The sequence below is a fragment of the Phaethon aethereus genome (genome assembly GCF_964289735.1).
Source record: "Phaethon aethereus genome assembly, chromosome: 3".
Taxonomy (NCBI): domain Eukaryota; kingdom Metazoa; phylum Chordata; class Aves; order Phaethontiformes; family Phaethontidae; genus Phaethon; species Phaethon aethereus.
This window is the reverse complement of record NC_138576.1, coordinates 16,342,093-16,486,271: the sequence shown is the minus strand read 5'-3', so window position 1 is coordinate 16,486,271 and position 144,179 is coordinate 16,342,093. Positions and strand designations below refer to the sequence as shown.

At 40.0% G+C, this 144,179-nt stretch overlaps 3 protein-coding genes across 3 annotated transcripts; 2 read left to right on the top strand and 1 right to left on the bottom strand.

Annotated features, from left to right (window-relative positions):
* Positions 1-37,403: 37,403 nt before the first annotated feature.
* On the top strand, positions 37,404-40,839 carry CIMIP5 (ciliary microtubule inner protein 5; the record flags this gene model as incomplete). Its single annotated transcript, XM_081998429.1, has 3 exons — positions 37,404-37,663; positions 39,970-40,009; positions 40,648-40,839. 3 exons carry the CDS (start codon positions 37,404-37,406, stop codon positions 40,837-40,839), a joined length of 492 nt encoding a protein of 163 aa, XP_081854555.1.
* Positions 40,840-51,729: 10,890 nt separating this feature from the next.
* On the top strand, positions 51,730-61,042 carry SLC66A3 (solute carrier family 66 member 3; the record flags this gene model as incomplete). The annotated part of the gene is made up of 7 exons (XM_081998121.1): positions 51,730-52,263; positions 54,579-54,661; positions 55,112-55,181; positions 55,795-55,852; positions 57,062-57,182; positions 58,392-58,433; positions 60,954-61,042. Exons 1-7 carry the CDS (start codon positions 52,121-52,123, stop codon positions 61,040-61,042), a joined length of 606 nt encoding a protein of 201 aa, XP_081854247.1. The 5' UTR covers positions 51,730-52,120.
* A 12,776-nt stretch (positions 61,043-73,818) lies between these two features.
* On the bottom strand, positions 73,819-121,133 carry ROCK2 (Rho associated coiled-coil containing protein kinase 2; the record flags this gene model as incomplete). Its single annotated transcript, XM_081998190.1, is given in 30 exon segments — positions 73,819-73,921; positions 78,413-78,626; positions 79,247-79,508; positions 79,728-79,806; positions 80,559-80,647; positions 81,637-81,707; positions 84,763-84,931; positions 85,165-85,344; positions 85,769-85,863; positions 85,980-86,073; positions 86,421-86,607; positions 86,749-86,852; positions 88,252-88,321; positions 89,519-89,703; positions 90,129-90,289; positions 91,359-91,518; positions 92,169-92,275; positions 92,590-92,836; positions 93,081-93,172; positions 93,303-93,438; positions 94,731-94,779; positions 95,146-95,225; positions 97,015-97,093; positions 97,698-97,857; positions 98,667-98,758; positions 100,426-100,564; positions 104,135-104,279; positions 111,529-111,789; positions 114,375-114,512; positions 121,053-121,133. Coding segments are annotated over 30 exon segments (4,014 nt in total). The 5' UTR covers positions 121,119-121,133.
* Positions 121,134-144,179: the final 23,046 nt, after the last annotated feature.

The window sequence follows — 144,179 nt, the reverse complement described above, 5'->3', positions numbered from 1 at the left end:
ATGTAGATGAGTTTCTTAAAATTATTTCCTCTCTTGTGTGGTATTTGCCTGTGTATTTGCCAGTCTTGTGCTACAGCTCTACAAACACAAATTCATCTTCTGATCATGTAGTCTTCTGGAAAGGAGCAAGCTGTTACCTCAGTTGTACAGACTTCTAACGTAGTTCTTCCACACTACTGCAAACTCTTCACTATAGATTTGGTACTGGATGCTTGGCTTAATGAGGAATTTTTTCTCCTATCATTGGGCACAGCCCTGGCAAAGCTACAGGGTTGTCCACAACTGTCAAACTAGGCAAGATTCCCATGCTTATACAGAAGTACAAAATGGCTCCATAAAAGAGATTAAATAGACTTGGACTGTCCAGCCTGAAAAAGTCACAACTGAGGGGAGCTACATCAGGAGCCTAGAAAGCCAAGTGCAGAGAAGGGAAATAACGAGTGCTTGTTAATTATATTTTCTGGAACAGAATTGAGGTGACAGTCTATGAAACAGGCAGGTGAGGGTTTCAAACAAACTCCAGCTGAACCCGTAGGCACTGGGTCCTCAAGGGCAATACCAGGTGATACCAATGAGTATCATCGGCATACTTTTTCACAGTAAGTGGCATGATACCCATCTTGAGTATTTTCTCCTTGATGTAAAAAGGCCTGTTTATGAAGTCCTGCCCAAGCAGTCATTCCTGTAGGTACAACCTAGGAGGGTGAGCACCTCGCTAGGCTCAGGTGTGGAGATATCTCCCATCGTGTCAATTCTCAGCGGGGTAAGAATTCACCAGGAAAAGAGCAATAGATACAATTCCCGAAGTGACAGTCTTACAAGGTGTCAATTTGTAAGCTATGAGAGAAACAAATGCAGATCATTAGATCTTGTCAACTACTTAACGTTCTCCTAATGATAACTGGCTGTAACAAATTACTTGAAAAAATGGTCTGATGATTTATGTCAGGATCATTCCAACTTGCTGGGAAGTGTTTCCCTCCTGCACATAATAAACACCAAAAGGAAAATAAAAACTTATGGAACAAAAAGCTTTGTTTCACACCAGGTGTAGCTCTCCCCTCCCCTCCCCTCCCCTCCCCTTCCCTCCCCTCCCCTTCCCTCCCCTTCCCTTCCCTTCCCTTCCCTTCCCTTCCCTTCCCTTCCCTTCCCTTCCCTTCCCTTCTGTTCACAAAACATTTATTCCATTAGCAGGAGAAAGTAAAAATTATACATGATCACTGATCATGTATAATACGTGATTTCCTGATCACTGTTATTTGGCTCATGTGAAGGCAGGGTGGTTGTGTTCTTAGTCAGGAATCAGCAAAACTCAAATGATAGATGACCAGCCAAAGTGGACCAACACTTTTCCATGTGTAGCAACAGGTTTCAGTGCATGCCTTAGGTGTTAATTGAAGTAAGTTGGGGTGGTTTGCATTCTGATATAGAAAGGATCTTGGTGCATTGCTGTTAACCTGTAAATTACCTATTGACACTAATATGTTAGTGCTTTCTCTCTGAAATTTTATACACATTATTGCATATCAGTGAGCAGCAGGTCAGTGTCAGTATCCCCATTTCATCCCCATTGAATGTGCTGAAATTACATCACTGTGTTGATGAGCCCATCAGTGTTCTCTAAAAATAGTAACTACCACACCTGTACAGAAACATAACTTTAATTCCCAGTTGAAAAATATTGTAGAACCATAGAATCATAGAATAGTTTGGGTTGGAAGGGACCTATAAAAGTCATGTAGTCCAATCCCCCTGCAATGAGCAGGGACATCTTCAACAAGATCAGGTTGCTCACAGCCCCGTCCAACCTGACCTGGAATGCTTCTAGGGATGGGGCATTCTACCACCTCTCTGGGCAACCTGTGACAGTGTCTCACCATCCTCATGGTCAAAAATTTCTTCCTAGTCTAAATCTGCCCTCTTTTAGTTTAAAACCATTACCCCTTGTCCTATCACAACAGGCCCTGCTAAAAAGTCTGTCCCCATCTTTCTTCTAAGCCCCCTTGAGGTACTGGAAGGCTGCAAGAAGGTCTCCCTGGAGCCTTCTCCAGGCTGAACAACCCCAACTCTCTCAGCCTGTCCTCATAGGAGAGGTGCTCCATCCCTCTGATCATTTTTGGATGCAGCCCAGGACACAGTTGGCCTTCTGGTCTGTGAGCACACATTGCCAGCTCCTTATTTAAAGTTCGGTTGCCCTATCTAATTTTTGTTTTACATGTGGATTTAAGTCCGAGAGATTAAAGCTGGGATACAAATTTCAAATGCCATGCCTAGGCGATGAGTTGCCATGAGTATTTTATCCCAGTCATATCTGTGTTTATTTGCATGTTCTCATCTCCTGCTTATAATTAATTGCTGGTCATGAAATTCCTCCCTGTGAAATGGAAATTTGATCATAATAATCAGTTTTCATTTGATATTAATATTCCTTTAAGGACAGTGAATTGCACTGCATTTTTAATGGAAAATCATATAATACAAAATCTCATAATGTGTTCCACTGGCAACACAGCATCAGAAGCACATAAAGTTCTTGTAGCTTTGTGTATGAAGAAGCAGTTTTTCTAATCAAAGTGGGAATTAAAAAAGTTTGTAACATAATGATATCATAAGTGTTGTGAAAATTGTGAACACTGAGCTGCTGGGAAACAAAACCACTTTACTATATTTCTCAGGTCACAAGAAGGATGGGTGAATATTTATAGCTTCTTTTAAGAAGTTAATCATATATGGAAAATGGTATCGCCTTTTGAAGAATAAGTGCACAAATAGGACACAGCAATTTGTGTGTATACAATAGTTTGCAAAGAAATACCGTATTCTTTCTGTTTGTGGGTTGTTGTTTTGGGGTTTTTTTTCCCAAGAGAGGAGTTTGACTGAGATGCCATCTCCAGTGGATGTTCTATGGAGATTTTTACTAATTACAAGAAATTAAGGGGAAAAAAGACTTTTTAAGGAAACTTTTTACCTTGGTGAAAGCCATACAAAACAAGCAAAGAGAACAAGTCTCATTTTTATGTTGTATTTCAATAGTGTCCTGGTTTTAGCCAGGGTAGAGTTAATTTTCTTCACAGAAGCTAGCGTGAGACTATGTTTTGGATTTGGGATAAAAAAATGTTGGTAACGTGCTGATGTTTTGGGTTGTTGCTGAGCAGTCAAGGACAGTCCAGCTTCTTGTGCTGGGCTGCCAGCGAGAAGGCTGGGGGTGCACGGGGAGCTGGGAGGGGACACAGCCAGGACAGCTGACCCAGGCTGGCCCAAGGGGTATTCCATACCATATGACATCATGCTCAGCATATAAAGCTGGGATGAAGAAGAAGGAGGGGGAGAGGGGATGTTCAGAGTGATGGTGTCTGTCTTCCCAAGAAACCATTACACATGATGCAGCCCTGCTTCCCTGGAGATGGCTGAACACCTGCCTGCCCATGGGGAGTGGTGAATGAATTCCTTGTTTGGCTCCGTTTGTATGTGCAGCTTTTGCTTTACCTGTTAAACCAAGTTTTCTCACTTTTACTCTTCCGATTCCCTCCCCTGTCCCACCATGGGGGAGTGAGCGAGCAGCTGTGTGGGGCTTGGTTGCCGGCTGAGGCTAAACCACGACAAATAGCTTTCTGTAATATGGCTTTTGTAGGCAGCAAAAAAACATTCTGTAAAGAGTTAGCCTTTCCACTGCTGTGCTGATGTACCAAAATGTGAATTAAAGTTTTTGCCTGAATATGCTACATGCACATTAGTGAATAACCCACTCCATGCCCAGAACATTGTCTAGTTTGGAGAGTGAATGGCATGGCTTGGCTTGCAACCCGTACAGCTAAACTCAACTATCCCCAGCGCCCACACTGCCTGGAGGGAGGGATCCTGATCACCCATGCACCATGCCCAGGCACTGCGTGGCAGAGCCAGAGCTGCCCCAAGGCTGTGCCGGGGATGTGCCAGCAATCCCACAGTATGGACAGCCATGTGCCAGCGCTGCCCCACTGTCCTCATCTTTAGTTTACTGGTACACACGTGACTTGTCTCGCTGAGAGGGAGCTTAGTTTTTAAAGCAGCTGCTCACCTGAAGGTTAGCAAAGAGCTCTCACTGTCACACTGATGTTAGGAGTTAATCCATCATGCATTGCTTGCAATTGATCTAAATCACTGGTATAACTGGAAGAGGCAGTGATGGAAGCAAAAGGGAAGGACTGCTGGCTGATGCCTACTCCGAAAAAATTTGTCTCTGGATCCCAAGGACATTTGCATGAGAAATCTCCTGTTTTCCTCAATATCTGTCACATTTATCAACAGCAGCCTGTACTATCTCTAAAGCCCCTTGCAAAACCTGTCGCTGTGTTCCTTTCGCCTAGAGCTCCTGCAGCCCCCACCTCTTTTCCACTGCCACTTTCTCATGCGTTTTTAGCCCTAGTAGTAGCCTCCTTTGTCAGCTATCCTTCTCTTTTCCTCTGCCAAAACCAACCACATTGACATTGGTAAACTGAACAGCATTAGGAAGATCACACTTGTAAGAGGGTCCCAGGTGCGGTTTTGCCCAGGTCACCTACCATCACCCCAAGCAATTCCTAAGAAGGGCTCGGGGGGCACAGAGAGATCTCCAGGACTTACTCTAGCAGGCAATTTCAGTGCAGCTTCTGTTTCAATGCAGTCCTATTATGAAGCAGAAGAGAGCATGAGATTCCTGACATGGCCAGGCTGTGCTGTGCTATTGCCCTCCCAAGCTCCAAATCTGGCTCTCCTCCTCTCCAAACACAGGGCTAGTCTGCACCAGTTTTATTTGCACAGAGAGCTGGTCCTGGCATGGTTCAGCTTCTCAGATATGAGCTAATAAGCAGATATAGTAAATGTGATCTCAGTGTAATGGTAGCTATGGCCTTTAATTCCTTGCTGCAAAATGTTAGGGCTTCAGTTATTGCCAATCTACTCTCATAATGTGTTTATTCACTGTTGGACACACTGACAAAAGCCCTCTATCCCATTACAATGGAAGGGAAATATTTTCTTATCAGCATTGGAAGCTGGAAATGCTGTGGGTACAATGGAGGAACAAGCTGAACATGTTTCCTCAGAGGCAGTGTTGGGATCAGTACTCTTTAATATCTTCATCAATGACATGGACAGTGAGATCGAGTGCACCCTCAGCAAGTTTGCAAAGGACACCAAGCTGAGTGGTGCTGTTGACATGCCTGAGGGACGGGATGCCATCCAGAAGGACCTGGACAAGCTCGAGGAATGGACCCATGTGAACCTCATGAGGTTCAACAAGGCCAAGTGAAGGGTCCTGCACCTGGGTTGGGGCAGCCCCCAGTATCAGTACAGGCTGGGGGATGAAGGGATCAAGAGCTGCCCTGCCGAGAAGGACTTGGGGGTACTGGTGGATGAAAAGCTGGACATGAGCTGGCCATGTGCGCTTGCAGCCCAGAAGGCCAACCATATCCTGAGCTGCATCCAAAGCAGTGTGGCCAGCAGGTCGAGGGAGGGGATTCTGCCCCTCTACTCCATTCTGCTGAGACCCCACCTGGAGTGCTGTGTCCAACTCTGGACCCCTCAGCACAGGAAAGACATGGACCTGTTGGGGAGTGTCCAGAGGAGGCCACAACAATGATCAGAGGGATGGAACACCTCTGCTATGAGGACAGGCTGAGAGAGTTGGAGTTGTTCAGCCTGGAGAAGAGAAGGCTCTGGGGAGACCTTCTTGCAGCCTTCCAGTACTTCAAGGGGGCTTCTAAGAAAGATGGGGACAGACTTTTTAGCAGGGCCTGTAGCAATAGGACAAGGGGTAATGGTTTTAAACTAAAGGAAGGTAGATTTAGACTAGACCTACGGAAGAAATATTTCACCATGAGCGTGGTGAAAGACTGTCACAGGTTGCCCAGAGAGGTGGTAGACGCCTCATCTCTGGAAACACTCAATGTCAGGCTGGACGGGGCTGTGAAGAACCTGATCTAGTTGAAGATGTCCCTGTTCACTGAAGGGGGCGTTGGACTAGATGACCTTAAAATGTCCCTTCCAACCCCAAGATTGTATGATTCCATGTGACCACCAGTCAAGATGGGTGATGCTGAATGCAACAAGAGCTGCTGGGGAAGACAGCATGGCCATTAGGACAGCGGCTGCACTGGGCACTAATGGGTCCCACTCCATGTCTCGCACTGCCATAGCTGCGCTGATGGAAATGCCTGACACCCACGCCACCAGAAGCACTCCAGTGCACACTGGGGAGCCGTTCACTCACCCAAGTCCAGCAAAGTACACATTATGGACAACACACAAGGGAAATTACTGGGTTTTGCCTACAGAAAGGATGGAGGCAGAAATAAGTATTTTCCCATTATTGTCAAATATTTTCTTTGACATCTTTCAATTTTTCTTCCAAAACAACAACAAAGCCAAGAAAAAAATTGCCCAGAAGCAGTTTCTGAAATTTCCTCCAACGTGTTTTCATTAATGAATGTTTTTTTATCCCAGTTTTCCCTGAAGAAAAAACATGTTACTACAGAAAAAAAAAAAGTGTTAATAGGGATGTTCTGTCTGCTACAACAGCAAAGGACCATGGTTTAGTGAGACAGTATGTGGCGCAGGAAGGTTATGCATGCACAGCCCTGTGATGGGCTTGCATGAGGTTTATGCTTGGTTTTTGAAGCTGAATCCTTTCCTGTACACTGCAGGTGAGCCGGCATTTGAGAACAAGGGAAATCCTCCTGTAAGCCACCGCGTTGTTGGGAGAATTAATAGTTCCAGGCACTTTGGAGGCAGTTTGTGAAACACCCACCATTTTTACACAGCGGGGCTCTGCCAAGCCACATTTGCAGGGACGATTCATTTTCAGAGGCTTTTTTTTTAAACCAGTTCCAAATTTTTTCCTGTTTGAAGCCTGTCCTAGGCTTGCTGGCATTAAAACCCATTCCTCCCAGCACAGCACTGGCAGAGATAACTGGGCATGATAGGAAGTGAAGCTGTTGATGGTTTCAGAGACCTGGAGTCAGTTATATGTCCGACTCCACAATTATAAATGAAATGAAGTATTTCAGAGACAATGATGATAAGGCAATACAGAATCTGGCAATTCACACTTAGACCTAATGTTAATAGCATCTGATTGAGCTGACAGGGTCAGAAATACATGCAGCTTTTATAGGAGACATTTTAAAGTTGTTAGTGGACTGCCTCCAGGAAAGAGACCCCGTTTGGGGCTGGGCGGGAGTATAAGGTTGGGGTTGCTTTTAAAGACATCCCACATACCTTCTGAGTACAATAAAATTGCATTAATAATTCCTAAAAGAAACATGGTGCTGAACATATTTTAAAAAGTTTTCCAGGTTTCCATAAAATAGTTAGTAATATCATAGTCTGAATAAATATTAATTTTCTGGGAATGTTTTTCTTAGAGGACAGTTTTTTTCTTTCATACAGGTTGTAAGAGTAACTGTCCCTGCCCCCAAAACCATTATTACTGTAGCTGAACAAATGACTGCAATGCATAATTTATGTTGTGCATTTATTTTTTTCCATTTGTGATTCAACTAGTTATAATTTTTGCTGTTTGCTCTTTGCAATTGTTTTAGCATTTTTAAATGATTACATTTCACCTTGTAGATGAATAAGCGGTTGCTCATGGTAAGAAGTGGATATGTGAATTCAGTGCGTAGGCACCGAAGTCACCCGGTATCTATTCTGATCACAGACTTGAAGATCTCACTTTCAGTAGGGCGTGAGCCTAAATAAATTGTGGGTTTGGTACCCTCAAAATGTCCCAGTTTGGGAGGACAAGGTGTGACTGGTTTGGGATGCTTTAAAATCTTTCCCTTTCCCATTTACTTGATGTATTTTTGAGCATATATATATAGTAGAGAGATCAGGGTGACAACTCACAGGCAGCCATACAGACTTCAGTTTTGGAAAACAGCAGTGGCCCCTCTCTCCCCAGATCACTTTGGTGTTACTCTGCCATCACCACTACCCTGAATAGTGTGAATGAGACCAGGGCCCGTTGGGTGCTGTATCGACACAAGGTTTGCAAGCCCAAGGCTGTGAATCCTAAGGAACTTATGTCTAACCCTCCAAAAAAACCCCAACCAAATACATGAAGAGAGCCGGGGGCACAGCAGGATGAAGGGACACAGCCATAGACATGTGATGAGCTGGAAGCAGAGGTAAATAGAGAGTCCAGGTCTCATGTGTGCTACCCTCGTGTACCGTGCCCTGTTGCCCTTTAGGGACTGAAAGCAGTCGGCTGTGCCACATCAAGGCCTCTTTTTTCTGGTAAAAAGGCTGGAAAGAACCCATCGGAAATCAATGATAGGGGCAGGACAGTAATATAACTCACTACCACCACCACCTGTAGAAACACATCCATCTCAAGAGTCTTCTCCGGATTATCACATCCCCACAATTTCTGTACATGCCTTCAGACACGTTTTATCAGTTCCTCTCCTTGGCCATTCGTTCTGTCTGGTTTTGACCTTGAACTAGACCTTCAAAAATATATTTGGCATGACTGTCAAGACAAAGTTTCTCAGAAAATGTGGAATCTTTGCAACCTTTTCCCTACGAAACCATTTCCTCTAACAAAAATAGAAGGGGTCCAGGTTTCAAATGCTGCTTCCAAACCTCCAGTTAGCTACAGACAGATTTAATGTTGTAGTCTTGTGACTATTCATACAGCCCAGAGCCTCGGGATAAGGTACAGAAAGAGCTTTGTGCTGCCCGAGAGCGCAGGACTAGGTGATGTGCAGCCCTGAGGAACGTGACTCTCTTTCTATACCAGCTCTTACTGCAACAAGCTCCAGGGGCTTTTCCTCCCCTTGTTTTCCCCTTGCAATCTTCTTCTCTACCAGTGCTTGTTCCATGTCCTCAGTCTTTTCTGGGAGTCAGGGACCACATGCTGAACAATTTGTCAAGGTCTCCACTGGGGCCCTCTCTTTGTAATCTTCCTTTTGCTCTTTCAAACCCTGGGAATCATTCCAGACCCAAGAGACCATCAACCTGACACTGAGGAGTCTCCCTCTAATCATAGCTTCAGAAAAATAATCCTTTCTAATACTCTTCTGTACAGAAATGAAAAACCCCAGTAGATCCTTTGCCAGTCTTACACACCCATCAGCAGTGTCTGTGCTATTTGTCTCTAAACTCTCTGCTGAGTCTTTTCCTGTTGTACTTGGTGCTATCATCTTGGGTGTGCCTCTTCCCCACTGGCAATGGCAGTACTTTGACAGGGACCCTTCTCCCACCCCACACCTCGCCTGGGACCCAGAGAAGATGTGACGAGCAGACTGCTGCAGCCCTGCAGTCAGATACTGTCTCAGGAAGCATTCAAAGAGAAGCGGGAGATGCTCCCTCAGCCCTTGTGGGCAGATCAGAAATGGAAAGCTTGCTGCAGCTTCTACTGGGAGCTTATTGGGAACTTGGAAGTTAGAAATATCAGTATGTCTCTAGATGCTTACACAGAAAAACATAAATTTACATGTTTTAGTATGACAAGGAATCCCTGCCCTAATATCTGCAACTTCATCCAGAGACACAGTTGTCCTGCTCTGCCATGGCTGCTAACTGCACCACCTCCAGTAAAGATGGGAAGCTCTTTGAGACCCTCTGGAGAAAGACATGGTACCTCCAAAATCATAACTTCAAAGCTGCTAAAGCAGGAGGCAGCCACTGGAGCTCTTCCTTCCAGTGAGACCATGCCAGGAGGACAGCTATATGCCATACTGTGCATGCAGGAAGGTCTCCAGGATTTGAGGTCTTCTAGAGTATGCTGAAGGTTTAAAGCAATAGCACCAGACTTTAACAGCCTCCAGATTATTTGAAACATAAGTCATATTGCAACTGTTGTCTCTGGCCAGTAAATTATGATGGACAGTGCAAAGCAAGCCTGATTCCACAGGACCCCGATGAAGCTACACCAGGGAAATCACAAACTACCTATTAAATAGTTCAACTACAGTTTGACTTTCTGCACCCTCTATACAACATGCCTCTTCAAGCTTTCATAAAGACAGTAACATTTTATTTACAGGTACAAGGCAGAATTTAAAGTATCATCAACTATCCAGTGTTTAAGAATAAACATTTAAAAGATGCCAATTAATAGTACTGTACACATCAATTACTGTTTTAAAAAGCATCCATTCAGCCTCAGGAGTCACAGTAGAAGACCTGGTCCTCATTATTAAGAAAATTAAAAATGAATGTACTCTCTAATGTTGATCGTAATTGTACTAGTCATAGAAAGCGACAGGTCTCCCATGAGCCAGTACTAGTGGAGGACACTATTAATTATCGCAGTGGAAGGAGGAATAATTTGCCTTTGCCACAAAAACAAACCTCAGCATTTGTCAACTCAGCAAAAGAAAAAGTACTGAGATGTGTTAATTTGTCATATTGGAATGAATCTGGAAGGTCAGAAGAGTGTTTTGATATTTAGGAAATCAGAAAGATTAATTTGTTTGTGAGATTAGATTGGTCTGACACTGAGGATGTTGATACTAATATAAGTGTCTGTAGCACTAAGAAATGTGTTAGAAAACACCCTGAATGATCCAAATACTTAACAGAATCATGTATTATTGTTATTTGCATGTTAAGGGCACACAGAAACTTTTTTTAAAAGGATTCTACATTAATTTTATTGCAGATGACACCAAGTTGGGTGGAAGTGTTGATCTGCTGGAGGGTAGGAGGGCTCTGCAGAGGGATCTGGACAGGCTGCATCGATGGGCTGAGGCCACCTGTATGAGGTTTAATAAGGCCAAGTGCAGGGTCCTGCACTTTGGCCACAACAACCCCATGCAACGCTACAGGCTTGGGGAGGAGTGGCTGGAGAGCAGCCCGGCAGAAAAGAACCTGGGACTGCCGGTTGACAGCTGGCTGAATATGAGCCGGCAGTGTGCCCAGGTGGCCAAGAAGGCCAACAGTGTCCTGGCCTGTATCAGAAATGCTGTGGCCAGCAGGAGTAGGGAAGTGATCGTGCCCCTGTACTCGGCACTGGTGAGGCCGCACCTTGAAACCCGTGTTCAGTTCTGGGCCCCTCACTACAAGAAGGATGTTGAGGTGCTGGAGTGTGTCCAGAGAAGGGCAACGAAGCTGGTGAGGGGTCTGGAGCACAAGTCTTCTGAGGAGCATCTGAGGGAACTGGGGTTGTTCAGTCTGGAGAAGAGGAGGCTGAGGGGAGACCTTATCGCTCTCTACGACTGCCTGAAAGGGGGTTGTGGCGATGAGGGTGTTGGTCTCTTCTCCCAAGTAACTAGTGATAGGACGAGAGGAAATGGCCTCAAGTTGTGCCAGGGGAGGTTTAGACTGGATATTAGTTAAAATTTCTTTACGGAGAGAGTGGTCAATATGGTTTAGTGGGCTTGGTGGTGTTGGATTGATGGTTGGACTTGATGATCTCAAAAGTCTTTTCCAACCTTAATGATTCTGTGATTCTGTAATTCTGTGATTCTGTAATTTAATATTTCACATTTAGATTTGGTCTTCTGAGGGTCACAAAATACAAAAAATAATGTGAGCCAGGAATATTTTGTGGGTGTTTCTGAGCGGCCAAACCTGTTTCAGCATGTTTCTGGTAGGCTGAAAACTGCTAACATCCCAATTCCCTTTTCTGGGCAATGCAATATAAGGGGTAAGGGGAGAAAAATAGCAGGAGAAACACAATCAATCGGCCTGATCCTCCTCTCAGATTGCTATCTTGGTTACAGTATTTAAGGACTTTTATGGAGAAGTTGCAGGCACTAAAAGGTTTTGTTAGTCTAGCAGGGAAAGAACTGAGAGAAAGCAAAGGCTGGAGGGTGCAGCTGAAAGGACGCGGGTGTACCAAGTCCAGCGCTGCCTAGAAATGCTGTGCTCACCTTGTGTGTGCAGGGTGCCTGCAATAAGCCCAGTGTTTCCAGGATCATCTGGGCACTCTGGGCACAGGCATCCCATACCCAAGCAGATGTATAACCAGAGGGGTTAATCTATAGTACTGGAGTCATCAGAGCCAGACTGCTGCCAAGCTGCCCCTGCAAGCAAGCTGTCAGACACAGGTTGAGCATGCCCAAGAAAACTGAGTTACTTGTACAACAACACCAATCAGGACACAGTTTTGTTCAGAAGTGCTACTCTTCCACCCACTTTGAATCATCCATGAAAAATAAACCCAGAAAACACAAGAAAAGGGAAAAGCAAATTACCAGCTGACAGCTGAAATTAAAATTCTGAAAGGAACCTTCCTCTGTCCTTTCTTTTTACTCTCAAGACAGCAAAATAAATAAGATAAGCAATGAAATTTGCATTGTACCTCTCCACATGCTGATCTTCAGGAAGGAAGATCTCTGTTCATCCAGCTGTGGGGTGATACAAGTTGCTCCCATGATTTTCTTTTGGGTTTATATTTTCTCTGCCTACAACTGGCAATAAAGTGGGGATTTGAAGGCTGATTTTTGATATAGCACACCTTGGACACTCAAGTGATTAAGGTGATTTAGCAAGATGCCAAATAGTATGAGGCTGAATCAGGACAAACAAGGGAAATAGCACTTGTGACTTCCATCCAACTGCTGCTGTCATCACTGGGAGCATCTGGGAGTTGTTTGGTTAGGAGCCAAGTATTTTTTAGTAAAAAATTTTTTCCTCTATTTCTGCAGGTTTTGAGGGTTTCCCACATAGCAGAATTCACAATGGGGAGAGAAGACTGTTTCAGGATACTTCTGTGTAGGATGGTGGCCAGTGGCATGAGGTGGGGAATGTCCAATTGTTGCAAAGTGAGTCCATCTACACTTTTCCTACTGTGTAGAACATATTAGTAAAGATATATTATGGTTTGATATATAGAGAATTAGTTAAAAACTAGCTTAATTCACTTACTGCTCAGCAAATTACTTACAAGTCCATTTAGAGAGACTATCACAGTGAAAAACTTATGTGGGATATAAAGCAAGGGTTGGAGAAGAGTAGAGGTCAGATAAAGGCTTGGTGGAGCCAAAATTCTCCAAAATGAAAAATGAGATTTCGCAAGAAAAAATTCTATAGGTTACCGAATCACCTATGCAGCCAAAGAATTTATATTAATTTGATCTCTGGTTCATCTGTTAGCTCCAAAATGCAACCACGTGCTGAGACCCCTGGATTTCCAATCAACCAAAACTAAATTTGCAAAATCCTCAGTAGCTTTTGGAGAGATGATGCCGTAAAAGACACGCAAGAGGAATTGTAACTCAGGTAAAATGGAACTTGTCCCATGGCAGAATGGAGTGCTTGGTAGTCTGTGGCTGGATAACAAGGATAATAATGGTGTACCAAGCTGAATGAAAATTGTGTTGGTTTGTTAACTTTAACTGCACCTATATGCCTAATAAAATTTTAGTGCTTCTTTAATTTGGAGAAACACTCTGAGCTCTTCATCTCATTAATTTGCACTTACTTTAAACTGCATGACTTACTTCCCATAATGAAAAGAGTCTTACAAGGTGGAAGTCTGTAAATATTTGAACTCACAGCATCAAGTCAAGACACAGAATCAATAAACAGTTGTCTTTTAACCTGATATTGATATTCTGGGAAATGTAACTCATTCCCATATAGATGGTCCAGAGTGATGGGACTGGGAGAATTTCAAATATTGCTATTGTAATGAGTCATCCCAGATGCTAGAATAACATGTGAGATTATTATTAGACAGCTGGCAGCAGAGACTTGGCCAAACTGCCAGGGATATTCCTCCAGGAGTTTATTACAGCTACAAGGCAAAAAAAGGCCATGTGTGAAGATGTGTGGAGCATAAAAAAGAAAGTCTTTCTGGATCATGAAAGTCTGGCTCTAGAGATACAGTTTTACAGCAGTACTGATGCAGAACCGGAGTAGCTAGGAAGCAGAAGTGGAGAGAAATCTCAGTACACCTCTGAAAACCTATGGGTATATCACACAGGAGACTCAAGGTCAAGGCAGGAGGTCCCAGTATTCCTTCTCAGCAAAGGTCAGGCTCCATTTCTCCTGCCTGTAAGAAATATGTCTACGAAATTGGAAGGATGGAAGTAGAACCTTAGGGAATACCGATGGAAGATTTTAAAAAATATTTTGTTCGTGTGGCTGTGAATCTGCACTGAATAAAATCCTCAGTCACTTGTGTTATCATGACCTGGATGATAAAATATAACTGAGATTATAGCTGTGCAATGGCACGCTCTGCCCCTCACCCGAGGCCTGTGAGCACTGAAGCCTCTCAGTGAGTGCTCACACGAGCTGCATCTTTCTACTTTTGAAGGGCCTTTGTTTTACAGGAAACCCAGTTTACTGCCTTTTCTTGTTTTACAGTGGTACACTTGCTCAGTCGTTGCTCAGCCACCCACCTGCCCTGTGGATAATGAAGCATCTTGGAGAAACCTCTCTGAGCATCGAAGAGCAGCCCGAAGAGGGCATAGAAACACATCCAGAGGCTCATTCACAGTTAGGTCTGGAAAATCAGGCAGAAGGCCTTAACATTTCTTTTTCCCAATATTTCCAGTGTTTCTTGGCTCATTTGAGCCAAAAAAAATGCTCGAGGTGGATGAACTCATCTTGTCAAATTTTAATAACCCTCAGAGATGAGGGTTCACAACTCAGAATTTGACTTGATGCTGACTTCATCCCCATTGCACTTGGCAGAAAACACAGGAAAAGGAGGCAGATTATATTTCTAACATAATTTAATGTAATTTATAATTTATATACATTTTTATATATTATAATTTAATAAATATAATTTAAGTTGTATTCTTAACCACTCATAGCAGCTAAATATTCAAATGCAATGGTTTTTTTCTGTTAAGAATTTTCTTTTGGATCAAGTGGAAGGAGACACTGGGGAAACCACAGCACTTTTTGGCTCATAACAGCTTATAATTTCGTCTTCTCTAAACAGGTGATGATCCTTTTGTGCTTCCCTAACTGTGGGCCACCAAAGGCACTGGAAAGGCTTTTTAACCTGCCTTGAGCAAATTTGCCCTTTAAAAATGATCCACAGTGGATGGAGAGGGCATTATTACTTTCCAGAAGGAATGATGGGCATGAGCACCGGTACTATTTCTATACATGTATGTGTGTGTGTATCTGTCTGGTTCCTGGACACACTTAAACAGAGGTGACTTCAAGAAGAAAGAGGCAATTTAATAAAGCATGGCAGAAAGATCAGCGTCTGTCTTCTTCTCCATTAAGGACGGACACTTTGTCTTTCCAGAGCACGATTCCCCTGAATAAAAGAAGAGTTAGAACCACTTGTTTGTCGCAAGAAAGCCTCTCCAGCAGCAGTCATGAACCCTCACTGGTGCGGTCAAAACATGAAGCAGTCCAGGCAGTCAGAAGCAGGTTACTCGACGCTTCGGCTCCCATCTTTGATCTGGGGGCTGTGGTGCCGGAAACCGTGCCACGGGCTGCCGAGACAACCCCAGCAGCCCTGTGAGGGAGCGTTTTAGTCCTTCAGCAAAGTTATCTGAAACTGTGGCTCCTGGAAGGACAAGTCCTGCCAACCTCCCTGTGGGGCCGGCGAGGGAAAAAGCAAGGGCTGGGCAGTCACCCCTGCGGCACCCACACCAGCCCAGAGGAGAACCACTGCTTCATCTTACTCTCCATATTGATGATGCTGGTATTTTAGGATGAAGCACACCCAATTCCTTCTGAAATACTTTCCTCCTTCTTCCAGAGAAGCAGTTTTTCCACCTCCTAGGCACAGCTGCTTTCTTCAAAGCCCATCAGTCCTGCTGACTACAGCACAGCAGTGTGTTTTTAAAGCAATAATTGTGGTGTTTAGTAGGAGTATCCTGTCAAATCTCAGAAGGCAAGGGCAAGTCTGAAAATAATCATGATAATAGTGAGAATAATAATACAAAACAGTAAGGGAACACAGGCATCCCGGAGCTGATGGGTAATTTAGGGAAGCTGACTGCTTGCTCTCATAAAGCGAGCCCTACGTTCCAGGAATTGCATTTATCTGGCTCTGAACAGAGGCAGGAGGCAGTGATGCAAAGCTCTTCCATGCCATAAGATATGTGTATAGTAGTTCACCTCTCATTTGCATTACACCTGTGATGAAGTTTGTACAGGATGACAAGGAACTACATTTCCAGTAGGCAACACAGAGAAGTTTGCTGCTACAGAGGGAATTTAGGCAACGCAAACATGGATGCAATGCCATTAAGGTCAGAAGAAATGTTACACTTCCTCTTTGCTGCTTCTGATCTTTCTTCTTCCCTTGCATAGGTGCTAAGATCTTCTGCATCTACAAGCCCACTCTCTCTGGGTAACAGTGTTTTTTTATTATTTGTAATATAGCAGTTATAGCTACACAAAAACATTGTGGTAACACTACATATAAGAGACAGAAAACCCTTAATCAGACAAGGCGGGGGGGAGGGGAGGGAAGATGATGCCAAAGGTTGTATGACCTTCCAACCTGAATAATCCCGTGATCCCATAAAGTCAAGCCGCCATCATTTCATAAAAGTCAAGCTGAGGAACAGCGAGAGCTGAGAAGACTTGCTGCCCTCAGACATCGAGGCAGTACCAGAAGCCCGCGCTGGTTGGTGCTCCTCCTTCTCCCAATTCACAGTCATTGTTCACTCTCCTCCCTCTTGCTTTTTGGTCTACCTCCTTTCAGCCTTCCATTCTTTTAACCTCACTCATCCATATTCTCCATCTTCAGCTGCCATCCACTCCAAAAGCCACTCTCACTGCTACTTCTGTTACTCCCTTCTCCCACATCAACTCCCTCACATTAGTAAGTGCTTTTGTGAAAGTGCCACCACAAAAGGTGCATCCTCCTTTTCTTGCTGTTGCCCTCAGGTCACACCAGTTTGTGAGCAGAGCGGGGCCCTTCTGCTACCCCTTAAATCTAGCGGGTGATTTCAGGTTCTGCACAAGCTAAATCTGCTGGCAAAACAAATCAGAAACTCCCTCAACCAACTGAAGAGGAGGCAAGAGTCATCACATATAATCAAGGGACAGAAACACCCGCTAAAATATATTTTCCAGTCCATTTATGTCCGGCCCATTATGGTTTGTGATTAAAAGAGACACTTGGAATATTGCAGTAGAATAAAATTAGCAGGGATGTGATTATCAGACATGTAGTTCTCTCACAAGATCATGCCTGTAATATTAATTAACCTGCTGTTTTATTAAAGAATTGTTCAGAGGCTCTGTGACAATTTCATGTCATGTGTTTTCTAGTATAAAATGTTCAGGGCATGAACATGTACTCTTCAGTATTTTGCGAATTATCACAGAATCACAGAATGGTTTGGGTTGGAAGAGACCTTTTAAGGTCACCTAGTCCACGCCCCCCACAATGAGCAGGGACATCTCCAACTCAATCACGTTGCTCAGAGCCCCGTCCAACCTGACCTGGATTGTTTCCAGGGATGAGGCATCTACCACCTCTCTGGGCAACGTGTGACAGTGGTTCACCACCCTCATGGTGAAATATTTCTTCCTTAGATCTAGTTGAAATCTGCCCTCTCTTAGTTTAAAACCATTACCCCTCATCCTGTGGCAACAGACCCAGCTAAAAGTCTGTCCCCATATTTCTTAGAAGCCCCCTTGAAGTACTGGAAGGCTGCAAGAAGGTCCCCCCGGAGCCTTCTCTTCTCCAGGCTGAACAACTCCAACTCTCTCAGCCTGTCCTCACAGCAAAGCTGTTCCATCCCTCTGATCATTGTTGTGGCCTCCTCTGGGCCCACTCCAACAGGTCCATGTCTTTCCTGCGCTGAGGGCTCCAGAGCTGGACGCAGGACTCCAGGTGGGGTCTCACCAGAGCGGAGTAGAGGGAATTAATGTATATTTATGTCATCAACACATCACTTTTAAATTTCCCAATTGACTAGAAAGCCCACTTCCAGCACCTCCACAACACAGTAGGAAACTACAAAACACAGCAGCTGGAAATGCAAAGGCAGACATTCATGCGTTCTTCCGCAGCTTGTGCTTTCTTGCTCCAGGCGAAGATGGATGCGCGGCCGTTGGCTCCTCTGCTGGCTGGTCCCCGGACATGGCACGGAGCCGTGGCCAGACCTCCTCAGGGGCTGTGCTCTGCCAACTGTAAAGCAACAAGAGCCCAAACCGCTGATAATAATGAAACAATGTCAATTGGCATAGACAGAGCTCATGTTTTTCTAGGCAGGTGACCAGCCCTTGCATGACTCTGTGCAAGGGCAAGCACACCTGAAAGCAATTTTCACAAACTCTTTACTCAGAGACCAATAACTCATTGCAGAGGGACTGGCTGTACTGCATGGGGTCAGGATGTCTTCACCCTCCTGTTGTAAACACCAGGTTTTCTGTGATTATAAATGTTGTGATTATCATTTTCTGTGATTATAAATTCTGTGACTATAAACTTTAATCACTATGCCTGAAAATTTCCTTGTCAGAGCACTATCTCACACCGATTCTTTTTAACTTTCTACCAAAACAGTTCAGCAATTACTGAAAATTAATTTAGGGAAGAGCAGAACTTTTTCCTCCTTCATATTATTTGCTCGTTGGTTTGGTTTTTTACAATGTTTTCCAGCAGAAATGAAATTTGGCAGTATGTGTTTGGGAGCTGCTTTATATCAGCAGCTAGAAAGTACGTAGCCAAGTTACAAAACTCAGAATCAAAAATCGCCTCTCCACCCATGAGCAGCAAGAGACTTCTGAGCTTGGCAGCAAACCCCTACAAAGAGCCTGTCTGTGCTGCGAGTACATGCTGCTGCTTTTAGACCACCTGTGAAATTGCACATCCAGCATCTTGTCAAAACACTGCCCGAAACGAGCTAGTAACACCCTTCCTACCGATGGCCGCAACTCAACGGACCTGCTGGGAGAATAGGTGGCAGCAACCCTCCTACCCAGCGAAGGTCCCTGTGCTTTTGGCGGGCGCTCCCCGGACAAGGAGCCCGGGGTTGCGCTCAGGTTGCATCTTGAAAACAGGGCAGCACGTTCAAGACTTGACTGCATCCTTAATCAACAACTACAACTCAAGCATGCTTTTCTTTTACATTACCTAGATTGGGATTTGATTTTTTTTCTGATCATGGGAATTCTCCTACTGACTTAAGAGAACAGGGCATGACTTTTTAATAAGGAAAGTGCTTAAACTCCGCTGTGCATGCAGGGCATCTCTTTCTAAGTACAGAAGGTCTGGTTTGAATCAATTCTGATACCACAGAATTAAAGAGTCTCATTTACCTGGCCTAATGCCAAGAAAGGAAGCTGCTAACCATTATTCGTATTATTATTTGTATTAAATTATGTATGCCCTGAATAATAGACTCTTAAAACTTTTAAACACCAGGGATAAGGGTGTCTTCCAGAGGCACACAGATGCAGTCCTGAGCTACGAGTGTGTCTGCCCAGCGGAACACATCGCCTTGCAGAACAGGAATAGCCAAAGAGCTGTCCCGCATACCAGGAGCAGCTTTCTGCCTGGGGGACCAGATGCTGCCCCTTTAGCAGAGCTTTGCAGCCCAGGAACACACCTGTGATCTTCTTCTTGAGCCTGAACTAGCTGGTGGAGTCTACCTGCGAGGTATCCCCAACGCTCAGTGAGCTTCTTTTCAGTGGGAGCCCAAATCTACAACACAAACAGTACGTAGGCACAAAACTCAGGGCTTATCATATACCCAAAGGGAAATGACAATGAGTTGCCTTTATTCTGGAATCTCCTTAGATTTTGGTCAAAACCTGGTTTGTTTCAACATTTTTTTGTGCAATATGGGAACATTCATGCATAATGCACGTGTCCAGATGTATTCATAGTACCTGTATGCATTCAATTACACATACTGAGTAAACGACATTTAAAAAAAATCCTTAATGCTTTGTCAAGCAGAGAGAGATGTATTATATTGAAATTATAAAGAACTTCAATTTCACTGCTTGCCTGAACACAAAATAGGGACAATGTTATATATAAGGAAACAAGGAAAGAAAACAAAGATAGGACAAAACGTTGGAGTGGCTGTTCGAATAGACTTTTGATTAAAATGATCAGGTTTATGTCAATTCATAACTAAGCTACAAATCAAACACCAACATAAAAGCACACAGAAATGCAATGATAAATGGCTGGCCACTTGGTTTGCTGTGTCAGTCACACAATTATGATCCTCTTACCAATAACAGGCAAAATACACAGTACGGTCAGAATGAATAGTGCTGTTGATTGATAAGATGGTATGTTTCAACAGAGACATAGCAAACAGCAAATAATGGGAAAATGGTATATGCAGAGAATATTCTATATACTGTAATCACTGCCTCTAGTGATAGATCCTGTAATAATTTCAGATCCAATTTCACCAGCCAGTGACCACAAGTCTCATGGCTGATGATTTGCTCGATGCGTTACGTGATGCAAAAGTCTGTTTGCAGTAAGCGTGTAATTGCATCCTCCCTTGCACACTCAGCACTGGGCATGGACACCCTGTGAAGAGATTCAAACCAGCACGGGAAGAGGAGAGGCTGAAATAATTTGAAAACCACTTCCACCCCTCTAAGTGTCTCTCAGGACTAGCAGCCACTGTGGTAATGTGGAAACCATTTGGCTGTCTTTAGGGACTTTCTTTCAGTGGTGAAATGTTTCTCAAGATGATTTTGAAGATATGATGAAATTTTATTGGGAGAGGTTTTACAGCAGGGAGGTTGGCCAGTGGGGGCCACTTTGTGTCTTCTACTAATTATACGATACAGTAAGAAAAGTGGTTTTTGTTCTTCCAAATACCTACTTAAAAATGGTTTCTTTTCAGTTTTGTGAAACCTCCATCCAGACAAGAAACCCAAAAGCTCTCTTGGACACAAACCTGGGCTGTTCATATGCTTGTTACTGGGACGACTGTTCCCAGGCTTTGAGAGGACAGCTCCTTTTCACGCTTTCCTGGCGCTGTCAGACAACATTTCCAAACACCAGAGCCACTTGACAACCCAACTGTTACTCTGCACAGGGACATTTAAAAATACGGCTGTAATAATTTTAATTAAGTTATATCTTGCACTCACCCTCAGTAGGAAGGAGAATAACTGAAACATTATTAAGAAAAGCTCATTACAAATTAGCTGCGGGCTGCCACTCAGGCAGGGAGGTGTTGTCATTTCTTCTTCACATACTTTTCAATCTACTTGAGAAAATTCTTCCAGAAATGAAGGGAAAACCTTTTATTTTCTGTTAGTTTTAGGAAAGGGTAAACAACCAAATGCACACAAACCCATTTTCAATGTTTCTGCTTGCATGTCCACCTCTCAGGTTTCACTAAAGGCTCCCAAGTGCTTGGACTTGCCTTGCACTCACCACCCTGAATAAATCTGAACTGACATTTTTGTCTTGCAGCTCCCCACATAAGTTGCAGACCAGCCGGGGCTATGCTACGCCTGTCAACACCATGCACAGTTCTCCTGAGCTGGGACTTGCCTTCCCAGCCCCAGCCTCCCAGGACAGCCCTATTTCCCTGAGGAGACTGCGGTTGCTCATCATCTGAGGGCAACAGAGGACACAGAGACTTCAGGGGCAAACATGAGAACCTGAGGGAGGGAATACCCACAGGTTGCATGCTCCAAAAGACCAAAAACCTCTCTAGTCCTACAAGTAAAGCCCACATCTGATATTTTGCTCACTCTCTCTGGCCTTCCTGTGCTTTTATTTATACAGTAATGATAAGATACAAAAAGAAGTCTCTTTTCTCTGTAGCTACACCTCTGCAGAGGTTCTCGGGTGTGGGACCACAGGCTGTTGCTATGAGAGGCTGAAGAAATAGCATGGGACGTATTTGCAGCCACTCTTAGGTTCATTGTAGTCATCACTCCCTGTTTATCTGTACCCTCAGTTTCTGGATGAAAAAATATGATTGCTTGAGTCATGGAGATACACAGCTGCCTCAGGCCCAGAGCACCCCTTCTCAAAGGACAGATAAGAAACACAGGGAAAAAAATCATATTAAAATTTTAACTCCGGGATCTGCCAGGTGGGCAGGTTTTGCCTATTCCCCCTGGTGTGGTCCCATTATCCTGCTCTTCCAGAGAGCCCCAAAAACTCCACTCTTTGTGGGGCTCTGACAGCGAGAAGGAGGAGGAGGAAGAGGAGGAGGACACCTTCAGCCACCTCCTCAGCCGCTGGGTTCATAGGAAAAGAAAATGAAGAGTCCTTCTGGCTTAGCTCTTCCCTCCTGCTACTGCTGCCCCAGAGGTGTTTGTCCTCCAGCAGGTCCCTGTCCCACGTTTCCTAAAGGCCATCCAAGAGACATGCCATGTTATTTCCACAGGCTTGCCAAGCAAACCTGCTCTGGCCTGTGATTAGAAACAAAGGTCTCCAAAGAGCTCCTGCTCTTCCCCGAACACAGCTCCTCACAGCGTGCACATCGCTGGCCATCAGCGAGACCTTCATCACCATCTCACTCACCTTAAAATTGACAAAGGTTAATTTTCCTGGACTCGGCAGCCCTTTTTTCTGAACTCTATCTGCATCAATAAGGCGCTTAAAGAAAAGGCAAAGGAAAGCATTCATATGCATGACTGCTTTTATTCAACAGGCTTGTACCGTTTCCTTCAGAGTAGTTTTTTTTATATAGCTTTATGTCTAGATTTCTGCACTGGTAAACCAGCTGATTTTGACAGTGTTGTATGTGTGACATCAGACATCAGCTCAGTGAAGAGAAAATAATTGTAACATCTAATGCTGTTAGTGAGAGTTTGTTAAGAAGATCAATAAGGACAGGAGCACTTTGACTTTTCTTAGTATGGTTTCTCTGGCAACCAGAGGAAATAACATAGGTAAAATTATAGTCCATCACGCTCCATGTGCTGACAGTACATAATATATAATTGCATGCTTCCCACCAGAAAGCTTACTTAGTATAATCCTACACAATCTTTTCTCTTGCACTGTTTTAGGTGTTTCATCATTTCCACAACTTGCAAAGCCCTGAAAAATTAAAGAAGAAAACAAACCCCCTTGAGCTGGTTTTGCTATTGCCTGGCTTTGAGAGCTGATGACAGGACTAATTTAGTTTGTCTGGCAGCAATAATCCTAGATTATTCAAAACTAAGAAGAAGTGGGTGTGTAGATCATGCGGTCTTTCTAGAGAAACTTGGTTCTGCAGTTTGCCAGAATCCTCATCCTCTTAGAGAATGAACTTCAATACTTCTGGAACATCTGTACTTCTGAAAACACCTGACACAGGCTACGGCTTTCAAAGAAGAGGTGGTGGGCCAGCACCTTGCTCTCAGGGTGCTCTTGCCAACAGCTTGTGTACGGCAGTTTGTCAATCCCCTGCGTCTGCCTGTCTGTGTTTTGAGTTGCACTGGTCTCACGATTCAAGAACACCCCAAGCTCGCAGAAGGTGCTCAGGGGTACCTGGAGGAGCACTGACACTTTGCTGTGACGCATCTTCCCTGCAAGACAGGACCCATTCCCCCCGCAGCTGCTCCCCACCTCCCGAAGGGAAGGCCACTGGGCATATAGCCTGTCCTACTGTTTGAAAGGAGAGGAGTTGGACAAAGCAACGTAGAAGCTTGCAGAATTAGCTTCTAACTTGCAGAACTAGAGGCCGGGATTCGAAGCCCTCGTCCTTCCCCGCCACAGCAGCTCGCCAGCCTCCACACACAGCCCTTGCCTCGCCTCTGCCCCGCTCGCTACATCACCATGGGATGACTACATGGCGACTGTTTTGGAACCTGAAATAAGCTCAGCTCCTAAACCTGCAAACAAGTCTCTGAGGAAATAAGCGGCCTAATTTCTTAAACTCTTTACAGGGCTCCCTGTGAGCCAAACACGTCAAGCCTCATGAAACTGCCAAGTTGCGCCAGGGGAGGTTTAGATTGGACATTAGGAAAAATTTCTTCACCAAGAGGGTGGTCAAGCATTGGAACAGGCTGCCCAGGGAGCTGGTGGAGTCGCCATCTCTGGAAGTGTTCAAAAAACGTGTGGATGTGGCACGTCAGGGCATGGTTTAGGGGACATGGTGGCGTTGGGTTAATGGTTGGACTTGATGACCTTGCATGTCCTTTCCAACCTTAGTGATTCTGTGATTCTGTAATTGGTCGGGGCTATAGAAGTCAAATGCAAACTCTTGCTGAGGCCAATGGCACAATATCTCGTGTATCAGCGCAAGAGCTGAACTTCATCCACTTGCCTCCGGATATTAGTTTAGGACATCTGAAGAAGAAAGAACTAGATAATAGTGATTGGGGTGAAGCAAAATGAAGATAAACTTGCTGTAAGCAGCAGATTCTACCTGTCAAAGGTAAAGATCCTTTGGAGGTGAGTGCATCTCTGTGGGACGGGAAATGATGGGAAGAGGAGCAAGTGACAGCTTTGGGTACCGCAAAATACTTGAAAAAAAATTTTAGGGCTTTTTTTCCTCCAGTGCCAAAAGCTGTTCAATTAATTACTTGAACACAGGGAGCCAATTAATGAATCACATTAACACTGGGAGCCAAATAACCCTGGTGCTCTGCAACAAGCTTCTGTGTGTATTTGTGGGGAGGGTCCTGGCCCAAGGCTGGGGCAAGGCTGTCTCCTGCGAGAAGTCCTCAGGCCAGCAGCAGCCGGGCCCTGGCTGGGTTCATGCACCCACCTGGATCACAGGAGGAGGCTTCACGAAGGCAAACACCGGTGGGACCCACTCCTCCTGTCCGCAAGGCATCTTGCCAACACCGCAAGATACAGCTTCACTGCCCAGACTCTGGGATGCTGTTTTACATGAGTTAAACATAGTGCAGCCATTGGAAAAATCACCTAAAGGGGAAAAAAAAAAAGGTTGGCCTCTACCTTGCTTTGCTTGCTCTGCAGGATGAGAAGATAAAGCATGAATAGGAGGCAGTACCAGTGATGGAAGCAACCAAATGTTTTTCATTCCTGTCCCTGTTGCCTGTCCTCATCTTCTTTTCCTTTGCAGAAAGCTCCCATTCAAGTTTCCTGGACATCTATTTTCAGTGAGGACAGACACCGCGTGACGGTGCATAAGACAAGCTAACCCTGGCCACTGAAGAAAGAGCTCTGTCTTCCACTGTATCTTTCACATTGCTTTTTGTTCTCATTAGGGTATTTATTTGCAGGCCCGTTTCTCAGGTAAATGCTTTTGAGACACTGCCTCAGCCATAACATCCACAATTTGGATTTTAATACAGCAGCTCCCTTTTTCACTCTAAAGAAGCAAACACATCTATTGCTTTAATACACTTCATGAATCCTATCTCCTTTTTACTTTTAGCAGAGGGTACTTCAGATGTCTTTGGGATGTTCTATGTTTGTTTTCTCTCTCCTTGTTCTGTTTGTTTTCTAGTGACAGGAATTAGAATTACAAGCATTAGCAGGATTGCTCTATTGACTGAAGATCAGTACTAGATTGCTTTTCTCCCCTCATAGCTGACGGCTCCATCCTGCTCTGACTTCAGAAATATTCATCAGAGTTGCAGTCATTTTACAGACTTTTTATCTTAACACTATCATGAACGGCTTAGCAGACACAATGCTTTCTGTGTACCACCTTCAATGATACCTTTTCTTTCCTGTTGGAGAGATGCAGGGATGGCTGAAAGTGACTTTCCGGGGAAAGTTACAGCCATAAATCAAACCAGCAGAAGCTTAATGTCATCCGCACGTCGCAACTGACTCAAAATAGCAGATAAACTTTTATACTACAAAGCTATGGATTTCTTTTTTAGCAGAACGTACTCCTGAGGTTTGTCAGGTTGTCTTGATTTCCGTTAAGAAGCAGCATGTTGCAAAAGTGAAGGACACACGGTGCTTCAGAAGGTAGCTGGGCTTTGATCGAAAATACCAAAGACTGACGGCGCGGGTTATGGTATCACCTAGTCCGGAGCTGCTGCTGGCTGTGCCTCCATAGCAGAGGAGGAGTTGTCACAGAGATAGTGGTTTCTATAGCAGCGAGCGCTACACAAAAAGCTTGGCTCTCCCCTCGCCTAGGTAAGCTTTACCTGACGTAAGGAAGCTGGGAGAGAAGGGGCACAAACCTGCATCTGTGCGCGTGGCAGGCGGGCTCTGAGCAAGCACCGCGCTGGATGCTCCGTGGGGATCAGCTACCTCTGGATTTCAAGACTCATTTTCCACTGATATTCTGTAGCTATTATTTTTTTCTGATCATTTCTACCAGGGAGGAGGTACCCTGAGGATTTCCCAGTTTCCCAGCCACTCCATCGGAAACCCATCTCTGTTCCCTGGCTCCCTGTGCTGATGGGGGCTGTTCTCTGTGCTCACACCCATGGGCATGCCCGCGCCCCCCATGGGTGCCACACTCCACATTGCCCAAAATATTCATCGGTACCACCCCTGCTGCAATACTACCCCAACACCTCCACACCTGCCTCCCACTCCCCACCTCATAGCACACCCCATGGCTCCCCCCAGGCCCTCTAGCCCTCCCCAGGACTGCCCCATACTCTGCCCCATAGGCTTCCTACCTCTCCAGTACCAGCCAGCAAATACCCCCAGTCTGCACAGAGACACACTGTGCCCACCACCCCCAGCCTAAAAAGTGATCCCACTCTGCTGAGCCCGTTAGGGTGTGCAGATATAGGGCATCCTATATCTGGTGGCCCCTTGATCCTATATACGTAGTCCTCTGCGCTGTATGCTGTCCAGAATGAATTCAAGGGGTGCACTTCACCTTCAGTTCTTCACCCCAATCACAGAACCATACATTCACAGAATAGTCTGGGTTGGAAGGGACCTTTAAAGGCCATCTAGTCTCACGCCCTGCAGTGAGCAGGGACATCTTCAACTAGATCAGGTTGCTCAGACAGAAGAGCTAAAATAATATCCTACAAGATACACTTCATCTGGTTCATTTGAGGATCACAGATGTCAGATTTGCTACTGGGATGGTATTTTTAAGTCCAGCCATGCAATGGCACGTTCCTACATTTAGCACGTTGCCTAAGAACACTGAACAGCATTGCAACACAGCTTCTTGTGCTAAAACACTCATTTTTTGAACATTGAACCCAGCTCACAGCCACTCAACCTGTTGGTTGACCCAGTTTTGGTTGAGATTACACATTTCGTTTGTCCAGTGATAATCATCAGAAGCTACGCCATCAGCTGGCCAGACACCACACTTTTATTTAAATTAAAACACAGATATACGCACAGACATGAGTGGGAACCAAATCAGAAACACATCATCACATACCTAACCCTGCCCTGCCTCCTCATCAAAACCCACAAGATACAATATCCTCCAAAATGGTGACTCCACCCCAGCCTGACCCTTCCCCTGACCATGCTTTCTGGCCAAGTGTAAAGGCAAGCCAGCTGAAGGACCAACATGTATGGGTGAAATCTCTAAGGAATGCTTACACTTTGGAATAAAATCTTGCTCATTTGCCTATTTAAAAAAAAAAAAACACAAACCCAAAGCAATGCTAGCAACAGTGTCTTAGAATCAGTTGCAGAAAGGAAAAAATGTTCTTTCCTGGCATATCCTTTAAAGGCCTAAAATCCCCTTGCAGCTAGGATTTTCAGAGGCACATAACTTACTTATTCCACGAGCTTTTCTCAAGCAAAATGTCCAGCTCAGTCAATAAAGTTTTGCTACTTCTTTAACCAAAAGGTGAGGAAATTATAAACTGAAAGGTTTGGCTTTTAAAACACACACATAGTTGCTCCCATTAAACAAAGGGAGTTTTAATATTGATTTTAATGGGAGAACTCATATTCTGACAAGTGTTTATATGAATCTCTCCTTCAGAACCGTCATGCTCTTTCTAGTACAAGAAATAAGTCAAAAAATATCCTCTCCCTTCTGAGTGGCCATGATGTATTATTTACTGATTCACCATTACCAAGCACAAATTTGTCTTCAACTTATCTACATTAATCCTTTTGTTATTAAACCAATTAGCGTGCTGGTTTAGAAAATTCCTCAGGACATAAATTTCCACAGCACAGACGTTTATTTGAACAGTAAACAGAAGCTGAGGGTTGCTATGGTGTGATCTTTTGCTCAAAGTCTATTTACTTCTCCCGGCTAACAACAGTACCGATAGTGGAGTCCATAAAACAGAAAGTACAAGGTAAAGCAGCCGTCCCACACCATGGTGCTGAGAAGTCCTTATTCTAAAGAAATGAATTTGAAAGCTCACCATAAACAAAGGTATGTAGAAAAGCAAGATAAACTTTTTTTTAGATTAAAAATGGTATTTTAATCTGTATTTTGTGATAAAAGCTTTAAAAAGAAGCGGTAGTTTGAAAAGTCTGCTTTGATTGTTGCTGTTTTCTATTCCTCTTGCAAAATTGTAGGTTTGTGCAAGTCAAGGTATGCAGCCTAGGTGAATATTCACATTAAGGCAAGTTAATGGGAAGGAATGGGAACAGGCAAAGAGCAAACAGATACAGCACAGAGATGCTTGTTGCTAAGTAAGTCAGTACCTCAATTAGCCATTTGCAAGAGTACGGTACCATTTTAACTACGGAGGTGGTGCAGGCTATTTCCAAAATGGATATTCATATTCACCAGGAAAGCTTCTAGCTCCTATGAACTGCTGTCCTACTGGAACTGCAAATATAAGAAACCTTCTGCTTTTTATTTTATGCTAATGGCATAGGTGGTTTTCATCATCAGATTTGCAAGTCCAAACAGATCCTTAATCCTCCAATTGTCAGATTCAAGTACATAAACAAAACTCGTATGAAAGAAGAATGGCTGGAATTAGGAATATAAACCATATCACATAGAGGAGAAAAAACCCACATACTTTCCTCCAACACACGACTGGAAATTTAAATTATTTCTTCTATGAAGTCCCACTCAAATTCTCCCTTCACTGGCTAACTCCCATTTTAAACAGCGAATAAGTAACAGAAAATATCATTCAATATAATGCAATCACTTAATAATAAGCCTCTTCCACTAAGGTGGGGAATGGGTCCAATTCCCACCCAGAGAGCGGGCCCCGGCACTGTTTTCCTCATGTAGGTGTAGTTATACCTTTCTTTCATACTAAGAAATCTCATTTTCAACATCAGCTTGTAGGATTCCATGAGGGTATCTATCTTCACCGTCCTTATAGGTAATGGAGGTCTAGGGAACACAGCTACAACAGCGGGCAGCGTGGATCCGTGGAGTGACACCAACTGTCATTAAGGGCTCCCCAGGATGTTTAACCCACCCTGTGGGCCAGGGGCTGCCTGCTCTTTCCTGGTCTGCAGCGTGAATGCCCATGAGCGGCCGGAGAGCGGCTGCAGCAACCCAAGAGTCCCCATAGCCTGCATGTTCCAAGACCATCCCCATGGCATAACCCAAAATACAGTAAGTGGAGATATCTGGGAGATTTGCTTGAAAAACACTCTTAAATGGACCTCAGATGTGACTACCGATGCATTCATAGTTATCCAGTGCAATCAGTGCCAGATGTTCTTGCCTTTCCTTCCTGCTGTCACAGAAAGACATAGGTCTCTTGCAGGTTTGCTATGGATCTGCTGGCCCTGCAAGGATTTTTCAAGTACCCTAGGACTTCCTAAATGGTAGTCGATGCCTCTGCGTGCGACTAACTCAACTGACCCAACTAATTTTGCACAGGTTAGTCAATCTTAAACAATTTAGAATACATTTAAGGGATCCTTAGCATGCACAGTAGACAAGAACCAAGATTTACAGAATGCTCTTTTCATGGTTTAAACTACCAGTGACCTGGAATGCTGCAGCAGGTTGTCAAGAATGAAAAAGTACATCTGAATATCCCTATTTTGGTTGCTATCTTTTCCACTCGTAAGAACGTATGGAAGCCTTGAGTAGACTGCCCAGAAACCAAGGATGTGGGTAAGCCAAGAAACCAATACCCCAGAGCTTTGAGATTCCTGCTGTTCAGCAGTAGGAATGCTGGAAGCTGTAGGAGACCTCACCTGACATGGGGTTCTCCGTACTGTCACGCTTCTGGCTTTACTTTGCTCTCTGTCCCAGGACTCCAGATCCCAGAAGCATTTCGGAAACCCTGCTTCTCATTCATCAAAGATTCACTGATCTCATTATATTTCAAGATGAAATATTTCAGGTTTAACAGGTCAACAATTTTCCACAATCCCAGTTTTGCTGAAAAGTTTTTTATGATGTTTAAGTGGAAGAGGCTGGTAGGTACACTTATGGCAGCGCTGTGATCAAAGCTGGATTTTTAAAGAGAGCCATAGAATCCTCATACTGCACATCTGTAGATTATGTGGACAATTCACACGAAAAGTAGGATAATGTCTTGCCCTTTTCTCATGAAGTGGTCAGCTGCCACAAAGTCAGATTTTATCCTAATTCAGCAGCTGTATTTTTAATGGCATAGCTGTCTACTGCTTTCTAAACTTAAGCAGTAACCTAAGCAAAAGGTTTCCTAAAAAGTGGGACCTGTCCGGAGAACTGGCCCATCCTAAGAGCCAGGCTCCCATTCTCTTCATTAAACCGTAACAAGATTTGTAACGAAACATCTGGTACAATGGAAGTCTGGTCTGAAAACTGTTCAAAGTCCGTTTGGCTGCTCTGGCCCTACGGCCTCGGGCTGCATCTGTTTTCCTTTCGGTTTTGCCTTACTGTTTGAGTATTCGCATGTGAACTGTTGCACAATTGAGCTAAAAATACAAAGCTCCAAACACATCCAGGAAGATTTCACATTGTTCTGGCTGTCCATTTCTTCAGGGAGCAAAAGTTTCCAACTCCACAGCAAAACAAAGACGCTCTCTACAACCGTAGAAGGAATAAGGCTGAACCGAACTACAGAACAGTGCACGTGACCCAAGAAAAGAATGGCAAAGCGGACTGTGCTTTCCCGGTACACTCTGTACACTCCCAGTACGCTTCCCCTTCTAGGTCTCATGGAGCATTTACCCTGCTGGGCATGAGCAGCGAACATGCTCAAATCAGGCAGGGATAGAGAACGGAGTAAGTTAGGTAAAGGTCTGACAGATCTGTGTAACACGGGCGATGCAACCAGTGATCAAATCCTGCTCAGCCTGGAGCAGAGAAGGCTGTGTGGAGACCCAAGAGCACTCTCCCAGAACCTGCAAGGAGCTTATTGGAAAGACACAGCCAGGCTGCTTACAGCGGTGCCTGGTAGGAAGACAAAATAAAATAGGCACAAGTTGAAACAAGAGAGGTTCTGACTGTATGGAAGGCAGAACTTCCTCATCATGAGGGCAGCCACACGGTGAAATGCATTACCCAAAAAGATTATGGAGTCTCCATCCTTGGAGGCTTTCACTACCAACAGCATAAAGCTCTAAGCAGCTGCTTTGATCTCATAGCTGACTCTGCTCTGAGGACCAGGTTGGGCTAGAGACCTCTTGAGGTCCCTGAATTCTCCTATGATCTCAAGAAACTTGCTACCCAATTCTAGCATATCAAAGAAAAGGCTATAGACAAAACCCCCTACATCCTGTTATGGGAACATCCTGCCTTTAGGAAGAACTTCCTTCTAATCCACAACAGTCAGAGTTGGCCAAACGTTAACGGCCTGAGGCATGACTTAACACTAGCTTCTACATTTAAGAAGGAAACCTACACTAATAGAAAGCTACAATGAAGATGCTAAAAGCTTTGCTGAAAAACAGATAAAGCCTGTGATTGCCATGTTCAGACAAGGCTTCCCAATTTTAGTCTCTGACACTTACCTTCAAAAAATCTAAAATGAATTAGCTCAATTCTCAACCAACAGAACTTGCAAAGGTCAAGGACATTTGAAAAAACAGGTCCCTTTCTTTTTAATAGCCAGAGACACAATTTAAAACCAATTTTAGGTGCCTCGATTTGAAAACTTGCCCAACTTGCAGCAGAGAGTTTTTGGTATCTCACATCAAAACAGAAAGTTAATGTCCTTTCTGAATATGGTGAGCAGATGGTAAATGAAACATTTAGTGTATTAAAGTGCAGATCGACAAACAGACTCTTAGCTGCTGGAGGAGATAGCTAAGAAACAGAATAATCCAAAAAACAACTGAAGAGCATCTTGAGTATTAAAATATATAGTGATACACACCAGGAATATTGTGTTTCACAGAGTAAAATACTTTTGTAAGTACTACAGTGCCCCAGGGAGCAGAGAGAGAAAACTGAATCTGTGTAGTATTTGTGAAGAGCTTCTCCTCGGCTGCGATGAACGGACCTGTAAGCTGATACTGTTCACAGATGCATATACCACGGGAGCACAGGACAGCAGAGCGACGCCAGACTCCAGAGGTCAAACTGCTGCCTTAGGTACTTAAGCGGTATGAAGCACAGCCTTTTCAGAAGTACTTAATCACTTTATACGCTGAAATTCTCTTAGGCCTGTTAATGAACTGTGCAAGAAAACAGCGAGGATGAACAGAATAAAGCCAAGCTCCCCTGTGCAGTTACCGGAGCTCCCTGCCGTGGTGAGGATGTGACTTGGAACAACTCTGACTAACGGAGACAACTTTGGTTGTCCATGCAGTATTGCACTTCTCGACAGGATCTAACCTCTAAGATTGAAATTATGTGAAATACCAACTGAAAACATTCCTAAGACTCAGCCAGTAAGGAACACTTCTTACATTTACAGTTCTTTCTCTTCAAACCAGATACTTCTAAACACTTCTACTCACACACCAGCCTTGCAGTGTTGCCTCCCTGCAATCCCATCACCTTGCTCAGCTGGCAGGTTGAAGCAGAGGACTGCTTAACAGGCCTGTATATTCTATGGAATAGCTGCTGTTTAATATTTTTTTCAAGTAAGTAATATTTTTTGAAATAAATAATTTTTGTTTCAAATAAAGTAAACGGTGTATCGGTAGCTAACATATTTTGTAACATTCAAATTTATATTAAAAGAAAGGAATGAAAAAAAATCACAACAGATTTCTTACAGTCTGCATTACAGCTTTGATTTTACTTTGAAGTGTCAGACTCTGTGTCACTGGAAGCAGACATTCCCTCGGTGGTATTTGTACGCTGCCGACGCAACAGCCGCTCAACTTGCCAGGCTCTCTCAGCAGAACTCCATTAAGACAAGGAAGACATTTGTATTTTTTATGAAATCTATAGCAAAACTTAATGCATGAGGCTTTTAATCAAGCAGCTACATAATTGTTTAAAAGGAGTTTTACTGCAAACTGATTTGGCTGCATACAGTGACCCAAGGCACCCTGCTCCTCCCAGACCAAGACACGTCTTGTCAGCAGGATCTGTCACCTCCAAGCTTTCTACAGCCCTGGCTGGTTAACGCCCAGGGCTGGTGAGAAAGCACCGCAGTAATGCTCTACCATATGTCACTTCTCTGCTGGGTGCTCAGCATCCTCTCACCGATCATCTAACACCCTGCTCTGCTAACTATCACATGACCCATCTTCCAGCTGACTGACTTGACTGATCTTTATTCATTTGAGGAAGATGATGATGACAACGTAAATGTCACTATTTGAGGCGGGCAACACTACTCACACTGAAAGATTTACATGGGAATTTCCATCCCATTCATGAAGTGCAAGAGGTCTTCCAAAAAAGATCTGAAAAGCTGGCCTCTGGAGAGCTGCCCTCTTCTCCAGCTGACAGTCTTGCTCCTCCCTCTTATTCACACGCGACACACACCTTGCACTTGTGTTTCTAAATGTGTGTGTTTCTTAAATCTCTGCAGTATCTCGCAAACACAAAGTTTCTTATATGAAAATTACTTTGCTGTCCATCAAACCACTATCACACCTCTCAGAAACTCGTTCTTCAGAGATAATGTGATATGGCTGTGATCTTTCTTCTTTTACAGGTGAGCTTGGTGAGAGACAGGCAAGCATACCGTGTATCTTTTCCTAAATTTAGCAGCAGATCTAGGAGTGGGAGAATCTAGAAATCCTTCTAGCTGCATCTTCAATGGTCTGAATTGTACAAAACATAGCATGAGCACTTGGCAACATTGTCCTTAAAGTTTAAAAGACCTAACTTTTGTAGAAAAGCATCCCAACACAGTACTGACTGAGGCAAAAAGTGCAAACCGACATTGCATGTATACTGTAGAAGACTTGGATGTAAAGGGGAAATCTGGGAAACACAAAGGAGCTATAAAACATTTCAGACCTTATTCCTGCAAGTAGGACCATGTGAGAAAATCAGATCAGAGTCTCACTGACTTTGACAGTGCCCATCCTGGACCAACATGCACTTCCAACCAAAGCAGCAACACATTCATCTCCTGTTATTATCTCCCTTCTGTAACTGCTGTATTCTTGCATTTAACCAAGCAATTTCCATAAAGTTTTTCCGTGTTTTGGAATAAGCCTCTGAAGTCCCTGTCTTCCAGTGAAAGCAACGAGAACTTCTCAAGCTTCAAGAAGCTTGTTACTCTAAAAACCAAAACAATTCTTAGAAAAAACAGCTCAGAAATTGTCTCTGTACCAGGACATGAAATATTGGCATACAAAACCTAATTTTCTTCACTGCTTACTTTAAATAATCAATTTCCAGAAATGCATGTTTTAAAAATAAGGCAGTTTATAAATATATAAAATGTATAAAGTCAAACATTAGCTCAAGTCTTGCATAATTGATACTGCAATACCCTCTTGTGGTCAAATAAAAATGGTTTATCTAAACACCTGCACTTTTTCCTCCATAAAAAAGCCTCCCTAGACGTTTTTTTCCTTTGACGGGCAGAATTAACTCACATATTTTTCACAGATGAATTTGTAGTGCACACCATCACTTGTCTGGCAACAACAAAAGACTAACGTCAGTCAAGTTCTTCCTCAGAATGACGGGCACCGACACTGCTTGTCAGAGAAACTTCCCAAAACAAATTTCTAAGTGAAAGCACCATCTCCTACAATGACACTCATAACTTTTTTCAGCTTTCATGTCCCCAACCAACCCCAAGAAAAAATAAAGATGCTATAATCAATTTACACAGATACATATGGCATGAAGCCACAATAAACATCAACCTATTCTACTGCAGGATGAAAAGAAGTGCACAGTGCATCAGCCGTATCAATTCAAATAAGCTCCCTGCTTAAATGCCCTGAGTTGTTATAATGAACAAATAAAATGCTAAACTGGCAGATGGTAATGTGAGGGGAAACAGTTCAGTATCTGCAGCAGTTCTGCTGAGCTGTTAATCTAGTAAATCGCCTAAATGGGCTACTAGTATATCCAGTAAGGAACCTAGAGTAACGCCCAGAAATGTCATCCTTGCACTCACCTTGATATGCTTTAATGGTGCATAACCGCTCCCTTAATGACTTCTAGTCCCAAGCTCTTAGTGACCCGTTTTTAGAACAGTAGCTACATTTTAAAGACATATTATAACACTTTTAAAAACACAACTTACTTAAAGAGCCACGATCCCATTCCCATCTATTATTTCCAGAGAAATGGCTTGAACACTATGAAGTGTCCAATACCTGCATGTAGACTCACAGCTTACTTTTGTTTAAAGACTAAAGAAGTCCTAAACAGTTAAGACTTCCTTCTTTTCTGAGGTTGTGGGGTCTCAGACCAACAGATCTGTCTTTAACCTATGAGTTCACTTTCAGCAAGGTGTTCCGAGAGGCACTTCGTAGCCCTGCATCAAAACTAGGGCAGTTACAACTCCTGCATCTTTGCAGACACCGCTCAGTGGCGCAGACTTTAAACACCTGCTCGTAATCTTTCCATCCAGTTTATTCAGCGGCTGCAAGTAGACCTTTAGAAGCTATGTACTCAGCTCAACTACCATTTCTTGTTTATTATTACGTTTCATTTGCAGTAATTGACTTGAAGGAAGGATTAGAATTAAAATAACACTTTGTAAACAAGAATTAAAAAGCGTTCCATGCACAGGAACAGACTTCCCATCAGGATCCTTTCCTGACTTGGTCAGGAGCTAAAATCCCATGCACCCTGCTTAATGCATTGGGTCTTCCAAATGTGCCTCAGCTTCCTTTTAAAGCAGTTAGATGCTGCTAAAACCCCATTCTCCAACCAGCTGTACACGCTCCAACCTGAAGAAGACCCAGCAATGAATACAGCAGGACAGGCAGATTCCACAAGAGGAACAGATACGACTATCAGGCCAGGTTGGCAAACAGTTCATTTCTTCAGTCCATGATAATGCTATGTGGATACATGACTTTTTTGGCTTTTTGGCTGAAAGAGATGAAAAATTATCAAAAAAACCAAGCAAATAAAAAGTTTACTAAAATTTCATTGAAACTCAAAGCAAATGTGATGTGAGATGGAGTTTACCTCTTCTTAAGTTATGTTATTGCAGTCTTCAAAGTCAGGATAATTTTTCCAAATATAGAAGTATTTCTTGCTCAAATATGTCTACATCAAGTGTTTGGATTGTTGTATAGTTGCAACTATTTTAAAAGAAATTATTTGCCAAATGCAGCACGTATTTCCCAATACTGCAAGCAAGTAAGTTTGCCAAAAAACCCCTAAAAAAGTAGATTCAAAGTTCATTAGCATTTACGAGGAAGATGAAGCAAGAGGCTAGAATTCATCTGGAGCTAATCCAGACTACTCAAAAACAAGTCAGTCAACAATTTCAGAGGAAATTTATACTTAAAATACTCCGTTTTCCTGCAAGGTCACAAATACTTGAGGAAGTGATTTCATACCACAGAAGCCGAACAGGCTGACGATAAAGACAAACACTGACATTTTGAACACTGTTTTGAAAATTCTTACTCTGTATACGAACTAACTTTAAAGTCACTTAAAAACTGTTTCTCATAGTTGCTTAATACCTTCTGCAAAAATCCCTAAGTACTTAAAAAGGACTTTCAATGATCTCTGGCTGCTCTTTTTTAAAAATCTGAAAATAAGGAGCTTTCAAAGCACAGATCTGTTGAAATAATACCTTATTTTAAACAAAGAAGCTCTGCCCCAAATACAGTTTAAGGCCCCAGCAGCTGTCCCACTGGGTCTCTGCTCCCTTTCTGGTGAATACTCACAAGTCAGACTCGTTTCCAATGGAGACAGTAAACACACCAGGGAAACCAGCAGCTTTCAGGAGCTTTTGCTCCTGCTACATAACCACAACAAAAGTCCTCCTGATATACTCAGCAGCAATCTCCACAGCACCCTTTGCTACCAAACCAGACTTTATTGTTCTGAGGATTTGGAATAGAGGGTGGTCTCAGCTGCAAGCAGCAGTAATTGTCTCGTAAGCTGACAGTTTGCTGGTTACAGCTGGAGATCCCATGTCTTTCAGTAACAGTCATTTCTTACAAAATTGCTGTTACCATGAAAACTCCTTCAGTGTTCAAGCAACGAAGCAACATAAAGCAGTAGAAAATGACCATTCAATAAGAGGGAAGTAAAACAGTGCCGAGCACTGCCTGTCAGTGCTGCCACGCACGTTCGTTTTCTGAAAGCTCTCCAGATAGAAACTAAAGAAAACATTAGGAAAGAAGGAGATTTGAAAGTGCGAACGATAGCAGGTTTAACCTTCCTAACAGTCAAAATATACCTAACAATACTGGGAATACAGTGAGTCTCAAAATGGACAAGTTGGGAAAAGGTTCTGGATTCAGGAGAAATACCTCGGTTAGGTCTTGGCAACCAGCAACCACACCTCTGGCGCAACCAGCCTCAGCTCCATCTGTGTCTCTCAGCAGCACCCAACCCAGAAGACCTGTCGTCGCACAACCGGCTACTCGGGCCTGGGCGGACGAGCAGGCAGCACTGCGGCAGGACCAGGTTCAACAGGACAAGATCTGGAGAGAGTCAGTAGAGGCTGAACAGAGAGGAAGAAAAATCTGGTAAGTCACTTGCTTCAGTTCATGCCTCTTCTACTCATCTTGACAATGGTACTGATGCCCCCTGACAGTCTTAGGGCTTGATCCAAAGCCTACACTATCAAATGAAATTTTCTTTTGCAAGGACTTTGGATCAGACCCTAACACCTTTCTTTCTAAGATTATATTATCTCTGTTTTCCTTCACTGGGCAAAATCTATGCTAATATCTCCAGGCATGCTGGGCTTAAGCTGAAAAGAGATGCTGAGTATCTTTTAGCTTTATAAAGATTTCCACAATGAAGATATAAATGTGCCAACCTTTACCATTTGTTGCAGACACACTGATATTATCACCTTTTCTCATATTCTTGGAAATGGCTAAAATGGAAGCTGAACAGTGTTCTGCCAAAATACGATTTTGTACTCCCAATCTGTAAATCTACTGAACATGCCCTGTTGTTAGAGTGTTTCAGACTGAACTGCACACATGCAACCTAAGCTTTGACTATGTATACACCAGTGACCTGAAGGAAACTGAAATTAAGATCTTCTCTGTCTCTGCCACATATCTTGACTAAGTGTTTATGTTCATACTTCACTACACAGCATGAGCATGCCTATTAGAAGAATACCCTTGGTAAAAGTAAAATGAGATCCAGTTCCGACTGCGCACTAGCTAATCTAAAGGAAAGGGAGGAGAAAGAAGAACATCACTCAGGACTTTTCAGAATGGGAAAAGAAATTATCTGAAAACCCCTGTCCTCCTCAGCCTTCTGGAGGAGATACAAATCACAGCTCTGATTTCCCCAGAGACACATTTGCACTCTTGTCTGGCTCCTTTTACCTGCGGGAGAGACTGACGCCAGGACTCTGACTCATGCAAAGCCAGGGCTGTGGTGGCAACGTTACCCTCTCCCAGTTGTGCACTCAGACTCTTCCCAAACAGGCCCAGCATGTTCCATACCCACTCCCTACCAAAGACAGCAAAAGGGACTCTCTGTCTGTGCCTGACTCCCTGGGGTTCAGAGTCATGGATAGTGCTGCAAACTCACTTTCATGGGTAAGGTAACACATCGTACAGCTGATGCATGTCCTGCTGTCCAGTCTTAGCTACAAAGACAGAAACTCTCGTAAAAGGGTAGGACAGACATGTGAAGGACAGATGCCTAAAGCTGGATTCATCAAACTACATATGCTACAGCCTGCAGAGAACTGGTCCTTCAGCTCCACCTCCCCATCCCAAACACAATGATGGGGAAAGGCTGCTACGGGTTGGTGCTCTGACCTGAAGTGGATATAGGTAAATGCCTGAGGCCCAAGCATGTCTCAGTGATCAGCACCATCCTGTAACACCCAAAACTGATATGTTCAAATAGTGGCTGCCATAGCAAGATAAAAAATTTTAGGACCTCTATGCTGCGCTGATATACCAAGACATATAGTGATAAATGCAACAATTATAAAATAGCTTTTATTTGCACTTAGGGCATATCTGCACTGGACAGGAGAGTGCGGCACAGAAATCCACATGGTACATGACTGTGCTGTATGGACGAGCTCAACTCGGAAGGATGCACAGCTTCAGCACTAGATCAATAAGCTTAGATGCAGCACTGCGTAGACACAGGTAACCAGCTCAGAGAGTCAGCCCAGGTGTCCCCCGAGCCCTGCTGCAAATACAGCTGTAGATAACTATTTATTTCCTCTCTTGACCTCACAGCACTTTTACAATAGTGAATGAACTTTCATTTTCTCCATTCCAGGCCAGGGAAAGCAAAGGACAAAATCAAAGGTCTTGCCCTTTAGTCCCACACCAGGTATAGAACATAACTGAAGAGCAAAACTCAGGTCTTTTGACTCCTCAATTTGCTCCTAGCACAGCTGCCTACCTGCACAAAATACTCCTGGGTTTTTGCCTGCAGCAAATACGGCTCTGGGAATTCCTATCAGGGACTTCTGCCAGCAGAATATCAGTCATTTAAAAAATAAGCAGCTGTGTCTAACTCAAGGCATGGGACAAAAGTTTGCTAGAGTGACTGCTCATTTACCTGCATTTGCAGAAGGAATACATTGTGGACAGGCTATCCTCATCCTCCTGTAGCAAAAAAAACCCCACTCCTCATGTTGTATGGGCTCTACATGGGAATAAAGAAAACCCTGGGCTCCACCACAGAAATGACAGGCTTCAGTACGAAGAGTTTGCAGGGGTAAGAGCTGAGCTCTAAGTATCAAACTGAGCAGTTAAACAGGCATTCAAATATGACCAGCATTAGTGATTTAATTTAAAGACACAAAATTTTACACTGTATTTTTTTCTTCTATTCCAAGGTACCAGAACTGGAGTTTCCTAAAGGACTACGACCAAATGGTAAGTTTCAAACAAGCATCTAACTGTAATCCAGGCTCTTTTCAGTTGTCATCAATTTGAACGAGGCTAATATTTCAAAATGGAGCATACTTAGGCATAATCGGCAAATGCTTTAAGACTAAAATCTTTAGGAAAAATAGAACTGAAGTGCCTTTAATCTGATACCTACGCCGCATAGACATACTGTACATGCATGTGTTCAATCTGTTTCAATATTAACAACTCCATAGAAAGACAAGTGCTAGAAGAACCAACTTCCTAGGAGAACATTTGTAAGATAGTGTCATCACGCTGAAATCCAAGCCACTTACTAAAAACAAAACAAAAAACCTCCCACATTGCAACCATTCTAGAGCAGGCTAACTTCTGCCCCAGCTGACATTTTATGCAATTTATATGAAAATTATTCATTTCCCTGTGTTATCCTATTCCCATGTAAGACAACAGGAAAAAACAATCATTTTACTTTATTTCTTCAACACTTTCATGTACGTTCAGTATGACATTTTTAAGTACACTCAAAATCTAATTTCAAAAGCAAAAGTGCTGATATTAATAATAATCTCAGTAACTTCTATTTTTGTAAAAAGCAATGGATGTAATTCCGAAAACTTATTAATGCTCTATGTTTTATCCAGGGTAAGAAAAAGGAGCAGAAGCCACTGCCAAACTATATGCCTGTGTTCTCAAGCAAAGTTCCCAACTCGACCAACCAGACCATTGGCAGTCGAATGAATACTGAACTTGGCAGGGCTCTGGTAAACATGGATTACTTCTTCAGCAGTGGAGCACGAAAGAGGAAACTTGAGCATGAGCTCCAGCTTTCCTAATGCTTCAGCAAAAATATAATAATAACAAAACAAGTTGAATGGTTCTAGCCAACAGACTCCACAGCGTGTAAAAAATTCCTCAATCTTTTTCTCAGAGAGACAAATACTACCATCTAGCATGGATTGTTTTTCAAGAACAAAGACAGATGTCCAGCAATGCCATAAGAGACAATCCTCTTTGTATTGGGGTGACTGGGCCATATACAGAGAGTTAGCACTGCAGATCTCGTCAATCTTCCCATGCAAATCTACAGTAAGGTTGCCACTGACATCAGAAAGAACAAGATTACAGCCAAAAGGCAATTTCTTCCTGAATTTTTATCGCCTGAAAATAAACAATTAAAGAGACCTGCTGAGACAAGTCCTAACATAAACAACATACTTTCAATTCTGAAAGTCAGCACAATAAAATGCAGCAGCTTGTTGCATTTCATGTAGTTAGCCAAGGATTCATCAGCTTTTGTCATTTGCATATTTAAGCTTGCTCTAAAGAATAAAATTTAAGGCACGTGAGATGTGTTCTATGCTTTTTCACCCCTCCCTGCTGAGGGAGGGAGACAAAATTTTTTCACACTAGTTTTCATTTTTGTTTCTTTAGATTTGCTGCTCTCAAATTCCCTTCTCTTACTCTTCTTTTCTGGTTTAGCTGATGGAAACTCACTGACAAGGAAGCAGGCTTTCACATTTTGCTCTGAAGGCGTGGTGGCTCAGCAACCTGTCTTACACTCTTAGGATAATCAACTTTGAATTTAACAGGTTCATAGTTCCTAAAATCTGTCATTGCCCAGGGAAACCATCAAGCTAAACTGACAAAATACCTAAAGCCTGTTCACTACCGCACCTTCATTACATAGACGTAAACTTTGTTTATGACCTGTTGTTCTGTAGGAAAAAGCAGTAATCAGCAGAGCATGAATAGTGTACATACAATACCGGCCTTTTGAATTGTATGTAGCTTCTGTAGGACCATGTTCAGTCCTAGGTGGAGGTCAACATAGCAGCCATTAGCATTGCCTTGATACAATAGCCTGCAATATCTCACCAGACTGAGGTGGACACGTGCATACTTATACTTTGCAACTAAGGCTATCTGGTTTTATGATTAGACTTCAGCAGCAGAAGGCAGTTCAAAATCACAAGAGGTGGTATGGAACAGTATAATCACTGTCAATGTCCAAGTGGTCTCTGAAAAAAAGAAAAAGACACTGTAGAAAGAAGAGCCAAATCCCACTCACTGAAGTCATGATACCAAGCAGTTCTCCTCTTGGTTTCCTCAATGTAGTGAGCACTGGAGGATTAAGGCTTTCAAGATGACAGCTAAGCTGCCTAGACAGGGAGGAAGATCACATCATGCAATCAGCCCAGGTGAGGAGGGCTGATTCCACTCTGTGCAGACATGAATTGTGGTGGACAACTGTCTTCAGACACACCAAATGGGAACCTACTCTTAAAAAAGACATCTTCTTGTTCAGCTAAAATGCTCTCTGCTCTCTCCTGTGAGCAGAAAACTGCACCAGGAACTGGTTTATCTTCAAACATCTGAAAGAGGGAGAGGAGAGAGCAGATCAAGCCTTTCCTCATCCCTATGTTGTCCAGAGCTTCTTCCAAAAACTGCACAGGCCACTCAGAGGATACATATTTATTGGTGATTGCATAATGCTGAAAAGTCGTTACACTTGCATGCCTTACTCTGAGACATACTGAGCAGCCCCAACGCTTGTTATGGGTCACAAACTCTATACTGAGTGGCAGATGTCCAGTATCTGTCAGGCTCAAGCTCCTATTCCTGTAAGAACTTTTCATTCATAAAGCACGGGGGGTTTGTTTTTCACCACGAAAGCGTATAAAGCTCCATGTTTCCTAACCTCCAGATGGCACTCACTCCACACCAAGTAATCCACTGAAAAGGACGCTAAATGATAGTAAGGCAGTGTTACACAATTCCTTTTTAATTTCAAGGGACATTAGATAATTCCAGATTCTTGACTCCGTTTGCTGTGTGTGTGTCCACAGAATCCCTCTCCCAGAGAGCTTCTGCAAACTGGAGGGTATATGGGAAGCAGGATGGTCTAAGCAGTGCACGATTTAATCCTTCCACTTCACGTAGCACTGGCATCATTTCAGCTGAAGCACTTCTCCCAGTTTTGGACAAGACCTTCCATGTCTGACCCTGAAGATGCAGGTCACTAAGCAGAGTCTAGAGAAGCAACAATGGTAACCGTAGTACAGGAAGATACGGCTTGTGAGGAAAGATTAAAAAAGACCATTAAAGTTTAACCTGAAGAAAGAAAAGCAGTCTGGGAAGAGGACAGCAGTCTTTAGATACGTGTATAGCTCCGGAATGAGAAAAGGAATCATTTCTACTTCATGTGAGTGGAGGACAATAGTAAAAATAACAGGTGTAATTATAGCAAGGAAGAATCACATTCATGTTTTGGGAAGCTAGAGGTAAGGCTAATACAGCACAGGAATAGATTGCCTGAGGAATCTCCAGCTTTGCAGGTTAAACACACACATCCATCAGGAATGACGTATTTAATAGGGTTTGTCTTTTAGTCTATAAATTGAATGACCTTCTGAAGAGCTTTTTACCAATTCTCCAATCTACACCAGAGTTGCTGGGATCAGAACACACTTTGCAAACATGATTTTTCAAACACATTCAAAAATAACTTTTAAAAAATCCTATTTCAATTACACCAGGTTTAAATAGATTGCACCTCTAAAATACAGATTAATCACCTAATTTTTTTGATAAAAAATATATTTCTAATTCTTCTAACTACTCATATAGAAAATGCTTTTCACAGAGTCTAGACGTGCCTCTTTTAATCACGCACACCTGAGAGTGGGATTGAGTAGCACCCTCCTGACAGCCACATAAGAATCCATCTCAAAGAGCACATTCATGTCATTATGTCATGTGTATGAATGGCAGTAACTAATTTTCTTTCAACAATTTCAGGAAGCTTTTACTAATGAGATGTAGTCCTGATCATGTCCTTAATCAGATAAAGCACCCACTGAGATGCCAGGAGGTTCCTGCAGTGGGTACTTGCAGTGATGACATGTATACAGCACAGTGAGAGCCTTATACACCCCTGCACTCCTCCTCAGCTGTACTTCTTTGCACGGGTCACTTCAGTCCAACAGATCACAACAGGAAAGTCTGTAAGTTTATCTGAAGTGGAGCAAAATATGCAAGGATTTTTGGCTTGATCATCAAAGTGTGCAACCTTGGAAAATGTATCTCTGTGTCTTGTTGCAAGACCACAGCAACCCACAACAGCACTGCCTCTTTTGATGTGGAATTAAGTTAATACCTTGACTTTCTGATTCAGACAATTGAAATGACTCTAAAATACCGGTGGGCAACAATTGGACAGGAGTAGCTCTGTTCACCCCCAAAACTCCAGCTCATTCCTTTCCTGTTGAAATCAGTAGCAACTCTTAAGCACTTGACATCTTAATGACTATCTCTAAGAGAAAAGTGACTGTCTAGGGAAAAAAAGTTTCCCATGTGGAATAGATCTGATAATCCATGTGATATGGGAACATTGTGTTAAACTGGACACGTTATTTTGTTCAATTACTACACTTTCCTTAGAAATGCAACTTACTTTATGCTGCTGCAGTTAGCCCTCATCTGGTACCCAGCGTTACGTTTTCCAAAGTTAGTTTGGATCTCTCTGCCAGGTACAGTAACCTTCAGAAAAGACCTTTTGGGAATATCCAAGGTCCTAATCAAAACTGCCTTAGCATCTGCGAGTAGAAGGCAGCAAACAGATATCCTCTAGATGCCATTTTCATCCCAAGTTTAACAATCATTTTTCTTTTAACATAATTAACTTTCCCAACTAATCCTTATTTACATAAGCAGAGTCTCTTAGAAAGAATGGATGAGATGATAAGAGCATTGAAATCTGTAAATAATCAGTGGAAATTTAATTTATTAAAGAGATTGTGTAGATATTAAATTGTGTTGTAAACTTCTTCTAGAGTTCTTATGATGTATCACTTCTGCTTCAGTTTTATAAGCTTTTTTCCCTTTTGCTGCCAGATCTCAAACAAGACATTATACATGTTTAGTTTAGACAATTCATTTTTCTGTATTTCTTTCAGCTAAAGAGCACAAGTGGGTAGCTATAGTAATTTAATTATTCAGTTAGATACACTGCTTTCTCTGGTAGACTTCTGAGGATTGTTAATATTAATTGTAACTTGGTGCGCAGATGTTTCCATTGCCTCCAAATTTTGCGTGTTCTCATTTTGAGTTCCGCTCATAATAAAAAAGTGTGAAATATATTTTTTAACAAAACATAACATACGTAGTTAAACATAACTAGTTAAAGATGTCCCTGCTCATTGCGGGGATGGGGGGGAGGTGGACTAGATGACCTTTAAAGGTCCCTTCCAACCCAAACTATTCTACAATAACTAAATGTGTTTTCCTACAAAGTCTCATCATGCTGTGAAAATGACTACATAAATAGTAAGATTCCTAGAATAGGGAAGGGAAAGGATAATTATGTATGAGCATTGGATGGCCAATACTGCCAGTCCGGGCATTATATGCGTGTATGTATTATGTACGTACACATTCATGTTGTTTGCTTTCTATGAAGAACACTCTATAGAACAAACTTTCTGAAGTTCATCTTAAAGTAGACAATAGTTTCCTGAAGTATTTTTTGGTTTGTTGGTTTTAGAAATCAACAGTAATTTGTTAGGGCCTTAAGCTGCTTTTCCTAAACCCTGCCCTGACAGAAACCAGTAAACCACTTAAATGTCTCTACTTGCCACTCTGAATCCGTGTCAGGTATGCTTCTCTCTCTTCAGAAAACTTCATATTTGCTTGGATGAATTCCTTGAAACACAGATGTTTCTCCAAGAAACTCAGAAATTCTGCCAAAGGCTGAAGAGGTGTTTGCACAGTTCTGTCAATCACAGGCCTGCCCACAGCCCTCTTCTGTCAGAGGGCACAGATGCCATAGACTGACTTCAGCTTGTAACCTTCTCAAAGCCTCTCTCAGGAGCTCTATGTATCCACAAACCCGCCAGTACTTAGAAATGGAATTCCCAAGTATCTGGGGTTACAGCCTCACCTCAGCACAAGACCTTTATGCCAAGTCTTGCTGATGGAGCAAAACTGCTGCAAAGGTCTCTTAAATGTCTCTTAACCCAGGGAATGCCCAGACGAAAGTCTCAGTTGGCATATACTGATTGATAAATTGCATTAAGAAGTAATCTGCAAATACAGACACACTGGCTTTAAAAATGATGAGATCTGGTTTCACTCCATGACTTTGACCTGACCACTTCAAACTCTTTCCCTATTTACTAATGACCAATTATCATCACTAGATATGCTGGTTTTGGCTGGGATATAGTCAATTTTCTTCACAGTAGCTAGTATGGGGCTGTGGTTTAGATTTGTGCTGGGAAGAGTGTTGATAATACAGGGATGTTTTCATTACTGCTGAGCAGTGCTTACAGAGTCAGGGCCTTTTCTACTCCTCACACCACCCTACCAGCGAGCAGGCTGGGGGTGCACAAGAAGCTGGGAGGGGACACAGCTGGGACAGCTGGCCCAGGCTGGCCAAAGGTCATACCATATGATGTCGTGCTCATCATCTAAAGCTGGGGGAAGAAGAAAGAAGGAGGGGACGTTCAGAGTGATGGTGTCTGTCTTCCCAAGAAACCATTACACATGATGGAGCCCTGCTTCCCTGGAGATGGCTGAACACCTGCCTGCCCATGGGAAGTGGTGAATGAATTCCTGGTTTTGCTCTGCTTGTGTGCACAGTTTTGGCTTTACCTATTAAACTGTCTTTATCTCAACCCACGAGTTTTCTCACTTTTACCCTTCTGATTCTCTCCCACATCCCCACCAGGAGGGCGTGAGTGGTTGGGTGGTGCTTAGTTGCCGGCTGGGGTTAAACCACAACACTGGATATATTTTATACAATCTGTGAATTAACAAATGTATTCACACAGTAACTCTTATTTCAACTACAGGTATTGCTGAGAAAGAGAAATAAACCAAACCAATGATGTAGCGTAGAACCATCTCCCATTATCACAATGTATATTAGCAGTTATACAATCATGTCTCTTAAAAGCCAAATGGAATGAAAACACAATGTTTGCATTAACTCTTCTACAGCAAAACTTAGCAGAACGCTGACACATTGCTAGCATTGTATTACCATAGGGCTACTCAATTGCTTTTCACTGAAAAAAAACCCCCATGGGGCAACACCAGCACATGGTGGTGTTCCAGATCTGGTGAGCCAACTATCTTCTTTGCTGGAACAAGCACGATTATACTGTAGCTGCTCCTCAGCGCTGGCAAATCTATTTGCACACTCTGGGAGAATCATAAGACCTCTAGCAAGAATGCAGCAGGCATCACACACCAGGATCTTAGTAAAGGCTGCCATAATGTACTCACACGCTCAACCCTTACTGGAGCCTCATATTTGGATAATTCAGATGTAAGCATGGAACTAGAACAATGCCAGTTCCAGATCCAAATCCTATAGCTGAATACCCTCTCTGGGCTACAAGCTCAATGTAGATTTTCTACATAAAAGGGACAATTCCAAATTTAAGATGAAAATTAATTTAAGGAGTCATCGTACAAACTAGTTAATATATTTTCCTACTCTTTTGCTCCCCCCAATTCTTTGGCTTTGTTAGGTTTTGGGTTAGGTTTTTAAGTCTGTGTTTGGTATTCTAGGCTCTTTCAGTACTACTTTTTAGCTAACCATATTATTTTAGATAACATTCCATTACCCAGAATGGCCTTCAGGCCTTCAGTTAACTGAATAAACCATTTCACAGAGCAAACAGTGAGTCAACAGGGTTTGGGTTTTTTTTTTGCTTACAGTACTTTAATTCAAGCTCTGATGTTTCTATTCAGCCTAACATGAAGTAAACCTTCTATAAATACAGCCATGTTTTCAGTTTGCCACAAGTATATATAACATACTGCACATAAAACCAATGAACTACATGCAACCTCCAGTGTTTCTTTTCTACTCCTATCACGCACACTTGTACAACACAACCTCAAACATGAAGTACACAGGGATCCACTGTACTTCTGTAGTATAGGAGGCTCCTCAAATCAGAGCTGAAACACTGTCACTCCGTCACCGAGGATGCTCTCAGCCCAAAGATAACCTCCTTTCTCATGGTGAGCTTTTCTGACAACTCTGTATCAGTCTTGCTACTCAAGTCAATAGCAAAACTCCCACTCTTTGGGCACTACAAAAGTGTTCGGCAAATACAACCAAACAGGAAGAGTACCTAGAATCAGTCTCATCCTTTTTTTTTAAAGTTTTAATCATTTTTATCTTGCTTTTTACCTTGATGCCTCCACTGGCAGAATGAAGCCTCAAAAATGCAGCTTGCATAAGGAATAAAGTATGTGAAATCACAGCTATGTTGGCAAGAAGGGACCTCTGGAGGCCTCTAGGCCAATCCCTGCTCAAAGCACAGCCAACATTGATGTTACATCAGGTTACTCAGGATCTGGTCCTGCTGAGTTGTGAAAATCTCCAAAGATGGAGAGTCCAGAGCATCTCTGGGCCCCTGTTCCAGTGTTCAGCAGTACTCCAGGTGTGGTCTCGCAAGTGCCAAATAGAGAGGAAGGATCACTTCCATATACCCGCAGGCTCCGCTCTTGCTAACACAGCCCAGGATGAAATTGTCCACCTTTGCTAGCAGACTACAATGCTGACTCACATTCAACTTGTTGTCCCTTAGGACCCCCATGTCCTTTTCCTTAAAATAGCTCCCGATGCTTTTGGCTCCCAGCCTTTAGTGATGAATGAGGTTACTCTGTCACAGGCTGCAGGCTTTAATTTTTATTAAACCTCATCAGTTTTCTGTCAGTTCATCTTTTCAGCCTGCCAAGATCCCCCCAAATGGCAGTTCAACTGCCAAGTGTGTTGAAGGCTGCCAGTAACGTGGTATTGTCCGCAGACCTGCTGACAAGGCACTCCACCCCTTGGCCAGGTTGTTAATGCAAAACTTAAAACAGTATTGGCCCCAGTATCGGCCCCTGAGAAACACCACCCACAATTTGGCCACCCACTGGATGTCAGTCTGCTAACCACTATTCTCTGAGCCCGGCTGCTCAGAAGCCCAGAATCTTTATTCTGCCGTTTGTCTTCCTTCTCTTGGGATCTTAACTCTAAGGTCCTGTAGTCACTGCTGCCAAGTGGCTCTTCCAGATGTCAGAGCGATTCTACATCCCCAAAGAAGCCTGGGCCTAGACTCGTGAGCTTTCTTCTAGTTATTTAAGGCTTCACCTGCTTCCTCTTCCTCATCAAGCAATTTATAGCAGGCACCCCCACAATGTTCGCTATGCTGTTCTCCCCACTGATCTCAACTCCTCAGATCTCAGTTGGCTCATTGCTCACTCCAAAGTGGAGGAAAGCTCCTGGCGAAGAGATGCCTGTTTGTGTAGAACTCGACTTCCACGCATTTCCCTACCTGCTTTTCCAAGAGCTTGCATCCTTCCATCACAGCACTCGTCAAGAGCTATGCCACCCTGTCCCTGTGATCCCAAAAAGGTAACAGCTCTGCAACTGTGCTGGTATGTTTAATTCCTCCGGTTTCTTTCCTGGGCTGAGTGTGTTCACACAGTGCCACCCCCCTTCTCAAGGCAAAGCGAGCAAGCCTCCTACAGCCTGCTGTCCACGGCCAACTCTGTCCACGCCCAGCCTTCTTCCACATGTCTCTTGGGGGTTGTCTCTATCCCCACAGGTTCCCCAGCTGTGGAACTTCCTTTACTTTAACCTGGAGCTTAAAACAACAATTATCTATAAAATGAACTATTTCCTGTTAGCATGGTAGGCTGTGGAAATAACGAGCAAGACAGCACTCTCTACATTCCTTGCAAAACCACAAAATTCAAGGTATTACTTTGCTTAAAAACTCAACTATGATAAGCCAACATCATTATTGGAAAAAAAAATCTGGTTTAACTTTTTGTCTTTGGTTATTACAGAAAGATTTTTTTCCTTCTCTATTTTCTTTAATAAGAATCAACATTTGCATTCCTATTTGAGGTGCAGCAGTGTTAAAGCACTGCCCATCTGCTGCAAAATCTGCACTGTAGATTCAAATGTAATTAATTTATTCACTGAACTGTAATTTAAAGTGGTTCTGCCTTCTGCTGCAACTTACCTAATAAAAGAATCTGAAATTTTATATAAAACTAATTCAGAGTAGGAATAATTTCTCATACTCTTCATAGATTAATTTTTTTTTCATAACCTTAAACAGGGCTGTCTAACACTGTGATGTTTGTTCTTCCCCTAAGCTGCTACTTAAGTAAAAGTGGCCTGTAAACAGGTGTAGAGCAATATCATTACATAGACAGAACAGGGTAAGAAGAGTAAATCATTTTGCTTAACTGACTGCTTGCAATGCAAAGCAGGATGCATTTTTAAAAAGCTGACTAAAGGTACACATTTCATGTCTTTTTTAAATATAAGAATAGTCAAATAAGAATATGATCATGGACTTGCTTAACAGTTTGAAGTCAGTTCAGCTTCTTGACTATTCTAGTAGGATACAAGGCACTGCGCATTACTGGTATTTTTACAGCATTTTGTTGGATGAGCATCCACACAGTAATGCAGATACACAACTTCTACCTTAAATTATTATCTGAAATGACAGACACACCTACACCTCAGACCTAACTTTAAATGAGCTAACTTCATCTTGTGTGATGGGTTAGTCAACTTTTTTTCAAGTAACATAATACTGCCACAAGGCTGAGAATTCCAGTTATCAAGAAAACCTTGGAAAGGTTATTATTTAAAGGTAACTTCAAATTTTCTATTCTTCTTTTAGAATTTATTGTCTTTGAAAAGCTTGATTAATTAGAATTATATTAACAGAAACACAGTTTTTAAATAAAAATTCTCCATTGGGGGCATTTTTTCAGTCAGAGTTTTGAGATTTTACATACTCCTATGTAGCTGCTTTGGTTTTTTTGATGACTGAATTACACAGAGGGCAACATGATTTACAAACTAAGCATTAGTAATATTGTTTTAAGATACAGCTAAAGGTATGCGGAATGAATGCAATAAACCTGTTTGTCAAATCGTATTATCAAAACAACAGAAAACAATTTGTGAAACATGCAAAAGAGCTGAAACTAAACTGTGTTAAGGGTTGTTAGTCACAAAGAAATACAACTTTCATTACAATGAAAAGAAGAAATTTTATGCCAGCGAGTAACACCTAATGTTAAAGGAATCATGCTGTAGGTAAAAATCTGAATTGATATGGATTTGACACTCTGAGTAGTCCCGGCCATATGCAGGCATGAAAGAGCCAAGATTCTGTATGTGTGTGATCAGTACAAATGCGTATTCCTTGGATAATTGCTCTTTTTAGATCTGACAAGCTGATAAGTACAAAAGCTTTAAAAACTGCACTTTACTATTTTTGTGTATAGCTCTGTATGGTGGGTAGGTGTATATTCCAGTGAAGCTGCTTCATCTCCGATAATCTGGCAAGTCCAACATTCAGGAGCTTTTAATTTTGCTGAACTTTCTTTCTGCACAACCAAAAGCGATGCTGTCAAAACTACACCATCCCTACTGCAGGAACTGGCACCACAGCTATCCAGCGTGACCTGAAAAACACAGGAGCCAAAGCACTGGGACTCCACTTTGGGGTAGAAAACTCAAATCCAGCCTAGGGGTCCAAACCAAGAGCTGACCTACACTGCTCCTAAGCAACCACGACCCATGGCTAACCTCTCACACCAACACGGCATTTGATGATTAGTGTTTTGTGTATTTGGTTTCAGGTAACAAAGAATAATTTCAGGACCAACGCTCCCAACCTGGAACTTAACGTTTCTCGGCCCTGTCACGGCGGGGCATTAGCTGTGGGTAGGCCTCAACCAGCAGCACGGGGAAAACCCGGCAGCCCCCCGCCCCGCTCCGCCGGTCACAACGCCAGCACGGGGACTGGGGCTGGCAGGAAGCTCTCCCCGGGGGTACCAAACCGCCCGGAAAGGCGCTCAGGCCCGCTGCCGGGCCCGGCTCTCCGCTCCCCGCAGGCCGGGCGGCCTCCACGCCCCACGCCGCGGGCAGCGCGGGCGCCATGAGCGTTCCGTGAAGGCTGCCCCCGCGCCAGCGGGGCCGGGCCGGGCTGGTCGGGCTCCCCGCCCCACCCTGCCACGCCGCTCCGCGGGTTCCCCATTCCGGCCTGCCGCGGGTTCGCAGCGCAACGGGGCGGGATGGCTCCGACGCTGCTGGATCTGGCCCACTGGAGCACCTGGGCGGTGTGCGCGGTGATCAAGCTGCCGCAGCTGGCGGCGATGCTGGCGGCCGGGTCGGCGCGGGGGGTCAGCGTGGGCAGCCTCTTGCTGGAGCTGGCCGGGTAAGGCGGCAGCGGCGCCGAGGGGTTGACACACAGGGAGACAACATGGCCGCCCCCCCTCCGCCGGGGGCGCGGGGGCTGCGCGCGCAGGTGGGGGGCGCGCGGCGTTAGAAGCCGTTGGGGTGCGGCGCGGCCGCTTCGCGTCATCCGGGTCACCGGCGGCCCGGGACGCTGAGGCACTGTGTGCTGCGACAGTACATAAATAAGTTCTTTCTTCCACAGCTCTGGCCACGCGTGAGAACGTGCCGAGTGGCCGTTTGAGGGGGGCGGCGAGCAGTCCTTGGGGATTTGAACCCGCTCCTTCCTATAACGTGGTTAGCCTCTGCCGAGTCTGCTAACGCTTCGTACGCCGGCCGAGCGCAGGTGCCGCGTCCCGCCTTCATGGGGCGGACACGCGCTTTGGGGCGGAAACTTCTGTTTTAAAGTCTTTCCGCGCTGTTGTTTAAAGCGAAACTCGGCTTTTTTAACTTGCCCAAAACCAACCCGGGCCACCCAGGTAGCTGGAGACAACACCTACTGTTGGGTCCAAGCCATGTATTTAGGTTATTAAATGGTCTGCGTGCCCTGTTGTGCAGGTAATTGTACCAGTTAGACAGGCTTCTCTCACCCAAATGAGTAAAACAATCATTCTTAAGAAAATGACAAACCATGTCAAACGCCAAAGATTTGTCAGTCTGTAATAAGCTTACATGGGCTAGACTTATTAAATCTCATTTAAAGAGGATTATATGGAATGAAAAATAAATAGAGAAACATGCAAATGTGGATACAAGCACGTGAGAGAAAATACCTTGAAGAGCCTTCTATTTGCTGAACCCAGTGATGGAGGTTGCCAGGTCATCCAGCCAGATGACTGCTAGCTTTCCACACCAAGCTAAAAAAGGGCTTTTTATTCAGAAAGGTCACCTCACAAAAATGGCACGTCATTCCTGAACACACCTATGCTTCGTCTTCAGTTAGGGGCAGAGCTGTGGAGCCCGGCCGCAGCCGGGGAATCGCCTGGGGTCTGGTTCACTGCCCACGTTTCTCCACATCACTGAACCTGTGCTGTCGCTGGTTACTCTTAACACACCTGAGAGTAAGTGGACTAAATTCTGGTTCCCGCAGAGGTAACTTACCCCACAACCCGATGCACAACCCGCATTTTAAAATCATTCATGTGTGTTGGTGTGCATTAGAAAGTTTTTATAAGTAGTTTCAGATGAGCATGGAGAAGCCATAAATGTCTCCTCAGCACCTGTGTGATAACCATGGTACCCACACTGCTGCAGGTTCTGCACCTGCTCTGGGTAAAACTATTTTGGCAGAGTTGCAATGAGGCTTTTTTGAAACATTTACTGGGTCTGTTTATTTAGGAGACTATTTACCCTGCAGCCTTTAAAGACTTTGGGTCCAGTTGCAGAGAGCTTTGGGGCTATTGTACAAACTGAGATGGATCTGCAAAGTCAGAATGCAGTGACCTGGCAGAGGAGTGACACAGAAGCATGGTACGGGTGGTGAGGAGCATAATATGACCCTACAAGAAATATGACTTCTAGGAAGTTCAGGTATTTAAATTCTGAATACTGTAAAAGCCAGTTTCTTACAAGGCAGGCCGTTCCTTATGCCATCTGTCTACACCAGAAACCATGAATTTTTCCTTACATAAAACTATGCCCTGAGCGTCCTTTCTATTTTCTCTGCAGCCTTGATGTTTCTGTCTAACCCCATGGACTTGCATGAAAGTTGGAAAAAGTAAAGAAAATGTGATAAAAGTTCGATTCCTTTTAGATACTGTATTGTGGAATAGCAGGAAGGAGAATTGCCATTGTTTGGTGCAACAGACTCTCAGACTGACCAGTACTGACAGTCTTACAACAGTGTAGTCTAGAGAGCTTGGAAGATGTTTTCTACTCCTTTAAAAGTTGCTTAATGTACATAAAATACTTAAAATACAGATTGAATTACAGATATAAATAAAGAAATCAGAGTTATCCCAGAGGTGCCAAGGCAATTGCAAAGAGAAGCTATCTTCTCGGTGTGGAAGTCTTTATTTCTTTTTCATCAGTTGTAATTAATAAAATTATGCCTTACACACTGTGACACAAAAACCTTGACAAGAAGTGTGGGCAGCTCTCTACATCTTATTCTATTTGAGGGTAAGAAAAATACATTACAGAATCATCAGGCTTGCACTTTGTCTTCATATTTGTTTGATCAGTTTGACAGCGGGGGCTACACCTATCAGGAGGTTTTTGGCACAGTCAAAACAGTAAAAAAGTTGTGAAGGAGCTGTCCCTTCATGCAGTCATGCTGTTCTGTGTCTTTCTGTTCAGCTTCCTTGTGTTTCTGAGGTACCAGATTTATTACGGTTACCCTCTGCAGACATACCTGGAATATCCCATCATCATTGCACAAGGTAATTTTTTTAAGCCATGTTTTGGAAATAAAACAAAGCTCATTCAGCACTCCAGGACTTGTAGATACAATAGTCCACTGCGATGATCTGGGGTTGGGGGGACGAGGGAATGAACATCTCAAATATAATTGAATTCCTATACATTTTATGAAAATAGATGGTCAGGTAGACGAGAAAGATCTAATTAATACAGAGTGGAGTTGCAGTGTAAGCTCATACTTCTTCCAGGGACGCCATGTGGGAGAGAAACCTTATAAATGCACCAGATTCTGAGAAAATGTTCATTTTAGAGCTTGCAGTGTTTTGGACATCAACCAAATTTGAGAGACAAACCTGTAAGAAACCCATTTCCGTAGACCTGCTGCCCAGTGGAACTACTTCCTTCTGTCTGGAATTGCATTTGGGCCCTTTCTCTCCCTTCCCTGACAAGTGATCTTTCATTTATTTCAGATGTCATTCTCCTTTTGTTTATTCTGCGTTTCAGTGGAAACATGAAACGAGCTTTGTTCTATGCAGTCACGTATCCTTTGAAATCTGGGAATTTTGGTTTATGTAGCTTGTTTGGTAGTTCTTTGCATAGCAGCTATGTCATCATCTGTTTTGTGCTACCATTGTAAATAATTTTCAGCCACTCCTCAACATGCATTCCGCATTTACATGCCGATTTCTTGGATCACAGTAAAATCTCTATGAGAAGTAAGCTTTTTATCTAACTGTGCTTTAGAAAGCCCATAACTGATAAGGAGAAAGACCAATTCTTAATTTACATGTTTGCTAGAGATGCAGGGTGGAAATGATGAATCTTTTTTCTTTGTTTCCTACCCTTGCAAATTGTACTTGCTATGATGAACACAGCAGTGTTTAGTGGGTTTTTTTAAATAGGATTTGGACTTAAATCTCAAGTCTTGTGCTTTGGAGAAGGTCTTAAGAAACTCCAGGCATGGTTCAGTCAAAGACATTGTGAAAAACAGGCGCATGTAGTGTTTCAACCAGTTTTATCCAGATTGTACAGTCTGTTATAAAGTTTCAATAAAATTATTTCCAGATGTTAAAAAAAAAATAATTCCCCAAGCTGTTTCAAGAGCTGCACTATCCTAGAATTTTCAGTGCTATGAAACTTAACATAATGTAAGATTTGGGGGGGGCTGGTATGTGTTAACACTGCGGAAGTGGATAATAGACCTGGCCATGGTAAGTGCTGCATGGTTATTTGAAATTAGGTCCACATAGGAAATATTTTTTTTCTGGAAGTCTTTATCAGTGAAATATCTCCTTATATTTGTCCTTGGAAGAATTAATAATTTGGGTTAGCTTTCAGAACAACTCCAGTTTTCAAATACAGCTGTTTCACTTCTGTGAGTAGCTGGAAAACATAGCTCTGGCAATAGAGACCGAACAAAAAAGTATGTTCTGAGGTAAAGTTGTTAATTGTGGTGCCTTAATTAAAACTAGCAAAGGTTTAAGATGTTGAAAAAAGATTGCCTCTTTAGTCCTAATGTCATAATCCTCATTAATAAACCTTTAACATAACAGGAAAAGAATAGAGCATCAGTCAAAGCATTTGAAATAGGGAATGTTAAATATTTCACAAGAACATTTCTCCCTTTAGTCCTAGAATTTTGCATGAAAAATATCATCTGATAATGTCTTACATAGGTTAAAGACGTTTTTTGCCCTTTTCATCAGAAGAGAGAAAGTTAAAATTTAATTGAGATGAACCGGAGTTGCGAATGGAAAAGATTATAAAAATGGGGATAAGACCTTCTAAGCCTAACACCGATCCTTACTTGCAAAGGGAAAGCCGGGCATGCGACAGAGACCCATGTGGAGGTCCCGTCTACCCGCTGCCTTTCCAAATCCCCCTTAAAAGGATGACAGGGTGAATAGTCTGTTCCCTTCATTATTTTTTCCCACCAGTTGGACTCATTTTCCATACATTCTTGTCAGTTTTCTCATTCTTCTATGGTTTTATTTGCCAGACATAATGGTAACAGATGGTCTGAATCAACCTTGCTGTTTAGACTAGATCAGTCTCATTTTAGCTAACTTTCATAAACAGTTTTATGTAGCAGGTTGAGAGGCTTTTTTATTCCTTTGCCTTGTATTGTATTTGCCTCAGTAGCAATTGTGCTGTTTTGCTTTTTGAGCTTCTTTCTGGGCAGTACCTCAGAAATCAGTTCCTCGCTTCTGGCAACTTTAATTTTTTCCTTCACGATTCCTTAGTAAGACGCTGAAACGCTTGAGTTGCAAAGTACTGAACAAGTGTATTTTTTGCTATTCTAAGTGAAAAAGCTAAGTCCTGTTTTTTAGTAAGGTACATGGTAGCACCTATAAGCTAAATACTGAGATAACACTATGGCAGGGGCAGAGGTTCTTTCTCTCTTTTTACCTGTTTTGCAGAATTTGTGCACGCTCATCAGTGCGGCCAGTAAGCTGGCTCAGCTGCGGTGCCTCTGGCAGGCAAAAGATTCTGGACAAGTGAGTGCCTTGACTTGGAGTATGTCTGCATATACCTGCGCAAGTAAGCTATGGGCAACTTGGTGCCAAGCACCGAGTTTTCGTTTTTTAAAGCTGTATCTCCTCCTAATGCCTCTTCCAATAGGTCTTTACTCGATCATAGTAGGTAAAAATCTTGCCTAATATAGTTTCCGTTAGCGCTGACTTCTGAGACTTAGATACCACACAGTCTCTTGGAGTCAAGTTTTATCACTGATAAAATGATAAAACTCAGTCACAATGACACTGACTTAGAAAACATGCAAATATATTCAAAGGAACCCGATACAGTTGTAATAACTGAAAGAGTGTCATTACAAAGAAAAGAATTCAACGTTCTAGGATTTAATAAAATTACTAGTAATCCAGCATGAAAAGGTGCTAAATTTTGTAGTTAGACAGTCAGATAATGCTAATTCTGAAAAATCATCTACAAGTAAATACACACTTAATGCTAAATACCTTTAACTCTATACTACATGTAAATACATTTCTCAACAGAAGAGAATTTAAGAATGTCCCGAGAACAGTGATTTGTGCAGTTCATGTGCTAATTACCTAGTGTTCTGCATGAACAGTTCTACAGGTGTTTGTCAGAAGCGTCTTTGTTATGTTCACAAAACTTGTTTAAAGTATTCTTACTATAAAACATAGTGATGCTGGATCTATTTCCCCATGAAACAAATGTTTTTAAGCCAACAAGTAGAAGTTGCGGTATGTTTGCTGAACAATGACACTAAACTTTGTAAATGGTTTTAGTTTGCTGCAAATGTGAAAGAATTAGTGGTTAGATTTGTTGCGGGAAGGAAGGCTGAATTCCTCGTATTTGCAGAAGCCTAAAAGCATGCATGTGAACATTTACAATGGTTAAGTCATGCCGACTTGATTGTGGGTGTAGCTCCATATCAACTACTGAAGGAGGAGGCTGACAGAAAAGCAGTAAACTGACCATATCCAATCTAGTGAGATAGATAGATAGAGATATAAAAATTCTAATTATATCAGTGATTTTCTTATTTTAAAAAAAGATCCTTGATACAATGTCACTCAGCTTTGAGAGCTTGATCTCTGAAGTTAAAATAGTGAAGAGTGGATGCACTAAAAGTGCGAATGTCTATAACAATATATATTTTCATGCAAGATTATTCTCTATTGAAAAACAGCTATTTCATAATTTTTGAAGGTATAAATGTATTGTATCTAGTCGACTAATCAGAATTCATTCAATTTACAGCAAGAATAGTTACAACTGTAATGACTACGAATGATCCTGCAGGTGAGTAAAGTATGGGAATTGCCTGCCTCTCCAAGCTAACAGCTGCCATGGTCATTTTTAGCTGTTTTGTAAAAGCAGTTATCTGGTCTCAGAAGAACAAGCCATGAACCTGGTGGTTAAGCACGGTGAGGGAAGAAGTTACTGATAAAAAAGTAGCACAGGATTACAAATCGCTTAAATACCTAGAGGAAGTAAAAAAACCTGCTTATACTTATCACATGGTGACAAGCGGTCCAAAAGCCATTGTTTTTTTCAGAAGGCAAAAGCACTACAAAATTAACTTAAGTATGAAAATAGCAGAATAAAGCATTAAAAATCTTTAAAATTTAAATACTTAAATAAATAAATTTAGTAAAATACAAGCCAATCAATCTGTAATAATTGAGTTATAGCCTTTCAAATAGTAAATGTATCCTTTTCTTATTGTGGGGTTTATGCATTAAAAAAATTTTCTAGAAAACTATTTAAAGTTCAGCTTACTATATGAATAGTTTTAGGCATAACTTACAGAAAGTTTATGGCAGGCTGAAAATGAAATGGTAAGGCTGGTTAGACACTCACAAAAAAATTGGCTTGAAATATGTAATTATAGCTCACTTCATTATATTAAGAGCTTCTTACCATCCTGACAAAACTGAAAGAGCTAAGGAGTGCCACAGACTTTTCAATAAATCATAGAATCATAGAATCATTAGAACCATTAAGGTTGGAAAAGACCTTTAAAATCATCAAGTCCAACTGTCAACCCAACAACCCCATGCCCACTAAACCATGTCCCAGAGTGCCATATCCACATGTTTTTTGAACACTTCCAGTGATGGTGACTCCACCACCTCCCTGAGCAGCCTGTTCCAATGCCTGACCACTCAGTAAAGAAATTTTTCCTAATATCTAATCTAAACCTCCCCTGGTGCAACTTGAGGCCATTTCCTCTCGTCCTATCGCTAGTTACTTGGGAGAAGAGACCAACACTCACCTCACCACAACCCCCTTTCAGGTAGTTGTAGAGAGGGATAAGGTCTCCCCTCAGCCTCCTCTTCTCCAGACTAAACAACCCCAGTTCCCTCAGCCGCTCCTCATAAGACTTGTGCTCCAGCCCCCTCACCAGCTTCGTTGCCCTTTTCTGGACACGCTCCAGCAATTCAGTGTCCTTCTTGTAGTGATGGGCCCAAAACTGAACACAGTATTCGAGGTGCGGCCTGACCAGTACAGGGGCACAATCACTTCCCTATGTGATATTTCAAATCATAAATGATTTGAAATCAAGACATGGTGGATATAAGAACATTAATAAAATCACATTGTGCTTTATTTGGTGGATCCTTGGGTGGAACTGGTATTGCATCAGAAGCATCACGTGAATGGACTACATTGTTTTAAGCAGCCCTCTGCAGTACAGTAAGGCTCTAGTTTTACAAGCAGTTCCAGTGGCTCTTTCACTGGGAAAAGAAGTCCCCGTTTCAGTCACTCATTTTCATCCCCATGCTTACTGCTTTCTCTTTGCCAGAGTAAGAGTTTGTGGGGCCATGCAGTTAATGGGATCACCAAAAACCTGGCATAATGCACATGCAGAAGTTTAGTCTAGGTGAGTTAGCGAGTCCAGTTCACCCACAGCTACACGCTTACACTGATTAGAAGCGAGAGTGGTATATTGAGGGGAGGAAGGAAGAGAGAAGAACACCATGAAAGTAAAAAGCTGGCTCTTGAGAGTCAAGCTGGCTCTGGTTAAAGCTGCTTTTCAAAATATAGCACAATGCACTTTGGAACGTGGAAGAGGCATCAGCAAACATTGATATTGTGCTGCTCTCATGGCAAATGTTCCCAGTTAACTTCTAACACTGAACACTTTGGCATGTTCATCTTGGTTTCATACGCCTGTATGAAAACTGTCAAATACCACATAGTTTTGTGAATAATCCATTTACCAAACGGATATCAGATATACCTATAGTTCAAATCGTGGTCTCACAGGTAGACAAACTATTTTTTTTTGGTTTAAAAAAATTCTGAAAGTTAATCAAGATACTGAAAACCTGCTTTTTTTCTTAGTTGTCAGATTTCCTCTTACTAAAATCTGACAGATACAAGTATTTCCTGTCTCCCTGAAGTGTAAACTTAATGCGTGGCAGTAGAGAATAATCCCTTTATTATAAACAACACACGCAGCCCTAAAGGACACACAAGCTGCAGCTCCGAGTTTAATTTTTGGTGTAAGTATAAATTTATATGAGGCTACTCAAACTTCTGCTATTGTCCTAGTTTTGTCACAAAGGGATTAAAGGTACTATAGCGTATTATTTGCAGATATCACTCACAATGCTCTTCACTGCAATATTTACTTTGAGAATTCTGGGTTCCTGAACATGGTCATTTAAAATAACTGACTGAAAAGAATTGCAGAACTATTGCAGTGCCTATTTGTGCACCAGTGAAGGTTTACAAAACAACATGTCTTCTGAAAATGACAGCAGTTGATATTTTTGGATTTATGCTTACATGGTTTTTTTTTTTCCATTTCAGTTCTCATCCGTTTCATAACCATGCTCATTCTCAATATTTGGGTCACAGCCACAATCCTGCACTACAGGAAAACAAAAAAGACTGATTAGAAGACACTCATCAGCACACAACACAGTTACCATCAAGAACACCTGATGCAATTAAGCTTAAACAACAGAACAAAAGTTGAAGAAGGTCTGCCTTTCTCTTAAGCCTAGCATTTATCCCTAAGCATATCTCTAAGTCATGCTGTACTAATGCTAATTATTTTCTCTTAGAAATAATTCTGATAAGATACTTAAATTAAGCAGTATATTTTTATTGATCATTTAAGACAAGTTTCACTAATAGCACATTTTTTTCTGGATTTTTTTACTACATGAACAAGGTATTTCGTATTTAGATGTTTATATATTCTCGTGTTGCTTCAGTACTTTCTGGTTACATATAAGCAATTTTCTTCAATTATACAAGAGCAATTTTGTACCAACATATCAACTCGTCTTTCTGCATCTGCTGCGAGTTTGAAAAACGACAATAGATGTTTGTCTTCTTCTTGCAAGCAACTCAATTAGTTCGACATTAACTGTCTCTATTTTAGGATGAAGAAAATCCAAGCCAAGGCCCAATCCAAAATAAGGTTCTAAGTGTGTTTTACTAAGTCACAAATCCAGCTGGGATTGTAGCGCTCACATGCAACACTTAAATAGTACAATTTATACAGCTGATACAGGATACCCATGATAATTTTCTTCAATATACCCAGTTTTTATTAGGATAAGAGCAAAAACTCAACTAGGAATTATTCTTTTTCAACCTGAGCACTCATTCACTGAACATACTGTTTTGGGAACAGCAGAGACTAGAAAGTGTAGAAATTCATGAAACTTTGACCAACAGAGTTAAAAACCGTGTTCAAGCAGGGGTTCCTGAACCGATACCCAGAGTCCCCAAATGCAAGCAACCCGTTTACATGTGCAGCTGGATGCATCAAAGCAGACTCATCTCCAGTGGTTGTCAGGTTTTGATGATACTGCTCTGTGCTTTGTTAGTTTTTAGCCTGTCTGTGCTAAGGGTGCTGAAGAATTTGAAGACTTTAATTTTGACTTGGGAGATTCTAACCAATATGTAGTAGGTGTATTAAAAAAAGGGAAAAGGATATTCTTGAGAACTATTAACAGGGGATTTTGCTTTTGGAAGTAATGCCTTTCCAAGCAAAAGTTACAGAAGTAATCATATAGCTGGCCTTCATTTCTCATTCCATTCTCCAAAATGAAAAGATACGCTGTTTCAAGAGTTCTTACAGTATTACTGTTGACTGGCATGTGAAAACCAAGGAACCCTTGGTCCTGCCACCCTTGAGAACTATGGGAGGACTGCATGGACTACATTTTAGGCCGGTTTTCCTTGCAACATGCTAAATCATTGGACTCTTGTGGAAGAGCGGGATCTGCAAAAGCGGATGTTTCCACCAGCGTGCACTCAGCAATTGGACCCAGACCTGTACTCTCAGAAAACATAGCTGCTCTGTAAGCTCTGATTGTAGAGCGGGAAGGGCTGGGAAGAGGTATGTGGTATCTCTGTGGACATATGATTTCATGTATGATTTCATTTCTCATATTGTTGAGAGCAAGTTCAAAGATGAGGATTTTTTTACTGCTCCAATGAAATGTATAAACATTTCCATGTCAGTTGAGAGAGTAGCTGTAAACACCCTGTTACTGATTTTACTGAAGCTGTGTAAAATATCTGAAGTGGTCTAAATGGTGACAGGTGATACATTTTACAGGTCATATTAATAAATGCTATTCTTCATGACTGATTAATGTCATTCTTAGAGCTAATTTTCATTCCATTTAATTTTTTATTCTGTTTCTGTATATGGAGAGAAAATGCAATACTCATTACAGGTCATTAATGGGCAGCTATCCCCTTAATATTTGAAGCATCAGGCTGTGTATTAACCTGCAAAATGGTAAAGAGCTCCAGGATCTTAAATGAAAAAAAACATACTTACTTCTCATCTCATGTTTTTAATTAAAGCCTCTTCTTGATAAAGATTTGTACAGAGCCCAAACCCTGCCTGCTGTTGACATCTTTCATACTCCTGGGTGATGCTGTAGCAAAATAAAGACACTCTTGTTTTTGGTTTGAGGATCAGCACTTCAAGTTGGGGTTTTTTGGTCATAAAATGCTGAAAATGCATTTAAGAAAAGTTCTTAACATACTTGGAATAAATCATCTTAAAAACTTGTGGAAAAAAGAGACTGAGGAAAAGAAACAAAGCTGGGTAATTCACAAGCTTAAGGGAAAGTAATTTTGTGGTCTTGGAAAGCTGGACTATGAGTTCGCACTCAAGCTGCATAGGATATGGAACAAATCAGAAGGTAGCAGTAAATAGTTTTACACACTTCCTCCCCACCGCCTCCCCCACCCCCCCCACCCCCCCCCGAGAATAATTTATTTCACTTTTGTAAGGCAGAAGTATAGTCAAGTCCTGGGCAAGCCCCATGAAAGCGTAGACCCTGTGGTTTTCCAGTATGTAAACCATAATCTTCTCAGTAGCTGGATTAAAGGCTTTGGACAAGATATATGGGGAGAATAAATCTTGTTAAACTCGTCACTCAACCATGTCAGGGCAGATACAAGCAAGCTGTGTCCAAAAGACCACAGCCAGGCAGGGAAAGCGTCTTGGACTTACTGCAGGGCGTGTAAGCCAGTGAGCAACTTCTGTCCGCAGGGCTGGGAGCAATACCTCTCCATTCACGGATCCTCTGGAAGTGCGGAATTACACACTCTGTGTGTAACTGCACCAGGTCACAAAGCCCACGGGGTGAAACAGCCTTTCCTGTCCTGGCTGATAAAGGCTGGGTCCTGTTAGGGCTTTCAAAAAGTGTGAGTTTTCTTGCCTGTGAAAAGACAAGATCTGAATTCTAATGCAGCCCACCGAAGTTTCACCGTAACCCCGAATCTCTCAGCTGTGAGTACGATGAACTACGACTGTGCATTTGGTAATGGATAAGCCTGCGCTTAGCCACAAAGCTCAGTTTAACAGCATGAAGGAGAAAACAATTATCATGAGATTTACCATCCAAGGAAAGAACGAGGACATGATTCCAGACGTAACAGGTTGCAGGTTTGAACGTGAGGAGCAGGCAGCGGAAGGTGCGTGTATAGCTTGCTTTTCCCAAAAGCCCATTTCCCAACCGTGCTCAATGAACAAGGAACGTCGTACACAGGCGCAGAACCGCCATCTCCCCCATCCTTCGGGCCTCCGTAACCCTCAGCCTGTTGCGCGGAGCAGGAGTGCGGAGGGGTTTCTTTGCGTTGCTCTAATCCAGCAGGAGACGTTACTGCTCGGCCTGCGCAGCGCTGCCTGGCCCTGCCTGACCCCCGGGCCTCTTCCGCTGGCTGACGTCGTGCACGTAGCAGCTCCCTGACCTGGTTCTGCTCACCTCCTCGATTACAGCAGGAGAGGAAGGTGGGGCGGCGGACGCTCACCTCAACCGCGGGAGCTCAGAAGCCCAATTTTAGAGCACTTTGACTCTTTGGAGAAAGTCATTCACGATTAGCTAAAAGGTCACAAACGGCTTACAACTTGTAGAAAGCTTTCATTCACTCCTTTAAATGAGGTAAAATTACTCTTTCTCCACCCAACAATCGTTATCTATTTAAAGACATATGTAACAGGGGGGGAAAAAAAAAGGAAATAACACCTCAGAGCCCAGAGGAAGAACTGTTATAAATGAAAAGCTACACAGATGGGGTGATCAACTCAAATGTGGCGGTTTCCCAGCCACATATTTTCTGTGATGATAAATAATAATTACTTCCCTGCTAATTCTTTTCAGGCTGTTTTGTTCCGTTTTCTTCCAGATTCTTCAATACTTGAGATTCGTATATACACAGGAAGCAGAACATGAAATATTACTTTCATCACTAATAATGGTCTAAGGATGTCTCAGTTTGGTATGTGAAGAAGCTGAAAAAAACCCTTAAAATAGGATGTTACTAAATTCTTGGTTTATCCTGAATTTAATTTGCTAAATTTTGAGCTAGAGTTCTCCAGTACACTTAACGAGTTCTTGGAGATGATGGCTGTTGATGTCAAATAGGTGCCGGGAGCCATGAGAAACATTACCGTAAGAACCTGTCAGCTCCTCGTTTGTGCTGGATCCGATTGCAAGACCTTGGCAGTCTCACAGACCCGAGTCCTGACGGACCTCAGGTCTTTCCTGCCTGGTGGCAAGATGGACATAGAGACATCTTCAAGTTAAAGATGTCAGCTATTCCATTTCACCTTGGAAGTGGATTGGGGCAAGCACCGTCTCTGTCTTGGAAAAAATACAATCTTTGGACGGGGGGCAAAATAAGAGGTTTTTTATACTACATGATACTCGATGAAATTTAATTGGGGATATGTTAAGGACAATTTAAATATTTGTGACAATTTTGGTCATGCACTGTTGAGTTTTGTTATTTCAGCTCATTATAACTGTCTTAAATTCTTAAATTCTAAAAAAGCCTAAACAAGTAGTCTTGTGTATTATGTGGTATTAAGGAAGGGAGCCTTAAGAGGGCAGACATCTGTCTGTTTTATCTGTCAAGATTCTGGAAACTAATTTAGAGGACAGAACCTGCACTAGCCTAAAATGCCACCAAAAAAGGCAGCTAATAATGATTACGATTCAAATTGAATAGTAACATAGCTCCATGATGAAAATAAATTCTACTTACCACCTTATTGTAATTACAAGTCATCTGTGCATAGGGCTATTCTGGGATGCAGACTATTTCTGCTTTTGGATTTGGAGGCTTTAGTCAGCATTACCAAGATGCTGACCTGTCTCATACTATATGAAGAGGGTAAGTGGAAGAAGACACCTCCTATACCTCAGTGTCCCCTCTGTCATGTAAATCAGGTAGTCAGGACTCTAATGAAGCACAAATTAACTTTGTGTAAAGCATATTTTAAGTTACCCAGTTGCTGTAAAGAAATTCTTTCATCTCTGAGCAACTGACTACATCCAGGTTCCTCTGAGCTGACTTCCAAGACAGTGACTTATCTCAAGAGATTTTAAATTGTTTTCCCTGAAGTGCACCGTCAGCATAACTCACAGTCCTCATGGTCTCTCTGAGCTCAAGGGTATTTTCCTCTCTCAGGGCTGATGTTTTAAGCTTGCACATATGCCCACCTTCCCAGTAATAAAACTCCCATTGCTGTAGCTCTGAACGGTATCGGAAGCATACAGGGGAGCACCCTTACTGTATTTATCAAGACCTTCCACTGCTCAAGAGCAGACAAGCAGCTACACAGATCCTACTGAAGCTGTTGGCCCCCACTACACCAAGGCTGTGATATGCTGGACAATGTCATGCAGGTGCATGAGGCCATGGGATCCGGCAAGTAGACGCAAGTCCTGAAGCTGCAGCCAGACCTGCACCTAGCTACAAGATCAGCTTACAGAGCCTGCTTGAAAAATGGAAAACAGCTGAGGTAAGAGATGATGCTTGGGACAGCAAATGTGAGAAAGGGTTCAGACAGTGGGGTTCCTGGTTCCTTCAGTTTTAAAACAGTGAAGGTGTTAATTATTTCACGTAACTCCAAAGAAAGCTTCCACCAATTCACTCGTTGATAAAAAGGAGCACATATCCGAGAGGATGCCTTGCTAACAGGGCAATTTAGTGCTTAAAATCTAAGCAGTTGGCAAGCCAAAGGAATAGAGGAAGGATTGGCAGTGATCCCACAAGCCTGATGCACTTCTTGTTGGGTGGCCATGCATACCGAGTGGTGCAACAGCATCCTGGGCAAAAAAAATCCTGCAGAGCTAAGCCAGGGTGATGACAAATGAGACGAACTGGATGACCTAAGAGTGGGACATGACGATATGAGACTATACATGCAAGTAGGCTCACATCTCTAAACAAACGTTGAAGGCCTAGACCTCAAAATGGAGTGATACGACTGAAGCATCACACGCAGTTGCCTCGGCTGGGAAAGCATTTCTACAAATCCTCCAAGCAACTTAAAAAGGGGTGCAGGGACAAGCCATTGCTGTGCTGTCTGCCCCTTCTTCTCAGTGTGAAGGTGTGTCTTTCCAGATTTCTTTAAGGTATGTGGGACTATATAGTTAACAATTACAAAATAACTTGGTAATTTTGCTACCTGTGACTTTCATTTCGAAAGATCACTTTAATTCTGGAGCTCCTGTAAGAGTACTGGAGGAAAAGCAGGAGTGGTCAAATCCAGCGGCACACTTGCAAAACCAAGTATCGGGCAGTAACTTTCTTATCCTTCTAAAATAATGCCTCCTGCCTACAAAGGGGCAAAGATTCAGAACCCCAACCTTCATAACAAGGCTTGGTAATTAGTATCCCTGTGCTAATAAATTACAGTTCCTCTGAGTCCCCACTTCTTGGAGCTATGGTTTTACAGCGACCTTTTCTACTCATTGCAGTAGTTTCTGGGGAGAACTAGATTTGATGTGTTCAGACGCAGTGTTCTTTTCTGCCACAAACATCTCAGTAGACTTGTCTCATTTCTCAGATGAGCATGTCTGAGTACATCATTGTCCACTTCATAGGCAACTTCAACACAGAACATGAATTAGTTTCAGAACTGCTCCATCAACATCTTTTACAGAAATCCAAAAGACAATTCCTTCCCACTTTCATGAGGAATCCTTCAAAGTGGCAGGCAAACCCCATGATCCACAGGACACTGATAATCCCTTAAGTGGTTTTATAGGATGGTCTTAAAAAGTAACAAATAATGTGTTCAACCTAAAGTGTAGTTATGTATGCATGTGGTAGTCCACAAAATATTCTGAAGATCATCTGTAATCCACTGAAAAAACAAATGAACCACTATTTTAACATGAATGCTGAGGAAAACAATCCAGGAACGCAAAGGAGACTGAAATACCCCAGTTCCCTGAGCTGGACCATGGACTGTTTATGTTCTCCTGCCTTAGAAACAGAATAAGGAGGTGGTATGGGTTTGTAAGAAGGTAAGAAGTTTGTTTTCATACAAGTTCCCCCTTTTCACAGCAGGATCCCAAATACGACTTCAAAAGCACAGGATAGGTGAAGGCACTTGAGACCAAGATCTATAAAATCCTCTTCCAAGGATGACTCTTTCAAAGCTAGATGGGAAACTCACACATTGTAAAATTATTGTCAGTCAACAAGGCGTGGGTCAGGGCAACCCCCAGTATCAGCGCAGGCTGGGGGATGAAGGGATCGACAGCAGCCCTGCTGAGAAGGACTTGGGGGCACTGGTGGATGAAAAGCTGGACATGAGCTGGCAATGTGTGCTTGCAGCTCACAAGGCCAACCACATCCTGGACTGCATCCAAAGCAGCGTGGCCAGCAGGTCGAGGGAGGCAATTCTGTCCCTCTACTCCGCTCTGGTGAGACCCCACCTGGAGTCCTGCTTCCAGCTCTGGAGCCCTCAGCACAGGAAAGACATGGACCTCTTGGAGCAGGTCCAGAGGAGGCCACAACAATGATCAGAGGGATGGAACAGCTTTGCTGTGAGGACAGGCTGAGAGAGTTGGGGTTGTTCAGCCTGGAGAGGGCTCCAGGGAGACCTTCTTGCAGCCTTCCAGTACTTCAAGGGGGCCTATAAGAAAGATGGGGACAGACTTTTTAACAGGGCCTCTTGTGATAGGACAAGGGGTAATGGTTTTAAACTGAAACAGGGCAGATTTTGACTAGACATAAGAAATTTCTGACCATGAGGGTGGTGAGACTCTGGCCCAGGTTGCCCAGAGAGGTGGTAGATGCCCCATCCCTGGAAACATTCCAGGTCAGGTTGGACGGGGCTCTGAGCAACCTGATCTAGTTGAAGATGTCCCTGCTCATTGCAGGGTGTTGGACTAGATGACCTTTGAAGGTCCCTTCCAATGCAAACTATTCTATGATTAACACAAATGCTCAGATTTCTAATGATCATCTGACACTGCCTGAGAAACTGAAGAAAGCGTAACTCTAATGGCAGCTTTCCTGGCCTTGGTGACTTCAGAGAGCCACTGAATGCCTCTTAAAAATGTACGAGGTTCAGTGTCTTCAACAGAGCTAGTAAGAGAATGAGACATTTGCAGTGAAATTTCAGTCATGTTTTAAATTTGGCCACTGTCACTAACTGCCACGATACTTGGGCCTCTTGCATGTTCCCAAGTCCTACGTGGTGCTATGCTCCATGTCACATTTTGGTTACAGCATCAACCATGCTAAGAACCACAAGAACCAAAATGTTTTCTTCAGTATGCAGACTTGGTGCTAGATCCCTGGCAGTACTGTGAGGGGTTCAGCTTTGGCAGGAACCCCTAGAAGTAGGAAACTGCAGTACACAACTAGGACAGAAGTGGAAGTCTCCTTTCAGAAAGGTCTTTGTAACAACTGACACAACTCCGATGGGGTCTTCCTGTCCAGCTTCCGTGCTGGTGAGCCCTTGGATGGGAACCAAAGAACAACTTTCCTACAAGTGTCTTGGCTTCTGGGTCAAAGTCTGACCCTGATTGTTCCAGAAGGTTAATTTGCAGCTTGGCTGTGCTATTTATTTGCTCTTGTGAAACAAAAGGACTTGCAATGAGAGAGTTTCCATAGATGAAGTCATCCCAGCCATAAAAACGTCCTGTTTGCTGGGACAGCCCTGTTACAAAAAGAAAGCGTTTAAATGTCAGTGACTTTATGGCAACTATTCCTTAGCTCAGGAATATGCTTTTCTCTCAAAAATTTTAGGTTACCACTGGACAATAAGGAACAACAATCTCCAGGAACTAATGTTTAAGAGTTCTTTGCGTTCCACAAGATCAGCAGATGGAAGCTCCATTTTGAGCAGAAGGATAAGTGAGAAGAACAGAGGAGCAGCTTTGCCTTTTGTGTCCCAGATACAAAACAAGGTTCGTACGCATCATACCATTGTCCCAACGATCTCCACATCACAGCTCAATACAGCTTGCGCTGTTCCTTTGTTTTGGGATAAACTGCATGAAGAACTGAGTAGTACTACGACACTTCTATCCCTAAAGGCACTGAAAACTCAAAAGCCTTGAGGAACCTATGCCAAGTTGGCCCTGCTTTGAGGCAGAGGTCAGACCAGAGGACCTCCAGTGCTCCCTATCAACCCATATCGTTCTACGATAGCATCTCAATACAGCCTGCTGTATGTATAGCTAATAACTATTTGTACAAGTATAGAATGCATAAATTGCGGCTAGTCAATACTATAATACAGTACATTTCCTAAAATGCCAGGCTTAACAGGGCCCCAGGGATTCACAGTAAGTGAGGGCAAGCCAAGGAGAGAGAGTGCAACAGATCCAGCCCCGGCACCTGACAGCCTGCCAAAACAGCTCCCTTGGAGCTGCCCTTCCTCCACACACAGCCTTTGCCTGCCTTCCTTTGGAGCAGTCCTTGCCTTTCCCATATCTGCCGCAGTGGTTGCCTATATATTTAAATATTTTAATTAATTACCAGCTTCTCAAGTTCAGGAACTATTTTACCTTACTCAAATAGTTTATTTAAAAATATATATATATAATATTCTCCAATTCAGAAAAGGATAGAACTTCCCACAATGTAATATTTTTTTATATATATATATAAAATATTTATGCATTCAGTGAATGGAAACAGTTTTACTGCATACATTTTTAATGTTGTACTCTATGCAAATCTGCATTACCTAAAAATATACCGTAATTCTGTAAATCAAAACAAGCAGGGGAAAAAACACTGTAGCTGTGTGCTGGGTTATAATACCTCACAGAAATGATATGAGAGTTTTTGTTTTGAATTTAAGAACCCACAAACAATATTTTACTTTGCGAGCGCATAAATAGAAGACTGAATACATTCTGGCTCTGTTAAGCTGAACTGTAGTAGAGGTTACAAAATGGAAATACATTTATTCCTTTTCAGTATTTCAGTGTTTCCAAGTCCACCTTTCATGATAGTGTTAAATAAATCATGGTCCTATCCTTCCAAACATTTCAACACTCTTTAAAAAACAAAAAAAAACAAACAAACAAAATTTTAAAGTGAAATGTCCTCCTTCATTGAAGTGTTAGATCATATTTTAAATTACTGCACTCCCACACAATATTATATATATATATATATATTTTAAATATATATATATTTATATATATAAAGAGACCAAATAGGAGACTACATTTTTTACTGTCAATATGTTTAACATCGCATACTGTAGTTGTATAAAACATGCATTTTCTGGGATAATTACGAACACATCATGAATGAGCCCACATAAATTATATTTTTTGTACAACTCCAAGTTAAAAAAAAAAGTCAGATTAAGTGCCTCTGAGGCCTTTTCTTCCCAGCTATCAGTTCTCAAAACACACTACTGAAATATTTATCTATGCCTACAGCTATGTGCTAGAGAACCAGATTTAAAATTTTAAAATACATCTACAGTATGTTTTAGGTTTCTTAAAGTTTGTGACAGTCCTTGGATATTGTGTTGTGAAATGTAAAAATAGTCACAGATTTTTTTTTTTTTCCCAGAAATAAAAAACACATCTAGGAGAGTATGCAAAAACAAGGCAAAATGAAGTTTCATAGCACTTAATGAGGGTTAATATAAGTCAATAACTAATATTGAGGTTCATAAAAAGGGCTGGATGAGCAGTTACATGTACAAGCAAATAGTCTAGTAAATCCAATGGTATCAGACATTGTTTCTGTAACCAACATTTCTCCGCCCTTAAAACCAGTCGATATACATTCAAAATAGGCTGACATTGATATACTTACTAGGTGTAAAAATAGTGCACTATTTTTTCTGCCACAAAGCAAAATTGCATCCTAAGAGCTGGTAAACCTTCTTTTTTCCTTAAATAGAGAGAATGGGCAAAAAACTTGAAAAAAATTAAATTAAGGCAAATAGACAGGTAAAACAGGACTGCCCATGATGACGTAGCTGAAACTAGTATATACTTCAAACTTACACTAGCTGCTGAACACTGACATGCAGCTTTTGATAGACGTGTATGAATGATACAAACTTCAACATTATGGCTTTATACAAGTGCATAGTTGCAACTGCAATAAGTAACGGTATCTGATTAATAAGCATAAAAAAATAAAGTGGAAAGATTTTTAAAACCCTCTTGCAGTATTACAGTACTATATATATATACACAGTATAATGGTCACTTCTTACAGATGCAGTCTATATCACTATGGTGGATCTTCCTCTTGTTCTTCTTGCGGACATGCTGGTGGCATCTTTATGAAAGCTGAAAAGTCAGTTTCTTCCATTTTAATATTCATTCCTCTCGATCCTTTTATGAAATGTAGTGTATGTGTCTTGCCAAGAAAGCTTTTGTGGAACAGAGTTTAAAAGGTTACCTAACATATCCTTTTATTATTTACCAACCATTCCTCATTTGATCAGTCACTCAGGAGAATACAGGGAAACCCTCAGAGATTAGTAATTTATATTGCAGCAAAAATGTAAACCTCTGATATATATAGCACAATCTCTCAGGAAAATATATATTTTTAATATATTTTGCGATATGTTTCAGTCTTGCTGTAATGGGAAGAAAATTATCACCTTGAATTCTGTCTGCATTCATGGAAAGCAGTTAGCTGAAAAAGAAGCAGGAAGTTTGGTCAGTAAGTGCAACACATGTAAATCTGGCACAAAAATACTTCCTCAAAGTCTTCATTTAAGATGGGCTCATCAGCATATTCACGAGAAACATTATTCCTCTGCATTCAACAGCATTGTTACTTAAGTATAGTACATCCTTATGCATTATGATCCCAGAGCAATTAAACCCCCTTGTAATATATGAGGGTAAAGTACAGTACGCACAATGTAACAGTCACTTCTAGAAGATCAGTAATTTGTAAGCTTTTAATACATAAAGATGCAGTATATTTCATTAACGTAATGCTTGTTACTGTAAACACTAAGCCAGTTAAATTCTACAAAAGCTGGTATCTCATTAACCGAGTACACAGCTGAGGTACAGCCCTGTGCTGCTGTCATCGCCCATTCTTTTATAAGGCTGAGACACACCTTGTGTACTATTTGAAAGAATTCTTAGGAATTTAACATTTAGGGTTTTTTTCTGTGCAAACATGAAATTGCATCAACATGTAAAATGATTAAACATTGAGAACTATAAAATGGTTATTACTATTTCCAGTACATACACACTGCATATTTAAGTAAGTCATGGGACAAATTAGATCAATAAAACGGCTGTATCTTTACTAAAGCAGTCAAGGAAACTGTCACAGAAGCTGCAAAGCTCATTTGTTTACATAGTTTTCAAATGCATGGTTAGGTACCCAAAAAGCACAGCACTGCAAAGGAAAGCCAGGTCAAATTCACTTCATAACACAGGTAGAAAAGCAAAATGCAGAACTCTGGTGATTTCATGTCTGCTAGCCATAGACCAGTCAGTTTATGTTAAAAGCTTGAAAATGAAAAGTATTTGTAAATACCAATTCTATTTCAGCTAAACATTCAACTGGTACAATCTCCCTTTTAGCCTTCAACAATTATCTGCAGAGGTTAGCAGTATTACCACTATAGACTAGCAACTACGCTGACAACAGAAGGTGTTTTTTTTATTCAGGCAGGCAGACATGAATTTTGAAAAAAGATCTAAAATTAGAAAAGTAAAAACACGGACAAAGGCAACAACTTTGTTTTAATGAAAATGACTCCTCTACAAATTCATCGACATCATGAACAGAATCTCATTTTTACTGTTTAAAATATTAAAATGAGATCTCGTATTTTCTCTGCTTTGAGAAACAAAATCCAACATAGCATGCTGTATTCAAAGGCAAACAAATCCATTCCTCTCTATTTAGATTTACCCCTTATACTTCTTCAGAAATCAAAAACATCGTCATCATCATCATCATCATCATCATCAATATCATCAACATCATCAAATGACCAATCCCAGTCTTTAAATGCCAGATCAAGTAATCTGCAACAGGAGGGTTTGATGTTTAATGTGTGTCACACTTCTATAAAAGACTCCAAAATTCCATTTGTTATCACTAAACCTTTTTAAGTAAAAGACTGTGCTAAGGAAGGTGGGTTCCTTCCTTTGCTTATCATGGAACACAAAGATTCCGTTAGCGTTCACATAAGCCAGGAATATTGTATTCAATGGAAATTTATCTCAAAAATCATTCAATTCTATAGGACACTATATTGTTCCCCCCCCCCCCCCCCAATTTTGGTAGAAAAGACCAACATGTACATTTCATGAAATTAGCTGCTTTCTATTTTGCTGCTGTTCTTGTTGACTAAGGCACAGTTTTATGCTCTCCTGCTATCCCTTTCCAGACAACAATGCAAGGCTAGCAGTTTTTCCAATAAAATTAAATTATTTTGATTGCTGAACAAAACATTGAATAAAATAGCATCATCTGAATTTACAAATACAGTAGGATTCTACTATATCCCAAATATAGTGGGATTATACTATATAGCTATCCTGTAGCTCATTATTTAAATATTTAAAGCTAAGCTATGCCAAAAAAGAGGATATATATAACTTGTTCTTTGGGTGTCGCTGCCTGCGGTCCTTCTATGGTCAATATAGAACAAAGAAAGCAAGCGAGGCAAACCTTGTCAGCAAATGAGTCATTTTACCTACTTTAGGCATTTATTTTGGGATGGGATGAATCATTGTCTAGATGCATTCATCTCTTTCTGTTGTTATCGAAGGATCTTGGACAAATATCTTAAGTAATAACTTCTCAATTGCTTTAGCTACAAGAAATGAAACTCAATCTAGTCATCTCTCCAGTTATCTCAATGGATTTTTAATCAGGATTATATGTCAACCACAGAAGGCAGAGATAGAACTCTTCCCCAACAGAGTGTTCAGTGTGTTTTAACTAAAACATGCTACAGTATTTAATATAGTTAATCACATGCTTTAAGCAAATTGATTTCAGTTTTTGGGGGATTTTCAGGTTTTAAAGTTTGTATACTTTAAATGTGATATACCCCTGTAAAGGCTCAATATTCATTTATTGTATGAACTATGGCTACTGTAATTTCTCAAACACTTAAAGAATTTATTAGGCATTAAAATATATTAAAGTTGATTTTTTTTCCATTTGGAATTATCCTTTTGGCACAATCAAACTGAATGTATGGTCTGTATCAAAAACTGGTTTGCCCTTTCTTAAATCATCACAAAGAACAACAGCCATGAAATATCACGAAAACCTTGAAGAAAAGATCACTGTGTGAAATTCCTAGCAGGGACAGCATTTACAGGACCATCCAGGTTGGAAGGGACCTCAGGAGGTCTCTAGCCCAACCTCCTGCTCAAAGCAGGGTCAGCTACAAGGTCAGCCCAGGCTGGTCAAGGCTTTTTCCTGTCAGGTCGTGGAAGCCTCCAGGGATGGAGCCTGTCCAGCCTCACCAGCTTGCCTCCCTGCCTGGCTGTCTGTGTTGGCTTTTCCTTCTATCCAGTTGGAATCCCTCCTGGTTCAACTGAGCCCCTTACCTCTCACCCTCCCACCATGCAGCACTCAAGAGCCTGGCTCTGTCTCCTTGATACCCTCCCCACAGGCAGGGGCAGGCTGCTATAATACCCCCCTAGAGCTGTCCTTCATCCAGGCTGAACAAGCCCAGCTCCCTCCAAGCCTCTGCTCTGACTGTCCTCGAGGCCTCCACTGGACTTGCTCCAGTTTGTCAATGTCTGGCTTGAACTTGGGGGTCCAAATGCAGAGGCAGTATCTCACTGCAGACTACGGAGTGAGCAGAGGGGAATAATCTCTTCCCTCAGTTGTCCGGCTGTGCTCCTCTCGGTGCAGTCCCAGAGCCTGCCTTGCTGCCAGGGCTCACTGCCGGCTCATCTCCAGCTTGTCCCCAGACACTCAGTCCCCAGATTTAACTGGCAACTACATCTTCATTCTTAATAAAGTTCATAACAGAAAATTAATTATTCTATACAGTAAGCCCTTGCACAAAAGCCTCATAGAAACACCAGTCAGATATAAATTTGCCATACTAATTACAGTAGTCATAAGTATGTGGTTTCTAATTAGGAATGTTTAAATCCGTACAAATTACCACTGGTTTGACAGACCTGCATTAGTAAGGTGATATGTGACATGGCCTCACAGAACTACACTTTTCCATCTGTTAGGTACATTTGCAAAGCTAACTTGGAAAGTTTAACTGCAAAAATAAAATGGCTTACACACAAAAATATTCATCCTCCTCCTTTTCCCACCATTACAAAATATGCAGATAGAAAAAAACCCCAAACATTCAAAACTGTTTCGTAGTGCAGGAGGACCACAACTAAAAAGAATGGTAAGAGTAAATACAGTGTTATGAAAGTATTTTGTAAGAAAGGTCATGAAGATTGAAAGAAGGGTGGTAGAAGGAGAAAAAGTCTTTTCAGAACTAAGAATAGCTGTAGAAAAAGAATCAAAATAATACACCCTTTATATGACAACAGGAAGAAAAAGAATAGCACTACCGAATTAGGTTGTAAATACTATGCAGAAGAAGAGCATTCTACTTGTCCCCCAAGTTGTCACAAATGTTTCTTTGATTCATGCTTCAATCCAGTCATCGATATTTTGGTTAGTTTTGCACAAAAAAACTCTTCGATAACTGGTCTCTACAAAGTAGTAATTAAAAAACTTTTTACCTTCATGGTTATAATAAAAAAAATCTAATCATTTAAAATCCAAATTATGAGGTCTGACTTTCTTTTAAATATGATATATATATCATATATTTATCATATATATAAATGTATAAATATTAATTTTAAAAAATCTTTTAAATATTTTAAATAATACAAATCACCAAAAATTGAACTGTATTAAGTTAGGAAGGAAATGAAATTAAGCTACTTTCAGTCCTTTCACTATACTTTTCTCCACGTTAAAATAACAGTATTTTTTTAAGATCTAACTCTTCATAGCATAAGGCTGTTTTGCAGTAACAGCAGCACCACAGTAAGAGCACACTTACACTGCACTCCCCGCCGTAACTCTGGCAACTCAGCCCAACCCAGTTTTCAACCAGCCAGCTTAGATATTGGTGGCAGTCTCATCACAGAAACAAGGAGAGCAATACTGTCTAGACAATGGCAAATTACCTCTCTGGGGAAAAATTTTAAGCAATTGTCCATTGCTGCTGGAACAGTGCAACAAACCAAACAAGTCAGACCAAACTTTTCACAAGCTGTCAACAACTGGGAACTGATATAACCAAGTATTGGTACTCTAGGCGATGAAAAAAGCGAACTGAAAAAAACCCCAGAAACTCTGTACTGTGCAATCACATAAGCACTACCTGCAGAATGTTATCACTTCCACAATACAGTATAGGATTTTGCTCCTTAAAACTGATCCAGTAATACGATTTCTGGTTTTTGTAGGGACTTTCTTTTCCCAAAACAGAGGACCTTGGTAAGACTCTTCTTTCAGGAATCATGAGACATGAGCATGAGTCTTTCTAGGCTGAATAAGGAATTGAAACCAATCCTCCCACCTTTTGGTAAGTCCTCCAGCTACTTGACCAAATGGTGACCCCCCACCTCCCATATTCCTGCTCTCTTGCAAAAAGTGTGAGTGACGCTCAGACAGGTGCCTACCACTGCAGCAACCGGCTCCACATTGTGAACCCACATGGGCAGAGACGTGAAAGTGAGATTCAACTGAACTAGCTTTTCACTGTAGATGTCAAAGAGTGTGCTGTATGTTCCTTTTCTACACTAGGAGGACATGAATCCTGAAACAACTCTTCCTAAATACAACTGTAAATGGAGTCAGACATAGATACATACGTTTGGTCAGGTGAAGCAGACTCTGACACACAAATCCACAATCAAGTGTCTAACTTTAGAGAAGGACAGGAATTCAAACACATGACTCAAAACCAAGCAATAGGAAACAAAAGACATGTAGTCTTTTGCTATGTGTAACTCTTTCTAAACTGGTTTTTGAAGACACCTAATTTCTCTCCAAGGTTCATTAGAACCACAGAACCTAACTTGCTCAACTTCAAATCAGGTACAGTAGTGGCCATCTTGAAAATTCCTAAACCTTTTTTGATTTTTCTTTTATTTTTTTAAATCTTCACACCTCTCTCACTGACTCTTTGCCTAGTTAAACTCCATTTTCCCTACCAGCTGCCAGTTCACAGGAACTGTTAGGCTACAGATGATGCTACAAGTTCTGCCTATTACATGTAAGAGCACTAGGATACATTATCAGTACTGTAGGGTTAACTAACAGGTAATGCAAGGTCCTTTAAACAAGGGAACAAACATAGTGTCTCTTCTTATAACTTAACTGAGGTTTATAGAAGATGACATGCTAGGCCACATGTCAGTAGTCAACAAAACCTGTGGTCAATTATTCTTATCAACATCTAAGTAATTGTAGTAAAATATTTAAAATGATAAATTAAATAGCAGCTCTTGTGTCACCTTGGTTTGTTTGGAGGAAGCTGTCGACTTGGTCGTCTGATGGACTGGTTTGGCTGTACCTTCATGGAAGTTCTGGGAGAAGATCGAGCGAAGGGGTCTGGTGCTGGAGGCTTCTTGGGTATTTTCTTCACCAGTCGGCTCACCCATTTTTGCTGTTCTTCCGTAGAATTAGCTAACAGTAGTAGATTCTTTGCCGTTGAAATATCATAGTACACTGTAATAAGAATTTTTAAAATAAAAATGAATATTGTTATTATTCTAAACATGTCCCCACATCAAAAACTGGTTGTCAGATTACCATACTCTCACAGTCAACACAAATCAGCAGAGAAATCAAAAGCAAAGTGAACCAGATTTTGCCAAACTTTAAGCTTCCTTTAGAGGGTAACAACTAAGTACTATGGAAGGTACACACTCACACGGAAAAAAACAAGGAAAGGTAACACAAAGAGGTGTGCCTGAGCCCAAGAAACTATGTAACCTGAGTCACAAGGAGTAAACTTCATTGAATGGCATCTGTTTCATAACACGAACTAAACACTATTGTTAGCAAAGCGGCACAACACGCAGTGTGAGCAGTCTTACAACGACCGGGCTTTACTGCATGAGGCTGACAGCACAACAGGTATGTATGTGTATTGGCCACTAACTCACAACAGTGAGCTGATCCTCGTGAAGACACCCTCAGAAAGGTTCTGACGGCCATGTACTAATAAAAGAAAAACCTACCTGTTTATATTTAGTTGGTGTTGGACCACTACTAGAATCCTCTGATCTACTAGAATGCCTTGTGACTCCAGCGACTATATGCATACTCAAATACTTGCTATTTACCTTTGCAAGGTGCTATAATCTCTTCTTTTTTATCCATGTGATCTTTGTGACATTTGATATGGCAGCGGCGACATTCTAGAGCAGGAGGAGGTTTAAACATATGCCACAGTGGTTTCATACAAGCTTCACAATTGGTTGGAAAGTGATAAAGAGTAGGTATAAACTCATGTCCTTTGTGACAAATGTAATTTGACTTCTCTCCCATGGGCTCCACAGGAAATTCCTGTTCCTTTTTGCTCTCTCCTTCATTAGCATATAGGATCTAGAATCAAAGCATAATAATCTCAGTACTCCTAGATGACAAATGTAAATTCAGAGTAATTATCTAAGTAGAAAGACTGAAGAATTACTTACACTGGAATTGATTTTCTTCAAGAATTTTTTAGTAAGTATTTCATTAGACAAAGTTACGAAAAAATTTTTGACAATGTGTTAAATACCATATTTGTTACACTAGAAACGTTAATTTATTACTGAATACCTGGAATATCCTAGGAATTTCCTTGGAATCTGCTCTGTACACATCAGTCTGAGTGACAGGTCGGACATGGAAGAGTTTGCTATAGGAAGTTATTTCAATAAGGACAAAGATTAATATTACAAAAATGATAAATTTAAATTGACGATTAAGTTAGGATACAACATACCATATTAAGACTTAGCACCATTAAAGATTTGTCAGTACAAATTTCTAATCACTTGACTAAAGTCCTACCTTCCAATATTGCACATGAACTTCCAAAAACCCTAGAGAAAAACAAGTCACCAGTATCTAGCTATATTTGCGAAAAAAATGACAGCACTGAAAAACCAACATCACCTGACTTTAATGATTGCTGGTAGCTTTCTAACACAACCTTCTCCCCATGCTCCAACCTCTGAATATCCACACTCTTTATTTATTAAGGAAATAAATTAATTAACTATACAACCCACTCGTAAGGACATGTTGTAAGTGAAAATGGACACACAGGGACAATTACAGCCTCTCCACTAGTCTTAATGTTTTTTGCTACAACGCCATGTGAGGTAGGTCTAGCTGAGCTAGTGGAAGCAGTTCAGTTACATCAGAGCTCAACGGAGCTCCCTGTATCAGACTGAGCACCATGCTGCTGCTGCACCACTGCTTACAGCAAACGCAATTCTCCATCACAACGGGTACCTAAGGTTCCAGCTCTGTAGTTCAGATTACAAAAGTACGTCCATTTGACACTGCACTCCCAGACTGGACCACAAAAGGCCTTTTGGCAAAGTCTTTCCAACAAAGTTCACCTACAAATCAAAAGAAGGAATCTCAGGTGATAATACTTACTCTATATCTAATACCATATAGGGATTAGATTGTTCTTTATCTTGTTCGCTGTCATAGAACAGGATCTTCTTACTGCTTACAATTACATACTGTTAGGAGACAGAAAAAGATGAAATGTATGTTTTAATCCAGCTCATCACAGATGCCAAAGATGCCACAACAATTACCAGAGATATCACAGCAGTATTTTTTCTACAATTTTATTAAATGGTAGCTAAATGGACAATAGTAGTACTGTATTCCAAGTCCTTGGTCTGCCAGTAAATTCACTGCACAACAAACAAAATTTTTATTACCTGATAAATCAATTTATGTTATCAGATTAATTTATATTTAAACAGATTTAAGTATCTATGAAGAGATAAAAATGAAAGTCTGGAAGAAAGTAAGATAAAAGCTTTTCATTTCTATTTTACTGATTTAATTTTCACTTGGACTGGTAGTGAGAGTAACAGTCATCTTAAGATGCCGATTGTACATGTGCAGTTCACAACTAATAGGAATCATACTTACAAAGATCACTGTTATACTTACCAGCACTGCTAGCAATTTTCATAAGAAAGATAGTTACCTATAAGACCTCCTGTTTCCAGAATTTTGTCCAGAATGAACAGTTTGACTGAGCAGTAAGTGAAGTGTTATGAAACTGTATACGCTACTCTTTGGGTTACTGAAAAGCAGTAAAAGTGTGAAGGCTGCACAAGGCAGATGAGTAGTTGTTAGTTTTATCTCCTAAAGAAAGGATTTGTCAAGAGCATCTGCTTCCAGACTCGGCTGAATTCCAGCTACGTAATACTGCTGGGAATGCTTATGGCTGAATGTACAAACATTTTAAGATCATGAATGACTATTCTCACCTCTGGCTGGACAAAGAAGTCCTATTACCTCTTAACATATTACAATTGTCTTAACCTGCTGCTCTCTAACCTACAGACATAGCTGTAAACAGCTAACATTATTTTATACATTTAAGTAATGAGAGAACAGGTATCAAAGAAAAATTCAAGTGCTGAAATCCTGCAGTAAGTGTAAAATCCAGATGACACATGAAACAAGATCAGAGATCTGGTTTTCTTACCTTTTTAACCCATCCAAATTTTTTAGTGTTATTTCTAACCGGCAGTGACAGCCAGCCTTCCAATCGTGATTCTGAAAAAATATATATTAAAGAACATAAATACTCACAAAACACTGGTTTTGAGACTACTGTGCATTTAAAAATAGTTATCAAAGATCAATAATAAAGCAACAGAGCAAACATGAGAACAGGAATATTTAAAACTACAAGATCTTGCAAAGTTTATCACAGTAAATTTTCAGGAATAAATTAAATCGTGTATTCCTGAATACAGCCAATAACCAACTATGCAGTCACAAAACACTAGCTGGCATGAGGAAGAAAGGGAAGAGCAAACTTGCAATTATAACACACACATTCACTTTAGTAATTTTTTCAAGACTTACATGCTTATGTCTATCAACCTTTACCTTCTAAAACAGCGTCTGAAGATATTAGTACAGATCACACAACGTACCATTCAACACACAAAACAAGGCAAACTACCACCACCAATAAACCTATATCCTCTATACTCTGGATAAAATGTCAGAAGTTTAGTATTCTAATTTGTAATTTTTTTTTTTCTTAATTCTGCCTAAATCTCCTAGGCTTTCTAATACAAAGTAAGTAATTTCTGGCTAATCCTTAGGCCTTCCCTAAATTCAACTGCCCTGTCACACACTTGTAATATATTATATTACACTGGCATGTTAGATTGGATTTATCAACACTATTCACAGCTCAGCTGTTGTTTGACATACACATTTCAGTAATAAGCAAAAGCTCACCTGGATCACACTTTCCTAGTGCTTGGTAATATATAGTATCACATAGCCTTTTAGCCTATTTTGATAGCTGCACTTAATACAAGAATTTCTTTCCCCTATGTTTTATTAAAAAGAACTACTCAACTGCAGTAATAGTTTTCTGATGAGTTTCCCACCCTAGCAGATAACCTCATCTGCTGCTGAGGAACCTCCAAGTCAAAATTTCTGAAGCCTTTAGTAATAACAAACACAAAACCATGAACGGAGCAAAATGATGCCCCAAAATTGCAGAAGCTATTTTCTTTCTCATCAGAGGGCATTCACCAGCTCCTGCCCATGTTTAACATAGAACAACAAATAGTTATTAGATATTCATAGAAATCTCATTTTCTCTAGAGAGACGTGACATGAGGTTATTTATTCAGATGGGTGCTATCTTCAAAGTTTATTTCTCTATAAGCACTGCTGTTAATGACATTTGAATGTACACACGAAGTACATCAAGTAGTTCTATAATGTATATTTTGCCTCATACCTGCTATCTTAAATTGCTCCTCTCAACTACACCTGAACAAAGGGTAGCAAGGATAATGCCAATGCAAAAGAAAATGCTTCCCCACATGGAGGAAACATGTAGTTTCTTAATGGTGGGAAAAAAATGCGTTAATTTTTCCTATTTTTCTCTGTAATCTTTAATACAATAGTATGAAATTGGACAAAATAAGAGCTTCTGGTTACGTCTTCTTTTCTGGTGTCCTTTCTATACTAACAGATCAGAGAAAAGGCAGAATATTCCAAAATTTTCATAGTATATGCTTACAAGCACCAGGAAGAAAAAAAAAAAACAACAGCCATCATACCTCAGATTTCTTGTAATTATGTCAGCAAAAAGTCCTAGCTTAGATAGGAATTTTAATTTAGAATAAAACCATGCAGATACCACAACAGTAGCTAACAAGGAAAAAATTACTTATATACTTAATGATTCTTTTATCAGAAGCCTCATCACAAAAAACAGAGAATGAGGAAAACAGGAAATGCATTATACTTTACTCTAGTTTGATTAACTAATTTCAATATTCAAAAACAGTTTTTTGAAATGTATACATTGTATTACAATGTATTACAGTATTTTAAAGGAACCTCAAGTGAAATACAGAAATTTGAATGTAATTAAAAAACCCACCTCTGACATTAACACTAAAGGCAAGTTTTGTTCTACACAGTGTATGTGTAGTCATGTAAAATGAGTTAGTAAAACAAAACTCTGTTTTACCAGAGCCATATAATTTCATTATATGCTTTATGTATCTGGAAAACTGAATAAAATTTGTTTGCCTTACCATACAAGAACCAAATATAAGATTCAAATTAAGGCAAAACAATGTAATACTCAGAAGACTGAATTTGCAAGTATGAGCAAGCAATGTACATTTAGATGGAGGGGAGTTAGATGCCTCCACGCTTCACTGAAACACAAAGATTTGACTTTTTGGTGTCAGGTATCTTAGGGTCATACAGATAGCTTCAGATACTATTCAGAAAACAAGGCCATAAGGATAATTTATTCAATGCTTTAATAAAAATGGTGGTTTTATAAGTGGCAGCAAGCATCTGCAAACATTTAGAGAAAACAGGTCAGTTATTTGTTCATGCGAATTTTTTTCAAGTCTTTGATTGCAATGTTTACTTCCAATGTAGTGTGTTTACTACCGGATTTTTTTTTTTTTAATAATCTGCTAATAGTGTTAGTTTTGAAACAGAGGAAAGGACACAGTAAGAACAAAACCAAACAGTTCTCAGGGATGTCACCTGTGCTATCAACTTCTGTAGGGCTGTGGGAACAAGACAAAGGTTCTTCCTCTGAGTCAGAATCAGAATCAAGAAGCATGCGAGAAGTGGAAGGCTTAGTGGCAATACTGACAGAGGTAGAAGAGTGCTTGTAGGTAAAAGACATGGATTCCATAGTGTGGGATTGAGTGATATGGACTAAACATAAAGCATAAAGGAGGAAAAAGGTAGAAAAGAAGTCAAATAGAATCTCTAAGAAAAGAGTATTAGTTTTGCATTTCATCACATAACACAGTAATTTAAAGTAACCACCACAATGAAGAGGAAAAAAGTATTTCATTTTAATGGGGGACAATAGAATTTTTTAAAGAAAGTTCTTTAAATAAATGTAAGATTAAGTATGATTACAGATAGATTTAGTTAATAGATTGATAGTGAGCACTATCAAAGTACTGATAAGATGGTAGAAACACCTGAAGATGAAAAGCCACAGAATCATCAGAGTGTTAATTTAATACTTCAGTTTCTATGGTAAAACTCTGATTAAAAAACAATTAATGCAGAAATATTAATGAAAGTAACATACCAGGAAATCCATCATCTGCCTCAGCATCTCCAGGTCCACTGCCTATGCTACTGTTGTCTAGACCAATGTGTAATGACTGTAGCTGTGAACGAAGCTGTTCAATGTCACTGTCTTTGCTGTCCAGAGTCATCTGGAGCTCAATCCGTATCTGACTCTCTTCTGCTATTTGCTGTAAGAATAAATTACAAGATTTCCTATTAGCACAATACTCAGTTACTCAGTGAAAATGTAAGTAGAAAATGACGCAGACTTTGCAGCCAATCTCTATATTTACACTATGTATTTCTTCTAGTCATAGGAAATTGAGGAATAGAGACTGTATACGCTACCTTAAAGGCTGTATCAATTCAAGGAGAATTACAGAAAATGCCATCTATGTTTATATTTGCAAAAAGATCTTACTGCCTGCATTTCATTGATTTCCTTCTGATATTTGATCATCATTTGGGTTAACTTTTCTCGTTCAGATTTCAGTTCCATATGCAGTTTCCTATTTTCCTTTTCCTTTCGCCGCACATCAGTGTCAGCTCCACGTTTGACTGGACCCTTCCGATTCATGATTTCAGCCAATTTATTCACAGCCTTCCCACAGGAAAAGAAAAAAAAAAGACAAATATCACACCATAAATACACAGAGTTGTATCATGAAGAAATGTCTTCTCTCCTACACACAACCAGACACTTGTAATCTAACTGTAAACTAAGACCTCTTCATATCCAGTACTATAAAGTTGCTTTAATTCAATGTAGGATTCAAAATTGAAAAGAAGATGATGATGCCACTTTTACTTTAAGCAAGCATTAGCTGTGAACACTTCTAATAATTCAATTATTCTCTTCCTTTTTCATTAGCTAGATGGGGCTCTGCACAACCTGATCTAGTTGAAGATGTCCCTGCACGTTGCAGGGATGTTGGACTAGATGACCTTTGAAGGTCCCGTCTAACCCAAACTGTTCTGTGATTCATGAACGCTATCTCTTCATTCATTTACATATATTTGTTTACCTGGGTTTTCAATGTTCTTTCATTCAACAGCTGTTTCTCAAATTGTGCTTTAATATTTCCTACATTTGCTTCTTCTTCTTTTAGTTTTGTAACTTCTGTAGCAAGACAATTAAAAAGAAATTCTATGAAAGCTCATTACTAAAGAAAATAGTACTATTAAATAACAAAACTGGTTTCAAATTAAATTACATTTGGTTCAGAGAGTACATACGTTCTTGTACTTCCTTCAGTTTATTGTTTAGTTCTTCTTTCTCATTAGCAAGATTAGCCACATCACTAGTTAGCGTCCTATTTGCTTCCTCCAACTATGGAAGAAAAAGTACATGTGACCATGTAACAAAACTCATTTGGCACATAAAAGCATTACAGGATAGAAGGAAATGCTGCAGAGTGAAACCAGGATAAGGATAAGAGAACTAGATATAAGAGGGCAAGGGGCACAGAAGAAAGAAGGATCAGAGAGATGCATGGAGGAAACATGGTAAGAGATTTTTTTTCATTGAGTTCATAGAAAATAAAATATTTTTTAAATTTCAGATATGCTTGTTTATCACTTGCCTCTAAATATGCTAAATAACAATGCACAACTCAACTGCAAATAAAACTCAAGCTCAGGTAAACCTCTAGCAAAATTACAATTCACATTACTCACAGAGGCTATGGTGGCATCTTTCTCAGTAAGCTCCTGTTTATGCCTGGCCATCATCTCTTTAATCTCCAGCTCTTTCATAATCTTCTCTTTTTCCAAATCAGAGTACTGTTCTTCAGCAATGGAACGTGCAAGTTGTTCTGAATCTGCTTTTGTCAAAGTAATCTCTAGCTGAGCAGCCAAGGAATCTCTGCAAATTATTAATATATATTATTAACTTTTAAAATGAGAGGTTACCGGGGGTGGGGGGGTGGTGGTAGAAAAAAAGAAGAAAATGACAAAAAGCCATCTTAATCTTTTATGTATTAGTAGTATAACTCGTAAAACCAACCTCTCATCCTGTAACTCTTGTATCTTTTGCTGCATTTCTTTACAAAGTTTGGTCTTTTCCTCACATTCTTCTTTAAGTTCTCGAACTTGCGTCTTATACAGAGTCTAGAATTTAAAGTTGGAAAGAAAAGGACATGACTTGCATATTCTAGCTTGGAGGTACACAGAAAATGATACAAGATGACATTGTATGCAATTCTCTAATCACACACTCAGAGTACAATTGTGGTATAATTGTGCAATGCCTTCTCTAAATTTAATTAAATGTCATCATCATTCCCAAATATGTTTTGGTTATATTATTATTTTTTTTAACTTGTATATTTGTGAATGGATAGATGTATGATATACATTTTGTATGTTTGTAAACATACTGTTAAAGAAACTCTCAGTGTGAAAATCACTGTTTGATAGAAAATTAGAGGTATCTGAAGCAAGGAAAATCATTAATTTCTTTTTCTCTACTATTTTAAATTTTTGTCTGATATAGGTAGGTATGTAAAATTTAGACTTTAACCATACAAATCCATGAAAACAACATGACATTTAAAGACCAAAAAGAAGTATAGGAGAAAGAAAAAAAGTAGATTAGAAAAGCATCTGAAATTCAAAATTTTGCAAAACGGATATAAAGTGAGAGCTCTAAAGGAAATTAAAGAAAAATTATATTGCTCTGTACACTCAAATGACTGAATACAGGTGAAGTGACAGACAACTCCAAGTGGATTTACCGCAGGGCTTTCAAGACAGACTGTCTCTCCCTGGCCCCTCCACAGCAGTTGGCTGACCCCAAATCTCCCTTTCTCTCCTTCAATGTGTGCAACTTTTTGATCTACTAAAACTTCAGATAGCCCTTCTCCTCACTGACATAAAGACCACAGTAAAATCTTAAGTTTCCTTACATTCTGAAGCAAGCCTTTTGGTCTTTACCTGCAGTGTAACTGGACGTGCACTGTTAAAATTAATTAACCTTCATATGCTAGTGATGATTTTTAAGTACCATACCTATTTATTCTGTTGTACACTATCACAATAAAGCAAAAGCTCCCAACAGATGTCTACCAAGTTTGGCTGTACTGCAAAAATTTCCTTCCAAGCCTTAAATGTACATGTTTGGTCACACCACGTGATGCTGAGAATACAGCTCTTCTCTTCCATGTAGCATGGAAGAGATGCTGACTGCAAAAGGCTTGAAACATGCAGAAAATTATTTATGCTGTGGAAGAGAAGGAATTAACTCCTTGACTCCTCCCTCCCTCTAAACTCTGTTTAGGACTCCCTTCCAAAGCTGGAACATTTCTTAACCTGAGCTGAGCTCTTTCATACTATGCAGTGATCAAGAGCAAGGAGTGATGACAGTGCTGCAGACAAGACTGAAGGCATAAACAAGAAAAAGAATTAAGTTAGAGATGTGAAATGCTTGACAGCTGAGGGCGAAGAAGAAAAGCTAACACTAAACTTAGTAAACAGGTTAGTATAAAAATAAAGAAGCATTAAAACATACTGAGAAGTACTGTTCAGCTTCAAGCTGGTCTTGAAGCTCTTTCATTTGTCCATCTGCATCTTGACGTTCCCTAGAAAGGAATAACATACTGTAGAAGATATGAAGATATTCCAAACCAGTAAATACAAAAGGCAGCATTCACACTCTTAAGATCTTCAGTCATTTCCTGACCAAAGTATGGTCAGCAGTTAAACCTGAGGCTTCCTCTGGGTACCAGCTCTCTTTTTCACTTGCACAGCTGAGAATACCGCACTCATAAGAAGTCAGTTTGATACCGTTAACACACTAACTACAACAGTGTCACATAGTTTAATCTGACAGAACTGATAAAACAAACAGCCACCAACAGAATCTTATTTCCATGTAAAATGTTAAGGTTCTGACAGATTTTTTGGGGTCTCTTGTTTGCAAGAGCACAGTCTGTGAAAACATGTCTCTGTTCTTTGACGTGCATCAGTTTTTGAATTCTTCTGTTACTAAAACAACACAGAAAGTCAATTAGTCAGTCCCATAACAAAAAAAAGATTTCTGCCAGTGTTTCACATGACAGCAACTCTCACGTGGAGCTGCCTTCTACACGAGTAACTGCATCTTGCTGACAGAAAAGATAAAAGCACCAGGAGATAAACCATCAGAAAGTCATAAAGGAGTTCAGAATGCGTTTCATCTGATATATGTGCTAAACTTGTCTGTTCATTCACTAGAATGTTCTTTAGGGGGGGATTAATTAATTAATTATTATCAGGTGCAAATATTACTTGTAAGACCTTGAAGAACTGCTGGGATTTAACACAACTACTATTTGAAGGTCCAATAGATGTGTTTAAACATCTTTAGTATTGAATATTTCTAATGCTTACGTTTCACAGCTCTGTATTAGTATTCATTTCCTACTCTAAAGCTCTCATGGGCTAATAATGCCAGTAACTTGCCTCTTTACTGAAGTCCTACATAATTTAAAAAAAAAAGTACCTAGATTTTCTGTTAAGTACGTGTTTCTCTGAAGTCCTCACACTCTTGTCCTTAAGCTGGGTTTTTAAGATTTTCAGGATAATAACATCTTTTAGTACAAAAGTATACACCACTGAATCACTAGGGCAAATCTCAACTAGAGTCACTGTAAATTATTTTAAACAATTAAGTTTTGCACTGTAGAATAGCATATTCTGTGCAGCAAATTTTTAAAATTAATATCGTTCTCAGCTTTTGCCCAACAACAATTACAAATCAGTAACATTACTAAAAAATATAGAGCAACTCTGCGTACTTGCGAAGTTCGTTATTTTGCTTTTCCAGACTTAATTTGATTTCCTGAAGATGGTTATTCTCCTGTTTTAACTGCTTCTCTGACATTTTCAGGGTGTTGACCTGTTGCGTTTGCATCTTGAGGTCATTTTGAGTGAGACAGCGCTTTTGTGTTTCTTGCTCTATTTTTAATGTCAGGTTTTTTACCTGAAAAATAAACAAGTATAAATAAACCTGTGAATTTTACAGACCTACACAGGAAAGCAACATTTAAACTGTGTCTCTTATTGATTTCCTCTACATTTTTGTACAACATGCTCACATCTTCTGATGTCAAAGCTGTTTCCTGAATAAAGGCATTAGCATAGAATAAACAACCTAGTTTTTCCATGTCAATCTCACAACATTTTACATTGCAGAAAAAACCTTTTTAAGATCAATAATGCTGAAGTATTTCAGCAAAATGAAACCATGCTCAGTAAAGTAGACTTTTTAAAGCTCGAAATACAGAGAAGGAAAAAGTTGCTGCCATTTTCATTCACAAGCATTCCTAAATATAGCTTTAACAGGGAAAACATCATGACATTGACAATTAGGTTACACTCAAGACTCCTTTTGTCATTGTTCCTTACATCTTCATTTAGTATATCCTTTTGCCTAAGGAGCTCATTGATTTTCTGTTGTGATTGTTTGAGATCACAGTCCAACATGGAACGCTGCTTTTCAGCTTCTAACAACCGGTTTTCTACTTTTTGCTTTAAAGCTCTCTCTTCCAAAAGCTTCTTCTCCATTTCTGTGAAGTAAGAGATTTAAGACATCAGTCAGTGTAAACCAGGGGATTTTGGAGGGTGAGGGGAGGAGGACGCCTATTCCATATTAACAATAAGCAACAAGTTTATCCTTTTAACACTGAAGAGAAAGATTGATGAAAAGTGATTCATTAAAATCTTCACAGTAAACCCACACCCACAGGATGCTTTACAAGCATTCCTGACTGATAGCTATTGCCCACTTTTGAGTTTCAAGATAACTTCCAGTTTATCTGCAACACATCTGAGATGGATAAAAAGGGTGGATTTTAAAAAATAATCCATCTAAATCTACTGAAGTGTTGCTTTGACTATGATAATTTGAAATCATTTAAAAAGTCGAAGCTTTTCAGGAACCTGATATGCCAAGTGATTCAGCCTTTATTACAGAATCATTTCTGTTTCTTTTGAACATCTGCATGCTCAAAATATTTGTCAATCTCTGCAGTTGGAAAGACAGGATCTGCAGGTAGATTTTTAAGTAGCTGAACATAAGCCATTTAATTCAAAAGTAAGAGCCCATCTTCTGGAATTGTTTGCTAATTATCCCTCTAAGATATTTCAATTGTCATGAGATACACCAGAATATGCACGGTGACTACAGAAGCCCAGCAAAGGCTTTGCTATTTTTAACTCCATCTGGTCTACATATTTAAATTGTTAAGTTGCTGACATATACTTTATTTAGCAAGTCACAAAAAAGGTATAAGTACACTGAGTAAGAACACAGATAAGCTCTTAACTAAGATGTTTCAAGCAATTTTAGTAACATAAATTTCAGAAAAATTAGTTCTGAATACACTAGCACAGAAAATGAATTAGTGGTGTGCAATGCAGAAGCTGTTTTACTCCGAGACTAAAACAGTGTGTCTTTAACCTAGCAAAGCAAGGATAAAGGGAATATGACTGATTTTTATGACACTAATTGTATTTATAAAGAACAGGGTAATCAAGGAAAACAGCCTACACTTAGGCTTCCACTAGCATTACAAGATTATGTTGTCTACTATGTATAATTTATACCTACGTCCAGCCATAATGTCAAATACATACCTTTCATGGCTTCAGATTTTGCTTCCTCTATAGACTCATAGATCTTATTTTTGTCTGCTAATCGTGCTTTTGTGGCTTTATGTTCAGCTTCTTCTTGTTCTAGGTTCTGCTGCATAACTTTGAATTTATATGTCATATCTATTTCCATGTTGCTTTTTTCCTGTTAAAGAAGAAAGTACATTGAAATAAAACATTAAATACATCAAGTTAAAGACAAAAGTATTGGACAACAGTAACATACTGCTTGGAAATATGCTAAGAGTAGAAGAGACGGCTCAGACTCTAAGGAGCTAACTGAGAACTCATTTCTACAAATGTGTTTCTATGGATAGCAAAGTGCTCCAGAAATGCACAATGACATCCCCAGTTGCAAACAATTATAGAATTACTGCCTTAACAACCAACGTTTTGTACTAAGAGCGGCTCAAAGATTAGTTTACTGAATAATTTTTTCAATACTTTTGTTTCAATGACAAATTAAAAAAAATATTAGCAGAAGCTTTTTATTTGAGAGTTTAAAAAAAAATCAGATTAAATTAAATGCTACTTCTGCACTGTTAAGCTACTCACTAGAGTACATGTACTTTAGAAGTGTAAGGTATTATGATCTTAAGGGAAATGCTGACTTTTTTCCCCCCACACTCATCATATTGCAAAAACAATAAAGAAAAAATCAAGGAAAAAGAATAAACATTGAAAACAAGGTGCTTTTTTGCATAGATTTTTATCTCCGTGTCTCAAGTAATGAAAGTGCAAATCTAAAAATTCTGTAAGAATGTAACACCAATGTTCACTTATTAGTGCTGTTACCTTTTCTAAATCTGTAAGTTTTTCCTGCAATTGTCTCTTCTCCATTTCCAGTTTGGCTAACGCACTCTTTCCATTTTTTACTTCTTCTTCCAGGCTAGATATTCGACCTAAAGATGACCAAAACATCAGTGAGGCTGGGCAGTGATTTGAAAAAGAATGTACTGTATCTACTTAGACATGTAACAGCTTTTAATTCTGATTATTAAGAACATCTCCCTTCAGGGTGATTTAAAAAGTTATCAATAACATTTTATGAATGTTATCACTTATTTTCTCTTAAATGTGTGTCCACACTTACAGAACGCTGTATAGAACAGCATGCTAATCTAGTCACAATTTGAAGCTCAAATAACATCACCACAACCTATTTTTATTTCTGAAATGAGAAGCAAGCTTAACTTTGGAACACTTGTGGGAATACCTTGTAAATCACTGATAATCTCCGATCCATGACTTCGATCTCTCCTTTCTGATTCTAGAGCTGACTGAAGATTGAGAAAGTCCTTCTCCAGTTTGAGTTTAGCATTCTCCAGCAGGCAGTTCTTATCTTGTAGTTCTCGATTATTAGCTTCCAGCTGCTGGATTTGCTTTGTGCTTTCTGTCTGGTTCTTCCTTAACCTGGCTGCAGTATCAGACTCTGATCGCAGCAAAGAATTGGCTTCATCCAACTAAGGATTGCAAAAAACATACTTCAGAGACAATTAAAATACAACACTACCATTTCTACTACAGAATACTTGATTTTATGGATTAAATAAAAAAGAGTGTACTTCAAAATTATTTTGAACACCAAAACATGACAAGAAAGAACAGCTTTTAAAACTCCCATTACACATTTCAATTCCCTCCACTAGTAACAAAATCTGTACTTCAAACAGCTGTTATTTTAGAATATACACAAAGTTGGCATGCCTGTCTTTGTAGCTGATTGATTTTCTCATTGGATATTTGAGAGTTCTGATTCCTCTTTTTTAAATCTTCAAGCTGGTCTTTCAAGCTGTTAACTGTAAAAAAAACAATTCAACATTGTTAATCAACTGTCATGAAAAAGCTTCAATTTGAACTATAATTCATTTATTTTATCTTTTAAAAATCCACATCAAAACAAAATCCTTCAGGCATGGTTCAACATACCCTCATTTTCCAAATTGCGTTTCTTATCTGCTTCATGTTCTGCTTTTCTCTGGTATTCTGTATTCTTATGCTGAAGAAGAGCCTTCTCTCTTTCTAACTGTCTGACTGCAGACTCTACATTCTTCCTTGAACTTATCTGGATATATTTAAAAAAAAAGAAAACACTACTTACATACAGAAGAGTGGTATTTTTTTAAATTATAAAAAGACAGTTCACGCACTCAGTTTAGCTTGTAATGGAAAAATCACGGAATCATTAAGGTTGGAAAAGACCTTTAAGATCATCAAGTCCAACCATCAACCCAACACCACCATGCCCACTAAACCAGGTCCCGAAGTGCCACATTCACACGTTTTTTGAACACCTCCAGTGATGGTGACTCCACCACCTCCCTGGGCAGCCTGTTTCAATGCTTGACCACTCCCCTCAGTAAAGAAATTTTTCCTAATATCCAGTCTAAACCTCCCCTGGTGCAACTTGAGGTCATTTCCTCTTGTTCAATCGCTTGTTACTTGGGAGAATAGATCAACACCCACCTCACCACAACCCCCTTTCAGGTAGTTGTAGAGAGCGATAAGGTCTCCCCTCAGCCTCCTCTTCTCCAGACTGAACAACCCCAGTTCCCTCAGCCGCTCCTCATAAGACTTGTGCTCCAGCCCCCTCACCAGCTTCGTTGCCCTTTTCTGGACACGCTCCAGCAATTCAATGTCCTTCTTGTAGTGAGGGACCCAAAACTCAACACAGTATTCAAGCTGCGGCCTCACCAGCGCTGAGTGCAGGGGCATGGTCACTTCCCTGACACAGTCTATTTGCCTGCCGCAAACAGTGTGTCAGAACACGTGGCCAAATCCAGCTCAGGACGACTGTGGCCAGGAGCTTTTACAACTTAAAGACTGTTTGATCATTTGGATTTCACAAATCTCGTAAACCTGCCTAGCAGCCACTCTGGAAGCACAAAAACACAGATGTATTGTAAGGTCTTGACATGTGCCTGGATGAGCAATACATTAAGTTGCACACATCTACTAAAGATATGACAAATTTGTAGTAGTACTAAGGTGCAAAGCTCGGTAAGAAGTAGGGTCCTTTTACTGACACTGAGTAATGCAAAGAATGGCCTTCCTCTTCTAGCAACACTACACTCACATCTTCAACTTTTAGAATTGTATATGGGATATTTATATCATGCTGTCCTCCAAATTAAATACAGAGTAAAAAATGAATTCTGGAAACAAATGTGTAGTTGTAGTACAGAAATCATGATGAAAGTATTTTAGCAGTGACAACAATTTCATGCTTGTGAATAGCAAGACATCAACTTCTATTACTTGCTATAAATACACAGCTACTCAGTAATTTGCTGTTTCCTAAGGAAAAAAGCCAAATGTTAAAGTTCTAATTCCAATACAAAATAAATACCGACTTACCTCTTCATCTAGCTCCTTCACTATCTTCTCTAAACGAGTATTAGTAGACCTGAAGAAATTTGAAAAATATTTTTAAACCTTGCTGATTATACAGAAATTAGGATGTTTGGAAATGTCTCAGTAATTTTATGTAAGTTACTCTACTTTTCAGCAATCACATGAAACTTCAAGGACTGGGGAAATCACTCAAACAACAGAGATTCTTATGGGGAGTTAAGGCAAAAAAACAACCAAAAAAACCTCCCCAAAACAGTTGTCACAGGAGTAGCAAGAATTAAGCCAGCAATTTACAGTGAGATCTGCTTGCAGTGTTGGTAATCCCCAAAGTGGATTAAAATGCTTTTAAGCATTCAAAAACAAAAAGGTGTAATAAAACTTCTTTATAAACGTATCAAACATGTCAAAACAGTCTCACCTGTACTTCTGTTCTAGTTCATCTTTGGCTTGTAATTCATTACTGAGCTGTTCTTCTAGCTTGCTTAGTTTTTTCTGAAACTGTAAAATGTCAAAAAAGCACAGCCCACATATAAAAATGCTATCACATAAAACAAGCGTAATTCAGTTAAATAACAAAAAAAAGGGAAAAAGAGGAAAATTAATTCAATCTTCCACTATATTATTTTAAAACCATCACTAGAAGGTTACATCTTTACAAGGTATTAATCCGGATGATTTTAAAGATACAGATCCATAGCAACGAAATTTGCTGCATGCTACATTAAATCTAACCATCACAGAGTTATGTACCACAGATTGTGAGTCATAAAATTTCTATGGGCAAAGAATATTCTTACTGGCCCTTTGCTGTGCTCTTTCTCTGCAGACGGAGACTTTCCACTGCAGCAGAATTTTTGGGATAGTCTTTTCTAAATAAAAATAAAAAGTAAAAAGGCAGGCACATGACCAAATTGGACAATATTCAGAGAATATTACTAAGCATGTTTAGTGACCTCACATAAAGAAGAATTTCTTAGTTCAACACTAACAAACACTTCAAGTTAGGGAATGCTTTGTTTTGCTTACTAAAATATTAAAAAGAAGTTGTGAGTCAAGTACCCAAATATTCATGAAATGAATTATAAATAGCAAATTTTTGAATCCTCTCAAGCCTGAAAGGCTTTCAAATGCACTTATTTTCCTCCCTTTCCCCTCCTTTTCTACCCCCCAAACGTAAAATGTAAAAATGTGGTTTTCTGAATCATTTTAGAATTGTTACAATTAGAAGATTCCCAGAACAGGGACACTGAAAAGGACACCAAAACTGGAGAATCATTGCTTGAGAAAATACAAATGAAAAAAGTTGTCAGAAGTGAAATGCAAAATTTTACCAGCTACATTTACTATCACAACATAAAGCAAGTATCACAAATGTGACACTGTGATTTTAAACAACAGTAGCATTTCTTTTTAAAAGGGAAACTCTAAAACTATTAATCTATTCAGCAATGTCTAGAACTATTAATCTATTCAGCAATGACAGGAAGGAATGGAGTCTAATAAACATTTGCATTTAAATTTATGCTGGTCAATACATAATGCATTTCCTTTACTTATTTTTTAAAGTTTCAAAAGGAGTTGTAAGTTTTAAGAAAAGTTTACAATATACTATCTACACTTGAATAATACAAATGTTTAAGTAAAATAATGAAGTAAATAAGTACATGAAAATTCCATAGCATTCTCCTGTCATCTGCAAATTTAAGTTCAACTGTTATTCTTCAAAAGCTAGATAAACATGCTCCATACACTCACTTCAACTGAGAGCATGATTTAAGCATTCCTTTATCACTGCAGGTGACAATTTAGTTTTCCAAACTCTGAATAAATCAGACAAGAATCACTCAGGCAAATGTGGAGCCAAAATTCACAACCCTCCCAAGAGTGATGCTGTTTGTGGCAGAGCTGTACACATTTGTTTTCCAAACAAGTTCTATATGTCAAAAGAATATAAGAAAAAACTGTATTCATTCATCTTTATACTATAGCACCTTAATGCTTGAGTACAACTGTTTCAAAATACAACTGGTTTACTGTTAACAATTCGGTGAATACAGATTCAAGACATTTCACATTTACACAAATTATGTAGGATTTTTTTGATTCCTTTCATAATTCAATTCATATACTTACCTCCTTGCTGTCCTGTAAATAGAAAATACCATTTTTATTGAGGATCATTAAAAGACAAAAAGCCCCCCATAAAATTTCATGAAAACTTATTTTAGACTTTGTCTTTTCTTAACAGACTTTAAAAAAATAGTTAATCATACCACTAATACTTACAAAAAAAGGCACTAACCTCATTTTTACTAGATTGCACAGATTCATTTTCTCTGCAAGACTGAGAGGAGTCACTTAGCAACCTGTCAAAAACAAAAACAAATCCCTCCAGCTCTTATTCAAGTTTTCAACAACTCTGGCAACCTTGCCAATCAACTCATTTTAATCAATTCTCTCAAGTCTTAATTTGTTCTACACTGTTCTCAGAACAAAGCTTGCTTTATTTCCGTGTGATTGCATCTTTCTGATTTGAACCTTTTCTTAAGTGAAGTACAACATATGTTTTCAAACCCATAGCAGCTTATTTTTTTTAATACAATTATTTCTTAACTATTCAAGTTGAGTCCTAGCAAGCTATATCTGCGTAAACTTTTTTCTAAAGGTACTAATAAAAAGCCATTTTAGAACTAAATTACAATTCTATCAGTATTTTAACCCTGAAAGATTGTTTAAGAGACTATATAATTTTATGCATATAGAAATACTGTGTTTAGTCAGAGTTATCAAAATAACCAAAACAGTAGCAAATTATATACTCCATTTAAACTCTCCATTTTGTATCTTCACAACTGGACATAAATAAATATAATGCAATGAATAAATCATGTATCTAGAGTGAAAAAAGGATATGATATAGGAAAAATCTGCCGGTGTATTTCTAAAAATGCGTATTAAAGTATCACATACAAATTATCTCTATAGTAGGTAAATCCTATAAAAGGCAACTGGTTTCCCACGAACGCTTTGGGAATTGGGAAGGTTTCCACGTCTCCCTTGTCGTCCTCAATGTCGTCAAAATTACTGCTGTCTATATCACTGCTAAGCTCAGGAACAACAGGAGCAGCAGCTATAAAAAGGGGAGAAAAGATCAACTTCATTCCAAGATTCATCTACTTGCTATATACTAGTAACCCTATAATGTTAAAAAGTCTAGTTGTCTTGCTAGTTAAATATGTATTAAACATAGGGCAGATCTGTAAATACTACTGTGAACATTTTTTTCTAGAGAAATCTACTTTTACACTAGTTTCCTAATGCACAGAGTATCTAATGTGCGAAATGTATTTGCTAAAGTAATCACATTTCAGAATAGAACTCTAAATACAATCAGCATTTTAAGAAACTTTAGTAAATATATGACTTTAGAACTTATGATCAAGCTCATGATCTGAACTGACATACTTCATTTTTTTGCTTAAAGCTATCAGGTTCACAATGCCTTAAATGAAAAGCAGTAAAACTGACAAGAATGCTGTCAGACTACTGTCTACTACAAAAGGTTAAAAAACCCCACAAAACACAAACAAAAAAAAAAACCCCAAACCAAACAAAACAAAACAACAAAAGCCACAAAGAAACAGAATGTAGCATGCATTCTTTTTAGTTAGAATTCTAAAACATCCAGTTCTGTTGTTCAAAACAGAAATCTATACATTTAAAGCGTGATAAAGGTGAGGATAATTCCAGCAGGAAAAATATGTATTTTCTAACCCTTACTGATAGTTTTTATAATACAAATGATAAATATGGAAGTTTCAGCAAGATTCTTGATAGACAGAAAATACTAAATTAATTTATACAGCTTAAAGTTTTTTTTTTCATTTCCACTATTCCAAATACTGAATAAAAATAGAGCTTTTAAGCTAATTTACTTACTCTCTCGAATGTTGTCCCAGTTCCACTGATCACTCTTGAAGAAAGGATGATGCTTTATTTCTTCTACTCCATTTCTCCCAAGTCGCACATCCCTAAACATAGCAATTAAGCCAAATTCACATTAGCAGAAATAGCATTTTTTTTTTGTTATTTAAATTTTGACTTGCTAATAAGCAGCAAAAACTTTTCGTAAAGGCTGTCTGTAGTAGCCACATTAATGGTCGAATTAAAAAAATTTAAAAACCACCAACTACTGATCTGTAGGTTCTTATACAAAATGTACTCTGTTTCTTAGCATATACTCTCCCTGTGACTGCTAAAATGCCCAGAGTTTGGAGTCTGCCACGTGGGGAGTAAAGCAAGAAAGAGAGCACTGAGGCAAAAACTAAAAACACAAACAAAAACCCAACACCCTCGGGGAAAAAAAAAACCTGCAGAAGTTCTGCGTCTGCCAAACCACATGACAAACCTTAAGACGCAAGTGAAGGAAGGTCTAACTTACTGCACAGAACAGTTATTCAAAGCTGGACTGAAATAAATATTTTAAGAATTCCATCCTCTGCCCCATAACTAACCCTGACGCATCTTTTGCTGATGAAGTAAATCTTACGTGCAACAAGAAACTTTTAGTTTGACCAGAAGTCTCTCTTAAAACTATCTACAAGAAAAGGACATAAAAACTATGCATGTAAAAGAACTAATAAATCATAGGGTCGATGCTTATTCCTTCTTTAAGTGCTTCAGCAACGATCACGCATGTGGAAAAAGGCATCTGTTTCAAATAAATCGCTCAAGCACTGTATTAAATATAAACAGGAAGACGGACACACGTACTGGAAGTACACCTCGCTGCATTTACATTATTAAATACAACCCATATTTTCTCTCGACCCTTCAGCTACTAAGGGTGAGAAACGCTATTAAAGCACATCCTTCCTGAGTAACCGCAATCTTGCTCAACGGATCAAACAATCTCTCTTTGAATGCAAAAACCATTATAAGGCAACTTTTTTTTCCTAATCCCTCATTCTAAAGGCTAGATGCTCTGTTGTAGCCAAGTTCAGGTGAACACAGAAAAGCATAAGAAGGCATCATTGATCCAGGGTTAACTATGGACCCACAGCATTTGTCTTTTGAATCAGAGAAACTGAACGTGATCCCTGCTTTCCGGAACTAAAGGAAATGTAAGTGTTCAGGTCAAGAACAAGCTTACACAACTTAATATCTATAAACGGCTCAGTTCCACAAAGGGAGATCTGTTTATAGCTAAAACAATACCCTTTCTGGTTTGTTAGCTATACTTGTCAATTACTACAACAAAGCAAATGAAAAAAAGTTCAAACATTCTAAGAAGGCTTAAACAAACTCAGTAAATACATGCTTATTTTCATTAAAATATTTGCTTTCATTTTTTTTAAGTAACACCTGCTTAGACACTGAGCACAACAATTTGGTCCCCGCCTTGGAGCTTACAAATTACTTTCAGCCTTACAGGTTTGTTACTGTATTATACACCGCAATTGGAAGGATTTGTCTGGCACAAATTGTGTTGTTAACAAGAGCTGTCAGAACTGTTCATAGAAATAAAATACAATACCTGGAAAAAACATGCCAAAAGAAAAACTAGAGAGCCGGAGATTTTGCAGAAGAGATCTGAACAGAGATTAGGAGAAGTAATGGAAGGAATTAATTTTTTACAATGTATATATGCTAATATTATCCAAAATAAAAACAGTACCAGAACAATACATGCACTTACCTATCAGTTAAAAAGGCACAGATGAGGTTCTTTGCATGCTTAGAGATTTCGACATCATCTGGGAAATGTAATGAGTTCTTGTGATCCATAATTTTACTGTATGTTCCTACTAGCGAGTCTGCATAAAAAGGAGTATCACCTAAAAATAAAATAGTAAATTGACTGTGATTTTGAGTCATGTTACAGAATCACAGAATAGCTAGGTGGGAAAGGACCTTCAAGATCATCAAGTCCAACCATTAATCCAGCGCCACCATGTCCCCTAAACCATGTCCTGAAGTGCCACATCCACATGTTTTTTAAACACTTCCAGAGATGGCGACTCCACCACCTCCCTGGGCAGCCTGTTCCAATGCCTGACCACCCTCTCGGTGAAGAAATTTTTCCTAATATCCAATCTAAACCTCCCCTGGCACAACTTGAGGCCATTTCCTCTTGTCCTATCGCTAGTTACTTGGGAGAAGAGACCAACACTCACCTCACCACAAACCCCTTTCAGGCAGTCGTAGAGAGCGGTAAGGTCTCCCCTCAGCCTCCTCTTCTCCAGGCTGAACAACCCCAGTTCCCTCAGCCGCTCCTCATAACACTCGTGCTCCAGACCCCTCACCAGCTTCGTTGCCCTTCTCTGGACAAGCTCCAGCACCTCAATGTCCTCTTGTAGTGAGGGGTCCAAAACTGAACACAGGATTCGAGGTGCGGCCTCACCAGTGCCGAGTACAGGGGCACAATCACTTCCCTACTCCTGCTGGACACACTATTTCTAATACAGACCAGGATGCTGGTGGCCTTCTTGGCCACCTGGGCACACTGCCGACTCATGTTCAGCCGGCTGTCAACCAGCACCACCAGGTCCCTTTCCGCCGGGCAGCTCTCCAGCCACTCCTCCCCAAGCCTGTAGAGTTGCATGGCGTTGTTGTGACTGAAACGCAGGACCCGGCACTTGGCCTTATTAAACCTCATACAGTTGACCTCAGCCCATTGATCCAGCCTGTCCAGATCCCTCTGCAGAGCCCTCCTACCCTCCAGCAGATCAACACTCCCACCCAACTTGGTGTCATCTGCAAACTTACTGAGGGAGCACTCGATCCCCCCATTCAGGTCATCGATAAAGATATGATGCTCCCATACCAGTACATGGGAGGGAGGATCACTGATATTTGCTGCTGCCTCCCTCTTTCCAAACCTTCCCCTTCTCAGTTGTCTTCAGTCTCAGAAACAGCTTTGATTTAGGCCACACCTCAAAACTATCCTAAGTCACTGAACTACTGTTAGGATTCATCCTGTGACCAACATTTTAGTTAAGCACACAATAAAAAGTAGTACTGTTTTCATTAGTACTCTGTCTTTACTAAAACCAGAACAACAGAATGGTTTCTGTGCTTTCTTTAACGCATAAAGTTTTAGAAGACCATAGGCAGAACCTGATACGTAAACACAAGCAAAAATGGATACCTTCCACCAATGTGTGGGATATGGAGAAACTAAGTAAGATTACCAGGAGAAAACCAAGTGTGAAAGTCTGCAAAGGCTTTTAAAAACAACTGTTGTTAATGGGATCTTGAAAACGATAAGGCTATTTATGAACGGAAATGATAAAGCTAAGATTGTTTTATGTTACATGTCATTGAGGATGAAAAAGAAGAAATCTTCAATAGTCAAAATACCACAGGATAATAAAGGGACAAGGGCTTAAACAAAGGTAAAATTTAACCAGTATCAGATATTCCAAACCACTCTATCGGTGCCTGTCTCTTAGCAATATGTCTGTGGGAGTAGAAAGTCTGTTTCGAATAGTCTCATTATTCCTAGTTCAAATACAAGGACCAGAAAAGCTATACTGTTATCGAAGAGAAGCTGCATGTTTTCCTAGACAGCTTGTCGAATGAATTTGACCTGAGCCTCAAATACTGTGTGTGTAAACGGAGACACTGAAGCAAGCTACCTTGGTGCTGTCAGACAGGAAATCCAACTGAGATTGCAATATAACGACTGGAGAAAAACAAATAAACAAAAAAATTACAGGGCACAACTAGGCCCTGTAATTGTAATTACCAGTATAAAGGTGAAGCAGGTTTTAACATTTTGAGAAGATTGCATAGATAGAAAATCACTTATCCATTTCAGAGGAAGAAGGAGTCTCAGATTTAAAAAAAAAAAAGGCAGGAAAGGCAGGAAGAAGGATTCATGAAAAGCACAAAGAAAGAAGATGAAAAGGGTACAGTGTTAATCACATGTAGGATTACGGCATGGCTAAAACCAAAATAGAAACAAAATTGTTAAAACTGAAACAGAAACAAAATTATTGCTTAACTCCCATCAGAAAAATTGTGTGAAAAATCATAAAATTAATGAAAGCAAGTTTACAGTCTAGAGTAAACACAAAGAAAAAATTACATTGAGTACTAAAAACAAACAAAAGTAGTAAAAATATCTTAACTTCAAATATTAAAACAAGATATACTTTGGGAGGAACAATGAAGTATTATGAAATACTACAATTATTCCAACACACAACTCCAAACTCTAGGAATAACCACACTAAATAAAGCCCTTAAGCTTAGCAACCCATTCTGAAGCCTCAGAATAAAAACACAGGCTGTTGCACCGAAATGTAGATAGAATGTTGTCCTACCAGGTACAGGTTCCCTCATACAATCTAGATACTGCAAAAACTGTACCTCTCTACTTTCACTTTAAAAAAAGTTTTAATTAGAAGAATAAAAAGGGGAGAATCCTCCCTCTGATATACAAGGAAGGAAAGAAAAAAAAAAAGAGGCTCTGAGAAAACATTATGGACAGATATGTCCAGTATTTTACTAACTGAAGAATTTTATTTATTGCTAAAATTGTTTATGAGACACTATTAATTATAAAACACATTTTTTATAAGTCAAAACGCCTTCATTCTGAAAGACACAGAGATTGTAATAGTATCGTATATCCAAATGCCTTTCCTGGCTCAGGATACCAGAAACATCAGTTCTACAATATTCCTAGAACACACTGATTTGGATTTTTAATAATTATATGCTCAATTCCGTTTTTCTATAATCAGTATTTTGCTACCAGACTATGATACTGAACCTCACTGTATTTTAAGATGCAGATGACTCACCTCCTTAACAGATTATATTCTATGTTAGTTGCCATAGCAGTCTGGTGTATTTTACTGGAAAATCCTGACTCAAGCATAAAAGAAAGAACCAAGCCATGTTCCCACAATCATTTTGACCTAACAGAAGACATTGCTAGTGCTGAGGGGAGGAAAAAAAAAGGGGGAGGGAGCAGAATCCAAAAGGAAAAAAGGAAGATAGAATAAAAAAACAGAAAAAAAGGGGGGGTGGGGGGTGTATTCCTGCTCTTCCGACTACTTTCCCATCTCTGCAACCCTGGAAACTCAATACTGTCCCTGAGGTGGCAGAAATGTTCATGAGATGATGAGGTGGCTGACCCCAGTTAAACTATTCTAAGAATTAATTTTAAGTTGAACCGAGTCAGGGAACTAATCACTGAGCAAGCATGCAAAAAACAGCTGTTGCAGCGTAAGAGTGATAGAGAGCAAAGGGAACAGGAATAAAACACCGCCACCAGCCAAAAGTCACAAGCTGTTAGATAGCGAGGTACAACCTGCCTCCTCGCAGCAAAGTACAGCTAAAGTCACAGTAAAGACTGAACAATAGTCTCATTCACAGAAGAAATCACTACTTACCAACTAGCATCTCAAAAAGGAAGACTCCTACAGACCACCAGTCACATTCCCGTCCATAATAACCATCACCTCCTTGCGATTTCAAAACTTCGGGCGATATGTAGTCGGGGGTTCCCACAGCTGTATCGCAGCGCACCATACCTGTCTGTGCAATAGTAAGAATTCAAACAGCTCAATTAAAAATACTCCTGAGTCTTTAAACAATTCGTCTATTAGTAGACCAGAAAAACATAAAAAAAATATAGCCCAAAATATTTGGTTTGAGGAATGCGCGTGAGAGTCTCAAAGCAATATGAACTGAAATAATAATTCCTGGTAATGTGCTCTCCCCTGCCTACTCCATAGCTTTTTTTCTTGATTACATCTTTCAAAAATTGACCAGTTTTATTATTTTTACCATTGGTTTCCATGAAGCTACACGCCATATTGGACTGCTCCTTATGTCTCTGAATTCAAAGACAAACTTCAGAATAATTTTGACAAACTATGAGTTCTAGGCCCTACGCAGCAGATCTGTAAGTTTTGTCTAATTCAGACAATAAATCAAGTTACAGGTAAATTTTAAATAAACACCAAGGTGTGACTATAAAAGATAGGAAAAAATAAAAGGAAAATCTATTTTTAAAGAATAGCAAAGCTTTTTTTTTTTTAAATGGTAATTTTTATTAGCATATTAACACAGTTGTATTAATGGAATGATTCTTCATTCTCTTTGCTTCACAGTGAGAGACTAAAAATGCACGGGCTAAACGACGCAGAAGCATTGTCAGATCTGCCAGCATGTTGGTTCAGACTTATAAGCCTTGTTTCCTTTAATCAAATTCACTGCATTCATTCCAGAGAGACCAGATGGATGAATGAAATGAAATCCTGGATGAAGTTAGAGAAGTACCAAAAATATACTCATCTTTTATTCTGTCTCTCAACCTCAAATCTTTTCTAAATCATCTTACAAAGTTCTTTGTGCATGTTGCCATCAGCTTTGGCTGAACATTAATACAGAATGTTTGCAGCAACAACTAAAGTCAATATACATATTTAAAGAAAGGAAGAGAAACACTTTGCTTTGGGAACTGTATTGACAAGTAAAAATTAGATCCCAAATTAAAACACTTTTTTTCACACACAATATGAAGTGCCAAAAGCTTTTATTTATGTACTAAACCAGAATCCTAGAAAGTCATGGACTAGCAGGCAAAAACTAAACTGATGACTAAATACTACAGAGACCTAAGGAGTACTTCAAATGTCCTGCTGGCAAACGTCTATCATCTTCTACAACTGCATGCTGAAGCTGAAACCTAAAGGAAGTTTTAACTTCTCAGTTCCAGAATGAAGAGCAGGTTAACTTCTGAGTTCTATACTATGAACCAGATAGCAAATAGCTGGATAATCCTGGAATAAGAAAATGAAGTTAACTCTTTTTAGAAGACCTAATGCATTCTTTGGACAAAGAAGAATACAGATGAACACATTTTAACACTAGGAAATAAACTAAAGCCCAAAGGTTCCAGGAATCTAAAGCTGAAAACATTCAAAAATGGATCTGGCACATGTCAGGAACCACTGTTTGATCATCCTGCTTGTAACAGCACTCTGTGGACAAACCTACAGGTCTTCTCTGAAGCTTACGCCTCTCTTTGCTTTGAGCACTGCAGGAATTGCTCTAGGCTCATGTGAATCTGCTGATCTAGTAGGGCCGTGGCATCTTAATCAGGCCTCCAACATTAGTGCATGTCTATCTCTTCCTTATCCAAATGCAAAATTATAACAAGGGAAAGTCTGAGTCTTTTACTCAGTGAAGATTGGTAGAAGTCACCTGAATCCCTCCCTGGTTAAGAAGTTTCTTTAAAAACAAAGCCACTGAAAGAGTTCTGAAGCATTTCTCTGAAGACCGCAGCTTCAGTCGCAGCCTCATCACCTCAACACCTACATACTAATAACACCTCAGTTCCCATTCCTCTATAATTAATACACCAAAACAAGAACACTTTTTAATATGTTACACGTCGGTATTTATGAAGTCTTATGCAAACAAAGTGAAGGTTGTGCCAGAAAAAAGCCAGCCATACCCAAGTCTGATGGCTGGTATGTAGCAACAAGAAAGCTTCTTTCCAATGACATTACAGATGCTAAAAAACTCCAGGTAACAACACCTTAAGTCTTCAGACAAGATGTCAAAGAATTGAATGGTAAAACAAAAAATATTTCTACAGTTAAAAGGGCCCTGCGCGCTAACACCAGTTTTCAATGGACTGCCTCTCTCTGAAGCACGTGGAGTTGGTTGTACTTACTCCCCATAAAACTCTCAACGTTCCATCTCGGGAACAAATCTAAAAATGCATTCACAGAATCACAGAACAGCCCAGGTTGGAAGGGACCTTGAAAGATCAGCTGGCCCAACGTGTCACGGGAAAGAGAGCCTAAATGATATTATCTACCACCCTGTTCAACTACATCTTGAAAACCTCCAGTGATGGGGATTCTACCACGTCCCTGGGGAGGTTGGTCCATTATCACCTGAATATAATATTCCCAGATTTCTGTTCCTCTCATTTACACGTTTGCTCTTTCAAAGAAACTGGGTGTTGCTTTGCCTGTATTTTAAAGTACTGGATAATCCTAGTATCTATCTAGTCCAACTAGCTTCTATAATCTCTGGCATCAAAGCCGAGTGTCCTGGTTTCAGTCAGGATAATTTTCTTCACAGAAGCTAGTGTAAGGCTAAGTTTTGGATTTGGAATAGAAAATGTTGACAACATGCTGATGTTTTGAGTTGTTGCTAAGTAGTCAAGGACAGTCCAGTTTCTCATGCTAGTCCGCTAGCAAGAAGGCTGGGGATGCATGGGGAGCTGGGAAGGGACACAGCTGGGACAGCTGACCCAGGCTGGACAAAGAGATATTCCATACCATATGATGTCATGCTCAGCATATAAAGCTGCGATGAAGAAGAAGGAAGGGGTGGAGGGATGTTCAGAGTGATGGCGTCCGTCTTCCCAAGAAACCATTACACACAATGGAGCCCTGCTTCCCTGGAGATGGCTGAACACCTGCCTGCCCATGGGGAGTGGTGAATGAATTCCTTGTTTTGCTTTGCTTGTGTGCGCGGCTTTTTCTTTACCTGTTAAACTGTCTTTATCTCAAACCATGAATTTCCTTACTTCTACTCTTCCAATTCTCTCCCCCGTCCCACCATGGGGGAGTGAGCGAGCGGCTGCGTGGGGCTTAGTTGCTGGCTGGGGCTAAACCATGACACCGAGTAAACAGCTAAGTCCTCTCTGTGTAGTACATCGCATCTTGACAGACCCTACGTTCTGCACAATGACTTCTGCGTTCTGTACTTCAGCATTTGAAGAGATCTAAAGGGTGCTCTTTTCTCTAGACAAAATGTTACTCCTCTGTTTCAAATACTAAGCTTCTGTTTTATGCCTGAGTAGCACACTTACTATAGCAGTTCTCATACAAAGCTCTCTTTTGGGAGTCTCAAGCCTGTGTTTTATCTGAGACTTATCACCTCAAAAGATCAAGGTGGATCTTGGAATTCCATCTTGAGGGAGGTCCTGCAGCTATGAGAGAGAGTGTGCAGTGCAGAATTTTAAAAAAGTCTGCCCATGAGACACAGCATGTTCTCACAGTTTATTATAGCTTGGCATTGAGGCTGTAGTGTTTCCTAGCATCAGTCAGAATTACTATATTGCTGAAGACAAAGCAGTTCAGTTTTCATGCTTAGGAGGATCTCCTTCAGACCTGAGTGACTCACTGTCTTGAGACAGGCTGAGAATCATATAATACTTTGGGTTGGAAGGGACCTCTAAAGGTCATCTAGTCCAAGCCCCCTGCAATCAGCACGGACATCTGCAACTAGATCAGGTTGCTCAGAGAACCGTCCAACCTGACCTGGAATGTCTCCAGGGATGGGGCATCTACCACCTTTGTGGGTGTTTCCAGCGTTTCACCACCCTCATTGTGAAAAATCTCTTCCTTAGATCTAGTGAAAATCTACCCTCTCTTAGTTTAAAACCATTACCCCTTGTCCTATTGCTACAGGCCCTGCTAAAAAGTCTGTCCCCATCTTTCTTGTAAGCCCCCTTTAAGGACTGGAAGGCTGCAAGAAGGTGTCCCTGGAGCCTTCTCTTCTCCAGGCTGAACAACCCCAACTCTCTTCAGCCTGTCCTCACAGCAGAGCTGTTCCAGCCCTCGGAGCATTGCTGTGGCCTCCTCTGGACCCGCTCCAACAGGTCCATGTCTTTCCTCTGCTGAGGGCTCCAGAGCTGGATGCAGGACTCCATGTGTGGTCTCACCAGAGCAGAGGGGCAGAATTCCCTCCCTCAACCTGCTGGCCACGCTGTTTCAGACACGGTTGGCCTTATGGGCTGCGAGTGCACGTTGCTGGCTCACGTCCAGCTTTTTACCCACTAGTACCACCAAGTCCTTCTCGGTAGGGGTATTCTCAATACCTTCATCTCCCAGCCTATATTGATACCTGGGCTTGCCCCAACCCAGGTGCAGGACCCTGCACTTGGCCTTGTTGAACCTCATGAGGTTCACGGGCCTATTCCTTGAGTTTGTCCAGGTCCCTCGGGATGGCATCCCATCCCTCAGGCGTGACAAACACACCACTTAGCTTGGTGTCGTCTGCAAGCTTGCTGAGGGTGCACTCGATCGCACTATGTCACTGATGAAGATATTAAAGAGTACTGGTTCCAATACGGACCTCTGAGGGACGTTGCTCATCACCAATCTCCATCTGGACATTGAGCCATTGACCACTACCCTCTGGATGCGACCATCCAACCAATTCCTCATCCACTGAATCAGGTTTTCACTCCCTCATGAAGTTTTTTTCAGTAAAAAAGAGCTGGAGAGCGCTTGTGTGGGAACATTAGGATAGCTCAGATCAGGTGTTAACACTGCATCCCGGCTTGCGCAGCATGCTACAGCCAATGAACTGAAGCAAGAAGGATCCAGCAGAGTCATGGACGAGCTTCAACGAGAAAAAAGTTGAAGTCTAAAAAGAGGAACACATCCCTTCTTTTCAGCTAAACTGCCTGAGCCGAGGCGATAATCCCGAACGGTAAACATCCCTTCTTTTGGTCACGTCTCTCTTTAACAGATATCCTCTAAACCTGTGCTATTCTAAAAACTCATTTAGCACAAGACAGCATTGTGTACTGACCCTAGCAGCACTAGCAGTTCCTGGCTCCATGATACCTGCCAAAGCCAACCATTCTACTGTTTAGTTTCTTACAGAAAAAACGAAGATTACAGTCTGGTGAAACCTGCCCTGGGCTACCTTGTCATACCTAAATACCAAAAGGGAACTACAATTTCTGATAAACCTTTGAGGTCAACTCCATTCTTTACTCAATCACAGAAATACTTACCTTGTTGCAGATTTAAAAAAAAAAAAAAGATAAAAAAATCAAAACCTCCAAAACCATTACAACTGAGTTACATAAACAAGCCAATTCCTTTTATTTTGGAAAAGATCACTAAAAGACGTAGCAATTCTTTTCACATAATGGTAAGGAGGAATTCTGCTGCAAGTGTCTGGACTGGCCTGGAAGACTTAAGAGGACACTGACTTCAGTTCCACAGCAAAGATCAAAAAAGTCTCTCACCAAATTGCAGCAGAATTCTCCTGGGCTCTCAACAGCATAAGGAAGATGCTAATGTGCAAAACTACTAAAAGAACTCTAAATCAGAAAAAATAAATAAGTGTTGGGTAAGCATATATTTTCTAGAAATCATCTTGCCAACATCAATATTATATCCACACAGCTGGGATGTGTTCATGTTTTGTAAGAAGTAGCATGAGATTTGGAGACAATCCAGAACCTCTCAACTTCTAAAGCTTCCTGTATAAAAAATTTTTGCCATTCCACTGAGTCTGAGAAACATGAAGAACTTTACTAATCTGTTAAAAAATTAACTTCTTTAGTAGATCACTGGTTCATTGATGATGCCCAGACCAAATTGGAGCTCACTATAACTCTTTATGAGAAATGTGCATGCACTTCTCACATTTTTAATATGATCAACCACATTTTAGTATTCCATTCTTCTAAAAACAATGAAAAAAAGGCTTAGGTTCATCATTTCTGGGATACCTAAAATAGCACACGGGATCACTCATTTTTGTAGATTTATATTATGAACTTTTGATGCTCATTTTATTGTCTCAAAAACAAGATCAATTTTAAGGATTAAATTAAGAAATCAGGTACTACTTTTGATTTTTTTAATTAAAGTAAATGGTTTCCCCTAAAATATAGGCAAGTAAATCATCAAAGTGCAGGTAAACAATCTATTGGCCTTTAGAATAACTACAGTATCAGCAAAACTAAATAGACTACTGAACCTCAGTAAACAGCTGTAGTTGTTCAATTAATATATTGCCACAGGAAAGGAAAAAAAAGCAGAGACAATACTTCCAGATACAGCTGAAGAGACATTAACTTATTGATGCAAATGCAAATGAAGTAGATTGCAGAGATTATATCAAGCACTGCCTAAACAAAACAGAAAAAAAAATCTAACACATTAAAGCAAATAAACTTAAAAGGATCATCCTTGCAAACATTAATGCAGAAACCCTTCCAAGGCCAGGAAAATCATAACACATATTCATACACAGGTTTTTTAGAATCTTATAATTTTTCAAAGAAAGACTACATTGTGTAAATTACAGCATAAAATTGTTTGTCAGGGAAGATTTTAAAAGTGCAAACTACAGAAGGTAGCTTTATTTTTAAGTCTCATTTAATAATATAAGGTATTACTTCCTGTTAAAAATAAAATATTCTTACATAATGTCATTAGAAAACTGGGTACTTGGCTGTACATGGTAAAATCTGGACAATTAAAATGTATTACATCTTGACGAATAGCTAACATAAATTTTAATCAATATATCACATATGACTGCTGCCTTATTGTGACCTCATTTTAATGACCACTAGAGGATGCTATGAGAACAATTAGACACAGAATAAAAAAATAGGGACTGTATCTTGCCTATAAAATAATTTCATTTACAGAGCAATGTCAGTTTATGAACTGTTCCAAGGTTACTAATTTTGAAACTACGAATTGCCTCATAAGCTTTTCAGACATTTGGCAAAAAAAAAAAATGAACCTCAGAAATCCATAAACACACATGCTTTCAAAAATAACAAAAGTAAGTTTACATCCTTCTTCCATGTGTCAGAACAGTTTATTATAGACAAGGCTACACTATTTAAAGTACCCTTGCATTTAAAACTAGGAGACAAGGAACAGCTTTCCAACCAAGTGGACCATTTGATGAATATTCCTTTGGGTACTATAATTAAAAAAAAATAACCTTAGATTTAGAGTTTTATAGATGATAAACGATTCGGTTGCATACTCACTTCATCCATTTTCATGCAAGTGCCAAAATCTGCCAGCTTCAAATGCCCATATTTATCTAAAAGCATATTGTCAGGCTTCACATCTCTGTGTATCAAGCCCATGGAGTGAATTGCATCAAGAGCAAGAACAACTTCAGCTGTATAAAACTTGGCCCATTTCTCAGGCACATCGTAGTTGCTCATAAGGTTTACAAGATCTCCACCTGGCATGTATTCCATTACCATGTACAAATATTTGTCATCTTGAAAGGCACAAAATAGCTGCAGCATGAAAAAAAAAAGAAAAATAAAAAAGAGCAATTACTTTTCAGAGACAACTAGGGAAAAGAATAAAGCACTTTATCTTGAAATTTCATCAAACCTGAGCATATATTTTCAAGACTGATGTAAAATAACTTTATTTTTTATATTCAGTTAATCTACATAGTCTGTCAATTACGACAGTACCTTGAAATGTAGTGAACTTCAAGCCCCCTCATTTTCATTTTTAAGAAAGCAAAGAAGATTTCCTGATTACTTTAGGAGCATGAGCTTCTGTATGTCCATGTTTCTTGGCATTAAAAAGTATCAGAGTCAAAATGTAAAACATCAAATCTGAGAAAGGGAGCATCATGTATTGATTTGGAAATAGCTCAACAGTGAATAGCATCTTAGACTGTTTCTAAATTTAATGTATTATAAATCTCCTTAACTCTATACATATTTAGAAAAACACTTGTCACTACTGACTTTGTCCTAAATCAACATGTATATTGAAATAAGAAAGGGGAAAAAAAAAGTTCCTGAAGATGACCACAACACAATATAACACAAGAAGTTATTCTGAACAACAAAATAATGGTCTGGTATAGGTTGCAGCTACTATGTTTCCTACTGGCATGATAGTGAAAGTGAGTCTAATCTCTTTAAAATGTATTTCAGACCTAGACTGCTGAAGTTTTAGAGATTTCCCCCAGCAATCACCAGGTCTGAAAATGGCCCAAACCAGCAAAAAGCATTACTACCAAACGTTCAAAGACTGGTGTTAAAAAGTCTCTGAAAGTCTCTCACTCTGCTCCTTTACATTAAAAACTAAAATAATTCACATCTTTAAGCTACCCACACAAAACTCAAAGGCAACTGAAAAAGAGGGTAAGTGGAAAGGAGGAAATCAAAAACAGGGAGTTTGTGGAGAATGAGGAACCATGAAAGGCAGGAACTCTATTAAGGAGATCTGATCTTTAGATTAAAATTATTGTATAGTAGTGACAGAAGACCTATATTACAAATACGTATTTTAATACACACATATTTGTTCTCCCAAATAGATAGTACATACAATATATAATATAATAATGCATTTGGTCATTAAAACCTAAATTAAAATCCAAAATACTCTTTGTATTCTCAAATGTAAAGATATCAATATATCATGATAATAAATAACAACACTATGCTTTTATACAGCACTTTCACTGCTGCCCTCAAGGAATTTAATTTAAAAAAAAAAATTATCTAGGGCTCTGGTTTCACTTGTTTTTCACATAAAAAAGAAGGCACAGAGAAGTACTGTGATCTGTCCCAGTTTCTAGCTCAGAACAGGACTTACATTTTCTTAAAATCAGCTCAATGCCCTATCCCACTGGACCACATTACTTAAACATATCGTTCTAATACACTTCATCATAGAAGGCACAAGTGCAACTACACTTTAATTCATTTGTTATTTACAAATCCACATACACATTTATATCATGTTTGCTACACTTTCCTTTGAAAAGTGAGTGTCATACATTTCTTGATACTTTAAACTGCATATGAGAAATAAAACAAATCCCAGACAACTACTATCATTACAACAAAATCAAAGAACTAAATAAAAATTCATCTATTTGGTTAAGTGTTTCTGCTGAATATAGGCAAGAACATAGAATACGCTCAGAAGAGCAAAACATCCTAACAAAAAAAAGCTTGTAAAACATTGCTTGCATATATAAGCTGAAGTATTCTAAAGAATACATGGAAAGCTTAAGGCCATTCTTTACTTATTAAATATACAGAAGCATGGCAATGTATTTGAGAGCATTTAAACATATGAATTATTTAACAAAATGAAGTACTAACAATTTCTCTAAGCATATGCTTTCACTACTCATTCTATTAACTGGTATAATTTACCGGTTACAACAAATTGCAATATTTAGTACTAATTCTTCCCAAAGGCATAATTCATATTGCAAACATGATGATGACACATATCATGAGACAGCTGCAAGCAATAGTGTTCAAGACCAGGTGAAGAAGTCAACTCTCCATTGCTTGGATATTACTTCTGAGCTGAGATGCAGTCACTGACCACAAACAGAAGATGGTTTCAAGCAAACCACTGCTACAAGCTCCTGTCTTGCAGGAGACCAGGAGTGTGCATTCATCCTTCTACCAAATCGCAGCTGAAGAGACAGTAACTACTTAGGGCACTCTTTAATACTAATTGCTTGTGGTCAACTGAATGTATCAAAAGGAAAGACTGGAAATAATGTTGACATTTGTTTCTATGTTTCTATACAGAATTTTTCTTAGTGGGAAAGGTAATCTCTCTATTATTCCAAATAATTATGTGGATATTTCAAAAATCTGTTTAATTCTGTTTTATGATGCATTTGTAGTGACTAAAATGTAAATTAATCTACTTTCTAACACAGCCAAATACACAAAACTCAGTGAAATTGCTGTAAATATGTATTTTTGAAAAGTAAAATCTGAATCTAAACCATAATTTGAGTTTAGATGTAAATTCAAACCCCGCTCAAGACTGGGAAAGGTTTTTTGTTTTTTTTTTTAATTATTTTCTTACATATCTTCCTTACCTGAACCACCCACGGACTGTTGGCAAAGGCCATGATATCTCTTTCTTCCCAAAAAAAGGCTGAATCTGATCTCTTGATCATTTCAAATTTACTGAGTAGCTTCATTGCATAAACCTTCTGTGTCATTTTATGGCGAACCTGTTGGTCGAGAAAGAAGAGAAACAAATTTTTAAAAATACCTTGTAAAAAAACCAAATACGAGCATAGTATATTTCTCTTATGTCTTTCTGGGGCATGATGCCTCCAGGTCTTCATACACCCGATTTTCTATACAGTAAAGATTTGAGAACTTCCAAACCTGGAGAGAAAAACCTAACAGCTGCTCCAAAAAAACACAGCAGGGGTGGAACAAGAAGGATGCCACATGAAGGAAGATATGCCAGAGCCTGCTGCAGCTGCTGCTGCAACTGCAGAAGAGGAGTTGCAGGGCGATGAGAAGGATGTGCCTCAGAGCTGCAGGAGCTCTTAGGAGGTAGCTGTTTCATTGAAGATGCACTGATACAAGCATATGTTCTTCCTCACTATGGCTATCAGCATAAAAATGAGAGCTGACTCCATCAGTCTGCTTACTCAGACTGGAACTGCTAAAAAACCCAACCCGAAACAAAACAAAACAAATGAGAAAAGTACCATCTTTCTTTAAAGAACTGGACTGCTCTTAACATCTTATGAGTAAATGTGCCTGCTTCAAATCACCCACAACACTAAAAAAATAAGATTAAATAATTCTCTTTATGAATAAAGCGAAAATGCTTGTCTGTTTCCCCTTTGAAAAGTTCCATCACATAAAGAGAAATAAAACATAACTGTGTTTATATTTTCTTATTCTGAACACCATCTATCCATCCCATTCATTCATGTTAGAAGTCCTGCAAGGAGTCCACTTCAGCCTCATCCAATTTTATTTTTCACGAAAAGGATTGCTCCTATTTCTTTTCTTAAGTAGTTATTAAATTTACTTTAAATTGTGTAAAATTAGTAACATAAATCCTGTCTTAAAACTGAAATTAAAACTTTTATGACAAGATCTGAAAATGTTTTTGAAAACTTCATCTGACATGAAACAAAATCCTTAAAGCACAGACTGTAAAGTCATTACCCTGATAATGAAACATTAGATTCATGCTACTTTATGAAACAACTACTAAAGGACCATTTTTTTAACTTTTTGAGTGTTCCTTGCAGAAATCAAGGTGACAAGTATTCAGTTGTAAGATGTCCAAGTCAGAAGAAAAAATGAAAGTAAGTGCATCTTAAGTTTCTCCATATTTTCTTCACAAGAAAATAAAAAATTCAATAGCCTAATTTGTGAAATGAGAACCAAATGGTTACAACTTTCTGATGCATTTAAAAACCTCACATTTAGTAAATCAAACCATACCCCCAACCTCTTAGTTTTACACAATGTCCAAGTTTAATTACGCTACTTGAATGTTTAATCAGGTCTTTTCCTGAACAGTTGTAAATGTTTCCAGTCCATTACATCTGCAGTGCAAACCTTCAGAGGGGCACCTATTTGGTCTACAAATCTGCGAGCATCAGTCTCCTGCTCCTGAGGAGTTGTAAACATTAATGTTGCTGAAGTCAACAGGAATGATCTGTCGAAACAGGAGAAACATTTTGGGGGCAGGAGGGAAATCTTGGGAAGAGTGAGAACATGAACAGACACAGGATTATTTATGAATTTACTCTCGCACTGTTTAATACAAACCAACAACCTTCTGTATACTAGATCAAAAAACCTCCACCAAACACCAGAACAGAAACTTATTATCTACATGCATTAACAACTCTATAAGCATGTATATTTTAAGACATTAACAATTAACCAGATAGTGAAGGTGTCCTAAAAAAGGATTTTGAAAACCACCTCCTTCCCATTTACAAATCCCACATGGGATTATTTACAAAGACTTGGTGGTACACCACAAACTATACTCCATAAAGTAGAGCTTTTGTAATCCTGCTCAAAACCAGAAGAAACACAAAGATTTGCAGCCTCAAAAAGATATTGTTTAATTGAAGATGCACTTTCTGTGAAAGCTCACATAAAGCTCTGCAATGTATTTAGTAGTTTACAGTTCCTAAAATCATTGTGTACTCTTGCCTGGCTGTAGTTAGTATAGCTGCCTTCATTTATGAGAATAATTCTCTCCCACTACTTGGGGAGAAAAAAGCCTCAAAAAGGCAGCACAGCCTGAAGCAAGCTCATGTACAGGAGAAGCAAAGTGAACAGGGGTAGGGGGGCCAGAAATCACAGTCTGTGCACCTCTCTCAGGTAGTGCCAATAGGTTATTAGTTGGCTAATTATTTCTTGAGACTATTTCAAAGAGGTTCAAGGAACCAAAGCAACAACCAGCATACTGGCGCACCCAAAGGCTTAGTGTGTCTTGGCATGCCTTACAAGTGAACAGACCTACCGGTGATATTACTTCTTGTACCACCACCATGGCCCCTGGAAACAGCCTATTTAGCTGCTAGCCACTGTGCTCTTTACCCAGAGTTATATTTGTACATACATATATTGGCTCATATAGCAGATTATTCATGTATTAAACTGTCACAATGTTTCAATTTCTTCCAACTGTTTAAATGAACTGCCAAATTTAAACCGTAAGCTCACCAGAGTAACTCTCAAAATAGGTAGGAAAATCCCTTCGTGCCATCAGCACTGAGTAACATGGCCTTGTTTAACTTATGAAAATGCATTAAGAAATAAGAATTTCCCTCCACTCTGCTTCATCAATCTAAGACTTTGAGGAAACAAGTACACACAAAATGCATCCATAATTTCTAGAGCATTCATGTCCAAAGACGATTTGTAGGCAAAGAAAATAATATACTCATTTGAAGTTACCAGATTGAGTACGTAGTATAGTACCATCTCTTTTATGACAAAAGAAAATGAAGATCCTAGAGTGGAGTTGTGAAGTGATTCTAAGGTTTGAAATAACCACAAATAACCTAAATACTTAATAATCCATAAGAAACTACTACAGACAGGGTACCAATGTCCATGTCCTCAAAAATCATGACAAATTTTCAGGTAACAGACCACGACTGCTTTATTTGCATTATAACAGAAAGGTACATCAGCAGTGGCTGGGGAACTAAACCTAATAAACAAAGACCATCCTTTACTACTCAAATACAAGAAAGAGTTACCCTTGCTTTAGTTTTCTATTCCAGTACACAATCAAGTCAGTCTGCTGTGTCACTACAACGTTACAGTACTTTGTGATTAGACCTGGGAGAAGGAACTGAGGATATGGCTCAATTTCAAATTCAGAGGATTTTTCCCCAAGTGAAAACAAACAAGAGGTACTCAGGACGTGCTTTCATTAATTACTGTTTCTGCATAAACCACAAGTAACATATTAAGCACCATAATTCAATTTTTCTGTCTGCCCCAGACACCAGTCACTTTTATTCACAGCACTACCTAAGAGAAGCAGTGATCTGGCAGCTGGCAATTACTTTCTTAGCTTTCCCCATCACTACAGACCCAGTAAAGCCAGAGGCCAGAGCTCAAGAGTAGAGTTTAATACTTCTGCAGTTATAGGAAATTGTTTTTCCACCAAAGTCAGATGTTCAGACCACAGTCATCTGATGTCTCTGTACTGGACTGATTTTTTTTAAGAGGGGGGAGGGTGTGGGGAGGTGGGGGCAGGAAGAAAGGGGGGAAGGCAGGGCTTTTTTAAAAAAATCTAGCTGTAAGATACAGCAGTAGAGAATGTGTTTTCCTTTCTTGCTAGAATCCAGAAAGCTGATCTCTCCACACCAGTTCTTTCACAAGAAAATGCTATACTGGAGTAGAAAGCTTGGGGGAAACAAAATTAAATGAAGGAGGTCATAGTAGACTTTTTATGCTATATGTTAACATATTCATTTTTTTCCTTATTATATTTAAATATTACAATTATTTAACAAATATTTGTGCTACAAATATTTATGGACAATGGCACACACTGATAACATGACATTCATGCATTCAACTCATGTACTTAATCATGTTTTATTCATGGTTCTTTCTGCGTTTAGCCCCCACTGAATCAACTGTCTATTTTGATCACAGAATGTGTTGCAAAATACTTCGATTACTCCAAATCCATCATCTGCAAGTGTGGTATTAACATTCTGAATGGAGTAGAAATAGCTATAGCTTAGCTCAATAGTTTAAACTTGTATCATACCTTGTGAGGCAAAAAATCTAGGTATGTATGCCCTCATCACCAGCTAATATTAGTTCAGATCTACAGTTGTATTTATTAACCCACTGCTTTTTAGCTGTAAGACCACATAACATTATGACTTCTACTTATATTTTTACATTCCAGAAAAAGAGTGTTCTTTCAAATTGGCATGAAGTACATAAGAGTTCTATAAGAACATACAGAAGTTCCCTTCAAGTACCAAGCATTCTTAGCTTTTTCTATTTTGGGACTCGAAGGGCTTATTCAAAAGAATAAAAAAAACGCATAACAACAACAGCAACAAACACCATTATATGACCAAGTTACTATGCATGTTACCATTACATTATAATGATAAGGCAAATGAGAAATTTTTCATCAGATGCTTCAAACCACCTAACTGCAGTACATACACTGTGAAAAATCATCTTTACTTTGGAATTTAAATTGTGCATGATACTGTGAATTAAGGACAAAAGTTTCCATTCTAAGTCAGAACAAATTAGGAACTTACATTTGAAATGAAATGTTAAATAAAAATGAAATTTATTTAGAAAAACCCTTAAGTTCTTAGAAATACACATCTGAAAACAATGTATTTTGACTTTTGAAGAACATTAAAAATACAAGTCTCTTAGATGCTTCCAGCAAATATATCAGTGTGACATCCAAAAAATGCACATGACTTCTGTTACTGGGATCTTCTCTTTTTCATCTCCCCACCACTCAAATGGATGAGGAACTCTGCTCCTTACAACTTGATTCTTCGCTGACCTCCCATGCAAGTGCATGAAAAAGGAGTATCTCTATTAGCTGCTATAACTGGATATATATAATGATAAAAATGTCTAATAGAAGACTTTAAAACAAGCTTGACTGCCAGTGTAACTTGACTGCCAGTGAAAAGACAAAGAGTAAGATTATTTTCTTACAAAGCTCCCTGCAGCAGCCCCTTCTCAAATAAGTAAGTTTCTGCTAAAGGTTTTGGTATTCACCTCTTGCCCACAAGCACATAAAAACATAGGCAAGACATATTAATTCTTTAAAGTCTTATCTGAAAATGAGGATCTTTGGAAGTACTCTCCTCCACACTTCATAAATTCTTCTGGATAAAAACAAAGCGCAAATGACCCAGAAAGAAATAGGGAAGAGGGAGCTACAGTCTCATGTTGCCACACTTGGATGAAGTTGCCTTAAACAACAACATAAATTAATAAAAATTGCTGATTAAACGTCGACTGCCACATGAATTACATGTAAATTTGCAAATTATCCATGAGTCATGCAACTAGTGTTAAACAAGTCGCAGGGCTTTTTTTCGCCAGTTCCAATTAATTTCACCAATACTAATACAGAAAATATGAATAATTTTAGGAATGGATCAAAAATTTATTGCCATTATACCTTGTGCGCCTCCTACAAGCACTTCACAGCTTGTCACATTCCTCAACAGAACACCAAAACATCTTTAGATTTTCCAAAATTTATGTACATTACAAGACAATATGATTTTCCCATCTTCCAAGTGCAGGACTAGCACAGAACAGTAAAATGTTTGTTCCATGCCAAAAGCCACAAGCAAAAGGGTAATTTTTGTTATTTTGTGGTAACAAGATAACAAGCTTCACTTGCTTGTTCTTGCAAACTAGTTGCTCCCCTTTCCATTGACTCGCTTCACATATTTCTTCCTCAAAAAATGCTTACACAGAAAATTATCATGGATCAGCTGATACACAGCTATCTGTTAGCTCATGAGAGCTTGTCCCTGCTGTTTGTTTTCTCAGATTCTTGGTGCTTACATCCACAGCTTATTTCAAAACTGACATATCAATCCATCTTACACATATGCTCACATTTTTTGCTATGTATCACACACTGTGACTTGGAAGGCCAGAAAAAAATAATGAATAATGAAAAGCAGAATATGCATGATATACTAAGTTACACTTTGTATTTTGATTGTTTTGCTTTTTTTTCTAATAGAATTTCTCTGCAATATATATTTAAAAAGTAATCCCATTCTTACATCAGATATTATAAAGGATACAATGTTGAGTGGACAATGTTAAGAAAAGAGTCTTAAAAAAATCTTAGATGAATCTTATCAATTAAATATAATGCAAGCATCACAGTCCATAAGAGTGAAACAAAATTTTTTTGTTGCACTATTAGTTTGCTCTTTCATAGGAAGGTTTCAGATATTATTATAGAGGGATGCTTGCGGACAAAAAAATTTAGAATTAGAACTGCCTTTTCCATTTTGATCAAAGGATAGCAAGCTGTTTCCCAAGCCCTCCCCTTCCAATCCATCATGTTTCAAACTCGGATGTACTGTTCACTATGCACAGAAATGACCTCATGATACCACAAAAATAACATTTATTCTTTGTAAGAATGCATTTTTTAGATATAAAGCATGCAAGACTGAGTAAGGTTTTGGCTAAAGCCATAAATTTGTCTAATCATTAAATCATTACGTTCTTACCAGCTGCACTTCTCCAAAAGCCCCTCTTCCAATCACCTTAACAACATCATAGTCTTCAGCTTTCATTTGTAAAGCTCGGATTTTCTCCACAATCTTCTCATCTAAAACAAATCAAATAAAGCTTGTGATAAGGCACGCATTAACAGACTGCAAGAATTGTCTCTCACATTTTTCATTTAGAGCCAAAATAAGCTATTTTTATTTAAGTGTTCAGAGCCTTCTTGGTAGTTCTTGAGATCTGCAGGCACTATTAATAACCTCCAAATAGTAACTTTCATTATTGTTTGGAAACCATTAACCATCTACCTTTAGCTGTAGCAACTGAAATGTCTTCTGGATCGTCCTGACTTATTTCACACCTCTAATAATCATTCACAAGCTTACAGGAAGACTCTGGTAATGAAAAAAAACAGAGATGCCTATCATGAATTTTCAGACAATTATTTGTTGCCACCCACTGTGCTGCCAGGATCCACTGACACTCCACTGATAATGCAGGAGTGGGGAGTACCTGGTACACACAAAAGCACTGCAGGTGCAACCTGCTCCTACACACCTGGAGGGTTCAACAGCAGTCAAACGTCAAGGAATATGACTCAATAACTTTCATATACAACTTCAGATCATGCAGGGATATAACTTCAGATCGACTCATTCATTCTATATCAAATATTAATTCAAGTTTATGTACGTTTATGAAACCGTTGGCCATCTCGAAGTGCTTTTTAGTGTTCACTGCATGTGTCGTTCTACACTTTTTAAAATTAGATCTACAATGCTCTGTTCAAGTATCCTCTGGTGCAATATTCTGCAGATAAGCTCTGTCTTTCAGTATTTTTCTTGTTGGCAGTTGCAGGCATCTGTAAGGGAAATCAGTGAAATGCTGACCTCTGACAAAATTCTGAAAACATGCAAGTTCCTAGACTTCTAATTTTATAAATGTAGCATGCTAGTGAATGCATTCCTGGCTAAATGCATTTTAAAAATCTATTCTTATTACAAGGACAAAAGATAATGGGAGCAATGAATGGAATCCGTAATACTGGAGGTAATCTTTCTCAAGCACAACAAGCTTTGACACTGCCCCCACACATGCTTAGAAGAACAAAACAGGCTGGCTGGAGCCAGACCTCCACCAGGGAAGAGCATGTAATTGTGTGAAAAGCTGTAAATGCTTATATTCAGAGAGGAGTAGAGATGTATATCGTGAGGTCCCTGTTTAGGGTCAAAGACTGTTAAATTTGATCCCTAGAAAGGCATTAAAGGGGGTCTCAAATCTGAAACAGGAAAAAAAAAGGATCAGAGATACAGTTAATTCAGTAGAACATTAAAGATGACATTGTCAGCAGGGAGTTAATGATAATGTACATCCAGTAAATAGTTTAACCATTCCTACATATTCATGAAGAGCAACCTGGCAGGCTACAAGCAATCCAGGAGATGCCTGACCATCAAGAACATTTCCTTTGACCCAAGTGAGCAACAAGAGACCAATCAGGGAGGCACTCCGATCTACTCCTCACAAACAAGAATGAACTGGCCAGGCATGACAAAGTCTGTGGCAGCCTTGGCCAAAGCAACTGTGAGATGGTGAAATTTAAGACCCTGAGAGAACTGAGAAAGGAAAATAGCAGACCAGGGACTTGAGGAGAATGGACTACAACTTGTTCAGGGACCTCATAGCATCATAGGATACTGTGGGAAGCTGCTTTGGCGGGTAGAAGAGTAGGTTGATCTTCAAAGACAACATGTTCCTAGCACAAGAACAGTCAGTTCTAGTTAGCTAGAAATCAAGCAGGTATGGCAGAGAGCCAGTTTGGCTGAATGCGCAACATCTGCCCCAACTCAAGCACAAAAAGCGACAGTTTTGAACATGGTAGTAGGGATGGGCTACCCAGCAGTAATCTCCCAAGCATGCAAGGATGGAACTGGGAAAGCCAAGCTCAGCTGAAATTGAAGCTAGCCAGGGTTATGAAGGGAAACAAGAGCCTTTATAAATACACTGGCAATAAAAGAAAGAATGAGGCAAATGTAGGCCTGCTGCTCTCAGTGGAGTATGGGATCTAGTGCCAAAGGACATGAAGATCAAAGTACTAGGTGCCTTTTTGCCTCAGTCTTCACTGACAAGGTCTGCTCACAGGCCTCCCAGTTCCCCGAAGCTGATGGTAGAGTGTGGAGCAGTGAAGTATCACAGTAGAGGAAGTCAGTTAAGGACCAATAAAGCAAACTTGATATACAACTTGACACGCTGGCCATGAGACTACACAGGATGCATCTGAGCGCGCTGAAGGAGCCAGTCAACACCCATTACCAGGCTGTTCTCTATCACGTTTGAAAGGTCATGGCAACTTGGGGAGCCTCTTGATGACTGGTAAAGGGCAAATGTCACATCCATGTCCTAGAAAGGCAACAAGGAGGATCCGGAAAGCTACAGGCTGGAACACTAGCCTAACCTGACTGGCCACAATGATCATGGGGCAAAACCTTCTGGAATGCACTTCCAAGCACTTTATGGACAAAAAGGGATAGGAACAGCCAGGACGGATCTAATGGAACACAGTTTGTCCTTTTTAACCTTATTGCTTTCCATGAGGAGATGTCTGTCTTGGTGGACAAGGGGACAGCAGTACACATTTCCCTTCCTTGACTGTAGCATGACTTTCAAGACAGCATCTCAAAGTACCTTTGTAGCCAAACCAGGCTTCCATGGACTGCACAGAGAAATTGCAAGGTGGGTGGAAAACTTGCTGGAATTATAGTCAGTGGTTCAAAGTTCACACACTGGAGGGCAGGGCTGCTGCTAAGAGAGACCCAGACAGGATGGGTAAATGAGCTGACAGGAACCTCACAACATTTAAAGGCAAATGCAGAGTCCTGTAGCTGGGACGGAACAACACCATACAACAGTACAGGATGGTGCTCACCAGCAAGAAAGCACCTTAAGAAAGAGGACCTGAGCGACCTGGTGAACAACAAGATGAACAAAGAGTTCATCAGTTAGCAACTGCATACAGGCTGTGTTGGTAAATGCATAGCCAGTAGGTTGAGAGAAGTGATTCTTCCCCTCTGTTTGTCACTTGTGAGACCACATCTGCAATGCTACGTCTAGTTTTGGGCTCCTCTGTGCAAGAAAAATATCAAATCATTCCCTAGCTTAATAGGAAGCCACGAAGATGCTTAGAAGGTGGGACCACATGATGCTCATAGGGAAGCTGAAAGAACTGGAACTGTTCAGCTTAAGAAAGTCTAAACGTTGGCCTCAAGAGAAGTTGACAGAAGGTTTTACTTTTAAGAGGTGCAATGTGAAAAGACAAGAGGCAACAGACAAGTTGGAACATCGGAATCCCTAGAGTTGGGGAATGCAGCAGACTGTCCGGCGATGCTGCAAAGCCTCCATCTCTGGAAATTTTCAAAATATAACTGCACAAGAACTTGAACAACCTGATTTAACATCAAAACTGATTTGGCTTTGAGTTAAGAGTTGTACCAGCTGACCTCCAGAGGTCCTTCCTAATGTGTGGAACACAAAAATGCAACTAAAAATTTTTTATTCTGAGGAGAAGATTAGGTGTGAAGGTAAAGAGGAGAGATTTAAAGGGAGAAAAAAAAAAGAATAATCAGGGAAGAGAGTCTGCTAGTAAAGTTGTAAGGACAGAGGCAATTAAACCTAGACAAATCTGCTACATTCAGTGTACCAATAAGACTGTGAAGTATTCCAGAGTGTGAACAGGACAAGGAGTTGAGAGAATGCTGAGGCTGCTTTCTACAGCGAACCATGAAAGCTTAGATAGGAAGCACAGGACAACAGCAGTGCTTCACCTACAGCAAGTTCATTATTTTGTTCACGATGTGAACTGATTTTGCAGTTTGAGAACGGAAGACTGTGCTTGGAAGCTTACTTAACTACAAATCAGAAGCTTTGGCACAAGACAAGGAGGACAAATGCAAACTCACAGGAAGCAGCAGTAGAGAAGGAACATCAGCAAATTTCAAGCCAGAGAGAATGTGCAATTACATGTTTGAACACAATGTTACATCTCACAATAGAGGGAAATCACATTATTTGCAAATGTTTCTGAGATGTTTCAGATGTGTGAGATGACATGGCAGGGATTTAAACATGTTGAAAGAGTAGGGTGTAGTTTTACATAGCTCCATTACTGGTCAGAAACTCACAGGAATAATACTGTGTTCAAAATATAATACAGAAATTATAAACAATTTTAATACAGCTCTAGTGAAACTGTTTAAACATTAAACACTTCAGTTAAGCAATGAAAAACCCAACAATGTATGAAGTAAGTAAATGACATACCAAGAAGTTACCAGTTTTATCATCCCTGTGAAATGCTGAGGATTGACAAATCCTACTTGCTCTACTAAAAGATTTAATAATCTTAGTTAAAAGTTATAACCATCACCTAGGGATGCAAATGTTGTGGCAATATCAGTTACACACACGGATTGTCTATTTTGTCATAAAATTTAACAGATATGGAACAGATAATCAAAGCATGGAACCAAGATGAAACAAAACACAGGCTGCAAGAAGGCAAGCTCAGAGAAACCCTGAAGCAATGTCATAATTGCAACATGCTGGATCATATGATTTAGTTCATATATCACATAACACGATCTAATTCAAGGTGCAGGAGACCTTTCCAACACTATCCTTTTACTAGAGGACTGAATTTTCAGAAAGTTTCACACAAATGAGTTTGTACATTTGTGGTATCTGTACATACATACACAGATTGTATCTTACAGCAACAGCACAAAGCCCATCAAAAGAAGAAAGTCAGGTTTAAAGACAGACATTAGATGGACTGCCCAGCCCCTTGAATATAATAGAATTTTATTAAAATATTGTGACATTTGTGTAGAAGTCTTAAAATGTGAGAATGTCATCACCTATGACTCAGGTTTCTCCTCTAACACAGGAAGGACCAGGAATGCTGGACAGCAAGAGTGTTTAAAGACAGCTTTTGATTTACTACTTGAAAATGGCACTATAACCTTTAAACAAATGAAGCTTCACTTTCTGAAAGGGCAGAGTGTTTGGATCAGTCACTGACAGCGGGTTGCAAGAATGTAGCTGAAGGTTACAAGTGCTTGTGAAAATGGAATAAATACATGACTAGAAGAGTAAGGGGGGTGGGGAGGAGGAAAAAACTAAGCTTTCCCGCTCTTTAAGGAAAAAAAAAAGTTCATATCCAGGTTATTTTCTTAAAAGTTTAAAAGAACATACATCAGGCAGTTCTGGGGTGTGTATATATGAGGAATAAAAACGCAAGGGAGTGCAATTTTATCCCCACAGACCAGACACAGTCAGTCAATGAATGCTGCTATGGAGTATGTTAAGTCAAAAGTTGCTGCCCTAGGCAAAACTCTAGCTGTAGGTTAAACTGAAGTACAGGCAGGAAATGGTGCAATTCCACACCCACTCAAAAAAAACCAAAAAGCACAACAGAAAGACTGAAGTAATTAGGGGTGCATACATAATATCTGGTCAAAGGTGTGTGAGGAACAAGAAGCCGCTGGAGACCTTGCAGAAGCAGCAGAAACTAGAAGGCACAGCTTCAGACAAGCTAGTGTTTCCCCCTCCACAGAAAAGAAAGAGGAACACAAGTCTTATGTCTTGCACAGACAAAAGGAGTGGACAATAGGGAAACAGAAAGCAGCAGTCCTGCTTAATGAATCCATCCCTGACTTAATCAAAGTAGCCTGATGGCAGAACCGAATTGCTCTGTATCTACCAACTACTCAAATGGAAAAGTGGTTAATAACACTGACATATAACTTGCTTATACATCTAAGATATTCTGTCTTAAACCACTGTAGCTCTAATTCATGCTCTGCTTGGGAAAAGTTGCTTATTTGATACCTTTCCCATTGCTACTTTTAACAGAACAGTATCATGAAGAATGGAACTGGCGCCCAAACTGCCGAGGTGACTGCAGAGACATGGCAAGCAGTGGCCTTAAAGAAGCCAAGAGAAAACCAGCGGAGCAATTAGCTCATTAACTCAATGTAAGATCTACAGTGCACTAAATTTCTAAGATTCTTCCTGGTAACTGACATTTCATGTGTGTCACTGACAGGAAGCATGGAGCACAGAGAATTACAGTCATGATAGGCGTTAACACCACACCAAGTAATGCACTGCTGTTGGTAACTGCATGGCTGGCATATGATTCACCAACTTCAAGCAACATAACAAAATGTAGGGGAAGGACCAGAACTGTTACTTGCAAGAAGTTAATCTTAACTATAAATCTTCTAAGTAAGCAGAGTCTGCTTGAAGAGGAAGATGGCAAAAGCAACTTTCTAGGAACTTTATGCAGGCGGTTAGCAAAGCTGCTGCATGACAGGGTGGCACATCTCTACTAAAAGTTCCTCCTACTGTAAATATGTCCATTGCCATTACTCTTGAGAAGTTTGCCAACCTCCAAAACATCAGCAAATCATTTTAACAATAGAGGTTTCCAGTTTTTGAGTGATGCTAGATAATGCATAGGAAGTCACTGATCCGCTTAGGGAGTCAAGGCTTCTGGATGGTACCAGGCCCACTCCTGTGTCATGTACCATTGTACCATGGCACCACTCCCTGATGCTGTTTGGAATTCCTCAAACTCCATTCTTCATGCCCTTCTATTCCTGATGATAAAATTATAAATTATTAAATATTTTTTAACTCTTGCTTAAAACTACTGCTTAATTATTTTAACTTTCTGCTCCCAGAAGCTAAAGCAGCTATCAGGCTAAGTAGTACCTGCATGGGAGACCATCAAAAAAGGCGCAAGCCACTAAGACATGATTCAACAGTTGACAAATCTCTAATGGCAGAAAAAGTGACCTGGAAGGATTTACTCAACCTGATGTCATAGCCTAGATGACAGAAGAGGGGAAAAAAAAAGCCAAGAAAGATTTGTTACACTAAGCCCATGCCGAAAAGCTCAAGCTTCTTTTCTAAAATAAGCAAGCTAGTTTTTGCTCTCACAGGACTATGAGATTCCTCTCATTGTTTTGGGAGTTAAATATTACATTATGCTTTCCTGTCCCATGAATACTCCAGAAAAATAGCAATTTAACCAGAATCCTAAGAGTAGATTAAAGCAATACAGAAGACTGAAAAGGAATGGTTGTACTTTTATATGAGATACTTATGTGCCTCACGATAAATACATGGTTTAATGTCTTAGAGAAAGTGGTAAGAAATCAGAATAGTAAGGGGATAAGAAATCAGAATAGTAAGGGAAAACAGGCAATGAAAAAGTTTCTTGCACATTAAACACATGAAGAGGCTGCTTCTGCAAAGTGGTCACAGAAACAGGATATACCAAACTCCTATAGTACGGGCAATTAATAAATTGTGGCTTTGTGAAATGAGTTAAAACATTTGAGTTTCAGCTTGAAACTATGAGTTGAGCTGAATATCAATTAATGTCTCAGCTGAGATGCAAACTATTTAATTTTTAAATTAAAACAAGCTATTAATAAAACATTAACCTGATTAGTAATGATATGCAGTAGGTCTGAAGTAGGGTGTATTCAAACCCCTGGGAATACGGTAGGAAAAAAAAAATGTCCTTCTCAAAGTGTTACTGTGGAAGAATGAGTGATTAAATTGACTGAAAGCCTAATGATTATTGCAGTGTTGTCCACAACTTTTGAAGATTTGTGTAATACGGATTAAAACAACCGTAAGCAACAATTCCGCCTCAGCTGCTTCACTTTGCACTATAGAGTGCTAACTCACAAGATGGTCCCGCCACCTCTCCGCAGTTGTTTCAGGAAGCCTTGAGGAGGGATGCAGGCTCCGGGCTCCCAGCACAGACCACTCGTCAGAACCTTTTGATTATAATTGTCATCTCGGCATTTACTACAGCTCTTCAGATGCCAAGAAAAATCAGAAGAGACAAGAGCTTGCTGTTCCCTAGAAGCAACCACTTACTGTTCCATAATTTCTTAAGACAATTCCTAACTCTTTTTCCAAGATCATGGTAGCAAGAAGCTTCAGCAAGCATGTGTACACTCTTCCTTTCCATTGATACTTGCTACCCTCAGAACTGTTTCCAAAAAGACATGAGATATGGGTTCAGCAACTTTAATTCGCATAAAATAAAATGGTAATGACAATGAGAATCCAACTGTCCTCCTGTTTTTTCCAGCACCCAAGCAGCTCCCTTTGTGTTGGCACAAATATTGGCAAAGCGAAATGAGAAATCAAAAACTGGTCTTTGCTTTTCTTTTGCCTGACTAATTTCAACAAAAAGAAACAAACCAACCAACCACCCCACTCTTTGCATTAATTCTGCTCAGTTCCCCAATCTGGTTCATAACAAACCACACAAACACCTGTGTCAGAAAGGACTTTGAAACAAATCTCTGCGGCAGGACTGATTCTTTCAGTCGCAATGCCAAAATATTACCATTTTCAAATGTTTACAAAATTCTTATTTCAGAATTTTTTTTTTTAATTGTAAATCACAGAAGATACAGAGCACCGTTTTTCACTCTCTCCCAGGCAGTACGGAAACAGGAGAGAAGTTACATGGCTGATTCTTGAGAGATGCACGGCCTCACAATGTGTGAGCCCAAATACCCAGCTCTTACATGCTCTTTTTAGAGTTTAACACGTAAGGATGAAGTGCACTCCTGAAAACTCTTAACTACTGTGAATTTTTTTGTCACACATCTCAGAATTTTCTTTAACTAGTATCAATTTCAATGGTAAACCATCAGCCGATTAAAAAAAAAAAAAAAAGGCAGTAATAAAATTGTGGACAAAAGTATATTTTTGGGTTTCTGCCATTGCTGGTAGCCTGCAGGCCACATCAGATGCTTAACAATATTTACTACGACAATGGGAGAGAATCTAGAGTAGGAGAAGGAGCAACAGCCTTCAGAAAAGGGAAGACAGACAGCAAGAACGCTCAGAGGCTGCAGAAAAACAAAATAAAACAAAAAACCTGTCCCCAAGGTTAATTTTTTTTCCTATAGTTGCTATTTTTAATAGCCAGACACCAGAACATACTAGTCCTCTGATTAGAAAAAGGTTTCTAATTTTGTCCTACTTCAAAAATAGTATTGTAACGTAAAGGCAAATCTGAACAGCTCACAGAAGTTACTGATACTGTCATTTATTTAATTGTCATTATTTGCTGTAGATTGGGGCTTTTCCCTCACGTCACACTTACAATGCACTGTTGCAGATAACAAAATTACTTAAAATGCTGTTCCTGACCCTTTCTCTCATAAATACCTGCTTGGATTCCTTTGAGCTCAAACTGAGAAAAATCCCAAGGTATGCCTTTCCTTCCTAATCTGCTGTTTCTTATTTATTCTGTTTTCATTGACTTCTCCAAATCAGATTTACTGACAACTCTACAGCTGTAACTCCAGCTATGGAGCGCTGCTAAACCTCATGCACTGAATTCCAAACGTAAGAACTCAACACAAATGACTACACCAGCCACCATTTAACTAAGGAACGTAAGTGGATATTCAAAGGAGTCTCACAGCAACGGAGGGCAGGCACACATAGGTCTTACCAGCAAAGAATCAAAAGATGAGTTGCTGGTAATACTGTATCCACAGTAACCTTGACTTATGCAATAGAAAAGGTTTAAAAAAAAACCCCCAAAAACAAAAAATAACAACAACAAAAAAAACACCACAACAACAAAAAATCCCTCAAAATAAACTCACTACAAAGCACAATTGTTCCAAGAAGGCTTATTCACTGCAACTTGCATGTTAAAGCAAATAATCCACTATTTTTACAAGAAAAAAAAATGTTTATATTCATGGATAGAAAACACTTTAAAAAGACAAAATACAGCTACTCTGATGTAACAGTCTTCCGTTTTCATACTCTCAACAGACTCCAAGATCCTGCCTACAATTAATTTGGGAAGAATCACAAACATTTACACAAAGGTTCAAAAATGCACCAACAGATTTTAAGGTACAATAATCTGGTTTTAAAAATCAACAAAAGGCTTCTCTGTTAGATTAAATAAGACTGTATATATAATGTTGACATTTTGAGTAATTAATTCCTAAACAATAATAACTGGAATGTGCTTTGCAAACTATGGTGCTGCACATACTTAAGATAAAAAATAACATAAAAGGATTTTTCCATGTGTAGTTGGAAAAATTACTATCTACGGCTGGTATTTCCCAACATATTTTCAGCAATCCAATGACTCCCCAAAATTAAACATCTCTAATAAACAAGCTTCTCCAAAGCCTTGTAAACATAGAAGCTCAGAGTTATAGAAGTTAGTAAAATGAAAATCAGCAATGCATTTCTGACCAGTCAGCTTCCTGTGACTGAGATCACAACAATGTCATTGTTTAAACTTACATCTATTTAAGAAATTATCGATGTTCTTGTTCTTCCTCAGCGCTGGATAATCCAGATCAAGGACCAAAGAATTCAAGCCATCCTGAAAAGAAATAAAAATATGTTGAGTTCTAAAATCATAATTAACAACTTCCTTAAAACTACTACACCGAGACTGATTATATATTCAAGTATGCATTACATTCCTAGTAGGCAAATCAAACAAGCTCTCAAGTATGTTTATAAACCAGTCATGGCAAAGGAGCTAACACACACTGACTGGCTCCAAGTTGGTCTATAAACAGTACAGCTATATTACCACTGATTAGTGGCAATGGGACTTAAACTGGAGTAGTAGTTTTAATCTTAACCAGTAAGTAATCTTACTCATTAAACACTGATTTAAGATACTTAGTTCAGTCCATCTGTTTTTCGTATTTCCATTACACTTTTCCTGCATATTCAAAGACTTTTATGTTTGTATTATCCATATTATTGCTTTGATCACAATCTCTCTACCTTCTCATTCTGGATATTCAAAAACCAACTGTACATTTTTCTTCTGGGAAGCAAGACATGACCTAAACTTAAGAAGACAATTCACCACATAATTCAAGCTCACAAGACTAGATTAGTTTGTCTAAGTGACTCAACAGAAGACAAGTCAGAACTCTACATACCGTTCTGCTACCAATTATCAATGCCTCCATAGAAAACAACTGAGACCTTTTAAAATGGCAAGGGATGAGATCACCAAAATCTAAACTAAAAATAGAATTTTAAATGCCTGTTACAAGACTTAACTCAATTCCACCTTTCAGCACCTAGAAAAACTTAAAAAATTACTCTTCAAAACTCAAAGCCCTTTCCACTTACACAGAGACAAATAAAAATTAGTTTCAGATACTAAGAAGAGCCAGAGACTCCATTCTACTCAGCATCTCCTGATGTTCTTCCTGAGACTGGCAGCTTTGTTCATTGCTCTAGGAACAAAATCCTGATGCTGTTTCTTCAGGCATCTTGACAGGGTACCACAGAGACTTAAGTCAGAGACCACATCACGTTTATTAATAGGCAGCCAGTAGAACTAGACAGCTTTTCTGTCTTCTTAATAACTGAGGCTATAGCTAATAACCTGATGATTTTATATTTTATTAATATATTTGGGAAGTGATCATTTGTTGTAAATACCATTAAAATCATTACACTAATTCTAACAAAATATCTACCTGGATAGAGTTAAAGGCAAGGCCCGACATTATTTTGAATGCTAGGATGTCCTAAATACACACATACACAAACAAGACACCTGTGGAGATGTCGCTTTTCACCACAAAAAAACACATGAATGATTAAGCTCATTTTCAAAATTAAGAGATTCAACTGCAATTTTTTTTAACCTCCTAACAAATTAAAGTGTCTTGGGAAGTGTCATAGACAAGCTGACAAAGTACGTGTTACACAAATGAAGTGGATTAAAAACTGGCTGAAAGATGAGGCTCAGTGTGATCAGTGGCACAAAGTCCAGTGGGAGGCCAGTCACTAGCAGTGCACCCCAGCGCTCAGCACTGGGGCCAGTACTGTTCAACATCTTCCTTTCCTTCATTACGACTGCCACAGCCTGCAGACAATACAGAACTGGGCGGAGTGGTCACACACCAGAGGATTGTGCTGCCATTCAAAGGGACCTCAACAGGCTGGAGAACTGGGCAGAGAGGACTATCACAAAGTTCAACAAGGGGAAATGCCAAGTCCTGCATCTGGGGAGGAATAACCCCAGGCACCAGGTACAGGCTGGGGCCTGACAAGCTGGAAAGAAGGACATGAGGGTCCTGGTGGACAACAAGCTGACCACAACCCAGCAATGCAGGAAAAAAAAAGGCCAACAAGGTCCTGAGCTGCATTAGGGAAAGCATTCTCAGCAGGTAAATGGAGCTGATCTTTACTCAGCACTGGTGAGGCTACACCTGGAGTGCAGTGTCTACTCCTGGGCTCCCCAAATCAAGACAGACAGGGACTTACTGGAGCGAGTCCAGCAAAGGGCCATAAAGATTAAGGCACTGGAGCATTTCTCATAAGAGGAATGGCTCAGAGATCCAGGACTCTTCAGCCTGGAGAAGAGAAGACTCGGGGCAGGGGATCTCACCCATGTATCTAAGTACCTGATGGAAGGGAACAAAGAAAAGGTAGTGCTCACTGACAGGACAAGAGACAATGGGTACAAGGTAAAAAGCATGAAGTTCTGCCCGAACACAAAACTTTTCTTCCTCTAAGGGTGGTCAAGCACTGGAACAGGTGGCCCAGAGAGGTTGTGGTGTCTCCATCGGTGGAGATACTCAAAACCTGACTGGACACAGTCTTGGGCAACCTACTCTAGCTGACTCTGCATTGAGTAAAGGGGTTGGACTAGATGATCTCAAGAGGCCTTCACCAACCTCAACCATTCTGTGATGTAACACTTAAAATCACTGCCGCACAGAGAAAAGGTAGAATTTTACTCTTGAATCTATGCAACATGAACTGTTATGAAGGTCTTACACATGTTTTAAAACTTCCTTACAAAAAGAAACATGAAACAGTGTTAATAAGCAAAAAGGGAAGTCAATGAAGAAGACACAGGATCAATCTTAGCTACTTTAAGAACAATATTTATAGGTATTATTTCAGCCTTGACTATAACTGTTCCTGCAAGACCCATTAAAGATAAAGGAGTGATGCACTAGGACATCATACTCATCTTTCAGAGGGACAGAAGACTTAGTACCTATTCTTAAATTTGATGACATTTTATGAAACATACAATAAAACCAAAGCAAAGTAACAAAGTTGTTAAATACTTATGGATTAGTCACTGCATGAATTGCATAAGAACTGCCCAGTAACTTGGACAAATTCAATGGAAAGTACTGACTTGAGGTGACTTCCTGCAAAATAACATAAGAGTATCTGTAATACCAAAATCCTTATTTAGCAAACACTGCCTTCAAAAAAGGATATCTCATTCTGTAGCACAGTGTGTCAGCAGAAATATGGATCTTTACCTTGCAACATGTAGAAAAGGGCCATACTGAATGCCCTGATGGAGAACAGCTGGGCCATTTTTTATGATTTTATCTAGCACAATGAAGCTTCAATTCCAATTAGCTCGTAGTCTACACACAACACCTAACTCCAACATCAAATACAACTTGAAGCTATGCTTTCATTACTATATTTGCAATATAACTGCATTAATATGACTGAAGTTTACAGTATCGATTTACAGGATCAAAGAGTCTTTCTTATTCTTTACAATCCCTTAATGCAATCAGTTTCACGATTGGCAATGAACACATTTCTTCTGATGAATTACAGTTCTCGTTTCTACTACACAGATTCAAAAATAAAAACTAGTTCTCTAGAGCTATAAGCACCTTCTTACTCTACTTCTCCCTTCGTCATCTAATACCTTATCACACCTTTTACATTCTTCATTAAAATATTGTTTCAGTAGCAATGAAATATCACTTAGAACTGGGTAGACATTTTAAGTGAAATGTAAAAGCACTCTGTGCTAACACAAATCAGTAAGGCATATTTTTGTTCTTCGTATTTTGGGTGGTGAGAGGGGTGAGGTCACATTTTAACGCTTTACACGCAAAGATGTTTTACAGGTTGACCAAGTAAAACATTTATAGTGTGCTCTACTTATCTCTTATGCACAAACTCAGGGAAAAGAATAAAGTTATTATCCCCAACAGACATTTTAGTAAAGTTGGATGACAAGGTCCAAAACAGCCATAACTTCCAATTTAAACTGAGCTGTGTATTATCATTTCAGATGTCACTGTCTATTCCCCCTGTGTCATTCTGATTCCACAGCCTTTTTGTGGGCTGTAAAAACTGAGAACCATATTTGCAGTTAATTTTTTTATTAGCTCTTTCTGCCTCCTTTTCATGGACTTCTGATAAAATTTTCCCAAGTACCGATTAACGAACAGAAATTTGAGAACAGCACAACTGCTTATTCTTAACTTTTTGGAAGTGACCTAACTCTTGAGGACAGTCAGCTACAGCTGGCGTCAAATGGAGATGATTAGTATCAGCATCACGAGGAACAGAAAGAGTGTCAATTTTTTTTAACCCCCGTGAACAAACCTTATTATCATATTCTTTTAAAGACAAGATTTTAAGCTCTTGAATATAATTTTAAAGTAAAGGTTTTTAAGTTCATATCAGCATGTACTTTATGAAAGACTTGTCTTGAACATCAGCGTTTTATTAAAAGGTGTTTCCTTAAAGCTTTACATTTTCATTAAAAGGCCTAGTTTATATTAGTTAACAGAAAAACTGCACTACAACGAAGAAGCTGGGTCAAAAGATTACACAGTAAAACGGACGGTTCGAACTGAAGAGAAGTAATCCAGGAAATGACATCTCCTCCGTCTAGGCCTCACAGATAAGTCACTTCAACCAGGAAATATGTTATTAAAGTGATTTCACTGTTTGCTTCCTCTTTCTGTTATTACAAAAGGCTCAGAAGCTAACAGGCCAAAAATAGCAGCTGCCAAACAAATGCACTGTTGGCAAAGACAGCTCTGCCGCCATCAAAAATAATTCTGGTCTTTCCTGAGTGGTTACTTTTTTCCATATCATAGAAGCTACCTTTAAGATACAAGGTGAGCAGCTCACTAAGAGTATACAATATTAAAAACAACTGAAAGGTCATATGCAAGGCAAATTCACCATCCCAAGCTTATCCTTCTCAGTGATCATCAGGATACATTGCACTTCATTTTTCTCCTATTTAAGCATAATTCATACCTGAAAGAATGTGGTGGGTTGACCCTGGCTGGACACCAGGTGCCCACCAAAGCCACCCTGTCCTCAGCTGGAGGACAGGGGAGAGAAAATACAACGAAAGGCTGGTGGGTCGAGATCAGGGCAGGGAGAGATCAGTCACCAGTTACCGTCACGGGCAAAACGGACTCGACTTGGGGAAATTAGTTTAATTTATTGCCAATCACATCAGAGTAGGGTAATAAGAACCAAAACCAAATCTTAAAACACCTTCCCCCCACCCCTCCCTTCTTCCCAGGCTCAGCTTCACTCCCGATTTCTCTCCCTCCTCCCCCCGAGTGGCATAGGGGGACGGGGAATGGGGGTTGTGGTCAGTTCATCACACCTGGTCTCTGCCACTCCTTCCTCCTCAGGGGGAGGACTCCTCACCCTCTGCCCTGCTCCAGCCTGGGGTCCCTCCCATGGGAGACAGTCCTCCACCAACTTCTCCACTGTGGTTCCTTCCCACGGGCTGCAGTTCTTCAACAACTGCTCCAGCCTGGGTCCCCCCACGAGTGCCGTCCTTCAGGGACAGATGGCTCCAGCCTGGGCCCCGCTGGGTCACAAGTGCTGCCAGCAACCCTGCTCCAGCCGGGGCTCCTCTCTCTCCCCACGGGGCCACAGGCCCTGCCAGCAGCCGGCCCCAGCGCGGGCTGCCACGGGGTCACGGCCTCCTTCGGGCATCCCCCTGCTCCGGCGTGGGGCCCTCCCCGGCTGCGGGTGCAGATCTGCTCCCCCGGGGAGCTCCATGGCCACAGGGGCACAGCCGGCCTCCCCGGGGGCTTCCCCAGGGGCTGCCGGGGACCCTCTGCCCCAGCGCCTGGAGCCCCTCCTGCCCCTCCTGCTGCTCTGGGCTGGGGGCTGCAGGGCTGTTCTCCCCCATGGTCTCACTCCTCTCTCCGGCTGCAGTTGCTGTTGCTGTTTTTCCCCCTTCTTACCTCCGTTCCCCAGAGGTGCTGCTACTGTGGCTGATGGGCTCGGCCTTGGCCAGCGGCGGGTCCCTCTTGGAGCTGCTGGCATCGGCTCTGTCGGACATGGGGGAAGCTTCTGGCAGCTTCTCTCAGAAGCCGCCCCTGCAGCTCCCGCTACCAAAACCTTGCCACGCAAACCCAATACAAGGAACAATTCAGGGCATGATAACGCAGCCAACATTTACTGTTTGGAGGTCTTGCTATTCGAGAAGATCTTTAATAGTTCTACATTAATTAACAGATTTAACAGTATTGAGTATGTACAGTTTACAAGGGATAAGGATGAAAAAAAAATCCTAATGAAAATCACTATACATGAAGAAATGTGCTAAGGACAGCACAATCAACTGAAATTCACTCTAAAAAGTTTAAGGAGACTGTCTTCATTTTCTTTGAGAACTCAGGAGAACAGGAGAGTTCGTCATGACTGAAAGGGCAAATCAAAGCACTATCATTTAAAGGGGGAAGGCATTCCAAACTACAGATCAGAATACCTGGGGAGTGGGAGTTAGAGCAAAACATTAATCAATTTCTAAACACCTAGAAAATTAACACATAAGATCCAGGGTTTAAGTTTTTTTGTATTCTTCACAAAAATAAAATAGTGCCAAGTAAGAGATTTTTGGCAGAATACATGATGTAATCAATAAAGCAAAGCATCTTAACATAGGAATAAGACACAAGACTCGCTATTCTCATTAGCAGAGTAAAAAAATACTCTATAGGAAGTCATGGAGAAAATGTCCAAAAGGTAATTATCATGACTTGGAAAAGTGTGTCAAAAAGAAACTCCCCTGGGTTTGTCCTGTTCCAGTTCTACAGAATATTTTCATTATCAGAATAAAGCAACAGAATAAGAAACTTATCTATTAAGAACAAATAATACTTTAGCAAATTATACCAAGCTTAGAGTTCTGAGCACATTTAAATGGTTATTGCATTTAAAATTATCTCAAAATAAAGGAGGAAAAAAAAAATACAATCAGATGCAACTCAAAGAATAAGCACAAGAAGAGGGCAAAAATTCCCACCAACATATGCTTTTGAAAGAAATTAAATGCACAGAACATGAAAATGGGAATAATAAGTAAACAGGAAGATAACAGAAAACAATGCTGGGTTATAGCAGGCTAGAAATCCAATCTAGGATGCATAAACAGGAGGTACATTGTGTAAGACCTCACAGAGAACTAATGTTCTTTTGTAAATAAAGATTAGGAATCATTTACTGATATTCTTATAGCCTAAGACAGAATAATGTCTCCAGCTTTGTGAATCCCTGTACAAAGCACTGCAAAAGACAAGCTGGAAAAGAACTGGAAGGAACTTAAAAAGTGGTAAGCAATTTGTGCTAGGGAAGACTGTCAAGACCAGAAACTGAAGTCTTAAAAAAGGTTAGCCTAAGAGGAGACAGGACAACTTCTTTCAGAACATAAAAAATGTTAGCTATGATGATGATGGACGTTTCCTCACATCGCCAGTAACAGTGTGAAAAAATCAGCTGGATTAGGAGTGAAGATTTAGGTTACAGATTAGGAAAAGAATTCTAAATAGCTGTAGTAAAGACTTGATGTAATATACCTACCCAATGGAGCCGAGATCCCTTCACAAGAGATTCACAAGCTAGAGAAATATTTATTACAGTAGATCCAGCTGTGGAACCTACTTCTGTGAATAGGTCTTTAGTAGTAATTTCTGAAATCTAAAATTTTCTTTTTCCAAGCCTACCTGGAAACTCTTCATAAATTAATTGAGGAAACACACAAAAGCAGTAAATAAAGACAGAGAACTGGGAGCTGTGAATATATAACTTAATCTCTAAAATATTATTCACTTTAAACAAACAATGTATTAACACTTAACTGTTACAAAAATGCACATCCCCTCCTCCAGATCAGTGGTTGCTATTTCCTTAACAGCCTTAATAAAATAAAACTGGTCTTGCATGTCTTGCTGGTTATCACTGTAGCCATGGAAAATTCAGTAGTTCAGCATAATCCGCTTTCATCTGAAGTCACTGTACATATCCAAATTCTTTAGCTACCTTTGATTTTACAGTTTGTATTGCTTTCAAAAAAATCTATGTTCACCAAAGCCCAAGCATTGCAAAACTGTTAAAATAATACTAGACATAATTTCCTATTAATGGGAATTCTCCAAGGCCTTTAATAGCAAACTTAGTTCCTTAGCAAGAGAGCAAAAGTAGTCTGGTAATTTTGACCATTACTCTCCCACAGCAAGCCATTTATACATCAGTTCAGATGAGGATTTACCAAGCAATCAAGCAGATTGTACTAGAACCGCAAAAAGATCACCTACAAATGCACAGAAAACAAACCCGTGCCTGGAATTGTTTCTCTGACACCCTGAGAAAGCGGAATTACCTGCTGTTTCATAAAAACCCAAATGCAAGACACAGATTCTTACTCATTTCTCTTTTTCTAGTCAGGGCTTTCAAAGGCTACCGCTGCAGCAATCAGAGGTAACACCAGCAACACAGATAAAAAAAGTCAGGGAGCTCATCTGTGGTTGAGGTAGGAGGCAGATATACAGTCTATTCTTGAAGTCATGTTTTGACCACAAGGCCGTCCTTGTTTCATATTAAATAAGAGTCCGGCTTCTCCATCATGAAAATTATTCTCTTTATCTTTTTGTACCTTCAAACAGTTCAGTCTGTGAAGTTAGTTTCAGCAAGCAGCCACTGCATATTACACTGTCGGAGTCATTATCCCTTGATTCCACTGTAAGCTTATTTTTGGACAAATATATTTCTTCTATATTCCTTCATACAATGCAAACAGTTGCATTATATTATATATATAACAAAGCTTGCAAGGAAAAATCAAGAAACCATCTACCGCCCTCCTCCCCTAAAAGCATGATTGACTAGAAGTAAGAAAAGGACTCATCACTGATTTAGAGCAAATGATTACAAAATTTCCCTGTACTAAAAATATCAGCAACTTTTTAAAATCAGTCTTCAGATCATTTCTAACATTATAAATACTAGCCTGCCTATCACGTTATCTCCTGCCTAACTTCAAATTCAATGTCAGCAGCATATTCTGATCAGCTGCACCACGTATTTCTTAAAATACAAGTGCTGTACTCCACCATAATTCCACGAGCCCAGATTTCCAGTTAAAGCGATGAACAAAACTGAAGCAATCAAAAACACATCTAACTTAGGAGTACAGAATTGGGATGCAATATGGAGAAACGCAGAATTACTTATTCAGTAATCCACAGATGGATTTTTTTTTTTTTTTTTAAGGTCAAAATATCAAGACCAGTCCATCAGGTATCAGGATGTGCTGATCCATTTGCTAGCAGAAAAAGGCAGTTTCTACTCCAGGGGAGAAACAATTCAAATCAAACAGAAATAGTCAAAACAGAGAGTCCGACCATTTAGCTGCTGTTCACATATTAACACATGGACATGTTTTGTGGACAACTTCTGGAAAAGTCAATAGTTGTAAAAATGATTGCCAGAAAAAAGGAAGTTTGCTGGTAAGAGACAGCAGGGAAGATTAAACAGACATGGAAAAAAAAACCAAAAGGGGTAAAAATTAATTTTAAATAATGATGAGTCAAAAGACCTTTTAGTATTATCTTTGCATGATAGCTACCTAGTGACACTGAAAGAAAATGAACAGAATTTCAGTAAGTGTATATATATCAACTTATACCAATCACCATTATCTAAAATAATGGGGCAAGAGTATCAACATCAGGAAAACAAGTTTTTATTTTTGTGATAATATATATGCATTATTGATTGGTAAGGAGATTATTTTTAATTTTTTTTAAAAAGCTAAGCAGCCCTAAAAAATGGCTCTCTCACAGAAATGGATTTGACAATAAAGAAAATTATTTACAATCATTTTAATTTATTTAATTAGTAAAGTACACAGTATTTTCTTGAAATATCAGCGCGTTACTTTTTAGTCTAACTGACATTCTTGAAAGTAGTTATACCTGTTCACAATCTTAGTTAATACAGATCTTCTCTGTTATTGACAAAAAAGGGCATACAACTTGGAAAAAAAAAAGTTTTTATGCAATCTGTTCGAAGAGATGCTTTTTAGGGTTTTTTTTTAGTAGAACAGTGTGTTCCCATAGAATAGCTCCCATTTCATACATAACATTATATCCATTTGGAATTTCAAAGGAACACACTGCGATACCCTGTTCCACAGTCCAACATGCACCCTAGAATCAAACTTCACTGATGACCCCAGAGTGCAGTCAAATTCACTATTAATTCTGTCTCTCAAACAGGTAATGTATTTTCCCATAAAATAAGCCTACATGTGAATATGTTAAGATACGTAAATATTTTAAAATGTTTCAATATGTAAAATAATAGAAATAACATTTCAATTCCAATTCCTGTGTCAGGACTACTAATGCAACATTCTAGGTTTTAAAGCAGAACAGGAACTTTTCTAGATTATTTCTGTTGAAACTCAACACATATGCTTCTAGGCATTGACTAGGGTAATAATCCCATCATAAGTAAAGTCCATGTTGATGATATATTATCAAAGAATTGAAGTTTTCTCACCATCTTCAATAATAGAAAAGTATTTAAGAGGTCACTAGCCTCTAGGACTGAAAAGGAAAATGTTGTATTTCCTGACAAGTCCAACTATAAGTGTTTGATCTCCCATGCTTTTCTCTGGAACAAAAAGAACAAGATTGTCTTTGTCATCTGAAATAATTTGGAGAAACTTCCTATTCCTGAAATACCTGCCAAAAAAGAAAAAAATATAGGGAAAAAAACAACCCTCCACCACCTATCAGACCCATGTAACTGTACAAAAGAGACCAGATTCACTCTTGGGACAGACATTAAGCAGCTGCTTGAGCAGGGGTTGAACCTAGATGACCTCCTGAGGTCTTCAAAGCTGAATTATTTTGTGATGCTACAACTACCTTTGACTTGAGCAGGTCAGCACCATTAAAATCAGTTTTTATACCAGCAGGTCCAAAAACTTCTGGTCTAGCAGGAGATAAAGTTAGTCCTTAAATAAAGACTTTCTTTATCGTAAAAAAGTATGAAGTAAAGCAGTAGCAAAGAAGTGTGGCTGACAGACTTCCTCTCTGCAGATTTTGACCGACTTCAGAAAGCCTGAGGAAGCAAGGGTCTACTGTAATCTGCTGCTGCTGCTGTAATTACTCGTTTTTCAACTCCCTAAGCAAAAAGTTTGTTCTGTGCACAAATCTATTAATTAGCTGTTTCACCTACAAGATCAATCACGACTTTCATGTTTTAAACAACTGCTCCCCAAAGTTGTGGGTAGGCTTTGTTAAGATCTTTGGCCTCTTTTCTTAGAGGAGGAGGTGATGCAAAGGGCCACAAAAGAGAGCAGAAAATTCCTTCTGAAGGATTTGTCAACTACTATATCAATAAACTAATTTAGTCGTGGAAGAATGGTTACTTGTTTAGTCATTAAATTCCATTTCAGGTTTAAAAGACATCAAGGTAAGTGCAGAACTTCATTTTAGAAGTTGCTAGCGGAATAATTCCTTACCAAATTTAAAATTTCTACCACACTTGACCACCAACTGGGGAAAATAACAGCTCTTGACTTCTGATCTGTTTATCTAGCCATAACTTCTAGTCAGTGGGTGTTGTTAGACCCTCTGCTTTATGAATCAATTTGCAGAAGTTTTAATGCTAATTGCAAGTTGTATCACAGGGAGCTGTATTTAAAAATAAGCTAAAAGTTACATAAGCAACTAATACTAAGTTACTAAGTAAGTAAGTACTAAGCAACCAAGAAAAAACTCCAAACTACTGCAGCTTGAACAGACAAACATCATGAATAAATACTTTTTGTGTTAAAACACAGCACCTCAGTTTTGCTTTAGTGGGGAAAAAACTTCACCTTATCAGTGTTTTTGAGACATTCAGATGCCATACATGACCATAATAAAATAAGCATATTATGTCACTTCAGTTACTGTAAAACATCCTGTGTCAAACATAAAAGAGCAGCTAAATATCTGAATGTCTGTGATTAAAACTGTTTCTGTTAAACTGGGAAGCATTTAGAATTACACTGCCCCTAGAAAACCAGAATATACACACGTACATGTACGCCCTCGCACAAAGACAAGTTCAGATCCTGGCAACAAAAGGGTATGAAAGGCAAGAAGGAAGGCTCTTATGAATAAATCGTTGGCAAAAGAAAGTAAATGTGGGCACACTTTGTCGGTGCGGCAGGAGACCTAGGGATGGAAGACGGGCACTCAGTGCCTTTTTTGCTGCTGTCCCCTGAGACACATACAGCTCCACTCCAGGGACCCTGACAGGACCCATCTGAGGAGGGTGAAGGATACAGTCAAAACTGTTACCAGGCTGCTCTCTACCACCTCTGAAAGCTCACAGCAAGAGGGGAAGAAGGTTCCTGTTAACTGGAAAGAGGCAAGTGTCCTGCACATCTACAGCAAGGGCACCAAGGAGGATCTGCAGCACAGCAGACCAGAATTCCAGTTAACTTCAGGTCCCTGGACACCATTTCCAAATAAATGAAGAAAAAGATAACTCAATAAACTGACCACAAGTAAATTGTGCCTGATCAACCTGACCGCCTTCTATAATGAGATGACTATTCTACTGCCCAAGGAGTAAGCAGTACATGTTGTTTATCTGGACTTCAGCAAGGTATTCAACATGGATTCCTATAGTAATCTTACAGGCCAATTGGGTATGTGAACTATCAGTTGGGTGGAAAGCTGGCTGGACCATCCGGCTGAAAGAATTATCATGATCAGTAGTATCAAGTCCAACTTGGCAAGTGGTGACCACTGGCATTCCCCAGGGACTGACACTGGGACCAATATTGTTTAAGTTTTTACTAATGACCCAAAAGCTAGGACACAGTGTACCTTCAGCAACTTAATCAGGAGCAGTGGCTGATAATGCTGGAGGGCAGAGTTGCTATTCAGAGGGCCCTGAAAAGGCTGGGAAAATGG